We start from the raw sequence: 144,179 nt of genomic DNA, 5'->3' as shown, positions 1-144,179 counted from the left end.
AGGGAAGAAAAGAGTCAAAGAAAGAAAACGCGAAAGAGACAAATAGAGACAAGAGAGAAATACTGTAAAGGGGTAAAGAGAGAGAAAATGAGAGAAAGATGGAGAAAAAGAATGGTGTGTTGGAGAGAAAGCAAAGAGATAGATTAGGAGAGAGAAAAGAAGAGATAAACATAAAAAGACAGAAGAGAAAAAGATGCAAAGGGGAAAAAGAGAAACTGAGAAACACAAAGAGAAAGGAGTAAAAATACACACACACAAAAAATCAGTGAAAGGAAAAAAAACAGATGTGCCTTCTAGAAGGGCATGGTGTCGCCAACTCAAAGTCGGATTGGCTAAAGACACAAGTCAAGTCATTTTTATTTGTATAGCCCTAAATCACGAAGAGTCTCAAAGGGCTTCACAGATTATTACACTATATTACACAGACTATTTTTCAGAATATCATTATACATCCCCCTGCTCTGGAGACGACGAGAAGAGTAGGTTATTCATATGCTATAGAGTAGAAGTGAGTTTTAAGCTTAGATTTAAACATTTTTACTGAGGTTGCAGATCAGATCTCAGGGGGAAGAGCATTCCACAGCACCGGTGCCCGGATGGAGAACGCTCTCGAACCAGCAGAACACTTCTTTGCTCTTGGGATCACCAGAAGACCGGCACTCTCAGAACGTAGGCTTCGGACCGGGACATAGGGGGGAATCAGATCTGAAAGATAAGAGGGAGCAAGTCCATGTATGATTTTGTATGATACTAAGAGAACCTTGAAATCACATCTAAGGCTAACTGGGAGCCAATACAGGAAAGCCAAAATTGGGGTGATGTGATCGGACTTTTTTGTCCTAGTTAAAAGCCTCGCTGCGGCATTTTCAGTTTTATCAATCCTGATGTTATGCCTCAGAACTGGCAGAATTAACCGTGAAGGCCTCCAAGTAGATTTCTGACCCTGGCACAAGAAATGGCTTGAATATGATTGCTTAGATATGAAATGAAAGTACATATCTGGAAGCAGCACAACCTGGTGGAAGGCAGTGAAAGGAACCTTACATACAATGTGCAATTATTTAAGACGCATTTATGGGAAAAATGTAATCAACATCACATGATTCAGATCTTTCAGGCCAGCAAAAAAGGAGTTACAGGCCTTGACAGCCCGTCACTGCCAGATTCTAGCGTAGAAATGACAGAATTCTAGCCTCGAAATAGACAAAAATACATCTTACATTCAAGCCTACAATGAAACAAAAATATTTTTTTTACCTAATTAAAATATTTTGTGATACTGCAGACTTGATAACTATGGACCTGTCAAATGGACATAACACTATAGAGTAAGGGTCTCCAACGTGGTGCCCGCGCTCACCACAGTGCTCCCCAAGGACATCTAAGGGGCCTGGGGACATGTTAAAAAAAACTCCAGTGCTGGTTGTGATTTTCTAGTAAAAAAATGACTAACTTAGGGTTGCAAAAACTAATTGATAAAATGATTGACATTGATGGTTAAAAGCGCTGGCAATTCATTAGATCGTCGATTTGTTGTCTCACGTGATTTACGACCCACCAAATACGTTAAATCAATTCAAATAACAGTGCACATTATCCCATTGTGAGGCTGGGAGTTAGAGTACCGCTTTGGTCCTGCAGAGAGCGCCAAGACCCTTTTTATAAAAAAGTCGTCTCACTTTTTTTAAAATCCCAAATATTGAACGCTGCACCATTACGAACCAAATTGGCATGGAAGTTTGACTGTTTCATCGTGAAACAAAGTTAACAAGTTTCAAGGGAACAGACCAAAGTACAAAGAAAAAAAAACAGAAAATAGAGCCTTAAGAAAATATATGTAACCTTATTTTAGAATCTTAATATTTTAATTCAGGTTTCTGGTGTTTTTCACCTTTAATGTGTTTGTACAAAACTGTAAAGTTTATCCTTTTTCTATCACCCTTTTTTTTCTTTTGCTATTATTTTTATTTGGTTTTGTTTTTCTCCTTTTTTGTTTTGTTTTTATTCCTTTCCCCCTTTTGAAGTCATTCCGTGCATCATTTTACATAGTAATTGGTATTGTAGGGATTGAAGCAACCAAAACAACCTCAAGGGCTCTTTTTTAGTGAGCCTAGACGAAAAAAACGGCTCTCTAAAAAGAGTCGGAATCCCCATCTCTACAAGTAAACAACGGACGAAGACGTCACCGCTTGCGCAGAAAATTTCAAATTCTTTGACATACGACAATTTCGTTTTAACGCATCGGAAAAAGTGACTCTCCCTGGTAACTAATTACATTCACTCTAGAGTAATTCAGTTAGTAACTGTTACTTTTTGGAAGAAGTAGTGGGCAACTAGAACGATTGATTTTGTTTTTTAAATAGCTTGTTGTTTGGAGACCCCTGCTATACAGAGATCTGCACAAGAACTTTGTGTGTAGCAAGGTTCAAATAACTAGCATACCATCGTTTTTGTGGTGTGAGCGTCTCGGTATGTGGACATTGTCGTTTTTTTCCCCTTAGTAATAAATGAGGGAGTCCCATTGCCAGTGTTTTGCAGGCGTCTTCATGCCAGGTCTCTGGATCTTAGCGCTTACCTGCCTGACCAGTTTTGACTCTGATGTGTTGCACAAGTGCATGTTTTGCAGACATGGGCAGTTTCCATCTTCCAGGGTCATGTGTTTGATTGAATAAGCCGGGAGAGGAAGCTAAGGCGTTTCGTTTGCCATCAAATACGGCTCCCCTTATCATTGTGACTCAGGCATGTAAAACACACATTTGTTTGTGTCGCTCATAGTGTGTTAGCGCATGAGCAGAAAGCTTGGTTAATCCACTTGGCGAAATAGATTTTGTTACCTGGTTTTTCATAATTGATTCTCTCATTCAGCAGCTCCCGTCATCGCCTAATAGCAGGTGTCAGTGGCAACCCTGATTCAATGTGCAGATCGTGGACACGTTGACGACTATATAAAAAAACGGAAAAACGATCGCCCGAGTGTCCATTGGCTGACCTTAGTGACGGTGGGATTAGAAGATGAAAGCCTAAATGGGTCTTCTGCCTGCCATTGTGAATCTTATCGGGATGAGCCCAGTAGGTTCAGTTTCAACTCAACTAGTAATTTGAGTTTCTGGGATGAAATTGCAATATGTGTTGAAGTGGATGTAGGGCGAATTTCTTTAGATGACACTTATTTGGTTTAGAATCTAAATCGGTTGTTACATACTCGACCCCACCGGGAATAGTCCCCGTAACACATCCATGCATCCATTATCAGCACCGCTTGTCGTCAGTCGGGTCGCGGGGGCGCTAGAGCCCATCCCAGCTATCTTCGGGCAGTGGGCAGGGGACACCCTGAACTGGATGTCAGCCAGTCGCAGGGAACACAAAGACATACAACACACTCGCTCATTCACACTTAGGGAAAATTTGGACCGGCCAATTAACCTGCCCGAAAGAAACCCACGCAAGCACAGGAAGAAGATGCAAACTCCACACGAGAAGCTTTGATCCCGCGCGAACAACTCGCCTACCGTGCCGCCCCCAAAATACAGTGTAATTTTATTCTAAAGGAAGCAATAGTCCAAACACATTGTGTTTTAGCTTTAAATGATCAAATTTGGCAGTTGATTGATAAAGAGTGATCAATCCAAAGAAAATAAAAAAAAGAAACAACCAAAGACGACATAGATTCATGTGCAAGGCAAGAAAATCAAATTTTGAAAATGAAAGCAAAGGACAATGTTGCTAAGAGAACTGGCATTGAAAGTACTGAATCAATAAGCCCGATTACAAGGGAATCAACTCATTTCAATGATCAGGAATTACTCCATTGCATGTTAAAATTCTATTATTTATGCATAGCACCAAACGGTTTGAAATCTTTTTTTTAACAAACAAACCCTTTAAAAAAAACAAGATCTCTCCAAACCTCTTGGTTGGATTGCATCAGGCTTCCTTGCCGAAGGGTTAAGGCCCTGGGCTTCTGCCCTCTTTGTCCCCGTTGTCCAAGGGCCACGGTTCTTGAAGAAAGAGTGTCTCACCAAAGAACAAAGGTTGTTTGATGAGCTTCCTTAAAAAGGATTATTTACACTCAAAACGGGGTCTTTTGGTGAGACACCTTGACTGCAAGCTGTAGTTAAAATTGTGTCATATTTATATATATATATTGGAAAGAATCCTCATTTAAAATTTTGCACAGGAGGCCGGCAACGTTTGGGGTCCGCCGTGGAGGACAATGAGAAACTGAAGGTGTCCTCAACGTGAAGAAGTCCCGAGTAGAGCATTTCTCCAGCAAAACCGCACGAAAAATGCGGCATCGTCGCCAGCCGTTTTGAGGCCATTCGCAGAAGCTGCTTTTCAAGTCTTTCCGGTTCCCAGGACCCTCTCCTCGGACAAGTTTCCAGGACCTGACCTCAGGGACCATGCTGGGCACCCTCCTGAGACGCAACATGTCTCAGAAGTTGAGCGTCCTGCTCCTGCTTTTCGGTTTAGCTTGGGGCCTCTTGCTGCTAGCTTACACGTTGCAGCAGCCTCGCCACCAGTCCAGCGCCCAACTACGCCAGCAAATCCTGGAGCTCAGCCGGCGATACGTCAAAGTTCTGACCGAGGAGAGCCGCAAAGCGCCCGGGGGGCCCCGCGGGACCACCATGACGGGTTATGGTGAGTTCAAACGCAAAATAGCGGGGTTCGGGCGGGTGCTTGAAATCTTTGACAATGCCTCTTGTCTTTTCAAGGATTGAAGAGTGAGTGGGTTTCGGGTGAAGTCTTCATAAATGATTGAAATTGTTGCCATGATTTTTTTTTCCCCTCACTCACTCTTTCTCTTATTTTCCCATTTTCTCTCTCTCTCTCCTTTTGTGTCTTTTTTTCTTAATCCCTTTGTCCCTTCCCATCTTTGTCTTTGCCTTTTATCCTATTTTTCATTATCCCTTTATTTTTTGATTTCCCCCCCTTTTTCTTCCCTCTTTTTTCTCTCCAATCTTACTCTGTGTTTCCCTTTATTATCTTTCCCCCTCATTATTCCCCTCTCTCTGTTTCTCTTTCTCTTCCCGTCTTGCTTTTTCCCTCTCTGGCTTTTTCTTCAACGCTATTTTTTCTCTTCCTTTTCCTTTCTTTTTCTGTAACTTTTTTCCGCTGTCTCTTTATTTTTTTCCTTTTTTTATCTTTGAATCTTTCTCTCATCCTCTTTTTCTTCATCTCATTATTTTTTCTCTTTCTCTCCTTCCCTTTGTCTTTAGATCTATCTTTTATTTCCTTGCTTTTCTCTCTCAGTCTTTCTCAGAAAGTTTCTTATTTTTTGCTGTTTCCTTTTCTTTCTATTATTCTCTTTCTCCTACATTCTCTCACTTTTTTTATTGCCCCCTGTCTCTCTGTTACTTTTTATCTCTCTTGCTCTCTCTCTCTCTGCCTCTTGCTTTCTCTCTCTATCCCTATATCTCTCTCTCTAATCAATAAACTAGAACTGCCCCTGTGAGAATGAATTTTTTTTGCCATGTGGGCCCTGAGCCAAAAATGAGTTTGACATCCCTGCATCAGACAACGCAATGCCATCTAGTGGCTAAATATAACACAACGTACCTTTTGAAAAAGTGCTTGAACTTGGCGTTGAAAAGGGTGCAGGAACCAGGACTGACTTGTGGATAATGTCTCCGCAGCCGATCTGAAAAGGACAATAGCGGTGCTGCTGGACGATATCCTGGAGCGACTCGTCAAACTGGAGAGCAAAATGGAGCCGGCAACCAATATGTCCGTGACCAACACTTCCCATGGAATAGTCATGGCATCCGCTTCCACGCTTTCGCAAAGATCCCCTAAACGGGAAAGAGCGCCCACTCATCACGGGACGTCTCGCCTTAACCCGCAATCACCCATCAGGCCTCAGCAACATCTCTGAACTTTGTTTCGATACGATATTCTTATTAGCACATCCGACTTTTCGACTTCACTGCACAGACTGATTTGCTTGAAAAGCCAGCTTGGAAGGAAGGAAGCCCTTTTCGCCTTGTTTTGCTATTGTATTTCTTTGAATTGAGTGCATTTTTATATGTTAGCATATCTGCGCTGTGTGAAAATGACCGTATTTCCTGGACTATAGACCCTTGAATTTTTGGGGGAAACATTGTGACTGTTGGCATAAACACTCCGTGTCTCGCAGCGTGTTCAACTTCTGGGATTAAGATAAAAAGCTGAAGGAGCGGTTCAGTTGAGTACTTTAATTACAAAGTTGCAAAAAACATAAAATCGAATATACTCTAGAACAGTTCATCCGGAGAGCGTTTTTCCACAAAAATCATCAATCAATGGCTCACCCCTGTCTTATTTGAAAAAGGCGTGCATTTGACAAAATAGGAAATGAAACTGTCATTTTCCAGGGAGAGACTTCTTCTGGACCTGTAAATACTTTATTCAAATATGTGGATAAGAATAAGGTATATTTAAAACCACTAAATTGATTATCAAAGTAATATGCTGATTGAATAATACAACTAATTTCTGAAAACTCATGCGACAATGACAACGTACTCAGTGACACATTTTAATAATCTAATTTATCCGGTGGGCTGGAGGCAAAAACTAAGACGAAATAATATGTCAGCAGGCGTACGTGTTAAAAGTTTAGTTTTGTATCATCAAAATGGATGGCAAAGACGTTACCGTTTAATAAACTACGTCACTTGTGATGTCGCAGTCAAAGCTGGAGGCAAAACAGACGACCTCTTTCTGACCTTTCTCTCTTCTTCTCTTTCTCCCTTTCTATATCTCTTTTTTTTCTCTATTTCTTTTTCCACTCTCCCTTTGTTTTTTTTCTCTTTCACTCTCTAACTTTCTCTTTTTTTCTCTTTCTATCAGTATTTTTTCTCTGGCTCTCATTTTGTCTCCTTTTCATTCTCCTCTTTTGTTCTCTCTCTCATTCTCTTTTGCACTCAATCTCTTACTCTTTTTCTCACTCACTCAGTTTCTCTTTCTTTTATATTCTTTCTTATTTTTGTCATTATTTATTTCCCTTGTTCTTTTTCTCTCTCTCTTCTTTCTTTAATATGCTAGTCTGGACCTTGTGAGAATTTTTTTTTTACCATGTGGCCCCTAAGCGCAAACGAGTTTGACTTCCCTGGTCTAGTGGATAGGATCTGGCACGCTCCTTGTTGCGGTCCAGGTTAAGTTCCTGGTCCATCCAATTTATGCAATTGTGGTCAGCCACATATTTGAACCAATCAATCAATGCACAATTGTGGCACTTATTAATAGTGCAACCCTGGCCCTTACAGTAGTATGCGCCTTCTAGTCCAGTGCGCCTAATATATTAAAAAATAGACTCATTTTTGGGCATGTGCTTAATCTGTTGCACCTTATAGTGTGGAAGATACAGTAGTATGGAATAGTTTCAGAACTGTACTACAATCCGCTACCACAGTATTCTGCTACATTAATATATGATGTCAACCTGCTGAAGTAAAAAGAATACTCGAGTTATGAATTGCTGTATTTGTATTGCTGTGTTTCTGGGCTATTCCCGTTCAATAATACATGAAGTTAGAGCAGCTTTAGTTGACAGTTAGTGATACATAGAAGTAATCCAAAGAATGGTCAGCCTCAGTATAATTGTGGTTAATTTGATTTAACACTGTTCAACAAGAAAAAGGACCCTGCACTGTCCCCTTTACTTCATTGCCTTATTTTGTTCCCAATGTTTATAAGAATGAATGTACTGCAATCTGCTAAAACAAATTCAGGGTTCTTCTTGCACTGTGACTGTATACATTTTACTAGACATTAGGGGCTAATCCACTTTCCTGTTGAATTTGATGTGGGCAGTGATTGTTACATGCTGGATCATTGAAACTGCTTGCTGAAATATTTTGTGCAGTATGCAAAAGCTATTCGTCAAAGATACCAGACTTCAAATCGGAATGTCTCATTTATTCTGCTAAAAAAAATCAGTTTGAAATGTACCTTAAATCCGTCCTATTGAATAAACTGGTTCAAGTACGACTGGTGCCAAAAATTGTCTGTATTTATTATTAGCCCTTAACTCATTCACTGCCGTAACATATAAGTACGTTTATTTTTGTTTTGTTTTAAAAAAAAATAATAATATTAAGGGTTTGGCACGGCCTATCAGTAAGCATCTGGGAATTATCTCTGTATGAAAAATCTCCATTAGATGGCAGGAGTGGTTATAATGAATTTTTTGTCCACACATCTAAAAAGCCTCCACTTCCTAGTTTTTTTCCTGCACCCAGCGATTGAGAATGTGTAGGCAGCCGCAGAGAAGGCTTAGTGAAGTAGTGTAGTGAGTAAACCAATACAGAGACCCCTTGCTGCTTCGCGCCTCAGTTATTGCTGGTTCACTCCTTTGTGGATTTTGGATAGAATTATTTTTATTGTAACTTATATAGCTGCATCGTTCATTTTGTTCAGACAGAGCACACAGCTATCATGAGAGGGAAGTTATATGTGTGTGTGTATATTGGGTGGGCAGGACTGTCAAACAGCTGGCATGGCCATGCAGTTAACGTCTCTGAATCCAAACAAACTGAGAAGCCCCGCTTGAAACGGACGATCTGGAGCTATATCTCGTGGGAAACCGCTACATTTGGGAATTTCTTATTTTAATCATCGTGGAGACTTGGCTCTATTCGAGGACACCTGAAGCTGGCGTGCAGCTAGCTAGCATCTCTCTAAATTGCTTTCAACATGACAATAAAATCATCCATTCCAACTGCATTTATGTGTATTGTTTTTTTTTGTAGATCTATAGTTGTTATTTTGTTAGTCGTTTACTGTGTCGGTAACAAAGTCATCTCGAGGTAAGTTTTTTTCTTTAATGAAGGTACAACGCTATTTTGCGGATTTTTACTTTTTACGAGTGGTTCTGGTCCCCATTAACTGAGACCGAGAGACATGTTTTTTTTTCTTTCTAAAAGGTCCCTTCGTCATCGTCGGGGTAGAGAGGGAGGATGTTTCGTGTTGTTATCGTTAATGCATAAGTTGAGTGTTCTTGCGACAAAATGTTATTTTGCAAAGTGCCCTTGTGTTTATGGAAAGCATTGCTTCGATATTAGAGCTATCACAAATGCAAAAAAATGGAAACAAGTATTTTCAAGAAGCTGAGCAATGTTCAACTGTTGTTTACTACACAATTATAAAAGCAAGAAAAATACTTTTATTTCTAACAAAATATGAGGGTTGAAGCTTTATTTTGATATGTTCCATGCCTGTATAGCTAGAGGACCAAATCTTCTGAAGGCTCTTAACATTTTTGAGAAATGTCAGGCATTCATTCATTCACTATTTTATTCATTCATTCAAGCCTATTTACAACTAAGACAGTTTAAACATCTTCTTTGTTCCTTTATCTTTGTTTCCTTATCCTCACTGTAAAATGTGGTACTGGAGTCGTCCAATTTCGTTGTCACAATATATCCCATGTTGTAACAATGACAATAAAGGCATATTCTATTCTATTCTTCTATTCTATTCAGGCAGTTACATTCTTTGTGTACGTAACGGGACACAGGTGGATGGTCTAGCTCCAGCTGGTGTTACACATTTGGGTTTTCTTTAGTTGTTGTTGTTGTTTTTCCTGATCTGCAAAAAAAAATGGTAAATGTCAGTCTCACACGACACCATTTACTTGTTGACATTATGAGTGATTTATTGAACAAGTCTCATTAAATCACGTGAGGTCCTGCGAGACTTGGCCCAAGCACCCTTCTCTGACCTGTGAGACTATGTTATCTAGTGGCGATCTACTGGTACTTCACTTTTTCTGCTTTACAAAACAACATAAAAATCCCAAAATATAACACTTTAACTAGTCAGCAACCCTTGTTGCGCCACATGTACATACAACCGAATATAACTATAATCACAACCATAATGTCTGAAAAGGAGTTGGACAAAGAAAACGTATTAAATCCCACCCTTTTTCTCATACAGTGCAGTATATACAAAAGACAGTAAAATAAATTATCTACCTTTTTTGTTTACGTAATATCCAAAGCAGGTGCAAAACAAGTTGCACAGCATCGAAAAAGTTCAAGTCTTTAGTACATGACGATTTAAAGACCATATGTTTAGACATTTTGTGAAAAGGACATATTCCTAGGTCTTTATATGGCACGACGAAAGTTACAATGAACGAATGAACGAGGACAATCTTTTGGTTTTATATGCAGGGGGCGTCGTAAACGGACGTGACGTAAATCTTACTCCACCCTCATAGCTCCGCCTCTTCTCGCCATTTACCGCCTCAGAAATCGGTCAAACCAAAATAAGTTAATGTTAAAACGATAATTTGGTCTTTTTTTGTCCTCTAAACCTGTTCTTGAAAATAAATGACCTTGAAATGAGTGACACGGACGAGGGAGATAACAAAAGAAGGGTAAGGGACAAAATTTGCCTCTTCACTAATATCAGGACGTCAACAAAAACGGAATGTTCTCCACTTTAAGCCTAAAATGAACTTACTAAAGTAAGCAAATTTAAGACTTGATCATTTGTGAGTCGCTATACCGAAATTATATGTAACTGAGAAAAAAAACTAGAAAATCATTGAGGGAAACACAATTTCTTTTTACATTTTCATTATTTTGAAAAAAACTTTACCCGAGTTCCATAAAAAACTGCGATTAAAGTTCAATCTTTTCGATTTTAAAAAACAAAATGAAAGTCATTTCGATATCATTTAAATAAACATGTGCTGAATCAGTCCGGTCGAAATATTGTGTACAAATTCATCTCATCTCATCAGCTACACCGCTTATCCTCGTTAGGGTCGCGGGGGGGGGGGGGGGGGGGGGGCTGGAGCCCAGCCATCTCCGGCCAGTGGGCAGGGGACACCCGGAACTGGTTGCCAGCCAATCGCAGGGCACACAGGGACAGACAACTCATTCGCTCATTCACACCTAGGGCCAATTCACCTGAAATGCATGTTTTTGGAATGTGGGAGGAAACCGGAGTGCCCGGAGGAAACCCACGCAAGCACGGGGAGAACATACAAACTCCGCACAGGAAGTCTGGAGCTGGATTTGAACCCACGACAGGTTCCCATGACATGAACTGTATACAAATTCATTTGTTAAAATCAAAACATAAAATTGTACTACCGCATACCTGTCAACCTGTACGTTTTTGCCGTACAAAGTACGTTTTTTATGCATTTTAAGACGAGCACGACGTACAAAGAAATCTGTACGAAAAACGCAAATGGGTACCATCCGGTATACACTGACTATCACGAAACGGCAAATCAATCAAGTCAAAGGAGTTCGCCGCGGAAGCCTCTATTTCGGTATCGTTTTTTCCGTTGCAAATGAAGCGAGCGGTTTGATGCTGCTGTGTGCATGCGTCTGCCGCCTGGGGATTTCCCATCATGCATCATTCCGAAAAAAAAAATGGTGTAAGATTATTTTGTATTTTGTACGGGAAAATACGACAGTTTGTACGGGCATGGAGCTGTGGAGGTTGACTGGTATGCTACCGCTTTAACTATAGAAACATTTACATTACATCACACCCCAAAAAAAACAAATAGAATATTAAAGGTGATTTCTACTAGTTTTGAGTGAGAGAAAAAAAGGGAATGAAAGGCCATCATTCAAATGGTCATATCTTGCAAATAGTTCATCATGAAGCTTTGACTATGGTATCATTTTAAAGCTCATTTACTTTCCATTGATCCAAATATGATATTTGCCTTTGTGTGACTCATTTCGGTAGATTGGGTCACATATAATAAACACTGTGTGCCCTGCAACTGGCTGCCAATCAGTTCAGGGTGTCCCCTTCCCACAGCCCGAAGATAGCTGGGATGGGCTCCAGCACCCCCGCAACCCTACTGAGGATAAGCAGTGCAGATAAATGATGGATGGATCGTAACAAACCTAACAAAATAAGAACTTTATTATGTACAACCCGAAAGCAATATTATCAAGGAACAAAGACAATAGACTGGAATAGATGAGCTTGTATTCAGCTTCCTTGTTTTTTCTTTCACCCCAAATGACAAAACAACCTATTGATTATGAGACAGATGATGGAATGCTTTCTATAGGGAAATGCTGATTATCACATAGACAACTACTATTAAAAATATATTTTTTTCTCTCCATTTTACTACAAGTTCCATGAAAATAAAGCAGCTCACAGTTATGACAGTCTTGGTGATAGGGTCCACACACCTCTGTGTATATATTGATAGTGCATGAATAAATATGACTCCTTGCTGAGAAATGAATTTGTTTTTTAAGATCTTGTGTTACATGCATGAAGTCATCATGACTCATTAATGTCAGGCAACTATGTACGTACACAACTATAGACTTTGTTTCATTCCGTTTCTACTACACTATAGCCTCCTTTTATTTATTTTTCTGTCCATGTAAGATCAATTCTCATTTTTTTGTGTGTCCGAGCCTGGCTATTGCCATATCTGAATAGTGTTCAAAATAGTTCATACTGGGCAGCACGGCGGGGCAGTGGTTAGCACGTGTGCCGCACAGTTCTGAGGTCATGGAATCAAACCTCCTGTGTGGAGTTTGCATGTTCTCCCCGTGCTTGCGTGGGTTTCCTCCCACATTCCAAAAACATGCATGTCAGGTTAATTGGCCTGTCCAAACTGTCCCTAGGTGTGAATGGGCGAGTGTGTTGTCTATCTCTGTGTGCCCTGCGACTGGCTGGCAACCAGTTCAGGGTGTCCCCTGCCCACTGCCCGAAGATAGCTGGGATGGGCTCCAGCACCCCAGGACACCCTACTGAGGATAAGCGGTGCAGATATCGGATGGATGGGTAGTGCATTCTTTAATATTGTTACTTTTTGTCGTTTAGAAGCTAATAAGTCTCTCAGACCAATCTAAAAATAACAACTTTTTGTGTATTGTCTAATATAACTGCTGCAGTATCTACATGTTTACATGGAGTGTAGGTTTTTATAGAAAATGTGTATTTCCTTTAAATCACCTGGAATTGATAGCAATTGTCTATTGTTGGGATTTCAGGTAAAGGTTTTTGATTAAGTAACAGGGGGAAATGCATGTCACAGTATCCTTGCATCCTCGCTAGTGTGGTTGTTTCAGGAGTATGGCATTGTTTTTTCACACTATTCTTGCACGAGTGGCAAAAAAATTAATTTTGGACTTATTGAACAGGATAATCTCTCTAGGTATGATTCTGTTGTTGACTGTTCTAGGATAACCCTGATCCCAGCAAATGTTTGGGAGTGTTTGGTCTGAGCTTGGACACGACAGCGGAATACTTGAGGGAAGTGTTCTCACAATACGGTCCTGTGTCTTCAGCCGATGTGGTTTTCCACAAGTACCGTTCACGGGGCTATGGATTTGTGTATTTTGAGAGGCTTGAGGATTCCATAAAGGTATATTACTTTTTTATTGTCACTAGAAATGAAAAGAAAAAAAAGTTTATTTTGGAGTGTGGGTCAATATTAAGCTCGGTAGTATCGACCCTGGTGTGATTACTTAAAAGCGCCGCTAGATGTCAGTCTTGTTACAGACCATTTCGTCCTCAATCCTCTCGGTTCTGAGTGCATGAGAGTGAGCAGACGCTGATTCTTGACTTTTACCTTTTGCTTCTTAGGCAATGCAAAGAGCCAAAGGTTTAAAGATCGACGGGAGAGCAATTCGGACAGATTACTCCATCACCCGCCGTGCACATACCCCCACGCCTGGAGTCTACAAGGGGAAACTGATGGTGTAAGAAGCAGACCAATTTTATACACAAGGAGGAGAGAAGTCAGTTATTAGTGTCATCATACCCTTCCTGTTCACATGTTGTGCCCCCCCCCCCCAATCAATAGAGGAGATAATGATGGCGGCAGTCGGCGTAGGAACAGAAGAGGCTCATATTCCCACAAAGACTATGAGCGAAACTATGAACGAGGCTATGACCGCAGCTATGGCAGTAGTCACGGTCGAAACTATAGATGCTATGATCGGTACTATGATCGAAATTATTGTCAAAGATTTGAGCAGGACTATGATCGTAACTACCATCGTTACTACGATCAAAGCTACGACAGAGGCTTTGATCGACACATCAGATACATTGACTATGACAATAAGTACAGGTGAAAGTCCAGTCATTAAATGAAATGATCTGCATTTCTATAGCGCTTTTCAAGTCAATGACTTCCCAAAGCGCTTTACATTGTGCTTCACATTTCCCAATAGCGGCCGTGATCTGTGCAGCCATGTAAGGCACTAACCTGCTTATTGCGGGTATTGGGGGTTCAGTGTCTTACCGAAGGACACTTCGACATGTAACACGGACAAGCCGGGATTCAAGTGGGATCCCTTAATCCTAAAACGATCGCTCTACCTCCTGAGCTACTGCCGCCCCCACTACAACTTTGCTGTGGTCCATTTTAACTATTCATGTCATTGATGCAATTGCAGAAAATCTTTATCAGCAGATTATAGTAAATACAGAAGTTTTTCCTGGTCTTGTTCCTACAAAGGAAGTAAGTATGAACTTGACAAATTTCAAGTTTATCTTCAATAAGACTTTGGAAGTAGTCATTGGGGCAGGGGTCAGGAACCTTTCTTACCCAAAGAGCCATAAAAGCAAAAATATCTTCACAATATTTTTGAGTCAGCCACACCAATATTTTAAGACAAAATTTAACGAACATGCTAAGTCTCCTTTCCAGACCAAAATTCCTTTTTGTTCTTAATGACAAGATGCAGGCATAGTTCTTTTGTAAAAAATGTCATAAAATAAAGGTATTGTCCTATTTACCTTCGGCGCAGACAGAACTGAGCAAGAGAGAGAAGGTAGTGTCTTGTGTTGTGTGTACACAGATCAGCCCATTCCTACCACTTACCCAATCAAATCGCTCTAGGTGCTTTTCATCACAAGGTATCGCAACAGTGATAATACATAGTTTAATAGGCTTCCATTAAAATAATTTCTTGGCGACTTACTGTCATAACTGGGTATGTTGGTGTGACATGTAAACTGTAGTTAAGAATGTGCCCTATATATAACGGACTGAACCTTGCGTAACTGTAGTGTTGCCTCGACTAAACATGTACCAAAACCTGGGTTTTTTTTGGTTTTTTGGTTTGAACAAATTTATTGACACTAAAAACAGAAAACAAACATGACAATCTCAACAGCAATTAAGCACATTCACAATATTATATTCCAATATTACGTTTTTAACAGCAAACACAAAGTGAGGTTTGAACAAACCTTCTCGAAAATCAAACATATTCACAATTTCATTATACAACATCTTTGTTAGTGTCAATAGATCCGTCCAGGCCAAAGTCGATTGTCTTCAGAACAACGGAGAGAAATGTAATCCATTAATATATTATCTCCAGGCCATATGTACTCATGAAGAGCCATATATGGCTCGCGAGCCATTGGTTCCCGACACCTGTATTAGGGTTTGAAGGGATATTTTGTATGTATTCCACGCATGTGTCGATGTGGGTTTTGTTTTTGCAGGACGCTACTAAGGTCCTGCAGATGATGAGCGAGCATGGCAAAATTCCCAGCAGGCATTGCGTAAAAAGCAATCGTGTTTTCATTTGCTGAATGAGTTTTAATCTATTCTTGAATTCGTTTCACATTGGGTGTGAACAGCATTTTAACCATTTGATCTGTTTTAGACCGTAATACCCTGAGAATGCCCGATCTCAGGAGGGTCAGGCCTGGTTAGTACCAGGATGCAGAGATTGTTAGGAGTGCCTGAAATCCATGAAAATGCGTGCATTTTAAAGTTGGGTTTTCAAAGTTTGAAAAGTGCTTGAATTTTAGATGAAGTGCTTGTAAATGCTTGAAATTTTTTGGGTTTCTTAGGTTAAATTAGATTATTAGAATTAAAGGTCTGAAATAGGGTTGGGGCTAGTTTTACAGCTAAATTTAAGTGGAAAGTTAGGAACTAGAGTTTGAGGTCCATATTAGGGTTCTAAACTGAATGTAGGGTTCCGAAATTCGTTTCGAGCTAGGGTTACTTTGAAACTGGGTTTGTGTTAGGTTTACAACTGTGTTAGGTGTAGGGCTCGGATTTGGGCTCTAACTTAGGGTTTTTAAACTATTTTAGGGTTCGGAAATTAGGTTGGGGATAGAGTTATGGCTTAAATCTAAGTGTTACGCTCATGTTCTTTTGACCGGCACTGGATTTTTGCTTTTAATGATCCTGGGAAAATGGGCTATGAAAGTTCTTGAAAAGCACTTAGTGTAAAAACCCTCTGGATGAGAGACTGCCTGGGTGGACGCTCTGCTGTGACAGCACTGATTTTAATTTTTTTTTAAAAATCATCACACCTTTTGGGAATTTTTGGTGTATCTGGAAGTACAACATTGAACCTTCTCAAGTTTTTCTTAATTCCGGGCTCTAGTATGCATTACACTTGCATTTGGGCTTCACTTCAAAAAGTGGGAGTAAAGATGCGTGGGTGAGGTGGGAAATGAAGCCAGACGCCGTGATGTTGTTCATGTTTCCACACATTTAGGTTCAAGTTCGAGCCACACTTGAAGCAGACAATGACTTCTCTCAAAGTTTTAACACCACTTTGTTTATGTGTTAGTGATGGTAAGCTTTAGAGCTAGAAGGCATGGGAATTTTGCGCCATAAATGCGGTCTAAAATAATGCAGGACCTTATTAAAATGGGGCTTTAATAACTGCTGTGGTGTCATGGGGCCCCTTGCAGTTATGTAAACTTCTCTTTGGTAGCATGGAAGGTCCTAAACCCAAGGCTCAAATGAAATGTCACCACCACGATCGTTTTGTAGCTTGCTCTTCTAGAAAGTGACTATTTAGGGGACACGAGCAGTTCCTTGAACTTTTGTGTAGCATACCCATTATCTGAGCTGTCCATTCTTCGACACACTGGCACCAAAAGAATGCAGATAACATGATGGTGAGTTTTGGGCATTTCAAGAGCACTGACTGGTTCTTTCTCCATGGGTTCATCATAATGGATAAGAGGTTACATGTTGCTGCACTTAAATGGACAGTGTGTAATATTTAGTGCCTCCTAGTGGTACAAAAAACTTTCAGTTAAAAAAACAACATTGATTTGAATATTCGACAAAACAACATCAACTATCATACCAGTGTTAATTAAAAAAGAAAAGAAAATCATGGGTTGAGAAATTTGTATTTCTTTTACGTGCAATCCATACCTAGAATTCGCCGCCATGTTTTTCTAACGTCTTGCTGCTTGCTGCGGCACTAGTTTTCGTTTGCATTAGACAATGCAGTGCCATCTAGTAATCAAATATCACACACTGGGTCCTTAATGGTCAAATTTGGAACATACTATCTGCTGGTGACACAAAAAACTGCCGCTTCAGTTGCCGCCGTAACTAATAAGAGGTATACTTTGAATTGAGCTAAAGTTTTTTCCCAATACTTCAACATGATTATGTGGTATATTCGAAAATTTACCGAAAATGATTATCCTGATGTCGCTTGTCATGTACTTCTCAAGTAAAAGTCAAAAGGGAATGGTTTAGTTTAAAATTGTGTCACAATATGACTATTCTTACCTGCTTCTATGTGCAGTTCACTTTGAATAAGTGAATTATTCAGTCCAATTTACCATTATAACAGAATCATGTACTCTCATGGCCATCACTGTCTGAAAATATTGTTTTCCCCCTTTTATGTGTGGATATTTTCCTTTTGAAGCAGAAAGCTGTGATTTTTTAATACATACTGTTTGAAGTGTCTCTCCAGAATAAAAAACAACTGAGAACATGACTGATCTTTCACATCATCTTTATCAATGATTGCTAGACATTATATGACATGGAACAGGTAACACAATATTGAAAAATAATCATTCAAATGCCTACGACAAGCATTTAACTTAAACAGATTTTGACATTTGAAAAACAAAGTTTCAATATCAACTGAGACTGGTTTATTCCATAAATAGGTTGCACATAAAAACGTGTGTTTTCTTACTGTACTGTACACAAAAGTACAAGTGTGAAATCACAAGATACTACAGCCCACGATTTTTCCATGGGTCAAATAAGATCACGAAGACAGTGTCTTTAAAACAGAAGATAGTATGAGTACTTTTAAAATTAAAAACTATACACAAAGACAGCCAAACAACTAATATACACACGTAACAGCACTACTGAGTCATTATGATTCGTAAACTTCACGAAAAGGACGACGTTTGTATCGCATAACTTTAAAAAAAGATTGTTTCTTCAAATTAAGTGTACAATCGACCATTTTTATTAAAATCTTTGTATTTAATAAATGGATAAAAGTGAAACAAATACAAGCCATATCTTATTCCAGCTTCATAAATACAAAATTCAATGCACTTGAAACGACTGTGAACCATATAAGAGAGTACGAGACTTAAGAGTCCTCATTACTCTAGTTTTTTTAGTTTACAGTAAAACAGGAACAGTTGCCATTAAAAAAACATGAAAAAATATTTATTTAAGACTTCCACGCCAGAACTCGTGCACGTTTTCGTTAAGTAAATAAAAAAAAACATTTTTGGGGACAGAACAATGCGTTATAAAATCCTCCTGTTTACCCTTTCTGGCCTACGAGTTTGTTGTTTTTTTTTACACTTTTGGTAGTTTTATTTTTAGCTTTAAAAAGTGGTTGGACACACATTTATGAAAACAAAATATAAAATAAAGCTGGCTTGCACACACACTCTTTCTCACACACACACACACCGCCATTTTACTACTGACATGAGGGTTGTAATGTTCTACAAATCTAGACTCCTATAAGTGTCAAAAAGAGAAAAAATAACCCAGGATGTTTTTTGTTTTGTTTTAGTAACTCGTGTGCATTAAAACGAGAATCATTGATTAAGCATTGACAGAATATCGACTTTAATCTACCGCATGGATGACAAGTTAGTGAACGCAACAGTGGCTCAACATGGCGTTCGAATCTTTTCAGTGGCTGCTCTTCTTTACACGTTAAAATACAATCAAATAGATTATTTGGTAGTCTAGAGTATTAAAAGAGATAAATAATTCTCACCGGGTGACTGAATCCACAGATTGTGTAGCTTAAGTACTCAAAAACCTCAGCGAAGATTTTACATGAACGAGGCCAACAACTACAACCTAAATTGGGGGAATTAGGTCCCGATTAATAGTAAGGAGATCAATACATGAAATCGAAATATATTTCAGTATAAGAATGTATTTTGGCGAATCGGTGAAATCTGCCCCCCGTACGTCAACATGGGAAGGAATGGACTCTGCAACTTTATGTTACTTCGCCCCCTATGGAAAGAGTCCATTGAGTGGGGGGTTGAGACTTCTGCAAGTGTGGGGGAGGCGTTCTGTGCATTCCTTAGCGGTACATTCACCCGTCATGCACGCCCCGAATGCATGCACGCACACAAAGGAGCAGAAAAACGAGAAAAAAAAAATGCGTGGGCTCGTCCGAGCAAACGCGCACAGTCCGCAGAGCTCGCACAGCACCCTGAAAATCTATAAGCAGCTGACCCGCGAGCAGAGCCCCGTGACCACTAGGGGGCCCCCAAGAGCGGTTAAGTTTTTTTTTTATGCCAACCTTGTTCACATTGTCACTTTAATGCTTGTACAGAAAAACAACGAGAATACTACAAAAGTGAATAAAACATTCGTTCTTGGAAACAGGGACCTCATTTATTATCTTGTCTTCACCCTGATAAGAAACAAATACTATAGAAATACTACAAAAATACGACAGTAATAATATAAAACGTGATTACAGAAACATTACAACAGAAATACTACAAAAAATACATTTACAGTAATACTATAATACCAAAATACGGCTGCATAAATATTATGACAGAAATACAAAAATACTTCGACAGAAATAATGCAACAGAAAATACTACATACTACAAAAACATACTAAAAATACAAATGTAGAAATACTACAAAATAAAAGTTGAGTAATACTATAAAAATCCTACAAAATACTACAAAAATCTGACTGCAGAAATACTACAAGAAAACAACGAAAGCAACACTAAAAAATACTACTCATTTACTTACAAGATTCTAGGATGAAAATACTAAAGGAAATACAACTGCATACATACAACAAAAATAAAACTACACTAATACTACGAAAATACCAAACCATTATGACTACAGAAATACTACGCATAATATTAAAAAATTACAGTTTGACAACAAATACACTACAAAAATTCTACAATAGAAATACTACAAAAATACAAGCGCGAGATGGAAGTAAGAATCAAATGGACGCAACCATTCCAAGGTAGTCGCGTATTCCGACGCTGCATTGTTCACATTTTTGTTTTGTTGTACTTTTTTCAATTTATACATTTATATTTTGACTTTACATTTAAGCTATCCCGTCCTTTAATGAGGAAAAGAGAGTTTTAAAATTATATTAGTTTGGGGGGTGTTTGGGTTGAATTCGGGGGCGTTGAGCGCCCCCCCCCCAAAACGGGCTGGTTTCGCCCATGCCCAGGAGCAATATTTTTCTCACAATTTTTACAAACACGCCCACGCCTTTTTAGTCGTTTCAACAACAACTGCATTCAAGTAAAACCACTCATTGTATTTCTAAATAAAACTGCTTTTAAGAGCATCAGGCGTGATAACTAATGCTGCGCCAATCAATGAATAAAATGTACGAGCGTATAGAAAGAAGGTATGTTCGTTTTTATTGATGTATAGCGACATACTCTTTAAACGTAAATCAAAAAGGGAAAAGCACGGGGAGAACTCGATACAAGATGTTGGTAATGCCTCATTTTCTCTCTCTGGCTCATATTTCGTTCCATCTTTATGGTGTGAGTCAAAGTCCGACAGTTTTGGCGTTGACGTAAACGCATCATTGGCGGGTCGGTTCATATAGAATTCTCGCTGTGCGTCAGCCAATCAGAGGAGCGCTCCTGCGGGCAGTAGTAGTAATGGTCGGGCTTGCTTCTGATTGGACAGCTCCTTTAGCCAATCAAAGAGATGCATGTGGTGTGCGGGAGGAAACCCTCAGACGGAGGAATGAATGGCTGAGCTCTCAACTTCTCACTCGAAGGCCTGAAAACTCTTTCGAAAACACTTTCAAAGGGACCGTAGCGATAACATAAACTTTTAAATATAAAGTAAACAATAGTTTTTATCAATAATTATCTTTTATCATAATAAATCTGAATGTAGTCCATTCTTACCAACACTACCGTTTATGTGTTAAACTACCACGTTACTCCCCTTTTAAACGCCCTCTTTTTCAAAATAAAGAAATGTACCGTTTTTGTTTCGTTTTGCCTTTCACAATTTTGACAAGCAAAACTCTTTACTTAAGGCTAGTATTTTAGTTCACGGCGGCTTCACCTTGAAGCAAGACCAAGGGCGTAACAAGCCTGTTTTGGGGGTGCTCAAGCAACCCCAGATTCAACCCATGAATGAAAGAATTTTTAAAACTCTTTCCCTTAATAAAGGACAGGATAAACTGAAATATGATGAAAAATGCCAAATAGAAACAAAAAAAGTCAAACAAAACCAAAATGTGAACAACTGAGTGTTGGAAATACTTGAAATGGTTGAGCACATTTGATTCATAGCACTGCAACGTTGTATTTCTACAGTAGAATTTTTGTATTATATCTGTAGTAATACTGTAGATGTATTTTTGTACTATTTCTGTAGTCATAAGTTTGTGGTATTGCTGTAGTATTACTGGTTTTATTTTTGCAGTTGTAATGTAACATTTTTGTAGTATATCTGTAGATTTTTTGTAGTCTTACTTAAGTTATATTTTTGTAGTATTTCTACAGTCAAAATTTTGTAGTATTTATAGTATTATAGTAGTATTATGTTTAAGTATTTTGTAGTATTTTTTATAATAGTATTTTTGTACTATTTCCTTAGTACACTTTTTGTACTATATCTGTAGTATTTTTGGAGTACATCTGACATAATATTTATGTAGCAGTATTTTGTATTTTAGTGTTATAGTATGTTGGTACTATTTTAGTAGAGGTATTTTGAAGAATTCCCTGATAGCATCTTTGTAGTATTTCTTTAGTATTTTGTATTATTACTTTGTTGTATTTTTGTCATACTTCTGTTGTAATATTTCTGTAATTGTATTTTTGCAGTTTTTCCTCCAGTATTTTTTTGATCAGAATGAAGCCAAAATAATATGCTGGGTTCCTTGTTTTTAAGCACTAAATTCGATATTTAGTTTTTTTGATAGTTCCTTAGTATTTTTGTAGTATTTCTACAGTAGTATTTTTGTTGCAGACACACAAAGGTACAATGGGGACAAAGTTTTTTTTTTGTTTTTTTTTAATGGTTTTATTAGTGCTTTATTTATCGTTATACTGTATATGTCATCATTATATTTTGACCATTCTTGTTTAGCCGGCCGGATAAGGAAGCCTGACGTTGCGCATGTGGCTCGTGGCCTCTAGTTTGCCCACCCCTGCTGTGGGTGTAAAATTTCTTCACTTCCGGGTTTTTTTTTTTTCTTTTTTTTTTGGTGTCTGCATTTTTTTATGAATATTCTACAGATGGATTGTGTTTCTGGCGTAAAAATTGAGTGCATGATAACATCTACTGCTTTTTAGTGTCAAAGGGTTCCAGTTATGGTAGTGTAATTGGAGAACATATTGATTATTTTGTAAAGCTGTGAGATGAAAAAGGTGCCTAATTAATAAAGATAATCGGCACTGCAGACTACATATAACCAAAAACAGAAAAGATGTTAAAATATGATGTATTTTTGATGGACATAAAAAGCAGATGTGTACATGTACAGCAGCTAGGGTGCTCCTGACCATTTTGGAAATAAAAAGAAATCGAAAATGACAAAGTTATACCACCGCAAAGTAATTTCTCAGTCCAAGGGTTTTAAAAGACTGATCTCATTTTAGCCCATTTTGGCTCTAATAGATTGTCCCGGTCATTGGTAGCAGACGAAAATGCCTCATTGTAGATCGCTAATCAAGATGAAGTCCACAAAATCCTGCACTGCTCCTTATAATAAGCAACACTACATTTACTGCAAATAGGGAAAGCACTTAATGATGCTGAAAGAATACTTTGTGTCGTTGACTTGGTAATAAAATAAAATTGTTTACACATATTATAGTTATTTTTATTTTACAAAGTCTTTCTTGCTATGAGTAAATATGCGCCATGTTGTGTTTGTTAGGTTTAATATTGCTTAATAGAGGAAATGTTATCACTAACAAGGGGAGCAATTGGTTGAGGTTGACAGGTATGCTTCGGGTGGGTTCAATTTACTCTGTTACATTTATTTAAGTATGTTTTGGGACATTTTGCACTTCTCGGAGTATTTATACATCACGATACTTTTACTTGAGTAGATTTGTGAAGAAGAAACAGTACTCTTACTTCGCTATATTGAACCTGTCACTTAAGTAAGTACGCCCATTTTTCACTTGTTTTCTTCCGTGTCATCTGTGTGTGCGTTGATCTATAGTGCCCATGCCCCGCCTTTTTAAAGGCGCAGCAGCACTACCTAGGAAGGTAGCAAACTGGCAGGTGTGAGTGAGTCACCATGGAACTCAAGTAAAAAGAGAAATAACTGCACAGAAATCAAACTTAAACTGTAGTATTGTCTCATCTCATCAGCTACACCGCTTATCCTCATTAGGGTCGCGGGGGGTTGGAGCCCATCCCAGCCATCTCCGGGCAGTGGGCAGGGGACACCCTGAACTGGTTGCCAGCCAATCGCAGGGCACACAGGGACAGACAACTCATTCGCTCATTCACACCTAGGGACAATTTGGACCGGCCAATTCACCTGAAATGCATGTTTTTGGAATGTGGGAGGAGACCGGAGTGCCCGGAGGAAACCCACGCAAGCACGGGGAGAACATACAAACTCCGCACAGGAAGTCTGGAGCTGGATTTGAACCCACGACAGGTTCCCATGACATGAACTGTGCCGCACAAGCGCTAACCACTGCGCTGCCGTGCTGCCCTGTAGTATTGTGATTGTGTTTATTTTACTTTTTCAAAATGTTTGCTATTTGATTTTTATAAATGCATGCTTTGTTTTATTGCATTCTTTTTGTTTCCCAGATAAAAGGCCCATTAATTTTTTTTTTTTGCAATCCTCGAAAAAAAAATGTCAGGACAAAAACGGCATTTCATTATTGCATTTCTTTAATTTGATCAAAGCAATTAAATATACCGCAATTCTTTAATATATTAATAAAGTAAAACTGGAGTCATACCATTCTCAAGTAATTGTACTTTTACTTGAGTCAATTTTTTTGGCTACTCTACCCACCTATGAACTTATGTATCATATACATTTTTTAATGTTTTCTTGTTATTTTTGCCCATTTTCCCACAAAAAGGAAAAAAAACTTAAAATTTGTCACCAACATTGTATAAGCTACCAGGTGTACCTTATATTGTGGCCTATGCGCGGTGACCTTTGACCACACGTAACAGATGTAGTTTAAAAAGAAAAAAAAAACCTTCTCACTCATCAATTGGGCCGCCATGTTTGTAGGCCCCTCCCCCCTTGCAGCCAACATGGCTCCCCATTGAAACCACATGGCCGAGCTCAAAAACCAGTTTGCAAAATGGAAACTGTGGAAACATGCAAACCTGATGACATATATAGAAATACACACGAGCCACGTGGACGTTTTTGGTCCACTCGAGCGAGTTATTCGACTTTGGTTGAAGATTAGGAGAAGGGAAGGCGTGCGAGAGAAAATGGACGTCCTCATTTGAATAGGAATACGTGTCGTTCCCACGTTGCACGAGGGCCCAAGTGAGGAGCACGAGTCACCCCCTCTCCCCTGCAACCCAAAAATAATACAAGAAATGCATATGTAAGATGTTTGTCTTATTTTAGGCAGATAGTAGCGCCACATCATTTATGAATGGCCCCACCCCCCTTTAGTCGTTTTGTATGAGCCTTGTACTTAAGCGGCGCGTGCACGGGCGCGCGCTCGTTTTACTATAGCTAGAGCGACCAATGAGATAGTAAAGGAAAGTCCGACTCTTCTTAGAGAGGCGGCTTTTTCGGCTCGTTTCACTAAAAAAAAAGAATCGACAATTTTGGCTTTTCTGATTTCTTTTAACGATGTTACCCTTAAAAATGAATCATGCACCATACCAGTTCATCATGAAAATGTATGATGCTACTCTATTATCATAGCCATTATTGTTTAATACACAGTGAACCTTTACCTAATTTCAAGTTTCAAATGAGTTTTACTCAGCAAAAAATAGAGATGAGGTCATTGATGTTGACCAGTTACAAGCGCCTTAAAGAAAGAGAAAGAAACAAAGAGAGTGAGGGGCAACGGAGAGAAGATAGAGAATAAGGGAGTGAGAGAGAAATAGGGAGAAAAAGAGAGAGACGAAGGGAGAGAAAGGGGCGAGAAAGACATGGCAAAAGAAAAAGACAGAAAGAGGGAGAGAGAGAAATAGAAACGGGATACGAGAAAGAGACATGCAAAGAAGGAGAAAGAGAGGACAAGAGTGAGAGGAAGACACAGAGATAAAGGGCGAGAAAGAGATCAACAAAGAAGGATGGAGAGAGAGAAAGGTGGAGAGAGAAAACGAGAAAGAAGGGGTGAGAAAATGAGAGAAAAAAAGGAAGAGGGAGAAAGAATAAGAATGAGAGGGAGAAAGAGAAAGGGAGAGAATGAAGGAAAACATGGGAGAGTGAATAACAGAGAGAATGAAAGGGAGCAGAGAGAAAATAGAACATTGTACAAGAGAGGGATATAAAATGAAAGAGAGCAAATGAGACAATGAGAGAGAACTCGGAGGGAGCCGGCTTTCGTCATTGACTCCAAGAGCTACCTCTCAGATTCGTTTCATTCCCGAACGACCCATCACCACAACGACAACCGAGTACTTTTCCCATTTTTTAATGCATAGAAAGGCAACAATTGTTGTATCTAATAAAAATACTCCCCCTTGTTTTACGCAATTTCTCTTTAAAAACAAAAACATAAATATAGCAACTCCCCTTTATTGGTCCCCACCCCGGATTTCCGAGCAATTTCCTCCAATCCCGAACTCTTAATTGAGCAATTGGGTTTCCTCACGTGTGGCTTGATTTGTAGTTTGAACACGTGGCTCACTCCAAAAAGAAAGAAAAAACGCAAACGGATAGGACTTTTCTCTCCTTTCCCTCCCTCCCCTTCTTCTTCGTCGCTTCTTCTTCTTCTTCTTGTTTGTAGTGAGCCAGAGGCGGGTTGCCTGCTTGCCTGCTTCCCCGCCTGCCCAAGAGCGCGCGCGACTCTCTCACTGACATTGTTCGTCTCTTTGGAGAAACACACAAACTACTTTTCTCCTCACTTTCCCCCTTTTTCCCCTACCCATCGAAAATTAATAATTAAACGTTTTATTTATTGAAGCGAGAAAAGAGGAGGGTCAGCGAGCGAGAAGCCACTACGAGGCTGCCAGTTTAAATTGACTCCGTAGTGGGGATTTATTTTCTTTCTTTTTTCTGTGCGCGTGTTAACGAAGCTATTCAAACGTCGCAGTAGGAACAATTAAGTGCTTCTTTCCCCCCTTTTCTTTTTTTTGTTGTGAACATGAATAAGCTATATATTGGAAACGTGAGCCCCGAGGCCAGCGAGGAGGACTTCGAAAGTATCTTCGAGACGTGGAAAATTCCCCATAGTGGTCCATTTCTGGTCAAGACCGGTTATGCCTTCGTGGACTGCCCCGATGAGAAGACTGCAATGAAGGCCATTGATGTTCTCTCAGGTGAGACTTGAAAACGTCTTTTTAAATGGGATGTGAAACGAACGTGTCTTTTCCCCGATTTTACACATGTGATCCGATTCATTAATTCCGTCGAAGCCGGCCTCTGCTCGGGTTAGAGGTCGTCCTATGAAGGAGCGTGTCGTGGCGTCCTATGAAGGAGCGTGTCGTGGTCTTTTTCTTCTTTTAAAACATTAAAATTGTGTTTAACATCAAGGAGCTTTTTATCTATTAAAATTTGAATGGGGAACAAAGTTCTACTTTCAAACCGTGGCCACAAGTCGATCGTAGTGTGGCCATTTTGCCCATGCTGACTAGCCAGGTGGTTTAATTGTGTTGCTTGACTGTAGGCCAACCATGAGCTTCGTGTATTCATTTACATCATTTTGCATGCAAAAATCTCTTGGTTTTTGTCTTCAAACTAATTTTTCCCCAATCCAGGGCTCGTAAGGGTGCTTGAAATCATTGAAAATGCTGGAATTATAAGGTTTTAGAAAAATGCTTGTAAACACTTGCAATAGTTGCCATGTTTCTCATCGTAGTTGCTCCTGATTACACAATAAATTAAGTAAATTCAAACTTTAGAAGAAATGACTGTCTTTCGTTTGCACCCACCTTAGTATTAAAATTGACGCCTCCTCAATAATTATTAAAAATGGTGTATCATTTCCTCTTTTAATGGTACTGGAGAAATGAAGAAAATATACTTACGTTCTTGAAATTGGCCATTAAAAATGTTCAAACCCTGTAAATCAAGTTCTTTTTTTGAAGGAAATTCATGGTTGCAATTCGCCCGTTGTGGGTCAGGTCACCCTTAATCACAAAATATCTAAATGGACTGCACAGGCCACAATTAGACCATCCCCTGAATGCTGGATCCAAATTCCTGCCCTTTTTTAAATTGTTTGAAATGATGCTTAAAAGATTCCTCATTTTGGTTTACACAAGTGTCTAACATTGTGTTTTTGATTAGCTGCTGAGTTTAAACGACTCATGTCACGTGAAACATGCAAAATAGTTTCATTTGAACATTTGTAGCTTACTTCCTTTGGGTTGGCTCCTAAATAACACCGTGCACGTCTGTTGATTTTGTTTTTATTGAAACGAATGAGCAGAAGTTCTTCACAAGCAACAGTTAATGCATCTTTTTTTTATTTTTTTTTTTTATTTATTTTTATAGGTAAAGTTGAACTCCATGGAAAACTTCTCGATGTCGAACACTCTGTGCCAAAACGTCAAAGGTAGGTTTGAAATTTAGCATTTTAATGTTTTTTTTTATGCCCCCGCCCTCTTCGCTCCTTGTATGATGTGTGTGTTTAATTGCAGAAAGGGCGTATAACCTCCTGTTGTAGCTACTCTACAGCCCCCCACACATACACACCTACTCTTCACACTCATTATGGGCTCAACCGCCACATTTTGATGCACTTAATCTTTAGGGGGAAAACGACTTGATCATTCACAACCCGTGTATTACAAAAACAAAAGTCTTATCATGTGTTAAAGCTGCACAGGGAAAATGCAATTTAAGAAAACTGCAGGTCTCATGGAGTCGTCCATTTGAAGGCTCGACAGCACCGTCACTGCCGGCTTCCGCCCCTCTTCCCCCCCCATTCTCGTTTTGCATGAGATGGACGCTAAAAGCAGAATGGGAAGCCTTCGGGCCCGTAAAGTCACGCAAATTCTTACTGCACAACTGCACAGTCGTTGATTGAGCTCTTGTTTGCAGTTTAATGACGTTTAGGATGTTTGCCTAAAATTGCGTGCATTGACTCATATTTTGCTTTAGGTTTTTTGTGCAAAGATAGTTTACCCACTGCTTCAATCACATTTTTTCCCTGCCAAATTTACCTTTTTTTTGTAAATTGATCGAGATAATGTTAAATGTTTCCTAATTAGGGTTTACACAAGTGTTTGTGACGTGCTTAATTAAAATGTCACATGAAACACGCGGAATACATTTTTCGTTAAACGTCTGTAGCAGGGGCTATTGCATAAAATTGACAGTAAAGTCAATCAGCCTATTAAGCTGTTTTTGTCTAAGTGGCCAAAATCTGCACCAATAATGGATATCTTTGTCACTTTTATCGCAAATGTTTTTATGTGTTGGTTTATATTCATCCCCCTCTGCAAAAATCTCCATATTGCATTAGTATGAAAGTGGTGGTATAAGAAACTGGTTGCATACATGCTGGGCTGTTCTTTGCATTCTGCAAATATCAGCAAGGGGGGGGGGGGGGGGGGGGGGATAGAGGGAGCTCAGCCAATCACCATGTCTTTAACCTTTGGGCTCAGGATAAAAGGGAAGTGCTTTAACAGTCAGGAAAGATGCACGCGTGTACAGTACATGTGGGGTTTGGTGTTTTAAAAACAATTTGAGTTTTTGGCGTAAAATTGAGAAATTGTTTGAGACAAACCTTTGGTCAGGGAAAATGAAACGATGAGTTTTATCGGGAGACAATGTGACAGTTTCCCCTTCATTCTAGTGTGTTAAATAGCAACGCATTTTACAACTAGTCTAAAATAATGAAAATCCCTTGGATACTTGTCAAGTCTGTGGGTCGGGGTATAAAAAGAGAACCCTTATTGATCAATATAAACGGTGTTGTATTTTCCCCTGGATTATTTTCATGTAAAAAAAAAAAACAAATCCCATGTAAAGCTTGCGTTGCCTGTTATTATAGTATACCCTCTGACATACGTTTGTGTGTTGGGGGGGCACAACCCAAAATCTCTGCTACGTTACATGTATGGGAGAAAAACAAATGGCGCATCTGTGTAAATCCTGTGTGTATGTAATTGTGGAGTCTTTGAATTGATACATTCTCACATTGTTACAATCATAAGTACATTTGTTGGGTGTGTGTTTGTAAGATGGTTAAAAGGATAAGGATCGTCTTATTGTTTTCAGAAGTTTTGGTCACACGGTCGTCATTGGGCCTCACCTACAAAACTAACTGAATTGTGTGCCAATTTATTAATATGGCTCTTTGTCCTGCAATCTAAGCGTAACCTGATGTCATATTGCCATTGTTTCCTTTTTTGTGAACTGAGCAGTCAGGCCCCTAAATATGCAGTCTTGTTTTTGTTTTCAGTTGAGTCACTTTATAACAGGAAGCCAATTAACAGGAATACACATATCTTGTTCATAGCCAACTGAGTATATCTAAATGTTTTGAGGGAGCTGACAAATATGGATCTCTTGTAATTTCGGATGCGTTTCAGAGTGACTATTGAAGGTTTTGGTTGGTGCTCGCTCAGTCGGAACTGGTGCATGCCTGAACAGTGTGATATTGTAACTTGGGCTGTAACTAATAACTATTACAAGTCTCAACGAGTTAAACCATTGAAACGAAATAATCGTACACATGTTTTTATTCTTAAATTTAGCATTACGCTGATTTCCCTGTGGGAAATGAAGCGGACAAAAAAATGGCAACAATGGAAAAATACATCCTTTTTGTTGAACATATTCCGGAGTTGTACAAAAATTAAATAAAAAAGAAATCTAAAACCAATTTGGCACAATGCAAGCTCAGTAGACATAAATCTATATATAAACCCCTAGAACAGGCAAATTATACATTGAAATCAAGCGATTGGTATCCCTGTAAACCAAGAAGAGGCACAATAGCGGCTATAGAACAGTAAATGAAGCAATTATATCTATTTTGTGAAGTATCTTCTGTTGTTAATTACAAAGCTACGTAAGGATTTTTAATAATTTGAAATCAGTGTTTTGTTCTACGAACTGGATGCATTTGATTTCAAATACGCTTGACAGGCGCAGTCTGGTTTATCAGGCTTAAACTCTTTTATAGCCAAATATACGTGTTATAATATATAGAGGTCATGTCATGAACAGTTTTGGCTCAAATGTTACTTGAATCTTACAAAGAGTCGGACTCCGTTTCGTTCTGCTGCTAGACATGGTCTTTAAATGTTTGTTGGTCACCAGTCCACCGCCATGATACATGTCTGCTTTGCAAACTTTCCAAGTGTATTTGCTGTAGCCAGGCTAAAATGCTCCAAAACGGGACAATTTTGGCACGCTTTATTTATGTTTACACTGCCATTTCTGTGTACTCGTGATGAAGACAGACGCTATTGCACGTGCGTGAATCTCAGCAGAGATTATATTAATGTAGAGCTGCGGGTTTTTTTTTTTTTATATGTGAAAAGCATGTCTCGTGACAATGAACTTTTTATTTAATGATTTTAGTCAACGTCAACTGGCGCAACTCAAATTGCAACAAGCATGGAGTACAGATTGCTGTGCCAGTCTGTATTGAGGGGGGGGGCACAAAAATCCACATGAAATGTTTACCTTTAATGTCTTTCTGCGTGGGCCCATTGGTCATCATGTACTAAGATGGTTTATTGGAAAAGTATTTGAGGCCGGCTCTGTCTCGGCCATCACATGACACACCAGCCCCAGTCACTACTACACTGCCCGTCCCTCCCACTTTTAGCCCAGCTCTACATGTTCCTGTCAGTGGACTTGTCCGTGTCCATGGTAACAGGGCCCCACCCCCACCGAGCAAAGTGGGCCCTTGTTACTCTTGCCTGAATCAGGACTAGTCTACCCCCCTTCACTCTTACACCACCACACCCCAATCACCCATCCCCAAATCAAAGGCTGCACATGGGGGAGGCCAGGGAATGTATAGGGAATCCCAACCCCCACCTCGGTCCGGCCAACCCCACCCACCTAACCCTGCCTGACTTCTGTCTGTGGTGCTATAGGTTGGCCCTGGTGCATTTTCACATGGCGTTCCCACTGCAATGCAGAGCATACAGAATGTGTGTGTAGGAGGGGGCGGCGATGGTGGTGGGACGGCTCAGCCAGGAATGGCACAGTTGGCCGGAAAGGGCTGGTATTCTTCTTGGGGGTTCTGTGAATTTTCTTTGTCATTTTACCAGCTTTAGTTTCAAGATGAGTAAAACCGTTGTCTGATATCCCAAACATGAGCGCAAGCACTTTTTTACATGTCATTCATGGGTCCGCGTGATAGAAGCTCGTAAATCTGGAGCCGATTTCCGTATCTTTTGAGGCGGCCCACGTACATGACTGCCTTTCAGGATTGTCAACAGGCGGCGGACTTTGGAGTGGTTGTCCGTTTTTATTCAAGATCCTCCTGCAGGCAAACACTTAAGAGCCCTTTCAGTCTCGCCACATATTCCTTTTGATTGAGGCACAGTCCCCCGAATTACTCGAGTGACTTTCGTTTATTACATTCATCAAACAAGTGCATGGGTTTTATTCATTTTCAGTTGCTCTACCTAGTCTCTGACTTCTTCCTCACATAATCTCCCTTAGCTCTTTGACCTATGTGGCCTCGACCCCACAGAGGCATGGCGCAATATTAGTTTTCCTCTTTAATTTGAATTCAATTCAAGTTGGTCTGCGCTTTCCAGGAATAATTGTTCTTCATTGCTATTGGGAAATGTGGAGCACATTGTAAAGCGCTTTGGGAAGTCATTGACTTGAAAAGCGCTATAGAAATGCAGATCATTTTATTTCAAATAATAAAACTGGATTACACTTTGGGAAAGCACATGTCTCCTATACATGCTAGCTGCACTTTGAGAAGATGCATCTTTCGATGGCTGCCCTTAAACATTTTACTTTCTTTTCTTAGGAGCTGTAAGCTGCAAATCAGGAACATCCCGCCTGACATGCGGTGGGAGGTAAGTGATTAGAGGCCATTAAAAATTCCTTTTTTTTTTTTTTTTTTTTTAAATAAATCTAGGCACTTCTCCCTCATTCAGATCCTGTTTGGAGTAGCTTTTTGTCCAACGTTTCACATGCTCCATGGGTTTGCACATGGCTGCACCTCGGCAGCAGGGCCAAATGTGGTCGGAACAAATGATCTTACATTGTGACGTGCACATTTTTCAGATGGCAGATTTTTAAAGCGCTTCATTTTTTTGGGGGGAGGGGGATGTCAGGGATGAACTTTAGCCCGCTTTTGGTGTGGTGTGTTAATGCAAATCTAAGTATGTTTTGACTCTTGAGGCAAACCATGACATGGCCCAAGTATTAATGTTCATTGCTGGTGGCAAAGCTTCAGTTGTTTGTATTGGTGTGTGTGCACACACTTTTCCAAAATAAGCGGACATTGTAAAAAGAAAAGGATTAAATATTTAGTTAAAAAGACAGGCCAAATAAAGAGGTTCTTGGTTGGGTAGAATAACTGATTTACTTTGTTGCCCTTTCTCAATTCTTGAATTAATTTGATAGTCGATATGTTTGCGGGGACTGCGTAAATGGGTTATCCTATTGGAAGAAAAATTTGCTTTAGACAACATAAATTGTTTTTCTGGTAAGTTTTATCTAGCTGATTGAAGATAATGGGGTTTTTGTGTTTTTCCTAATAGAAAATATTAATGAGCAAAAGTAAACCAGGTAAGGTAATATTGTCGATTTAATGGGTGTTTTTTTTTTTTTTTTTTGAAAAACATAAAAATATTTTTAAATTGAGCAAAATTTTATGTCTGTGGTGTAAGATTTTTTTTTCTGTGTGTCTATTTATACGAGGATAAGACTTGGGAGTGTACGCCACCAAAATAAACTCGCACCATTGATCAAAAATGTGCTGATTTTTATTAAATTCTCATTAAAATATTTGGTATTGTTCCAACCATCGAATAAGAGGATGCAAACTTAAAATGATCACATTTGTTTTATTTAGAATATGGAAGATAATGAAATTCATGTAAAAAAAATTCTGCTATCAGCTAGATTAGACAAGTTTTCTCATTTTAGCTGTACATTTTATTTAATTCTAAAAAACATTTAATTATAGAAAAAAAATACTTAATTGTAATTTTCCGAAAAAGGGTAAGCTTTTAGCATGGGTCGTTACAGAGTAACTGCGGCTTTTTTCTTTTCTTTTTTTTCTTTTTTTAAGATTTCTAACATCAAGATTACAATTGTTTTTGCCATTTAATGTCTCAATTATTTTTAAAGTTCAGTGTTTACAGCAAAACTGATAATTGGCTAAAAGCATTCTAATTTCCTTTCTTAACTTAAACAGACAAGCATGTGTTTTAAAATGTGTTATAATTTTTGTAAATGTTTTTTCTTCACAATAAAAAAAATAATCACTTGAGAAATGGTGTTTGTGGGTTGCTACTGCATGTTTCCTTCTGGTTGTCGGCATTTAAATTCTTTATTATATATACTGGATTTATTTTCAAGTCTCTTAATATACCATAAAGTCTTATAATTTGGGATTCCAAATTATAGATGTTTAATTTTCTGTTTGGAGCAACCACCCTGTTTAAACTTTTCCTGCTGTGACTTTATTGTTGTATTTGGGACACAATTTATACTTTCTTAATGACACATTTATTAATGTAAATTTTGTGGGGTTTTTTTTTATTTCAGCCTGCCGTGAAACTGGATTTTTTTTACTTTTCAAAACTATAAGCCGGGGTCTCCTCCACACTTGGCGCTCAAACTACCATTGCACGTGTTGCTAACATTTAGCCCCAGGGTACTGCTTGCCTTTCAAAGGTGATGAGGAGGTCTCGCGCTCCATTGAGAGGGGGGAGGGGTAGAGACAGAGGGGGGGAAAATGGCTTATCATGGATCTTTTGGTGCAGACACTTTGTACGTATTTTATCAGGTAAATTGGACAGTGGTGGTTGTGCACACAGCCCCCTGATTTCGAGCGCACTGGTTGAGAATATTTGCTTGTTCACAAGCTAGAGTGAGTGGGTGGGCCCGAGCAGTTTCCTTCCCCTCCATGTGCTCCGATTCACAGAATGTGTAGCATGAGCTGGCACCCCTCCCCCAGCCCCTTCTTCCTGCTGGAATGCACCCCACCCTTTTCCTGAATGGCCTGGATTCTCATTGGCCGGCACGAGCTGAAGGACAGGCGGCCCAGCCAGCCGCCGCCAGTGACTTTGAGTTGACATGGCGGGGAGGCGGGAGGCAGCTTGATTGGTGGCTCGCCTTAGGGGTGTGTGTGTACGTTGGAAGGTTGGATAGGGGGGTTTGTCTTGTTGGATTGAGCGCTCGAGGGGGTGTGGCCTCTGTTTCGAAAGAGCATGGTCAAAGGTCTGGGCAGAACTCTGATCCTTGGCTCCCCCTTCACTCAGATTTGACCAAATGGATGAATTGAAGTCCCGTGGTCTCCAGGTGGCCAACTCCATGAGGCTCCGTGTTGTAGATTTTCATAGAAGGAGCCACCATCCCCCCAAGTTGGCATACAAAGCAGATGATTTAAGCATCTTGTTTGCCAGGACGGTTCAGTCAAGACAGCCCTTTTAATATTCGCCAGTTGTAAGATACAAAATTGCAATGTATACAATAAAAGCACAGCCTTGAAGGTCCTTTTTTCTAGTGATGAGTCCTTTAAGGCAATGTTTGGCGACCTTTTCTGTACCACAGAATTGTATAACAATATTGCCACGGCCCTGCCCAAAGGCTGAATTAAATATACTGTACATGTACTTTTTCCTATAATGGCAATTATACCAACTTGAATAATAATGAGTGAAAATTGGCTTTGTAGTAGGGCTGCACAATTTTGGAGAGAACCTATTTGCAATTTTTCAGACCAGTATGGCAATTTCGACGGGACTTTCAATTTTAACCAACAAACTTACATGTTGTCATTCACATCTCCATGTAAGCAAGTACAAAAATGGTCCTTAAAATGAACCCCACACAAGGGTTAACCTTAAAAAAACCGGGGCCCAGTTTTTGGGAGGTTTGTTATGGTTGCTGTTTTATTTACCCAAGGCTCTAACCGCAGTGTCTTGTAATTACACAATCACACTGCATCACATTGCAATATCAAATAGATTTGTGTTAGTTGTGCAGCCCTACAGTGTAGTCATGTGGAACATTCAGATGGCTGCCAAACATCACACCAAAATCACATTTGTTCATTTTCCGAATTGCTTATCCTAACTAGGGCCACTGGGCCCATCCCAACTATATTTTTGGAATATGGTAGGAAATCTGAGTGCCTAAATCCACGAGAAGAACATGCAAACTCCACCCAAGGAGGCGGGTAACTGGAATTGAACCCAGGACCACTGAACTGTCAGCGGGACGTGGTAATCGTAACACACTGGTCGCTATTGTAGCAATGAACGCAAACCGTCACATCAATCCATGCGCCAAGTAATGAAAATACAAACTCACCAAATGAACCAAACACGCTAAAAGCTTGTTGCCTTAGAGTGGTCTCAGTGCCATGGTCTTGAATTATGGATCCGTGCAATCTCTAACTCCACTGCCAAAATTGTATCCATAGCTGCAAGTGTTTACAATCTTTCTAGCATGATTGGTATGATTTAACCTTAACTATATCTTTGGTGGGTGGGAATCCTTGTTTCTAACGTGAAAGTTGCAGCGGCTGTACGTGCAAACCATACTCATTTTTAATTCAAACATACTACCTCAAGGACTCTGTTAAAGTTCAGTTGGAAACCGTGTTAAACAATAGGTAAAAAAAAAATGGCACTTATTTTTCTTTTTGCTGTCTGGTACCGGTGTGTGGCCTAGTGGTTGCCGACCAGGTTTTCTCTTAGGCTTTGTGTTGTAGAGCTTTTTTCAGAGTCTGTAAGATTGCATACAACACAGATCAATGTACTATATGAGATATATGCATATTGTCAAGTATGTCCTTCCTCTTATGATGACTCATATCATTGAATATTGTGGCTCAAGTAGATAAGTTCCCATGGATGGTGCTCTAAAGCAAAAGGTCAAAATCAACAGTTGTGCTGAATGTGCAATTCTTTTCCCAGGTCTTGGATGGGGTGCTGGCCCAGTACGGTGCTGTAGAATGCTGTGAACAAGGTGAATACACACATGGGGCTCTGTGATGCCAATTTTTCAATTTGAGTCGCTTGGCAATTTGTTTTTCAGTCATTTTCTTTCTTAATAAATATAAACCGTTACCGTATGACATTAGTAAATGGTCGTTAATGACTAAATGTTCTCCTTCACAGTCAACACTGACACAGAGACTGCAGTTGTGAATGTACGTTATGCAGCTAAGGACCAGGCTAGACAGTGAGTACACACAAACTCTCGATAGAACTTTGTTGCTACTAAAGTTTTTGCAATTTTTGAAAGTGAAGTTAACATGGAATAACAGAAAGGCCAACATGATTGATGCCAACGGGGCGACATTTTACCATTTACAGTGGAACCTCGCTACTTCGCGGTTCCACGTTTGTGGGTTCAGAGCTTCGCGGGTCTAAAAAAATAATAAAATTACAAAAATATATACTTTTTAAAAACAATTTTTTTTTTTTAAGCATTTTTGAAGGGGCGTCGCTACTTCTCGGATTTTCACTTTTCGCGGATGGTTTAGGTCCCCATTAACCGGGGGATTACTGTAGTGCCAACTGGTGTACATAAATGACACTTGCTTGGAGCTTGATCTGAGTAATAGATCTGATTTGTTCTGGTAAATCGGCGATTTCCTCTTAAAACTAAAAGTACTTTAAATCATAATCCTTAGTGACTGTATCTATAGTCATTAAAAATGCATAAAATGATTCATCATGCTTGTAGAAAAACTGTTTGTAGGTACTTGGAAACATATCTGCTATTGTGCAATACGTGTTTTCTGGAAAACTTTTTACTTGACCCTGCTGAAGTTTCACTGTTTACTATAGAAAAGATGTACTTGTGCTTCTTTATTGCCAGTTGTATCGGAAAATTGATTTCAGTGTGGAATACAAAATTAAGTTTGTCTAGTTAACAAAGAATGTGTTAAACCTCTAACTTTACTGAAGGTTGTTGCGTAAGGGTAATCCCAAATTTTTAAACATGTAAAATATATAGTACATATTTTTGGGCATAAACCTATATCTTTCATTAAAGACTCGTTATTTTCCAAGATAATGTATTTGAAGATGGCATGTCTTTGACATCCTGAGCTGTGACATCAGAGTAACACCAGCACGATTGCATGCCGGTCGCCATAGTCTACTGTTAGCTGAAGCGGTTACAAGTGTTTTATGCGAAGTTTTACGTTTTTGGGGAGAATGCCTAGGCTTTGTTGCAGGTGGATGCATTAATGTATGGCTCATGGTGTTGGAAAGACGAAAATATCGTCAGAAATTGGTGAAGAGTATGCAAGTCTGGAAAGGCCCTTCAAAGTGCTGGTTGCTCTGCACATTTCAAGAAAATTGACCCACTGACACATAAAATCGAACTGGAGGCAATTTGGGGAAACTCTATGCCTGCAGTCACTAAAAACAATTTTGTGCTAAAGTGATGGCAAATACACTAAACATTGAAGAAAGCACTTGAATAGGGAATAAACAATCCATGTAGACATGGTTTATTTGCAGTGCAACGTCTATATTTCACAAAAGTAAATGTATACACTCCGTCAGCCTTTAGTGATGGCCCATTCTCAACAATGTGTTTCTGACTGATAAGCGAACAGGCTATAATAAAAAGAAATGACAAAATTAGCTCTATGAAAAAGGGAGCTAAACTAGTAATTAGACTAATCTGTGTTCATGAAACAATTACTTTCTTTGTTGCAAATCTCAAGTTAGTCTTGCCTTTACCACAGGCTCTAATTGATATGGCTATATATCTAAATCTCTGGCACTATTACTGCTTTTTCTTTCTCGAGACATCTTTGAAGGACGTTATTCTGTCATAATTGGTCAGAGAAACTTATGTTAACGGGAGCCGTCATTTTGTAAGTGTTTTTCCTTCAATTACGTCACAGAGCTACATCAAAAGAGCCAAATCAGTCAACTTTAAGACAATTTCTTGAGTCCCCCCGACACGTGGATTGGCAAAATTTTGGGATTGAACACTACATGCTCTGTGCTTGATTGCTAAAACATTTTTTGTTTGGGAATATCTCTAAACATTCCCGCTTTGCTCTGCTTTATCGTTTTCTAGGGCCATCGAAAAACTCAACGGCTCCATGATGGAGAACTGTGCTTTGAAGGTATCGTACATCCCAGATGAGACAGCAGCTTCCGACGGACCTCCGGCAGGGGGCCGGAGAGGCTTCAACTCCCGCGGGCCTCCGCGGTCAGGCTCCCCGAGCCTCGGCGCACGACCCAAAGTGCAGTCGGACATTCCGCTGCGCATGCTGGTGCCCACGCAGTTCGTCGGCGCCATCATTGGCAAGGAAGGGGCGACCATCCGCAACGTCACCAAACAGACCCACTCAAAGTTAGTCCAGATGAGAAGGACTTTAGTTACAGCATTTTTTGCACTAAAAGGCGCATACCCGACAAGTCTTGTGGTGTTTTTTTCCATTTACACGGTGTACCGCACTTTAAAGGCAAATATAATTTAAACAGCTGTGAGGGCTAGTATTGCACACAAAAAATGGAGTGCCATGTTTGCGCTTTGATTGACCAGTCAGAATATATCACGGATTACAAGTGCACATGTAACCCTTTTGCACTGCACCGGCCGCCTGCACATTTAAAATCTGCGCTGTTTCTGAATGATGATGCCAGTGTGGAGGAAACCAGCACAGTCTAAATGTGTCAGACGGTCACCTTTTAATCCTTATCAAATCAAAAGACACACTACATTTTTGACAAATAATGGCATAAAACAAAAGTATAGCCTTATGTTCACAACAAATCAACAAAATTAAAGACCTAATGTTCTAAACTTAAACAAAAGCATTGTTCAACATGGCTTAATGCCAAAAACGATAAAGCCCATACATAGCATTTTATAATAATGTTCTACATGGAGAAGTCTGCACCTCTTCAAACCAAAGGAAACGCTCTAAAATGGCGCCGCGGTTAAACGTTCGCAAAATAAGAGTCTGACCATTGATAAATAAAACCAGCTTCATTTAATGATGATCTCTAAAACAATACACATCCTAGTGGGTTTTTTTTACCAACTGCCGTACACACACATGAATGCAATTCCATAACATTGGATACAATGGGAATCAAAACCAGATAGCGGCTCGTGCGCAGAGACAACATATGGTAAGGCATAGGGTCTCAAATGAGGTGCCCACAGGCACCAGTGTGCCCCCTAAAAACAGCTGAGGTGCCCACTGACCTGTTCTAAAGAGTTCACCTGTGCTGGGTAATAAAGATTTTCTCGGAAAAATTATTTTTCTCGGTTCCGTCTTTTTACCTTAACTTCCAATAATTCACCTGGTAATAACAGTAATATGAAGTTATTTTAGAAATGCATATGAATTTCCGTACCCCGCGTTTATTAACAAAGTAGCTCTCAGTTTGAAAAAGGTTGGAGACCCCTGTGGTAAGGCATTTGGTCTTCTCATCCCTCTATTTTTAGTCACTGTGCCAAAATGGTGATCTTATTAGGCGGTGCTACGATATTGTCTGTGGAGCACAAGATTCTAAACCGAATGACTATGCGGCCATTGTGGGACGTTATTAGGTCATCACAAAATAACCCTATAGCCGTGCTTATTTAACGTTTATACTTACAATGTTTAGTTCGAGCTGAGAGTAGTTTCACTTTATCCGGTAGCTTAAAAATGTGTGATAAGACCTCATGTCTTGTATCCTATGTATTCCAAGGGCTCTAGAGGATGAGCTCTGTTGCAGACCACTCCACGGCCTGGTTATGATTCCCATTGCATTCAAAACTTTGCAATTTTGAACAACCCTAGCGGCCAAGTGGTCAGGTATTGGTGATTTTACCATCGCTGTCCAGTTTGATCTCATGGCCCCCATTGTTATGCAATCGTGGTCAGCCATAATGTATCGACTGATCAATAATGGCACAAATATGCTAACAATTTCCAACTTGCTCTGCATATACGGCGCACATTTAAATTTGGGGCTTTGGGGTGACTCCTAAAGTCCCAGAAAATCTGGTTATTTTTGTCAATTAGTGTTTATGCTCATTTTAAAATCCTTCGTTTCAGGATTGACATCCACAGGAAAGAGAACGCGGGTGCGGCGGAGAAGCCCATCACGATCCACTCCACAGCTGAAGGTTGCTCCAACGCTTGCAGGACCCTAATGGAGATCATGCAGAAGGAAGCACTAGACACAAAGTTGTGAGTACACATCTTTCAGCCCAACACACTTCATGTGTTTCTTCATGTGTATGCTTTTAAGGCCCAAGAATCTTAAAAATATAGACTATGGGGAGTCTTTTGTCAGTTCATGTGAGTTTATTGTGTCTCAGCACTGAGGAGATCCCCTTGAAGGTTCTAGTACACAACACATTTGTCGGAAGATTGATCGGCAAGGAAGGACGAAACCTGAAGAAAATTGAGCAGGATACTGGGACCAAAATCACCATTTCGCCGTAAGATTCCATTTAATATTTGCTGCTGTGCTTCTGGTAACACCGTATGGTAATCTCCTCTGTTCAGTCTACAGGACCTGACTTTGTACAATCCCGAACGGACCATCACCGTGAAGGGCTCCATTGAGGCATGTGCGAGAGCAGAGGAGGAAGTTATGAAAAAGATCAGAGAATCGTATGAAAGCGACATGGCAGCCATGAACGTGAGTAGATGTAGGATGAGTTATGCTTCAAAATCTATACATTTTCATTAAACTCAGTATGGTATGGCTTGTTATTTATCCAGAAGTTGAAGAGGTGAGGCATGATTTGTGATAGAATGCTTATGGATAGTTTTTTGTTTAACTCCAGAAAAGTAGGCATAGTTTGAAATTGACTGAACATTTTGATTCTTTTGTCAATTATTTCTCCAGTAAATACACTCAAGTTCCATATGACTTTTGCAATATTTAGGAATCAGGCCAAAACCTCAGCCCCAGAAGAAAGATACAAAAGAAGCTAACAAACGTACATTAAAAGCATTGCGGAAAAGAGTTCACGTGGCGTGTAGCAGATGACACAACGCAAACATTGCGTGAATGAAGATGCGTAAATACAGGTACATACTGATGGCAGATGGAAAACGGCGATCTCATATACATTCAATGAATGTTATATGTAGATTTTTAATAAACTTAATTTTAAAGTGTTCTGTTATATATTGTTTAATACTTTGCAATTTTTTTTTTTTTTTTTTTTTTTTTTTTTTTTGCGATTAGTCGTCTTATTGTGTTTCAAGTTGTGAAAAATGGGGCAGGTATCTTTATGGCTGGGCAGGCAACTTTTCAGAGTCGCCTGCCCTGGTGTCCGGTAACTTTTTGTCATGGGATTCAGACACTGCTCCAACTAATACGCAATTTATAACTATATCTCCCCTTTATTAATTGTAGCGAGCTTGTAAGGTTGCTTGAAAGCCTTACGCAGGATAAATACTGCCCTCTCTCGGACATGCAATGGAAGTGTTCGATCTGGTGCACGTTTAATAAAGAAAAATGTATTCTTATGCTGCCTATAGTATGTGTTCTTTTCTGAAAACAAGATTAATGTTCTTTAAAAGTTCTGTTCTTTGTGTATTATTCTGAGAACACAATTGAGACAGCTTTTTGTTTTATTGGAGTGAATTCAGTTTTGTAGTGGATTTTGGGGGTTTTCTGGGCACGCTTATGCCAACCCAGTATAAGACCTTTTTTAGTTTTATTCATGGGGTAATCAACTGTTAAGATTCATTTGTTAGTATGCTAGTGGGTAGTTAAACTGAACGGGTCAGCAGATTTAAACGTTTTACCCATCCCCTGGTGTGATTATATACATTTAATTGCTGCAATGTACAATTTGACACAATTTCATGAAAATTATGATTTAAACATGACATAATTGATCCACTTGCACGCTTGTATTTTTTTTTTTTTTCATTGTGTTGAGCTTATTGAGACTTTCAATTGAAATCATCCAGTTATTTTGTGGTTAAATTATTCCCACTAACGGAAACTATTTCTCTCTGCAGCTCCAGTCGAACCTGATTCCAGGCTTAAACTTGAATGCCTTGGGTTTGTTCCCTAGTGGCACACCTGGCATGGGTCCATCTATGTCCCACGTGCCCCCTCCTGGACCAGGCGGCTCAGCATTTGGCGTAAGTGACAAGCCAATAAATTGTTTTTGTTGGCGCGTCCTTCAGAATTTTGATCCTTTGGCATAGGGAGGTGCTTGGTACACTTGTGCGTGATGTAGTCATGCCACCGAGATCATTTGTTTTTTAAAGATATATTATCAATATTAAAAAGTTAAGCAATCAATTATTAAATGGTAATTTGGTTAGTTTTGCAGGGGATCCCTGAAAAATGTAGATAAAAATATTCTCAAATCTACAAAAAAATATAACTTTTTTTTTAGCTTTTTACACACTGAACAGAATTAGTCGATCAACACAAAATCCCTAAATATGCAAATTAATAAAATACTAAATATTAACTCTTCAGTGCTATAAATGATACAATTTCCAAATCTAACTAACTGGTATTCTATTTTAACCAATTTAGAAAGATCCTCTTAAAATACGCAAAAAGATGAATTAAAATAAGTAAAATGGTAAGAAAAAGATCAGCAGTCTCTATAGAAAGCTTGAATGAGCTCTGCTTCGGAGCGATAAATATCTTTAAAATTAGTCATTTGGCTTATTGTTTTCTGCTTTCTCTACATACAGTACTTTCTTTCTTTTGTCAACTGTATTTTAACTCTATTAATACCAAACACTTATAGAGCCTTTTCTTTATAAATAAGTGTGACGTATTGAAGCTGAGTGCATTGTTGAATTCACGTCAGTTTATAGCAGCTCATTGACGCATATCATGGATAGTAACTGCTCAAAATGGCACAAAATATGTGCTAGCAGCAAGATGGTGACTTTATTTTAGTCATCAAAGTCAACCACACCAAAAACGTTCTTCTGATCAGTGCTGGATTTCTTTAACGGTACTGGAAAAAATGGCATTGGAAGTGCTTGATTTTGGCCATGAAAAAGGTGTACGATCCCTGTTTTTAGAAACCCAGTTTGATGTTTCTCTCTCCCTGTAGTGCAGTCCTTATGGGGCCGAGGGTCAGTTTTGGGCTTCTATGATGCCGGCGAGCAGCCAGACCCTTGCTGTAAGTCGCCCGCCACAAAGAGCTTTGCACGGCTTGTGGCTGCTCTCTGCGGGATGACTTGACAAAGGATGGCTTGCATCTTAACTCTCTTAGATGGCCTTAAACCTCTCCAGCTTTCAGGCCCTCATCCGTGCATGACTTATAAACTGCAATGGCGGGAACTGGCAGTTACTCTACATTTAGCTGTAGGTTGTTTTTTTTGCAGCACTAGAGATGTTGAGAGCCATTTTGACGCAAAATCGGGAAAAACAAGTTGTTAACTCTGAGCTGGCATATTGATTGGTGTTTTGGTCTCAATCCAAAATCGATGATGTTTTAAGTGTGTGTTTTAGGCAGGTTGTCTTTTAGGAGCGAGAAATGTCCTCTGGCATTTTGCATGAAAACATCTGATGATTGAATGAAGACGAACCATCATAATTATCATTCCTGTTAAATAAATATATGTCCTGTGCAAATTTGGCAAAATATTTTTTTCCAGATTTTTAGTAGTCGAATTTACAAAGGTTAAATTTGATTTTCCTCTTCTAGCTGAAATGGTCTTTAAAATTGATTTATTTAATAGAATATACCTTTATTGTCATTGTTACAAAATGGGTTAACATATTGTGACAACGAAATTGGGCAAATTATCGCACCATTGTTGCATTTTTATGTGCATAAGTCTATTTTTAAGTAACATTTGACTTAGACTCTTATTGGGAAGTAGGCATGGGTTTTGAACGGTACTTCAAGGTGTCTAAGCTTTGGCCACGGAGCCATTTGCGGCCCACGGACAGTTTTCTGTAGGTCGCAGCTTGAATTACAAGTTTGTTCTTAAAGGTTTTATGAAGCATATTCTGAACAAATTTTAGAGTGACTGATTTCTGACCTTTTCCCCGCCCCTAAATTCCTAACTAATCTCAACACACTAAAACTGTTAAATAAAAATAACCCAATTTTGGTCAGGAAATTGACGGGTTGACAAAATTGACATTGATTTTTAACATTTGGAAAGCTATTCACCTTTCTTAAAAAAAAAAGGCACAATACAGATTTGGTGATATATTTCAGGGCGGAAAAAATGTCCCTTTTAACTTTTGTGGATAATGTTTGGACACCTCTGCAAGTACTTGGTAAGTTGGTGCTGAATCAGCTGTATTCTTTGACTAACTTAACAAGCGCATTGCCCTTTTATTTGTAAGAGGAGCAGAGGAGAGCTGGTCAGCACATCTTGGCGCCACTGCATACCTGCTCAATTATGTAGAACATGTTGAATCCCAACAGGGACACCCGGAGTCTGAGACGGTCCACCTGTTCATCCCCGCGCTTGCTGTGGGTGCCATCATCGGGAAACAGGGTCAACACATCAAGCAGCTGTCGCATTTTGCTGGAGCCTCAATTAAAGTCAGTCAGCAGTGAATATCATCACCACCACATGTTCTTTCAAATGCGTAGCAGCATTAGTGAATGTTGTGTCTATTTCAGATCGCCCCCGCAGAAGGAATGGATCCCAAACAGAGGATGGTCATAATAGTCGGACCACCGGAGGCTCAGTTTAAGGTACGCCCACATGGAGGAGGAAACTGAAGTCTCTTGACAGCCAGGTTGACCGCGGCCTTTCCCCTGTTTAGGCTCAATGTCGCATCTTCGGTAAGCTGAAGGAGGAGAACTTCTTTGGACCGAAAGAAGAGGTCAAACTTGAGGCCCACATTAAGGTGCCCTCCTTTGCTGCCGGACGTGTCATTGGAAAGGGTGGGAAAACGGTAAGTAAAAGGCGCTTATATCGACAAACGTTTTTTCGTTCTCTTCAATTACAATTTTTTTTTTCCTGACTTCAATCTAAAATGCTGTTCTGGTTTTGGCAGGTCAACGAATTACAGAACCTGACCTGCGCTGAAGTGGTTGTGCCCAGGGACCAGACCCCCGACGAAAACGACCAGGTCATCGTGAAGATCAGCGGACACTTCTTTGCGTGCCAGGTGGGTCTTGTGTTTCATGACCGTTGCATTGTATTTTTCTAAGAGCTGTAAAAGTTGGAAGTATACTAGTATAAAATGAGTTGATTATAAGCACCGTAGCGAGTTTGTGCGTGTTGCGGAGGCAAAGAGTAGTCACGGACATTGCGTACTTTTCAACTCGTATGATTTCCCCGGAATTTCTACGTTGTTTAATCCTTTAATGTTGTATGTCCTATAACATTTTTGCACTGGGAATTATTTTTATTAAAGACCAAGCCTGTCTTTCCCATTCCGGCTCTAATTTGTAATGTCTCTGTTACTGATAGCTGACGACAATGTCATCTATATTGCTAATACCGTGGTATTCTACATAATCTGTCTTTTTGTGAGTAGATGTTGTGTTTGTAAGGTTAATAATGCTTGATAAGGAGGGTTTGCACTCATAAGGGGAGCAATAGGTAGAGGTTGACAGGTATGAGATCAGGAGACTGTTGATAATAGGTCAGTGTGCACTGGCTGTAAGCAAGCGGTCTCTGTTGGTGTCTGGTGGCCTTTGTGAACTGTATTTTCCTTAGCATAGCGAGCAAGCGTTTCTAACTCATTTATTGCCAGCCGCTTTTACTCAAATGGGGAGTGTCTGTGCCAACCAATTTTACATTTTTGAAGGCATACAGAAAATCTAGTTCTGTAGCGATACAGACAAAGGAAACATTAAAAGCTTGAACCCTACTTCTAGGTTTTACCATTGTGTGGTTAAAATAAACAGTTGAACATTGTTAAGTTTCTTAAATAAACGTTTCCAAGAAAGCTTCTGAGAAAAATGGCTTTTTGTGAAAGGAAGCTTTTAAATGGATTACTTGTATAAAGATGTACCACTGTACTACGCAAACACAATACTTTGTTGCTTGGCTGACAATAGATTGTAAAGTCATTCTAACATTGCTTGTTTTTCCCTCCAGCTGGCCCAAAGGAAGATTCAGGAGATCCTGGCTCAGGTCAGAAGACAGCAGCAGCCCAAGCCGGCGCCAGGGGGCCAACAGACTCCTTTGGCCCGCAGGAAGTGATATACCCCATCCCCTTCCCGCGTGGGACTGGGGTGGGAACGGTGACTGAAGCTGCCTGACTTGCGAAGACGGTTGGCTGGACTGAGTCCAGGGGTTCGAAGACGAGGTGTTACAAATGCTGATCTCAGGGGTTCAAAAGGTTATCCGAAGCCTACCAAAACATCAAACCCTCCCCTTGGCACACAAGTGCCTGAGAGACCTCCCTTTTTACTCTTCTTCTTACTCCTTCTCTAAAACCACCAGCACCTCTCTGTATCAGTGTAGGAATGTATATGAGTGCTCCTGTCATCACCCTGCCCTCACATCTTGCGTACCTCTTCCACAGCTCCCCTCCCCAACTAAGGGTGTGTATTTTTCATTTAGTTCCCTTTCTTCCCCCAATTTTCTTATTTTTCTTTTTTTTAAACTCTCGCAATATAAAGAAATTAAGATTTCTCCCCTCCCGTCACCTTTTTGGTGTGGCTTCCAAAAAAGGATGTTTTGGTTGACTTCAGATTTGGTTTTTACTTTCCAGTGTTTAATTGGTTAATGAAGCTTTCTCATGAGTTGAAAGGTTTAAAAAAAAAAGGCATTGTGCTCACTGTCCTAGTGAGACGGTTAGAGATTTTTTTTTGGGGGGGGTGGCTCAAATTGGTTGGGCCACGTTTAGAGGAAAGATTGTTTTGAGGTCAGGAATCCTGAAAGGGGCAGTTTGTGAACTGGGTGTCCTGCCTGTCGAATGAAAGTGGCATTTTTAAAATTTGATGCATTTTATAGATAGTCCTAAATAGATTAATTATATAGAAAGATATATATATCTATACATATATATAAATACGTATACACAAACCACACATATATATATATATATCTACATATATATATATCTACATATATAAAGAGGTGAGGGCAGTGCTATGACTGACTTGGGAAACAGTGCTGAAATGCTGCTGCCCAGGAAAAAAAACAATTTAATATGCATTTTACTTAACTACCTCAGGATCGAGTACCTCAGAAATGAAAATGATTATATAGAACTATATATGAAAAAAATGTTCCTTTTTTTAATTTTGCTTTTGTGGTATTTTGTATACTTTATAAAGCTGATAGTCTTTGAACATTTTTATTTTTTTAAGAAAAAATGTAAAACGGCGGTCAGCTGCCAACTGACCCTTGCCTTCAACTCTAGTGCTTTATGGTGGCATTGTACATGTGTGTGAGTGACTAAAGATGACCCTGTACATAAACGTCTATTTGTACATAGCAGCCCCAGAGCCGGAGTTGGCACGCCTCAGCTGGCGGCTGACGCAAGTACCCAGCAAAATCGCCTCAGTTTTTTTCCCCCGAGGATCCAACCATCTTTTTGTTCTCGTTTTTTGGAAGAATAATGACAAAATATCGTACGAATCAATGCCAACCGTACGCGATGACAGCAATGCCGTTTAGTTTTGGGGTTGACTTTATATTGGGATGGTACTTTAATTTTTGTACTTCCCATCCTAGCTCCTTTCCGCGGTCCGGCCCCGACAGAGCGGGGACGGGACTCCTTATCATGCTTCTCGACCCAGCTTAAACTATAAAAACCATGTCTCTGTTCACGTCAATCACTGCTTAGTGAGTGTAAGAGGGGAGTCGCACTGATGGATGCTTTTTTTTCTTCTTCTAGTTTTTAGTCGTTTCCCACGACACACCGGAGGGGAGAAGTAAAAGGAAATAAAACAACCCTCGAGAAATTCATTTTTTGTCTTCACGCCGAATGTAAATAATGATTGTGGTTAGAAGTCTAGTGTCTCCACTCTTCCACAGTAGAACACCGTCTACCTCAGCTAAAGGGGGCTGGGCGGGGGCGGCCCCCTTTTGTGTCAGTGCGCACGTATACCTCAAGACGCCTCCACAAGACTTTTCCACATGGCCACCATCTTAACATCTTGCTTAACTAAGTGTGGCTCAAGTGATACTCAAACAGACCCCAGGCCCCCTACCCTGCCACTACCCGGCCCCCTTTCACTGAGTGCCAGTGCGCATGTATAACTCAGGCAACTCCCACCTTTCCACACGGGCACGCCATCCTTACATCGTGCTTAGCTAAGTGGCACAAGTGATACTCCCCAAATAATTGACTCACCTGGCCACTATGCGGCACATGGGAGTCCTCTCAACAATATGCTTACTGAGTGGCACAAGTGATAGTCAAACAATTGACCCCTGGCCACTCACTACTCGCCACACGGCTGCCATCTTATGACTTAACATGCTTAACTAAGTGGCACAAGTGATGCTCAAAAAAATGACCCCTGGCCACCACCCGGTACACAGGTCCCATCTTAACATCATGCTTAACTAAGTCACCAGTAGTAATCAAAAAATGACCCATGGCCCCCTACCTAGCCACTACCGGGCACACGGGCGCCCTCGCAAGATAATTCTCGCTGAGTGGCACAAGTGATGGTCAAAATTTTTTATCTCTGGCCCCCTACCTGGCCACTCACTACCCCCCACTCACTGAGTGGCAAAAGTGATACTCCAAAAACAAAACAAAACAAAAAAAAAAAGACCCACGACACGGCCTCCTTCCACTTAGCGCCAGTGCGCATGTATACCTCAAGTCACCCCCACCTTTCCAATCTGACATGCCATCCTAACATCAAGCTTAACTGAGTGGCACAAATCATACTCAAAAACAACCCCTGCACCCTCCACAAACCCCTTACCCACCACCCCACCTCTGTTTTCAGCGCAGTTTTTTTTATGATCTACCTCTTTAGACAAGTATTTGAAGTAGAGGCATTCTATTTGTTAGAATTTAATCCATCTCCCTTCGCCCCACATATGAATGAAACTTAAAAAATAAAAAAAATCATGTACTCGTTAGAATTCAGAACTTATCAAAAGTGATTTAAAAAAAAAAAAAAAAAATCAGTATTTATGTGTATTCTTTTTGGCTTAATTGAACTACTCCGAACATCACCATGTCTTTCTGCTTTCTTTATTTGGTGGTGTGGCTTCCATGTATTTGAAGTTTTTTGCTTTTTTTTTGTGGAGAGAAAAAAAGGTAAAATCACTTGTTTTGATTAGCTTGCAATAGTTGATGAGAAAATGCAGTTTTCTTTAAAGGGCCTGCCTATTTTTCCTAATTTGTATGACTACAAAATAGATACAAGTCCTGTCTTGTTTTCCCTTTTTTCTTTGACAAAACGCTACTTGATTGCTGATTTATAAAAAAAAAAATTCTGTAGCCATTTACTTCTGTTAGCATTTATTGGCTGTGTAACATCTTAAGGGACAGATATCAGGGTTCGGGGCTCCCCCAACCCCTTTTTATTTGGGAAAGTGATCCAGCTACAGCATGCAAATCCCTCCTCCCGTCTGCAAACATGCTTGTGCCCCGCTGAAACCCCTTCACACAGTTCCACATGTCAAATGCCTCTGAATAAAGGACAAAAAAAATATATTTCTTTGCCTTGTAATTTTTTTTGCCTGTGTTGAATTGATAAAATTGAACAAAATACATCAGCAGTTGATAGTGCAGTTGTCAATATATTGGTAGTATTTCAAAATAAATGAACTATTTAATAATGAATGGCTGTATTTGCAAAGTATAGATGGGGGGGTGCATTTTACTTGGGAAAACTTTTTTTTGTATACTTTCCCAGAAAAAAAGTGCAATTGCTCCTCCACTACTTAAGGAAGCAGTGCGGTCTCAGTAGCAGTGTTTTGTTAACATTTAGCCTGCACACAGTGCTTTAAGCTGAGTATAATCTTTGATTATGAAGTGTAGCAGGCTCTCAAGTGACCCTATGAAAAATAAATTTAAACTGATGTGGAGAATGGTTAAGAGTTTTGGTGAAGAGCCTAAAAAAAAGTCCCTTAGCACCTCACTGCAAAAACCGTGTTAGCTATGTTAAAAATGTTAGGAGCAAACTGCAGGAAGTCCAATTAAGCTGTCCAATGCTTTACAACTCAATCACGCGAAATATGTATTTTTAGTAAAATGTGCTGAAAGGAGTAGATTTGGCTTGTGATGGGTACCATCAATTTTGACCAATCTTTTTTGTTCCAAAAAGTATTCTGTGCTGACTTCAAAAATAATAACCTCGAGGCTGGGGGGTATTTCTTCTTCTGAGGGGTGTATGACAAATAATTAAGAAGCACTGTTCCTGGGCCACATGCAGCTCTCTAAGATATCCTAGTGTCTACTTGGAGCTATTTCCAAAATATTTTCCAATGACAAGGGAATATATTTGAAATTTTCAAACGGTTTCTGTCAGACCACCATGACAATTGTCTTAAAATGCTTAAATGTTTGGAAACAAATATTTACAAATTGCTAACTTATGTCTGAATCCTTACTGTCCTAATTTATTATAAATATGCTTATAAATGGCTTGGGTTTTTGCAGCTCCAGACATTTTGCTCTCATGGCTCATTCATTCTCATGGCTCATTTTGGGTTTATGTCCAGAAAATACGGTATATTTAATTGGTATTGCACCAAGTATGATTCTACTCTCAATTTTGGAGTTGATAACACCCCCCCCCCCCCCCCCCCTAGTTATGTAGGACATAATATTGTCACACAATCCGCTGCCCATCAATGCTGAGGTCCGGCTCATCTTTGAAGAGAAAGACGACGCTTTACACCCAAAAAAATCGAGGGCAACCAGATGATGGAGTCGGAACAAGAGGCTTTTGCTAATGATGGTACTGGCTTCCATGGTTATCAGTTTCATGCGAACCCAAAAAACAGTCTGGAGAGGGATTGGTGCCCCCAGGCTGTGCTTGCTTAAGACACCAAAGGTAGTGGGGACCCTAGATGGTTAAAGCATCCGTGAACTGAATTTAATGTATAACGGATGGCTATTTTTGCAAAACATAGACCCATGAAAGGAACATATGTTCAAATTGTAAAAGTAAACTGAAAGATGTTTTGCCACCAAGTGAGCCTAGATTGCAACAATAAATGTGTGGACCTGAGAATCAAATAAAAGCTGCTAGACACTGGTTTGTTAGTTAAAACCTTTATTCCAGCTTGTGATCTTTAATGACTAACTCAAGCGTGGCTCCTCCAGTTTGTTAGACACCCTTTAAACAACGTGTAATGCATTCCTCCAAAAATGATTACATAGGGTAGTATCAGTCAATGGATTAAAAATAAGAGAATCTTTTCTATTTAATGACGTCTGATCCCTGCCTGTTGATTTACTATTGTAAATTAAAGAGGATTCCTCTCTGTCAGGAGATAGTGGCGCTCCTCGTTGGTGGGAAACAGCGCCTCTCTCAGGCGAGTCACTTGTCTTGCAGCTCCAGCGCGCCCGCCACTGTCTTCCAGGGGCGACCTACGGATGGGCCGGTACACCTTGTAGCGTCTGGAAACCGACAAAAATGAGTAGAGTCGACAAGTACCCGGTACATTATTTATTTTGAAATTTTGGTAAATATTTTCGAAATGTGTTCTTTTTAAAATAGTTAGGGAAACGGGAGTCGCTTAATCAAGTGAGGCCACGGTAAAGTTTTCAAAACATTTTTCCCAATTAATATATTGATTAGAGAAGTTGATAATGTTATTTTCATTTTATGTTTCGATTTTATTTCAATTCAAGCTCTATTTGCAGTTAAACTTAAACGTGTAATTCATTCGAATGTTGTCTTTGCTAGCTTGAGCCACATTAGCTTGGCAGCTGACAAACGAAACCAAAATAACCCGCTAAGTTTATGTAAAGTATATGTATGCAAATGACCTGATTGATTTTTAAGTATGGTAACATTACTTTAACCAACTGATTGTTTGGATTACCTGTGGTACCTGTGGCAGCAAGATGCCGGACAATCATGTTAGCTCACTAAAGGTGAATTTTATGCTATAGAAGAAAAAAATTCTCGACCCAGGGACATTTAAAAATGCTTGTTTGGATAACAGTTCGTGTACTTTTGCTTAATAATCGAATTATTTTTTTTAAATGAATCTCTGCGAGTCACTAAATACTCAGCAGTGTTTCCCACCAATGAACGAGTCTGGTGGTCCGCCAAAGTCTCGTTAGCCTCAGGAACAGACTGCAAGGAGAAAACTTTGCTGCCTGCCTGAGAGTCTCCATAAATGGACCAAGCCCTGAAGTGTTTAATTTTGGAAGAGCTATGGAAATTTTCTTTACAAAGCCAAGAAAAATTTAATTTACAATGGCAGGGTGCAGAGTGTGTCAGTAGTAAGTGAATGAACAATGGACTGAATGAGCGTGCGAATGAATTAATGACTTCGTGTCATGGCTTTTTCATTTAAGATTAAATTTGAAATATTCCCGATATGCCTGTGTGTGCTCTTAAGGATGATACCAACCTGTTATGTTCATATACAGCAATTTATATTACATTCACTCGTCTCAAAATGCCCTAAAGAGATACACCAGGCTTCAAAATGTACACACACAACCTACCCCGAGGGTCAGATACCCTCCCACGCCAGTCTCCTAAAATCCCATGGGAAACACTGTACTGTGTCCCTTTAAAAATAAAAATACAGATTGATTACCCCCCCATACTTCCCCCCACACACATTAAACTGTTACAAAAGCTATACAAAAAAACTATTGTCGAATTTTGACATTTCACTCCTTTGATTTTAATAAATTTTCACACTCACAATTCCCATGACCTTTATAAGTTGGCATGTTAATAAAAAGTTTGCTTTTGTAAACAAAACAAAAAATGTCATTTAAAGAAAGACTAAACTAAATCTCTTACTGCTATTTGAATGTTTCATTAATTCAATTCTACACACTTTTTTTGTGTCTGCTTGATGACTTACCTGTAAGCAAGACATGCAATCAACCCAAACAACGCTACCAGTACAGCGCTTGTAGAGAGGATCACCTCAGCAGCATGAGAGATTTTCGATTCTGAGTGAGAAAAACATTTCAGGTAACAAACCAGCACACCCCTGTAACGCAGGCATGTCAATCATACGGTCGGCGGGTTGGAACCGGCCCGTTGCATGATTTAATCTGGCTTGCCATAAATCTCAGAGTATGTAAAAAAAAAAAAAGAAGTGAGTTCCTAGGTCATTTCTATTAATAGTCATGATTCTGTAAAATGCAATAAATGCAACCCAAATGCTCTCTCCGGCCGCTAGTGTGTTAACAAAAGTTGACGTCTAACCTGCAGACTGAACGAGTTAATACCAGGAAATCGACATTTGCATTTTGCAACGTGATGAGTCCATCTACAAATATGACGCAGACTTTAAACCCTGCTGTTGCATACCTGTTAATCAAACTCTATGCAACTGACAGGTGGGATGTGGAGAATGTACTCCTTGCTTTAGTAGGACTGGCTTCCCTTTATTTTTCAAACTAGTAGGGCAATTAAGGCAAAGATAATTTTCTCCATAGCTCCCGCTTAAGTTTGCTTTGCATAGCAAGGTGTGTTTGTTCTGGTGTAAAACCGACTTCACTCAACTGTTGAAAAAACAGTTAACGCACACAGTATCAAATGATAATGAATAAATGTGTTACACTTAGAATAGGTCCCTTGTCATCCGTAATTACTGTATAATGTAGGGTAGGCTACTATAGTAGGCTGAATGATAAAGCATAATACTGCAAAACAAAGGTAAAGATCTCGAGTTGACATCCCTGCCTCGTCACTCACCAGGGTTCTCTTGGGACTTGTTGATGGTGACTGTGGTGCTGGTCAAGGTGAGGCTGCGGGAGTCCTCTAAGGTGATGTTGACGCAATAAATTCCCGGTTGTGGGAAAGTTCTCCTCAGGCTCACCTCGCACTTTGCGGAAGGAGGGACGTCATTGCACGTGATGCTGTGCACCCAAGTGCACGTGGGGTCGGACACAATGGTGCACACCGAGGTGGGCACGCTAAAGATCAAATGATTTACTAGTAAGACTTGTATTAGTAGATCACATAGTAGTCAAGTCAAATCATGTTTATTAGTGACACCCTTAATCACAAAAAGTATCAAAGGGCTCTACAGACTACCATGACACCATCCCTTGATGTGTAGGAAAACAGTGTTTTCTTAGCCTTTTGATAATGTTTGAAATAACATTTCTGAAAGATGAAATGCCAACCACCCATATTGTGATTCTGTTTTGTACCACTAGAGAGAGCTAGTAGTTTTTGTGGAAAAGCAAAGTACATACCTGCCGATGCATTTCACCAAGAAGCTGATGTCAGTCTTGGTTACTCTTGCAGCCAACACGTCAACAATGCGATTGTCGGCCTTGCTCGTTAGCGAATGCTTGGGCTCTGTAAAAAGAAAATAAACGTTCCATAGGGAAATCATATGAACATTGCATTTGATTATCTACTCAGGTGCAAGAGGGCTATCAGGGTAATCTTGTGATTGTAGAACTGTTTTTGATTCTAGTACACAGTACAGAGACATCCAAACGGAATTATTTTAATAAATACAAACATCTTTAATGTCTCAAGCATAGGGCGCATCGTGTTAAAAGGCGGATTCTCCGTAGCTGGTTCTATTTCTGTATTTACCACTACCATACCCTCTGCTGCAGTTGCCTTACAACACAAACAAGCATACAAGTGTGGCTATTTGAAATTACATTGGAAGCAAAATTAGGTTTGGTTGTGGTTTATTTAAGTATACACACAGATAAAAACTGGTGGTTGGAGTTGGTTTTTCAGCTTCTTCCACTTGTGAACGATCGATTAATTTTTCTTTCATTCCCTCGTGGCCGCTTGATTTCCATGTTCTTCTGCGTAGCGTAGAAATCAACACGCTATTGTGGACGAAAACACGGAAACACTCCGGTAGAACAATAACTTTGAAATTGCTAAATACGCCACATCCGTGAGTACTTCCGCAAAGAATAGACTCATTGCTTGTGACGTTATATGTCCTGCACATGCGGGACAACTGAGGCGTTCACACGGAGGACGCATAGGATTCACAGGAGATGGGATACAACTCGCATTTAGTCGGAAATGTGAACGTTCTTACAAAAACAACAGATTTCACCCAAAAATGGGATTTAAGCATTAAGTTTGCTCTGAAGTGTGAACTCAGCCTTATATAGACGCCCACACTTCACCTTTCAGCACCCTCGTGGTGTCCTCAGCTACATCCACCGCCTTACATAACACACAGGGCTCACCACTGGATAGGGCGCACCGCTGTCATGATTACTGATGCAGGCCACCTGAGTCTGCTCCGTTGGCGCCAACAGCCACGGACGCTGATTGGCTGCTTCCTCTTTTTTAAACCCCCGCCTTCCTGACAACACTCGTCGGATCGTTTGTGAACCTACGCTACACGTTAGGCAAACTTTTTGACTCCTGACTCTATCCTGCCCTGTTGTTCTGTCTGATTCCCGTTGCCGACCTTTTTTCTGGACCCATTTATGTTTTTGCTCCTCCGTCCCGGCCATCGACCAGTTTTTCCTCGCTCTCAACATTGCCTGCGCTCGACACGAAAGTGCCACTTCTGTGTTCCCAGCGATCTGCTACCTGTGACCGACGATCCCCGGATAGTGGGTGCAAGTCCTTTCCTCCTAAATGAAAACTGAGTAAAACAAACGCAATTGGATCCTGTCTCCATTCCTGGTGCGTGACAACCGCACAATTTGAAGAAAATCAGAGACTTTTATGTCCGCCTTATGGTTGTGAAAACAAGGTACATTGGTAAAATGTTAACACTGCAATTAAAAATAACCAGAATTGGATTAAGCCCACTCTAGTTTTCTCACTATCTTTCAGCTTTCAGGCAACACCCATGAATGGGATACCCACCAATGATGCTGATGTTCCCCACAAAGATGCCATGCACGTAGCGGAAACATTCGGCGCCCTCAATCGGACGCTTGTGGAGCGTAGCAGGCATGGTCGTCCCCCAAGTAGGCCCCAGGGTTGGCTCTCGGGTTTGCTCCCGGGTTGCACCAGAGACATCAGACGGGAGCGCCTCTGTGGTAGGCAGCCCCGTCGACATATTTACCAGAGACGAGCTGGATGTGTAGATGGCTGCGGGAAGCGGTAGCATGAAACGTAGCAACGCAAATTAACATTGGCAATTTTAACTCACCTCGTGTGGTTGGCGTCATAGCCGGGGAAATGGTGGGACGCTCTAGGAGGAAGTAGAAATGACTGCTTAGGGAGATTATAAAACCTTGTACACACATGATACCAACCGCGTGCAACCAAAGTGCTGGGCACATCGAAAAACTGCAATCTGCTGAGTCTATTCAACCCTAGTTCTGATAATTAATCTGGTAATAACATAGTAACCACATTGTAGGAACTTATTCAAGTATTGACATTTTTGACAGATACTAGCTCTATGGTATGTTTATTAGTGCAAAGATTACGTATCAGTTATGGACATTTACGATGGGCCATGCAAATTTTTTTTTCCAGTGTTAAATTGTAAATGGAACAACTTTCTGCAACTGAATAATAGGGTCATTTTTACCCAGCACCTATTTGGGGAGAAAATTGTCTCAAAATTAATTACGCACATATTGTTCAAAAGCACAAATTTCGAATTTACTCAAGATCTATCATATATCTTGATAAATGCACACACAAGATTACAAATCAAAGATGTATTTGTTGTCATGATCCGGCGCCTGCAATCCCTCCCCTTCTCCAAGGGATTGCAGCATCACTCCATTGTTCTATTCCCTGTCCCCGGGTGCTCCCAATCATCATTAGGCACCCTCTACTATGAATTTACTGGTTTCCCACTCTACGTTGCTGATTGGTCATAGTACCCTGCTCGAATACTCCATTGCCAAGACAAGATCCTCATCCCAAGACCTTTTTCACCAGGTATTTTGTTCAAGATAATCCCAAATCTTCTTTTCAAAACTTTCACCACCCAGATACTACTTTTTTCTCTTAAGTTTTCTCTCCTCCATTCCACTCTCCCTTCTCATTATTGAGTCTTATTTTTGTTATTGAATAAAGACAACCCCCTATCTCCCTATTGGGAGTTTATCACATTCCCATTTCCCCCTTGTGTCCAGCATTTGGGTCTTTTCGACAATGCGTGACATTTCTGGATCTGCAGAATACCTGGTAAACACAATATTTTTCTCTTTTAATAGTACAGGAAAAACTTGAATATTGGGCTTACAAGTGCATAAAGGATCACAAAAGACCTTTTTTAAATTAGTCTCAGAATGTGTAGTGTTTCTCCCCACAACATGTAGATTGGTTCCAATATATTCCATGCGCCATGATCTCCATAAATTAATTTTCAAAGTGGACAATTTGGCCTCATATTCTGTAAAGCTGTGGCGTCACGGCAAGACTGTGAGGACTCAAAACAATGGCGCTGGTTCAATATTAGACGGCGATTGTAATAATCAGTGATTGCATAGCACTCATTTCAGCTTGGAGTAATTGTATCTTTAATTACTGTGTCAGTGGGGAACTTTAGCCTGTTTTGTCCGAGTTGCGTGCGTTGATCATCAAAAGCTGCTTGGAGTAAGTTTACCTGCCCTCATGTAGAGTGTACATTACTTTTTCCCTTTGCTTCCTTTTAGGTATGTGATTGGGGATTTTCCTTTTGTGTATTTCACAGCGTGTCTCGCGATTACCGTAAATTCCGGACTATAAGCCGCTACTTTTTTCCCAAACTTTCAACCCTGCGGCTTATTCAGTGATGCGGCCAATTTATGTAATTTTTCTAACGACCGCCAGCGGCGCTCGAGTACCAAAGGTAAGATTTAGACTGCAACTTCTTAGCTTATGCACAAATTAAATTAGCGTAGACATATCCTCATCATGCAAATTGAAAAAAGAGACGCACATGACGCATCTTTCAAGCTAAACGCAATCGAGCAGTCAGATATAGAAAGAAACAGAGATACCGTACATAAACTTTACTTTGCGAGCGTGATGCTAGCGTGCTTTTGAATAAGGGAGCGTAGGCGACATCTATATGTCAAAGTCTCTTTCCCATACTGAAGGAAAGCGACTTTGGTGACGTCAGTTATAAGGAGGGAGATGAGGACGGCTTACCGTGCTTATTACAAGCACGGTGTGTTTTTTTAACAGAACTGTTTACTGTGTTTTGAGCGTGTTCCTAGTAGCGTTTTGCTACCCTTCACAGGCACGGTTTAGGATGAAAATTATAATATTATTATTAAAGCTTTGAAAACTCTCTCGGTGTACCGTCTTTCTTTGTAAATATGTGTAACCATGTATAATATGTATTTGCAACGGTATATTTTTGTAATGTATTTATTTTAGAAACTTATTCTGTACGTTTTGTACGGGCAAATGAGAAAGAAGGGGCAGGGCAAACGCGGGCTGACGGGAAGTGGAGTAAAGGTGAGACGTGTTTGTGGACGCGGCCGACAATAGTGGATATATATTTTTCCCACCCTTACCTTTGGAAATATACAATTTTTTCCTTGGATTACTTTCAACGAGCACCTGGACTCTGCAGGTCTGCATTAAATTTTAAGTACCGGCATCATTTCCGTTCATTTTGCCAACTGTGTTTATTGGACTTTGTTGGGTACGGGCTAATTTCGTGTTTGTATCACGTTTTTTCAATGTAGGCGCATGCGGCTAATATACAGGTGAGGTTTGTGTATGTACAAAATCGGTTTTCCTCCCGAAATGCAGTGGGTGCGGCTTATAATCAGGTGCGCTCTATAGTCCGGAATTTACGGTAATACATTATTGTTCAGATAGCTCCCTGTTAGCGTGCGGGCTCACAAAAGCTTTTAGTTTGGTCTAGGTTAGCCCCGTTAGCAGCTAGCTGGCTTGCCTGCCGCGCTCATTTCTTTTCTCCCGGTTGGGTTCCTGTTTGTTGTCGTCGTAGTTTTTTGTTGTTGCCTCCCTGTTATCCTGGCTGCCGACTGCATGCTTTTAGTCAGCCAGCCTTCCACTTCTTTCTGCTAATAAGTCTTAGTTATCCATTAGTAGCAGCCAGCTAGCCTGCCGTGATCATTTGGTATATTTACAGCTGGGTTTGTGTTTGTTGTGGTGGTAGTTTTTGTTGTTGTTGGCTCCCCGTTATCCTGGCTGCCTACTGCATGGTTTTGGTTGGCCAGCCTCTCGTTTTTTCCACTGAAACACTAAAAACATTTTTGATTAATTAACATGTAAACCAATATGATGTCTTGCTTGCTAGGGCTCTGGTGTGCTTCATATGATGTCACAGCTCATGAAGTAAAAGATGAGATAGACTGTCTTAAAAATGCATCTTCTCCAAAAATACTTGGAATACTATATACCAATAAAATGTACTGTATACAGATTTTATGCATAAAATATGTACTATTTTCTCACATTTTGTATTATTAATAATTATGGTATCCCTCTAACAAGTGCTTAAATTTGGCCATGTAAAAGGTGGACGAACCCTGCAGCAGTTGTTAGTAGGACTTGTTTTCGGGCTTACCGGTCAGCGGAGGTGATTTAGTTGGCCCGGTGGTGGCCGATGTAGGCAGGCACTCGGCCGGAAATGCGGCTTCCACCACAAGCTTGACGCTCACGTTTCCGGCCACGCTGTACGCGTGTGCTGTCACCTCACGGTGGGTCACCACTTGGTTGCCGTCCCGGAAGTCCCAAAGGTAGTCCAAGGCCGCAGCCGTTTTCAGGTAGCCGCTCGGATCGTGAAGGCGCACCTGGAAGATCACGTCCTCACCTCGGAAGAAAACGTCGGCCGACTGGTTGACGGCGGACTTATGAGAAATGTCCACTGTCACCGGGATCATATCTTAACACAAACGACATTTAGTGATGTATCTCGCCTGAGCATGAAACTTGGAGGAAGCGTAATGTGGTACCGGTGATGTAGAAAACGGTGTTGTCGGTACTTAGAGGGCTGTACTTCCTACGCTCACGTTTACGGTACACCATGACCTCCATGACTTCTGCTCCTAGCGGTATGCTTGATGTATTTAGGGTCAGACTGGAAGCGTGGCCGTCGCATGTTTCGAAATATTGCCCTGGATTTAGAGAAAACAAATCAAAATTTCACTAAATAATCAAAACCCAGTTTTTAATAGTACAGAATAAAAGAAGTTTTTACTGTCATTGATATTATGAAGAACTCTTCTCATCCCTGTTACTGATCTCTTAAGACAAGGACAAACAGGCTCAGAAATATTTTTTCCCCCAGGGTTATCACCACCCTAAACAACCACACAAAACTGTCAAAATGTATATCTTGCGACTTTTTGCAGTAAATTTCATCGCACTATTGTTATGACCTAGGCCAGATTCTAAGCCCTACATTAGAGCTCTCCAACCTTTTCAAGCTAGGAGCTACGTTTTGTTACAATTAGCGAAAACGCCACCCATTTTAATAAGCTTCTCTAAAATAACATGTTCTCACTATGTGGTTACTATGTTATTACCAGGTTAACTATTGGAAGTAGGGTTGAATAGACTCAGCACTGTTGCGCTATTTTCAGGACATGTCCACAGGCACCTCAGATGTCCATTGGGGCCACCTCTTAGGAAACCCATGCTCTACTTTGTAAATATTTTTGTCTATTTATCCTTACAGTGTTTTATCTTATTTTTCTCTTTAAAAACTTTATTGCATGTTTACCCTGAAGTGCCATGTCTAATCCCTTTGCATATGTTTTCCAACGTTGATATCAATGACAGCGAAGACGATTTTAATTAATTAAGATTGTAGTAAACATTTGCATTGAAACAAGATATGGCGCACCAGGAAAAACAGTGTAAACACTTAATAAATATTGAAAGGAGAAAAATGAAAAAAATATTTACAGTAGTGCTTGGTGACTGGCCCAAGTTTTGAGTGTAATAAACTTTTTGTAATAATAGTGCAATGAAAAGAAGTGCTATTGCATTTATCAGTAAACCCATTTTCCAATGAAACTGGCAAGATATATATTTTTCACCGTCCTATGCACTTGTTTAGGGCGTTGATCGCCCTAGGGAAGAAACTGTCTCCACCACGGACATTTTAAAATCTCAATATTATCTGTGGTCTTGATTCACAGGCATGTCGGTACTCAGGAGTTAACAGAGCTGCTGCTGTTCACTCAGCTCTAATGGTATTCTTTTTGATTCAGTAGCTCCGCCCACAGTTGCTTATCTAATCAGAAGGCGTGTGAGACAGAAGCAGAAAAGAGGGAGAGAAGGGCTCTACTGTATCTGAGCCTAAATAATTGTCCTGTCAAAAAAAAAAAAAAAAAGCCAAATACCGATATAGCAAATATCAGTGCAGATAAGCAGCCTGCTCGATAATCGGTCGACCTGGAACTCTGTATGCTATTCCTATCCACTGCCGTGCTCCGAGCATACCACACCGTGACAAATAATAATAGGTTTGTCAAAAAGAGTTTGAGTGATTTTGGAGCGTCTCACCCATTGTGTGCCACACATAGACATAGTTCTTGTGCCTCCAATCGTTGCTTTGCGGGAAGGGCTTGCCGTCAGGGAACACGTTGCATTTAGTCGCGTCCGCACATTTGGCGAAGCCGTAATCGTCCATCCAGGACGTCCAATTGTACACGTAGCCTGAGCGCACTTGTCCATTCGCTGCAACAAAGAAGGATGATTTATGACTGTTCAGTTTAAAGTTTAATAGACACTCAAAGTAAGGAGAGAAGACATTTATGGATTTTAATCTTGCAAGAACAGGGAAGCGTGCCTTCAGATAAGAAATTTCAACCTGTTCTAAAGGCTCTCCTCTGAGCCATTTATTTTGATTAAATCTCACAGGTTACAAAAGCAGATCTGCTCGTAAGGGTGTGTCTATCAAAAAAACTGCACCATGATTGGTTAAGGGTCAAAACAATACACAACCACGTGCAATAATAGTCAAAAATGACAAACTAACCTTCTATGCAATCTCATTTGCAGGCGTGAAATATTAAAAACAGAATAAACTTATCAATAACTTATTTGATCATTTTTAAAAAATTGTTGATGAAAACGTAGCTTTGTTTCTTTTATTTTAAAACGGCACATTAGTGGAAACTGCTACTTTTTATATATAAATAAATACATGTTTTACCATTTTGCCGACTAGAATGGCATTTTAAAATAAAATAAAATAAAATCAAGCCAAAATGATCTTCCTTCAAAGTTATATACCCCCTAAAAGTTGTCATTATGTGAAATTATAATGTTTGAAAAAAATATTATTCTTTGACCTATGAAATGCAACTGACATCAAAGAAATGCATTAATCTTTATTGAACACTTTATTTAATTAGTATTGCGTTAATTACATTGTGATGATATGTCACCCAGGAGTCTCCAAACAGCAAATAATCTGATGATTTATTAGTTGAAGATTAATTGTTTTTGCAACTCTAGTTTGAATGATGAAACATTCTCATTTAAATCATAATGTTCAATTACCATTCAGTGGCAACTTCTGTTATAATCTAAGATTATTTTGGTTTTGAAAGGAAAGCATCGTTTCAAGGATTCCTGATCTTTTTTGGACAATAATCAGCTCTCATGAACATATTTTCATAAAATTAAAAGTTCTTAAGGTTTATAAAGGCCAGGTGTGGCCATTTTTGGCAGCACCTGAGGCCTCTATCGCCGTACCGTCGTCACAGTGCTCATCCCACACAAGTTCCCCGCTAGCGTCCTCCTTTTGGCACGGGGGAAACTCCAGCTTGGCCGTGAAGGAGACCAGGGAACCGTTCAGTGCCGGACTGTCGCTGGTCAGGCGCACAGTGGGTTTACCTCCTAAGGAATACACGTTTTATATATATATATATATTTATATATATCTATATATACAGTAGATACAATGTGTGTGTGTCTCTCTCTCTCTCTCTCTCTCTATATATATATATATATATATATATATATACACAGTATATATATTTACCACAGTGTTACCCATAGAATTTTGTGAGACCATGGAGGTCTTGGGGTATGGTCTCTCGAAAGAAAATATTTTACGTTTTAAATTCAAACACATCAATCTTGTGCAGACCAAAAATCAAGAATTTAGATTGTTGATGAAGTTGAACATTTTTTAAACTACTGTATCATAAATACACTAATTATGAAAGGCAACGCCACAGCAAACAAGTCACACCCACAAAGCATGGTGAACGGGACAGGATTACATGCAAAAAAATAACTGCTCGTCATCTCATGAGAGCAGTGCTTTTCAATTATTTTCTGTCAATGAAAAGTTCCCTGAACCACACTGCATTAGAGTAAGAAGGGTTTCGTATCAGCAAAGAAAAGCGGCCGAATCACCGATATGATTTTTAAATGTTTTTAAGTGTGATACTCTTATTGGTGATGTGGTAAATCACTGTGTTAGATATCAGTACTGCTGATTTTGTGATTGCTGCTATGACAGGATGCTGGTTCTTCTTCAATGGCATACAGGAGGTTATTGTAACCCGCAACTTATGAGCTAAAGTTAGGGCCCGTGTCCACCAAAGTGTGTTCCTTCTCTGTGCTAATGTTCTAAATCCTTGCAGTGGTTGCACCAGGTTTTTAATGCACTGTTGAAAACCCCAGCAGTGCGACAAGGCGTTGGGCAGGTTTTCTGTGCGCTAAACTTTTTTATCTGGTCGTCAAGTGTTAAAAAATGTACGACTTGGCAAAAATGTAATGCTTGTCCGTGTCACATTTTACCCAGCCGTCTAATAACAGTTTTGACATGGCGGGACAAACATCCAGTGAGAGACAACCAGTAAGAGGGCGTGCTTTAGTACTGTCGAGGGGCTATTGAACAAAGATTTCTTGTGACTGACACAAATCCATACCACAAGTACACACCATGACGTTTACAATCATTTATATAATTAGGAATCTAAAAGTAAGTTTGATAAACTTTCCATATATATACCGGTAGATTTATATATAATAATAATAAAGGTTTATGAGACTCTGGCGGGACAAATTAAACCTGGGCAGCCCGCCAGGAACTAATTGGATCTAACTATGATAAGGAAAACACTGTGCCAAAATGTAAAGTATGCTGGGACTTGAACTCACCTGGTCTGCGCATGAGCTCTTTAGGCTTGGGTTTCATGGGTGGGTAGAGATAGTCGTCCCAGGGAATGGTGTCAGGGTTCCAGCCTGGGATGGGCGGGATTGGGAAAGGAGACTTTCCCAATGGACTGTGCTTGTGGGGGAACATGTCAGCATATGCTATCGGATTTAAAAAAAAAAAAAGAAGAAAGAAATTTTGTAAATGCACCATTTTAAAATTGAATATATTTACAGTATATAATGTATATATGTACAGGTTTTTTTTAAATTAAAAGTAGTTGAGGTGTCCTTAAGAAGTGATTTTACCCATTATGTGTTAACAATGCCCAAAGGAGTTCAAAAAGCCCTTATAATTTTTTTCCCACAGCACCCATCTGCTTTGATCTTTTAGCAAAGCCGTTGGGGCCGCGGAACACATTAGGTAAAAAGAAAAGGGTGGGTTGGGGAAGGACTTTATGCTTGTCACTGCAGTTTTTTGTTAGTGTAGCATAATAATTGGTAAAAGTATATAAAGGTTTCAAATACAGTCAAAAGGCCACATGAAATCCCCCAAAAGATGAAAAAAGACTTTATTTGAGCTCAGAGAGTAATAAAGTTTGACATTTTGGAACTGCATCTTTTAATAATAATAATAAAATACATAGATGTAATGTCCTTTATAGAAATCTAAAAGCTACTTGATATTTTCTAAATCAAAATGTAGCTAAGATTAAAACGCATTAAGTACTCCTTTGTTATTACTAAACATTAAAGAACATTTTTGCATTTTAATTTTAAGTAGTTTACCAGGAAATCTATTATATGGCACTAATTATTGTATAAATCAATTGACATTTAATTGACTATTTTTACTACTTTATTGCATTACGGCTGCAATCAGTTTAATATTCCAATAATATGCTGATTAATCCACAAAATTGCATTTTAATTTTAAGACAGAACATAATTATGATTTATAATTTTAAAAATCACAAAATTATTACTGTTCTGGTATATAGGGTTATTTTTAACAAATGACTCAATATTTTTTTTATTTTCAAGGATGTATAAAAACAAAAGGAAGAAAAACAACCTCATCTCATCTCATCTCATTAGCTACATCGCTTATCCTGAGTAGGGTCGCGGGGTGCTGGAGCCCATTACAGCAATCATCGGGCAGTGGGCAGGGGACACCCTGAACTGGTTGCCAGCCAATCGCAGGGCACACGGGGACAGACAACTCACTCGCTCATTTACACTTAGGGACAATTTGGACCGATCAATTCACCTGAAATGCATGTTTTTGGAATGTGGGAGGAAACCGGAGTGCCCGGGGGAAACCCACGCAAGCACGGGGAGAACATACAAACTCCGCACAGGAAGTTTGGAGCTGGATTTGAACCTACGCAGGAGGTTCCCAAGACATGAACTGTGCCGCACATGCGCTAACCACTGCGCTGCCATGCTGCCCAAGAAAGACAATTTAACTTTTAAACTAAAATAAACTATAGATTTGTTTTGACGTGTGCAAAATGATAAATGGGTTTGCCATCTGGAATATGGAAATCAAAATTTGCAAATATATGAAGATTTTTAATGTAAAATGTAACGATTAATTGAACTAGGACCTATAGATGGCGATTAACCGCTGAATTGTTAAACCTCTACTTCCCATTCTTAAGAACCATAAATAATGTCAATATTTGTAGTCTATTTTTTCCATATTTTTTAAGGTCAATGGGTGCACTGTCAATTGTTTTCAGTAGAGACTCTGCTAATGAAGCTCATGAGACTTTAAGCTGATGACTGTGAGTAATATTGCAAATATTTCATGTATTTATACTAGAACGCCACAAATAATTAAGGTAGTATTACAATATTGATATAGAAAAGGTTTTATGTGTCTCGCTGACAAATCAAACATCTTACTTTTGCGTCCATCAGCTTGGTTAACAAAAAGGATGCATGCTAGAGGAAAAATATATTTGAAAACTCCCATTTTTTCTAAAAAGAAGCAAAGTAGTCCCTGTGTGGTTTTATGAGCTCCTCCGAGATGTCCTCCTGTTCCTCTCCCCACAGCCGTTTGCGTTTTTGTGGGTTTGCGCACGATAATTGAATATGTTGCCGGTGAGCACATCAGCATGTGACGTGGAATAACGAGACGCATCTCATCCCTCATTAGAAAGTGCGCGAGGGCCGGGAAGTCACAAGGGCCGGCTCCATCCTCTTCCTCTTTTCTTCTGTCCACTTCTAAAAAATTTAGCAGAAGCTGCGCCTCCTCCATCGTGATTTCCATCATACTCGCCACTGTCACTCTTCACGAGGTCTTGTTTGCCCAAAATCATATTCATCTCAAAGTTCAAAGTATTTTTTCCAGAAACAGTACAGCGATCAACTCTTTAGTATTCCTAAGTAGTAATCCCTGTTTTTTTACGGGGTTGCGTTCCAAGAAGGTCATGCAATAGTCAAACCCTAATGAATTCTTTAAATGGAATCTCATTAAAAATTTAGGTTTACTGTTGAGACATTTTGTGATAAAATTATAGGGGTGGGCGTAGCTATGCACACAGCCCAGCAGCATCTGCACCGAAGGTAAATTCATAAGTATCCCTGTTTACAGTATTATGGGACATTTTTACAAAATAACTTTTGCACGTTGTTTTTAAACCGTTTTTTATGAAAAAAAAATGAAGGTCAAAAGGAGCCTCAATAATCTTAAGTAATTGTGGGAGGGAGACAAGTTTAAAGTGGTATATTTGTTGATATGGGACACAGGATCTTGCATTATTATTTTTTCATAAAATTCATTAAGTCATCTAACATTGCACAGTGGAATTAAAATGCACCGAAAAATAAGATTTTGTCTGGAGAGCTGTTCTGTTAAAATATATGGTATGGTTGTTTCAAAAAAAGAAATCCAAATAATTTGATATAATGGTTCCCGAGTTGTAGAGAAGGAAACGGCTACTGTATCTATCTTCATTGGAAAATGTGTAGAATGTTTTATGTTTGTCCTACAGAAACAATATACTATTTCATTATCAAACATTTTTGAGAAAGTGCCCAGGGAGCCTCTAGGGCAGGGGTGTCAAACTCATTTTAACCCGGGGGCCACATGATAGAACAAACATTCTGTCGGGTGCCGGACTAGTAGATTGAAGAGAAAGAAAAAGAGTTAAAGAAAGGGAGGGAAAAGGAGAGAGGGCGGGACAAAGGAAGAAAAAGAAAGAGAGGGAAAAAGCGTGAGAGACAAAAGATAAAAAGTCGTGAGAGAGGGGGAAAAGAAAGAGAGGGGAAGAAAGAAATCCAAAGAGAAATAGAAAGAGAGAAGAGAAAAGAAAGCGCAAAGGGTAGGAAGAGAGAAAGAGAAAAAAGGACAAAAGGAAGTTAGAGCAAAAGAGGTTAACGGACACAGAGAGAGAAAGAGACAAAGAGCAACAAAGGAAGAGAAAAAGTGACACAGAGAGTGAAAGAGACAGAGTGGGAGAAAAGGGGTGGAAGAGAGAGAGAGAGAGAGAGAAATAAATAAATACAAGTACAGTGTCTTTGTGAGAGGCACCTGGCTTTGGTAACATCAAGTTGACATATTTCAACTTGCAGTTTTTCCCTTGCGCTTCTCTGAGTGTTGTCTCGTGTGTCGGGTTCAATCCCTTAGCGGGCCTGATCTGGCCCGCGCACCGCCTGTTTGACACCTGTGCTCTAGGGAGTGCCAAAGAGACACATGTGGCTCCAAGGCAATTTTAGTGGGTAGAGAACTTTGTTGGCAATGAAATGAAATGATCTGCATTTACGTATATAGCGCTTATTAAGTCAAGACTTCCCAAAGCGCTTTACAGTGTGCTTCACATTTTCCCAATAGCGGCCTTGCAGTCATGTAAGGCGCTAACCTGCTCATTGGGGGCATTAGGGGTTCAATGTCTTACCCAAGGACACTTCGACATGTAACACGGAGGAGCCGGGATTTTTTTGTGTTTTCTAGTTGTTTCTTAACCTTTTTTCACTAATTCACCCTTCGTCAAATATTTTGTTTTAATAAATCAATTGGAAAATATCTGCTCATTTTCCATTCTTATTTTCCTATATTTTTTTAAACTTGTTTAATCATTTCTTTTATTTCACTCTGCATTTTTATACTTGTAGTTAAAGTAGAAAAAAATCTGATTGGGCAGACAATTTTATATATTTGAGTTATTCATATATATATATATATATATATATATATATATATATACATATATATATATATATATATATATATATATTTTTTTTTTTTTTGTAGTGCCACTTATTTATCATTTTCTTGTGTTTGCGAGAAATGTATTCAAAATAAGCCAAAATAATCTGCCATACTAAATCAATTTGACTCATTTTAAAGATTATCTGTAAAACGGCACAATATTTTTGTCTAAATGTTTTTATTAAATGTGATTATTTAATTACTTGGATTGTGTTTTTGCTTATCCATTGCAGCGGAGGTTGACGCAACGCATCTTATTACCTTAAACATTTCTTGGTCAATTTTCCTTTTTCTGAGAAACCGTCTCTTAGAATTAGATTTGTAGTCAACTAGAATTCTGCTTCTTAGAACATATTCTGCAAACAAAATAGTGAAATGTATTGAAACCTGATTTTTAATACTAATTCTTGTGAAGATTCTGCTTCATTTAAGATGCAGTGTTTGATTTTTTAATGTGGAATGCTGACACATTCCTTTGCTTCTTTACTGGTAATAGGGAAAACTTGACTGCTGCATATTTTGGCCGGAGCAGACGATATATGGGAGCGTTGATTTTTTGGGGGGGGAGGGGAAGTGCGTAAGAAACTTTTTAATTTGTCCTACGAGCACATGAAACTGACCTGGGGTGACCCCCTTTTGTGAGCCTCTCATTTCGACTCTTCCCTCTCTTATTTCTCCCCTTCTCCTCCCTAGGAAAATGCTCCTGGAAAAGGCTGATTATCCCGGCGCGCAACATTACCGCACAAATGAACTCTTTGCTCATTTTTGTGTGTGTTTCTCAGACGTCTGCGCTGAAATCAAGGACGCGAAAGGAAGTGCTGCCCTGTCGTCTGATTGAAAGAGGGTAAAGAAGGTGGGCGTTGCATTACGTTTAACCCCTTAACGTCGGTAAACAAAGTCGTGTCTTCACGATGTCACCAGTCATTAAAAAAAAACATTGTGCCACATATCATTGAGAAGCTTAAACTCTCTTGGCATTCAAGAAATGTTTTTAAAATGTACTCATCATAGAAACATCACCATCAGTCTGAAACAAGAAACCCCAAAACTATAAAAAAGTAAAAGTCACCCAAAAGTCTTGTAACATACCGCTAGTTAAACGATTCCTCATAAACATGTTCTTGTTACATTCACGAAAGTCCAGTGAATCCAACTGTGTAAAAGATTTACTCCAAAACAAACGTTAATACCGACAGATTAAAAAAAAAAATCCACCTAAAAGCATTCCTGCATTGTTTGACTATCTTCGTTGTCTACGTCTGTTTGGCTCCATCACCCCCCTTTAAAAAGAAACAGACTTGTCAGATTATTTTCAATACTTTGGCTAGCCTCTGACCTACTGATTGATATCACTTCTGGCCAATTACAAGCTTTTTTACATTCCTTACCCTGAGACAAACTATATAAAATACGTCATGACCAATTCGTCTTCAAAATTCTCTAGCCAATAGCGACCGATTTAAATGTGGATTGACATATTTGTTAGCCAATGAAATTCTTGACGTAAATATGTATACATTTATGGTGGGAATTCAAATCAGACCCGAAAGTAAAAGCTAATCGTGATTTGTTTTTACACACCACTATTACGCGCAAGTGTGCACATCTATGGATTGACTTCTAAAAAAGAAGTTAAACATTTACACCACTTTCACTATGTCTAAAAATTGGCCAAAGTATAATACATGAATGCTAAGTTTTAGGCCTTCTCCAAATGGCCACTTTTGGAAACGCCAAGAACTACTATGAGTGTGAACGACAATGTTTAGTTTTTCAGATTGTGATCGAATTTGACAAGGTACCAGGTAAGACTTCAAGCTATTGTCTCACCTGGTTTCCAGCTAAGATGCCCATGCTACACTCATCTGCAGGCATTTAATTGCAAAAAGAAACCAGGCGAGAATACAAATCTATTTTTGTGTGTTCCAACTCAGATGACTTATTGTTAAGTATTAAGTAGCTGTGGGACCAAAACCTTAGTGTTCCCTTTCAAAAGAGACCTAAAGTGTTCCTATTCTACAAACTGTTCATGAACAGCATTAAATTGACTTTGGGTACATCTTGGATTAGGATTCTGGGCCAATTTGACAGCAACGGTAATGGTTTAAAGAATAATCCAATGCACAGTATTTAGTGGTTAAAATAACCCCAAAAATACCTTCAAACTTATTGTTTCGTGTTACTGTATAGACATTGGCTGATTTGCCACACCAAGTTTTCTAATGTCATTTAATTGGTGACAACAAATAGATGACAACGTATAGACTCTGCCTACGTCATCACCGGATAACCATAGGATGCGTGCGTTTTGTTGACCCAAAACAGCGGGAGGAACAGAATGAGTTTGAATGGAGAGAGAGAAAATTTGTGTGTTGAGTTGCATTTTTGATTTGATTTTGATTTGAGTTGCAATTTACAAAAACAAAAACAGCATGCCTGTTGTGTGCATGGATGCACACTTTGCAGTTTTAAAGGTGGGGTTCATGGTTTGAGGTGTCCTTAAAATTTTTAAAATTTAACATTTTCTATTTCAAATATGTGTTAACAATGCCCAACTGAGTTCAAAGAGCGTTTATATATCTGCTTACTTTTATCATTAGGCCGGAGGAATTGAGGCGGGTGTGGGGTAGGTGGAGAGTGATTTTTTTTTTTTCATTCTTGGATGAAAATGGTGAATGTAATAAATGGACCGTTTCAAATACAGTCCAAATGCCATCCCAAAATCCCCCAAACTATGAAAAAAGGAGTTTATTCCGGTGCATCCAAGATAGACACTTATGTGCACGCGTCACCTAAGCAGCTTGACACAGAGGCTGCAATGATGATTTCAGCCAGAAGATAGTGTCAGCAAGTAGAATACAGTAATCCCTCGGTTATCGCGGTTAATGGGGGCCAAAACCACTCGCGAAAAGTGAAAATCCGCAAAGTAGCGACGCCCCTTCAAAAATGCTTAAAATTTTATTTATTTATTATTATTTTTTTATTATTTTTTAGACCCGCGAAGCTCTGACCCTGCGAACGTGGAACCGCGAAGTAGCGAGGTCCCACTGTATCTTGAATTTACAGAATTTTTTTCTTTTGCAATTTCTAGGGGAAATAGGCTGTAGGAGTCCGTGCCTGCAAGCCATTAAAAGAATAGACTGGACAAAGGCCATCATTAGGAATGTCTGCGTTTGCAGGTAAGTTATTGGGGCGATCAGGTTTGGATTTCGTCCTAAGCGCTTGCTATCACTACCTACAATTGACTATAGGTTAGCTACTACAGTACTGGTGCCAGCTAGTAGTTATTTATTAATAGCAATAATTCCAACAATAGCACTTACAAAATCATATTATATTATAAACCGGCATTCGACCTTGGTCTTCCAATCCTCTGCGTCCGGTAGAACTTCTAAACTGCCAACTTTCATATCCAAGTGCCGCTGCTTTCCAGCACAGACAGATGGCCCACAGCCTGAGAGTATCACTGGCCACCAGACTAATACTTAGTGGGTGGCTCCTTACTGGCAACCAAATCACATTTTGTCATTGTTCAGTAACGTCAACTATTTTAAAAACACGCTTCGAAGAATCCTGCCCAAAAATTCGAGCACTCCCATCTGTCTTTTATATATTGTCCCTTTCCTGCAGAGTCATTCAAGGGTTGGAGTCGGTCTTGAAGAAGGAACTGAAAGGAGTATTGATAATGGACAAAAATACTCTGGTGGGTGGGTTGCATCATTGAGGTGTCCTTAGATAAATTGAAAGTAGAATAGTTTCTTTCAAAAATATGTGTTAACAATGCCCAACCGAGTTCAAAGAGCTCCTATGCTTTTCCTCCCAGCGCCTATCTGATTTGATCATATTTTTAGCAAAGCTGTTTGAGCGGAACACATTACTTAGGAGGAATGGGAAGTGGGGTGGAGTGCTGGAGAGTGACGTCTGGCGCGTTTGTTAGTGTAGCATGTCAATTGTAAAGGAAGTAAAGGCTTTTTTCACACACAGTCCAAACACCAACCTAAACCCCCCAAAACGAGAAGTTTATTTAAGTGTGTCTAAAAAATGCACATACTTGCACGTGCATTATTAGGGGCTGCAATTATGACACAAGCCAGTAGATGGATGTCACGTGTTAAAAAGTTCAAAAATATGTACAGTTCCTTTAAATAAAAATCAAGATTTTAAGGGAGCTACTAAAAGTAATTACTTTTTTTAACTGAAAATTGTTTCCAACACTTTTTTGAAAAACTCTGAACCAAGTAAAAATAAAAAGTTTTACTATTAACATGCACGATACTCTTATCTTGTGGTTTCAAACCCATAGTCTTCTTAAGGATGGCAAGCAGTGGAGAAAATTGAAAAACAATGTTCTTTTATTATTTTTTTATGACAATTACTACAGTATTTGAATAAAGTTGTGCAAAGAATGCTTTTTCAGTGTAAGAAAATGTGTCGTCCATGTCATTTTAAATAAACTTATATCCCAATTATTTTCTGAAGGATAACAAAACATGACCATTCCCCCCAAAAGTGGATTTGGAGATATAGTTTTTTTACATGGATGCAACAATACATCGAATACTGACAGTTTAAGAGAATAAAAACACTTAACATAACTTTTGAATTAAAAATTGAGGGACAATGTGTAAAATGAACAAACAAAAAACAATTTCTGACTTTTTTTTCTTTTTTTTTTTCTTTTTTTTTTTTTTTTTAACGACAGTGACGATTTGCTCTGGGATGCTGAAAAAACATTTGTTGGCGGGCTACAAAAGGACCCTGTCCCTTAGTTTGAATGCCAAGGTCTATTCAAGTCTGCTTTGCAAAGCATAATCAATATCTATCTATCTATCTAATCACGAGATAACATGATTTATTTTTCATTTATATAATTCTTTCTTGAATCTTTCAAACTTGAATTTTGTTTCTCCTTGCCGCTACCAACCTAAAGAAAAACAAATGGGAATTGGAGATCTAAATTTAAAGTAACAAAGTGTATTATTTAGCACCTCCATTCATGAAAAAAGATACCATATATATATATATATATCTCATCTCATCTCATTAGCTGCACCGTTTATCCTCAGTAGGGTCGCGGGGGTGCTGAAGCCCATCCCAGCAATCATCGGGCAGTGGGCAGGGGACACCCTGAACTGGTTGCCTGCCAATCGCAGGGCACACTGGGACAGACAACTCGCTCGCTCATTCACACCTAGGGACAATTTGGACCGGCCAATCCACCTGAAATGCATGTTTTTGGAATGTGGGAGGAAACCGGAGTGCCCGGAGGAAACCCACGCAAGCACGGGGAGAACATACAAACTCCGCACAGTAAGTCAGTATGTGCCGCACATGCGCTATATTATATATATATATATATATATATATATATATATATATATATATATATATATATATATATATATATATATATATATATATATTTATGCATTTCTTTAAATTACAATTTACATAAAATTAGCCTCACCTAAAGGGAATGTTGCTGCTACCCGAAAAAACAAAACCTCACGAAAGGTTAGGACACAATAGTGTGGTCAGGTGACTGTGAGTCTGGAAAAGTCTGTATTCTTCTGTGTGCTTTTGAGCACTCATTTTCAGTTGCAAAACATAATACAGCGACATCTAGTGGTCAAATAATACACGCTGTCTTACAGTTGCTTGAATTCCAAGAAATGTTTGAATCATAATGGATTTAAAAGTGCTCGGATTTTGGGTGACGTGGTGTTAAATGCTGAGAATTGTAGCCATGTTTCTCGACAAGTCTGCTTAAGAATGAGGCCGACACCGCTTTTTGGTGGCTACCCATTGCCATTGCATTTCTCCTTCCCTTGTGATTAAGCAACTGGTATTAGTTTGTATGATGTGTCACCACCCCTTAAGGGTCACGCCCAAAAGAACAAGTGCATGCTACACTACGAAATTTGTATTAGTGCGAGTATTATGTAAATTATGGACATTTATTATCGGCCACGCAAAAAATGATGGTAGCGTTTCTTAGTGGTGAATTATAATGGGAAGACCTTCCTGCAACTGAAAATGTAAGCTACACATTGCTGTCATTTTGATGGGGAGAGATTTGTCTCAAAACGAATATATCTGCGATTTACCCAAGATCCAAAAACCATATGTCTTAACAAATGCACGCACAAGATTAAAAATTGCATATGTAAATTAATGACTGTATTTATGGCTCTGCAAAATACATCATCAACTCTGGATTTTTTTTCTTTTAATGGTACAGTAGAAGTTGGAAAATTGGCTTTGAAATTTCTGAAAGTGCAAGAATTGGGCCATGAAAAATGCGTGCGTTACTTAGTGACTGACAGCATCAAGTGGACTTGCACATGTTGAAAGTATTGTAGCGTGTCCTTTTCGAGTGCAGCCCCAAAAAATGGGGAGGCGTTAGGACCCTGGGGCATGCCCGTGATGAAAAGGGATCCGAGTGCAGTGTTTTGGGACTTTTTGACAACCTTACTGTGAAGTCAAATGGACACCGACGTGCTTGGAGTGTTATTAATGCTGAGGATGAGTTTTTTTGATGGACTAAATGTCAGCACGGCACTTGAGATTGAACTGGATTAGGGTTTGGTGTCTTTCTCCATCATGCGGCTGTTGAGCATACACCGAAGGATGCTGTCTTTATGGTTGTTCCTTCTTGGATTCGCCCTGCTCCTGCTGATTGTTTCTGACCTTTTCCACGTAGAAGAAGGAGACCCACTTCAGCAAAGTGTTGGTTCCCTGCACCGGCCCTTCCAGCAGGGCCTTCCTCCGGCAGATGACATAGAGTTAATCGGCGACGCGTCGTCGGAGCGCCTTCCCGATTTTGTTCCCATCAACTCTCTTAAAGAGGACCAGCTTTTACTCGTGGCTTCCACGCAGGGTACAAAGAAACCTCTAAGGAAGAAATTGAATTATAAAGTGCTTTTGCCGGCGTCGGATAGAAAGGAAGTTCAAGAAGACATCCGGATCTCGCCGTACCGTGCGCTCCCCGAGGCGCGACATCCCAAGTAAGGAGTCCAAAACGCTTTTAAGCATGTGGACTTTATCAGTACAGTTGACATGATGGTTTGTTTTTCCGGCAGGTGCCTCGGTGAACAATACAGTGAATCCTTGCCGTCAGCCAGCGTGGTCGTCTGCTTTCACGATGAAGTTTTGGCGACGCTTTTACGCACGCTGCAAAGTGTCCTCCACACCGTACCAAGACCCTTCTTGTCGGAGCTCATCCTTGTGGATGATCTCAGTACACACGGTATGCCAGCCTACAGTTAGATAAGATTTCATTTCTGGGAATATCTTTTAGCTCTTTACCTAACTTGTGTTTTTAAATTGTGTACGCCGTATAACAATTTTTTACAAGAAAAAAATACATTTTAAAAACTCTGATCTCATCTAGCCTATTTCATCTCTTATCCAGATTGTCTCTATTCCTGGTAGCAGATGACAACGTCATTGTAGATTGCCAGTATTGTCCCGGTCTGTTTTGCTGTGAGTTAGTAGGTCCCTTGTTGTGTTTATAGGGCTTATTATCGCTTAGTAAAGGGAATTACAATAATTAATAAGAGTAGCAATTGGCTGAGGTTAACAGGTATGCTTGTGCACATGTTAAATGTCTTTCCTCGTGTCAATGTTCACTTTTATTGTATATGTGCACATGGAAAGCGACACGTAACACGCAAACGATGAAAGTGAGCATCGATATGCACGATGACACTTGACATAGGCATCCAGCAGCAACACCAACAGACATCTCATGACTTTGTCAAACTACACATCGGCAGCATTTTGGCACTAATGGAAGGTCATTTTATACATAGACAAAATGTTGGCACTCTATATTGTTAGAGCTCATATTTTGTTGCATTCTTTGTCGTTTGTCCATCCATCCATCCAAGTGATCACATAATATCGGTGAATACAAAACAAGGTTTGCTTGATATTGGTGGTCATGCGTTCCCTCCAACCATGCCAAAACTACGCCCTTGCATCATCATCCATCCGTTTCTTTTCAGATGACTTGAAGTCCCCGCTCAGTGAATACGTTTCCCACCTGGACGGGGTACGTTTGATCCGTAGCACCAAGCGCCTCTGGGCCGGCGGGTGCCATAACCTGGGCGCGTCCAGAGCTTTGGGGGAGGTCTTGGTGTTCATGGATTCGCATTGTGAATGTCACGACGGCTGGCTGGAACCACTGCTGGAGAGAGTGGCCCAGGATAGGTAAGAGTGATTTTAATTATGTAGAATTCTCATGTAAAAGGAGTCATGCTTGAAGCGCTTGATTTCATGCAGCTTTCATCTGGAAATACTCTGTTTTGTTCTCCCTCTTGTATAATAATACACAAACTACCCCCATGTAGGGCATATCTAAAACACGTGCAAAGCACAGATTACAATTAAAAAACAGTCTTGCCATACGCAGGCGCGTTATAGATTTGTTGTGGTCCTTTGCGCAGAACTAGAGTAGTTTCTCCCCTCATGGATGTGCTCCACGGCGAGGAATTCAAGTACAACGCCACCCAGTGGCTAGTGTGGGGAGTTTTCAACTGGAATCTGGACTTCTCCTGGGAGCCCAAACCGCAATTGTTGGAGGCCGGCTCAGACTTGGCGGTGGAGCCCGCACTGTGAGTTCTGCTGTCTGTTTCATGGCCTGAGTTGAACTTCCGCTATTTTAACGCCCCAGCGGGATATTTTTCACCATCCTCTGTGCTATGATCACTTCATCTTGTTTTGATCCCGACTGCAACAGGAGTCCAGCATTGGGAGGCGGGGTTTTGGCCGTGGACCGAAAATTCTTCCATAAAGTGGGAGCCTTTGATCCGGGGATTCTCCTGTGGGGAGGGGAACAAATAGAGCTGTCTATCAGGGTATGTGAAGTATGACTCCCTTATAAAATGTGGAAATCCGTTTGAAATGTTTTTGAGATCCATTTGCCTTTTGCAAAGTAATGGCCTTGGAATGTTTTTCTTCCCATCTGGAATCGACTTAATAAAAAAACATAACTGACTTTTAGACCTCTATTTGGGGCCTGTGATGAATCTAGCTTCAGCATGGTTAACATTCTTTCAAGTGGGAGAAAAAAAGAAACCTAATCCATCTGTTATTTGCCGTGCTGCCCAAGGTGTGGTCTTGTGGCGGCTCAATGGAGGTGGTTCCCTGCTCCAGAGTGGCCCACCTAGACCGTCGTCCCCCCTCCCGTTTCCGAGACCAGGAGCAGCTGGAGAGGAACAAGATCCGAATAGCTGACACGTGGATGGATTCCTACCGCGATATCTTCTACAGGCGCAACACGCTGGCTCATTTTATCAGGCAGGTGTGTGGAAAGTGAAAGTCATAAATCAGAAAGTGCGCACTCGTACTAAACGTGCATAAATGTGTTTCATCACGTGCAGTCTGAGAAACCTAATATTACCGAGCGGCTGCAATTGAAGATGAATTTGGGCTGCAAGGACTTCCGCTGGTACTTGACGACCGTTCAGCCCCAACTTTACATTCCGCAGGATAGACCGGGACTCTCTGGTGAGGTAATATGGACGCACACGCAAAAAAAGCACACACGTATGCATACATATACAGCAGGGGTGGCCAAGCTTTTACAAGCGGCAAGTTACTTTTTGCTTCTAAAAAGCGCAAAAGGCATCTACTTTGATTTGCATTTCTAACATAACAAGTTATTTTGTCCTATCTACTATGTTGTTACTATATTATCACCAGGTTCATTATTGGAGGTACAAAGGAGAAAGAAAGAGAGAGGGTAATGCACTACTCTCCGGTCTCCCGAAGTCCAGAATCAAGAGTCTTCAGCTGGTACAAAATGCCGCAGCGAGGCTTTTAACTAGGACAAAAAAGTCTGACCACATCACGCCGATTTTGGCTAACCTGCATTGGCTCCCTGTTAGCCTAAGATGTGATTTCAAGGTTCTCTTAGTATTATACAAAATCATACATGGACTTGCTCCTTCATATCTTTCAGATCTGATTTCCCCCTATGTTCCGGTCCGAAGCCTTCGTTCTGAGAGCGCCGGTCTTCTGGTGATCCCAAGAGCCAAGAAGTGTTCCGCTGGTTCGAGAGCAACCTCATCTGCAACCTCAGTGGAAATGTTTAAATGCAAGCTTAAGACTCACTTCTACGCTATAGCATATGAATAACCTATACTTTTCGTGGACAATATCTCTGTATTATTTGTGATTGCAACATCCTTTGCTCTCTGGTCATCCTGGAAGGGGGATACGGTAAGGCGCCCGCTTTGAGACTGGGAGGTCGGTGGTTCGCGCCCCGGCCGAGTCATTCCTAAGACTTAAAAAGTGGTCGGCGGCGCCCTCTGTTGGCTGCGGCTGCATCGGCTCGCTACAACGGGTCAGGTGCAATCGACATTTCGTTCTGTGTACATTGTTACACAGAATGACAATACAAGGAAATTATTATTATTATTATTATTATACCACATGTGCGGTCCCTTCTCAAGGTTTCTTCATTTTCGTCATGTTGAGGTTTTTTGAGTTTTTCCTTGCCCTCATGTTGGTTCCAGGTCAGGGGATGGTGTAATAATGGTCTGAAAAAATAGTCTGTGTAATAACCTGTGAAGCCCTTTGAGACTCTTTGTGATTAAGGGCTATACAAATAAACATGACTTGACTTGACTTAAACAATTGGAGTGAAACAAATAGATTGTGAGAAAGAAGAGGAAAAAAAAGGTCAAGAAAAACTCAAGTCAAGTCATGTTTATTTGTATAGCCCTTAATCACAGAGTCTCAAAGGGTTGCACAGATCAAAGACTATTGCAAACTATTATTACAGTCTATTAACCTACAGGGCAAATGATACACATATTATTAACATAAAGTATAGGTTATTCATACGCTATAGTGTAGAAGTGTGTTTTAAACTTAGATTTAAACATTTCCACTGAGGTTGCAGATCAAATCTCAGGGACAAGAGCATTCCACAGCACCGGGGCCCGGATGGAGAACGCTCTCGAACCTGCGGATCTCCTCTTAGTTCTTGGGATCACTAGTAGACCAGCATTTTCAGAGCGAAGGCTCCGGACCGGAACATAAAGGGAAATTAAATCTGAAAGATATGAGGGAGCAAGGACATGTATGATTTTGTATACAGTAATCCCTCGGTTATCGCGGTTAATGGGGACCAAAACCACCCGCAAAAAGTGAAAATCCGCGAAGTAGCGACGCCCCTTCAAAAACGCTTTTTTAAAAAAAAAAATCACTCTGTGTGATATTACATTTGTCAATGTTCAGAGCAGTTTTTGAGAACAAGTCACAGCATTTAGATGGATCAATAACTAACATTTCTTTTCAGAATGAATATAAAAAGGTGAGAGGGCAAGAAAAAACGGGAGGGGGGGGGGTCCTGACAAGAAGAGCGAAAGGAAAAGAGAAAGAAAAGGAAGGAGGAGAAGATGAAACAGAAAGTGAGAAAAAGAGGGAAAGAGAAGGCAAGAAAGAGAAAGGAGATGTTAAAAAAGAGGAGGAGAGAGAGAGGGACAGAGAGAAGCCCAATCAACCCCTAAGAAAAATTTCATTTGACTAGAAAATCCCAATGACTCAGCACCAGTAGGCTGATTTCAGAACAGCTCTGCAGGCATCTCAGCTGTCCTCAGGGGGCACCCTGGTGCCTGTGGGCACCATATTGGAGACCCCTGACACGCAGTATATATCAAGAGTCTAGACTTCATTTGCTGACTCAGCAGTAAAATGAAACAAATCCGATCGTTTCTAACATCAAATTGACACGAATGCATCCTAGCTAACTGAGGCACCAAATTCATGTTAAAGAAAAACTTTAAAGGGTCATTCCGGTTATTGGGTGCCGTTTAAGTGCCAGTGACATCAAATGGTATATTTGTGTCAAAATGGGCTCATACTTTTTTTTAAAAGGTTTTCTTGTATGCTCAACTGCCCTCTGCTATAGGACACACTGATATGGATGCATGATAAAATAACACTGTAGTACAAGTACACTAGAATATATGTCCCAAGTCATGTTTGATTGTCTTCTGTTACGAATATAAGTGAGAAAAATCGAATTAATTCATGTTTTTTAATCATTTCTATATTGACTTAAAGATGATATTCCTCACCTAATGTCAATTTCAGTTATTAGCGCATTTTTCATGTTGGAAACCTTTTAAGTATGTAGGTAAGTATTAGACTAGGATTTCGACAGTGGCTTTAACAAGTATCAGCTTCCCTGTAGCTGCCTTTCAAGGAATTACAAATGGGAGGAATTTCCTGAAGTTAATGGATTATTACGTAAAAATTATTTTGGATTTTAAAGGTTTGTGTGACATGCTTGACTCTCAATGTCATTTCTCGGGTATGTTTGTTTTTCTTCTTTTTGTGACTTTTGAAAGCTGTACAACGTTGCAGTCGGTGGCTGTGCAGACCACCTGAAAAGTGAAGGCACTCGCGTCCAATCCATGGTCCTTGCCCCCTGCAGCGGCACAGGCGCTCAGGTAACCTGAGAAAAACAGCCTCACCTGAAAAAAAGAAGGCCCATACCGCTCACAGGGTTCGTACGGGTCCTTGAAATCCGGGAAAATGCTTCAATATGAATGTTGTGTATACAAGGTCAGTAAAAAGCTTGAATTTTGAGTGCTGTTTGAAATTCTTGCCATGTTCCTCAGCAGTCTGACCACGCATTGAACAAAGAAAAAGGAAAATAATTAAGGCGATTGCATGGCATTGTCATATGAAGCGTCATCGCCCACTACAGGTGCAAAAAAAGGGGTAAATCTCTTGACAATGGGAGAGGCATTGCTGTCCAGGCATATGAAAGATAACTCACGGTTTGCTACATGCTACACCTAAACGAGGCACTATCAACTGTGGATTAGTGCAAGGATTATGTATCAATTATGGAGTCATCAACCTCCAGAACACGTTTACGGTTCAAATGTCTTACCTGCTTTTCTGATACGTCCATTTTCTTTGGGTGGGGCAGTTTGAGCACTATATTCATTTTTGGTGACATATATATAGAGATATGATGCAAAAACCATGTACAGTGGAACCTCGGTTTTCGAATGCCTCTCATTTCGGACAAATCGGTGTTCGACCAAAAATTTCGAGAAATTCTTGCTTTGCTGTTCGGTCAAAAAATCAGAGTTCGAACGCCGGTACGCTAGAGTGCGATGCTGAGCGGCGTATGGGTGTTTTAGCCCCTAATTATGCCTCCGAAGGAGGTCGGTGCACGCAGGACAGGTGAAAAAAAAAACAAGTTGTTCGTCCAACTATTGCCTTTAAGAAAGACATAATAGCTAAATATGAAAGAGGTGTACGAATTTCCGATCTTGCTAGTGAATACAGCATGGCTAAATCTACTATCAGTACGATAGTAAAGAATAAGGAGGCTGTGGAATCGAGTGATGCGGCTAAGGAAGTTAGCGCTATAAGCAAGCAACTGCCGCAAGTTTTGGAAGAGGTTGAAAAACTTTTGAGGTTTTTTCTCTCCCCACCGTCCACCACAAAGGTAAGAAATCCTATTCATAATCCTTTTTTTTATTTTTACACGTTCATGTTAGCGTAATCTTCCGTACGAAAGATTACGCTAACGCGAACGTACGACTAGCCTGGGTTAGCTTCATGTTTACGTTCTTGCTAAACATTCAGGGTGTTGGAACGGATTAAAACGATTTTACATTACTTTTAATAGGAAAAAACGATTTTGGTGATCGAACAAATCGGTTTTCGAACAGGGTTCTGGAACGGATTATGGTTGAGAACCGAGGTTCCACTGTACTATTTTCTTACATTTTGTACAAATAAGAATTTGGCTATCCCTTTTACGTGTGCTTCAATTGGGCCATGAAAAATGAAGGCTGCGCTCACCTTCGGGTCTTTGCAGCACTGCGATCTCAACTCTGAAGGGGAACTGCGATGGGGTCCGTCAGGCGCAACATGTATGGACGCCATCGGAGAACGGGTGGTCCTTTCCCCGTGTCGTCATCCGATCGGTGAAAAGCCACAGTGGACCTTCATAAAGGTAGAACGGGAACTGCAGGAGTCGGGAACCTACATACACGGCTCTTTTCATGAATGACTCTGGCTCGGTGATGAGAATGGATGATAGCCTATTTCTCTGTGGCGTTCCAAAGTCGGGTGGTTAGATCCTGATTTTGGTAAATGCCAAGTTCAAACAACACTGAGTAAGAAATTGGTTCAGCCCAGTGTATATCAGGCACATTCTCAATTACAGGTTACAGTCAAGAGTGTCACACCAACGAAGCCTGTTTTGGCTGTAGGTTGCTAAGAAATCCTTAATTTGGGGGTCTCAAACTTGCAGCCCCCAGGAAAATAAAAAAAATAAGGAAAAAATGAAAAGAAAGAAAACGGCATTTTTTTCCTTGTTTTTTTTCTTTTTTCTTCTTCCTTTATCTCCAATTTCCATTTTTTAATTTTTTCCCCTACTTTTCTTTTCATTCCTGTTTTCCTTTTTTGCCTCTTTTTTATGTCTTCTTTGCTAGCTTTTTCTTCTTTTTCAAAAAATAGTTTTCCCTTTATGTCTTAGAGAAAAGCCAGGTAATAATGTGAAGAAAGTGGCTGCTTTTTGTCCCCATAGTTCATAGTCTTCCTTAGTCTACACATGACGCTGACCTCTAGTGGAACAAATATAAAACACTTTAAGAACAGCAGCATTTTTTGATCAGCGCTGTTTTTGTGGAAAAGTCCATTTGGCCCAACCTCACCCGGACCCTTGCTTTCAAAGCCCAAACTCAATTGAGTTTGAGACCCCTGCTTTAAATGGAAACTCCTTAAACTATTTACCCTTGAGATACTCTGATCAAACTGTAAATCTATAACAACAGCAAAGCACTCTGAGCAATTTTATTGGGCGAGCGGTAGAGGCGGACGGATCTCTGCACAGTGCACACAGTTATGCCTTCGCTCTTTCGCTCAGTGCAGTCTGTGCCGAAGGTAATTACGACGATATGCTTATTGTTTGAAGTATTTCGTATCAGGAATTTGCCTGCACCTGGCTTTGAAACTAAAACTGACAGTCAGAATGAACCTCAACACTCTTAAACTTTGTCTCCCTCTTCCAGTTACTTGAGTGGTATATGGTTTGCAGGAACTGGCATTATTATTATTTCATAGATTTGATCAAATCATCAAACAACATAGTGAAATAAAATGCGCTTAAGAATTAGCTTTCTTCTGGGGAGCGGTTTTGGCTTTTTGTTGAATTTTGTCTTAAAATATATATATAGTGTTGCTCTCCAAAAAGTATTTTGCTTTCATAGCTCTTTGGCTTTAAAAGGTTCCCGACCCCTGCTGAAGTGGTAACCTGCTGAGATGTCTTTCAAGCCTGTGATGGTTTTGCTGCTTCCCAGCTGAGCGGCCAGTTGCTCCACCAGAGCTCCCAGTTGTGCGTGGAGGCCGTGAAGGATGAACACTCCCCACAGAGCCATCCGTCCAGTAGAGTTGGCACCCACACGAGTACAGGGGACCTCATCCTGCGCCCCTGCACGCGCCATCCCGCTCAGCAGTGGTACTTTGAGCAGCTGGTGTCGCTTTAATTTCCCGATTTGTGAGACGGGTGTCGGTTTGAATGCCAAAGTGAAGGAAGTAATTGTGTAGAAAAGATGCAAAACCCCAAAAAATATATGTCAAACTGCTCTACTTTTGGGGTTAGCTTGACCTAGCTTTTTTGCTCGATTTAGATTAGGGGTTGCCTACATTTTTGAAACGGAAAGCTACTTTTTTTTACACATAAGCGCGCAAAGGGCAACTAGTTTGATATGTATTATTATGTCAGGCCAAGTCAAGGTTGTTTGGCCAAAAAGAAAATGAGAGTACTTTTTTTTGTTTGATATTTAAACCACCTACTCCCCCCCTACTCCTAAATATGTAAATTATTGATAGTATACTGTATCAACCACGAATATTTGACTTGGTCCATTTTGGACCCAATTTATATTATTTTATTGACAGATAGTATGTTGGCTTGATCCATTTTCTGGTTTGACTAGTTATAAACCTCCATCAGGTCCTAATTCTCCATTTTAGAAGTTGTTTTAGCTCTCACTACTTTTTTTCCTCTATACTTTTAAAAATACAAAACACACTCGATTGATTTTTTTGTCCATAAAATATAAGAGAAGTTTGCATGATTTGATCCTTTTTTAAGGATTACGAAATTGCACTTTGTGTAATTTAATAAATATTTTTGATCAGACACGCATGTGTCGCCCTGCATCTAACTCCATACATATTATGATAGAAATTCCAACGATTAATTGAATTTCAACATTTTAGTGATGGTGGACCAAACTATAGTTCCTTCTGTTTATATTTGTGTACAGCAGAGGGCGCACTCTAGCTTGTTAGTCTCTGGTCTTTGTTTATGTCATGCATCACCTTATTTAAAAACGGAGTATTTCCATGCATTTTATGCAGGGCTTCTGCAACGGTAGCTTATTTAAATTCATATGTGACAGCGATTCAATTAAATGATATGAATACATGATATCATCCAGTAAACAGTGTCATGTCCCCTACAGATTCAAGTGGTTTATAGAAGAGGTCAATTGAGGGGATATCTTGAAGGTGAAAACCAAAGAAAATAATCTCTGTGTATTGGAGCACTTAACCTGGTAAAGTACTGCAAGCAGCTTTGAGGCATGAGGTCAAACTTGTCCGGCACGTAACATGTTGAATACAGTGCTGTAAAAATTACTCCTCTAAATGATAACTATTCGATTCACTATTCACAAACTGGCAAACTTAAATGTACAGGAAAAACAAAAGTCAAGGTACAGCAATGGTGGAAATTTCCACGGCACACGGGTCTGTCTCTGAACTCATATGAGAACGTACAAGATCATGTACGGTTACAAAATAAAACACGACTGGAATAATGAAGTTATATAACTACAGCTAAATCAGAAACTTATAGATGACTGATGCAATAATTAAATTATAATTATAGAAAAATTCGACATAATGACAAAATAATGGAAGTGATATATTTCATGATAACAATAGGCAATATTTACTAAGTAGTGCTGTTGGTTGGAGAAAGGGTTAGGATTTCAAGTGAACAGTCACTATCACTGATAGCTCAATTGCTAAATTTTCTGATTACTGTACAAAGTATTGTGGGTTCAATCCCCAGTAAAAATTCTATTGTAATGGGTCTGGCGTTTGAGCTAATTTCAGAATTTTGGTAAGTATTTTTGGCTTAACTACGGTTTTGGTTAGAATCAGAAGTACTAAATTATTGAATTGTCCTGGTTGTCAAGTGTGTCAGGTACTTATAGCTCATCTGTTAAAAAGCTTGGACTACATTGCTAGTGCTGTGAGTTCAATCCCCAGTAAAAATTATATTGTAATGGGTCTGGCGTTTGAGCTAATTTCAGTATTTTGGTAAGAATTTTTGGCTTAACTACGGTTTTGGTTAGTATCAGAAGTATTAAATTATTGAATTGTCCTGGTTGTCAAGTGTGTCAGGTACTTATAGCCCATCTGTTAAAATGCTTGAACTGCATTGCTAGTGCTGTGAGTTCAATCCCCAGTTGTGTCAATGTAAATTTTGCACTTACGGTATTGGTCGAGTTAGGGCTTTGGTTGGAGATAGGTTTTTGTTTCAGTATGGAGCTATGGTTTGGGTTTCAGTGGGAATAAGTGTTAGGATTTTTACTGTAATTGGGGTTGTGGCCGTAGTAAGTCCTAGAGCAAGGTTCATGGTTTTGGTTGGGGCTAGAGCACAGGTGTCAAACAGGCGGCCCGCGGGCCAGATCAGGCCCGCTAAGGGATTGAATCCGGCTCGCGAGACAAGACTCAGAGAAGCGCAAGAGAAAAACAAGCTGCAGGTTGAAATATGTCGGCGCAGTGGTTAGCGCATGTGCGGCACAGTTCATGTCTTGGGAACCTCCTGCGTGGGTTCAAATCCAGCTCCAGACTTCCTGTGTGGAGTTTGAATGTTCTCCCCGTTCTTGCGTGGGTTTCCTCCGGGCACTCCTATTTCCTCCCACATTCCAAAAACATGCATTTCAGGTGAATTGGCCGGTCCAAATTGTCCCTAAGTGTGAATGAGCGAGTGAACTGTTTTCTCTTCCTTTGTTGCTCTTTGTCTCTTTCGCTCTCTGTGTCTTTTAACATCTTTTGCTCTAACTTCCTTTTTTCCTTTTCTCTTTTCTCTTTCTCTCATCATACCCTTTGCGCTCTCTTTTCTCTTCTTCTGTCTTTGTATTTCTATTTGCATTCTTTCTTCCTCTCCCTTTCTTTTCCCCCTCTCTCATGACTTTTTATCTTTTGTTTCTCACACTTTCTCCCTCGTTTTCTTTCTTTGTCCCGCCCTCTCTCCTTTTCTCCTTTTCCCTTTCTCTTATTTCTTTATCTCTCTTTTTCTTTCTCTTTAATCTACTAGTCCAGCCCCCGACAGAATGTTGGTTCTATCGTGTGTCTCCCGAGTTAAAATGAGTTTGACACCCCTGGGCTAGAGTGACAGTTTTGCTCCAAATCTATAACAGTACTTGTAAAATGCCTGTGTAACGCTCCCAGGGTTGTGAGTTCAATTCCCAGTCAAGGCGGTATAAATTATATGATTGATTTTATTTGGCGTTAGGGTTTTGGTTACTTCAACTAAAACCCTAATCCTACAGTCTTAGCCGGGGCTCAAACCAGAATCATATGGGCGACATACAAGGCCCTTAACATTTGAGCTACCATTACTGTCACTCATCTGGACCAAAACTCTTATTCCAAACATTGCTCCCGACCGGAATCATGACTATAGAAGTCACAAACCCGCATAAGATTGAAATAGCATGGGTGGCTTATATGGTAGACTGCCTATAAAACAATTGGTGGGGTGAACGGTTCAATCCCCAGTTTAGCCAACTAAAATCCGAGGGCTGCAACCTTTGATTGATCTAGGGATAGGGTTTTGATTGCTCCAACGAAAACGCCAATTCTAGAATTTTTACTGCCTTGGCTGAGAATCAAATCAAGACACCACGAATGATATACGGGTACCTTACAATTTGAGCTACATGTACCGTCTCAAAATTTATAAAGCATTATTATTCTAATCCTAGCTCCAACCATAAAAACCCTCAAAGTCACAATCCAGTTTTTAACTGGAATAGTACGCGTGGGGCAAATAGTAAGTTACCTATATTCCTCCTTCATGATCAAGGGATTGATACCCTGTCAAGATAGTAAAAATCATAGAGCTGGAGTTCAGTTTAGTTTTGTTTTTGTTGCTATAAAAAAAGGCTATGAAAAAAAGTTAGTATGGTTAAAAAAAAAAACAACAACACATAACGGGCAGGTTAGTATGACAAAAAACACAAAAGGGGTAAGTATGTCAAAAATAACTAAGAAAGGGGTTATTATGACAAAGGAGATTAGTATGCCAGACAAAAACACAAAAGGACAACCCCGCGATAGAAAAGAGTGTTTGCCATTAAGTGATAGTGTAAAAAGTGAAGTTAACTTGTTTTAAGGGTAGCACGATGAGGTGGAGACAGATATATTAGCTATTATCATAACATGAGTCTGTCAATCAAGCTTGTGTGTTTATTGTCATAGAGAGCAAAAAAAGCAAGCTAAAGTAATTAGCTGTTACCATAACATGAGTTTGTCAATCTGCCCACACTTTCTTAATTCACATTGTCCGTTGAAATTACCAGTGCTTTTTTATTTCAGGTTGATTTAAGTCATATTGGTCGTGCAATTTTGACATTTTTATTTATTGTTAAAAAAAATCAGGGTGCTATTTAAGTTTTTTATGTACTTTTTATACGAGTCGCTGTTAAGCTTAATTTGATTTCCTCCACTGGTAGTTTTTGGTTGAAGTAAGAGATTAGTCATGTGAGTTGTGTGGAAATTCTAACTTACTGTAAAAGGTTTCAGAGAGCTATTAAAATTTTGTTTGAATTTATAACAAATATTCTTTGCTTATTTTTGTGTTGTTATAAATGTCTTACGCAAATATTTAATCTTTTACAGCACATCAATATTGGCTCCAAAAATCGGTTATCGGCCTCCTCTTAATAGTAATAATTGGTATTGGCCATGAAAAACCCATATCGATCGATCCCTAATCAAAACCAGAAAGGAGGGTTAAATAATTTATTTCAATACATTCCATGTGCAAGGTATCTTAATATAAGCAACTGTACATTGTCTCCAAACAGAAAATCTGCTCGTACCTCGTGTACAGAACCGCTATCCTATCGTCTTGCAGGTAAAAAAATACATCGTACACTTTTTGATACATTCATAAAAATATAAAAATCTTAAATACTGTGCATTTGAAAGTCAGTGGTACCTCTACTTACAAATGTCACTACATACGAAAGTTTCAGTTACATAGTACCTAAGGGGGAAAATATTGCCTCTGGTTACGAACGCGTTTCAGGATACCAGGGCAAAATTACAGTACAGTACGCGCTGCCATTCGCCACTCCTGGAGTTGTACCTGGCAATCAGTGCATATGCCGTAATCCCAGCATGCTCTTCCCGTCCCTTACCCACTCTGTAAACGGTCAACTGTATGGTACTGCTACAAAGAGCTAGCATTCACAATGGACCTAACGGAAGACGTGCAGACAAGTGGACAAGGAGAAAAGAAGAGGAAGAGAGCTTTTCTGACCGACGGAACAACCCAAGAGATAATGGAAAGTTATGAAAATACAGTTCGGTGACAATAGGGAGGCGGACGCAGCTATCATTCTCATCTCATCTCATCTCATTAGCTACACCACTTATTCTCAGTAGGGTCGCAGGGGTGCTGGAGCCCATCCCAGCAATCATCGGGCAGTGGGCAGGGGACACCCTGAACTGGTTGCCAGCCAATCGCAGGGCACACGGGGACAGACAACTCACTCGCTCATTTACACCTAGGGACAATTTGGACCGATCAATTCACCTGAAATGCATGTTTTTGGAATGTGGGAAGAAACCGGAGTGCCCGGAGGAAACCCACGCAAGCACGGGGAGAACATACAAACTCCGCACAGGAAGTCTGGAGCTGGATTTGAACCCACGCAGGAGGTTCCCAAGACATGAACTGTGCCGCACATGCGCTAACCACTGCGCTGCCGTGCTGTCCCAGTTATCATTCCATTAACCCAAATTTAAAACATTTTGGCAAAATTCCACAATGTCTTAAAATTTGTGTATAAGAATCACCCGGAAAAACTGTTGTCAAGTCAGGCAAACGCGTCGTCTGCCTCGCACATTTGACAGATTGTCAAAAGCCGGCAAAGGCAGATGTCATTGGATCAGTTTTTCAAGAAACGCCAGGCAGACTATTGCTGAAGACCAGTAAACAAAGAGGCCAGTTCAAAGGTAAATTCATATTTTTATGATTTCCTTATTGCGTTGGTTGTTTACATAATTTGCCTCTCGTTTTATGTTTATTGTGCAGTCATTTATTTTTAATATGTATTTTTTTCATGTTCTGATGCTCTTTTATGATTTATTAAATAAATATATACCTTTGCAGGGCTTGGAACGGATTAGTGCATTTACATTCAAAAAGCGTCTCTACTCGCAAACGTTTCAGGTTACGAAGCTACTCCTAGACCGATTTAATTCATAAGTAGAGGTACCACTGTATCGCCTGGTCGTTCTTGGCCTGTGTCAGGGACCGTGAAGCCGTCTATTATAGGTCGCGCTCCAGGACACTCGGCGACGTCATTTCATCCGACGGAAATGACATAGCTGCTATGGAATTAACCCAATATGCGAGGGTAAATGTCAGGTTGGGTTATTAAAAACATCATTACATTTTAATAGGAGGATATATGGCGAGCTGGATTCACACATGCGGCCTGTTTATAGGAAGTACTTCAAAAAAGGGGGCGAAGCATGCTGAGTGAAAACTTGGAAACAAGCCTGAAAAAAGAGAGAGAGAGGCAGAACCTGCTTAGTGTGACGGACGACAGCAGGGCCCCAAGTTGCCGGGGGCCAATATAGGCCCCAGCCCCCACCCACCCCCCATATCCGACTACCCCCCTTTCCCTGAGGACCAGTGGTAAAGAGCACAATATGTCCAGGCCTCTTGTGCCTGGAACCAAGCCTTAATGGGGTCCTAAGAAAAACAGAGATTTGGGGTCCCCCTCCCTGTTAGGTGATCATTTGCATACCTGCCAGAACTCAGTCCATCTTCTACTCCAGGGGTGAGCCACTATTTGGAGTGGGCAGGGGGCCGCATTGGGTTCCAAAATTTGGCCAAGGGGCCCATCCTGGAGACATATTCCATTTATACATAAATGCAGCCATTTACATGTTATATTTCTTTTGTAATGGATTTGTGTCATCAAATTGGTTTTGACACAAGCACAACAAATGCAAAAATATAGATTAGGTCCCTGTTTTAAGCACTTCATTTGATATTTATTTTTGAAGTATTACTGTATTTATATTTTATCTTAGTATTTCCCGAGTCAAGTCCTGTTTATTTGGCCCTTTAATCACTACAAGTCTCAAATAATTACTACCGACTATTATGACACCATCCTCTGGTCCAAAACCTACACGAGGGTAAGGAAACATACTACAAAGATCCTACTATGGAAATCTACTACAAAACTACCACAGAAATACAAAAATTCTGAAAAAAATAAAAAACTACCGAATTAAAATTACAGTAACACGACAAAAATACAACAAAACTAATTGTCAGATTTTTGTTGTAGTTCTGAATTTATTTTGTAGTAGTACTGTAGTATTTTTGTTGTATTTTGATAGATGTTTTTTTTTGTATATGCATAGTATTTTTTGTAGTGCTACAGTAGTTTAATGTTTTTTGTAGTAATATAGTATTGTTTTTTTAGTGTTTTTGTACAATTTCTGTTGTATTTTTTTCTTTGTATATCTAGTATTTTTGTAGTACAGTATTACTGTAGTTCATGTTTGCAGTAGCCATATTTCCATAGTAGTTTTGGAAGTATTGCTACAGTTGTATTTTTGCAGTATCTGTAGGACTATTTCTCTCGTAGTGCTTTGTATTATAGTATTCTATAGTGGTATTTTTGTAGTATTTTTGAAGAAATCTGCTAATACCTTGTGTGAATGTATGAGTTGATATATTTCCAAAGCAGTATTTTAGTAGTATTTTTGTAGAAATGTCATCGAATTTCCAGAGCAGCATTTTTGTCATATAACTACCAGTTGTATTTTTGTAGTATTTCTGGGGTGATATTTTTGTAGTATTATAGTAGTATTTTTGTAGTGTTTCAATACAATTGTTTCTTAAATTATGTCCCCGTTTTACACTGTATTTGACATTTGATTTTTGTTGTATTTTCGTAGTAAGATTTTCCTTGTAGACACACAAAGTGATGATAAGTACAAAGTTGATACCCAAAAAGCTAACTGCTTTTGGGGCCCCCCTAGTGGTGGCACGGCTGTCTGCAGCAGCTAAGTTGGCTTACACCTCGGTCCGGCTCTGCTACCAATCACAGCAAAGAGGTAGTGCGCGATGGCGCCATTGTGGAATATTCATCTCGTGAACATCTCCTGGAGGCCTGGCTCCTTTGTAGCATCCCTGCCCGACTATTTCCTCTAAAGAGGTGTCAAACCTTGGAGTCCAATAGAAATTCGAATATGAGAGGAACAGAAAGATGCGGAGTGGGTTTATTGCTATCAGAATGGTCAAATGCCTCAGGCGTGTCGGAAGAGAAGGAGGGGTTGGGTTGTTTGCCGTAAACCTCTGAACCCTGTCTTGATAAAAAGAGCACTGTACGCTAATACAAATAATTCAATATCATGCCATTGAATTCCTCATTGCATTCCTGCAAATATCATCTGATAGTACCACAAAAGAGTCCAGTCCTGCTCAGAGGTAAGATCTTAAGCCCAAGCCTAAACTCGTGTCCTACCACACCCCAATTTTGGGCCTGAATTGTCAACCATTATGTTCGGGTCGGGTCAGTCTCTCTCGTTGACTTTTTCAAAGGACGAGCCGGATGACGCTTTAGACCAAAGAAACTACGGCGAGCGGATGACGAAGGTGATGTATCTGAGTCAAGTCAGGAGGTTTCTCCTGCTACTAGTAACCATGGAAACCAGTACCGGTTTACGCAGGGAAACAAATCCCTACCCCAAAAGCCGCCTCTACATGGATGGGAGCTGCCAGGCTGTATATGCCCAAGAGACACCACCAAGATGTAAGTGTTGCCTCGATGACCCTGGCAGTTAAGGGACCCATGAACCTTGATACTAAAACATTTATTGAAAAAGTATTTTTTTTTTAAATGTCTTTAGCTGTGATTCGTTGTCTTTCTGCCTTTTCTCTCTTAAAGTGCTGCGCTAGATTTTTAAAGACTTACTGCTGCTGTGATTTATGGCCCAATTTTCAACCTGACCAAATGACGGACGGCCCAAAAACTTTCCTTTCAGCGCATAAAGAAATCCGTCTATAATAAAAAATATTGTCAGTTAATATAACCTCTGCAGACAAGGAAATATAAAAGATATAACTGTTGGTACGGTTTTGTTGAACTTTTGTGACAAAAGACAGACTTTATCATAAATCACCTTTCCTCCTCCCGACTCCTCACATACAAAACATGAATTTTTGAGTTTGTTTTGGGCTCGTCCTGCGAAACAAGTCAATTGGTTGGGGACAAGCTACAAAACCCTTGGGCCTGGGTCTGGTCAAGCTGGATTATTTGGGCCAGATCTTACCTCAAGTCCTGCTACAACGTCTTTGTTCGGTTGTGGTGGTTCTCCACGAGTCCTCGCCTGGAGCGGCAATGTGGGCTGGCGTCCCCCCGGTCCGGTGGAGGAGGACTACGTACCCTTGACATGATGGAGGTAGAAATCCACTCTTTGCATGACTGAAGTCCAGGAGAGCTGAAGGGCGAGGAAGTCAGGTGCGCTTCAGGCTTGACAGATGAGGGTGGTCCCGCAAACCGAGTCGGTGCGTGCCCGGGCGGAAAGTCCCAGTGTCTCACCGCTAAGGGATCCCCCCGGTGCCGGGAGGAAGGCAGGGGCGTGCCTGTCCGACAAGAGGCCGGGGAAGGGTAGCGGGTGTGGGGCGGCTGGACGGGCCCCGGGGGCCCGTCCTTGGGGTATGTAATTGTGGTCTGGGGCCCGGATGACACGAAGCTCTCCATGAGCTGAGCCATTCGCTTCATCACCTGGCCTAGGTCTGCTACTTCCCTGCTAAGGTTTAGCACCTGCAGGAACAAACCAAAACCAGGTCCTGCATCAATTATCATGTGATTCACTACTATGGTTTTCACTGACTACATTTAGACCCTCTGTTTTGTCACCAAATCCTTAATATGTTGTTGGAACCCCTTCCGTTCAGACTGCCAAGCGTTTGGAACCAATAAAACAATATTCCTTATCCACGAGTTGCGTGCTTTCTTGTGCGAAAAACGTGTCGTTTTGTTTTACACTGAAAATTTGCATGTACTACTTTGCTGAAAACAACGGTCTTCTTATACGCCCAAAACAGGTGTCTTCTACGCTCAAACAAGTGTTTCATTCTTCTCTGTAAAAACCACGTGTTTCTTTTATGCTAAAAACCGTTGTCTTAAAACCTATGCTAAAAACAAGTGTCTTCTTCTAGTTTGAAAAGAAAATGTTGTTCTCTTCCCTGTTTAAAACAGAGTCCTTTTTTGTATTCATCCTTTAAACCAGCAAATTTTGTGTAAAACCCTAGCGATCTTTCTAGCTAGCTAACAAAACTAATAAGGGAGCACTAAAACTAAATGGTTTCCCTGTACTCTGCTTCCGTGGATACAAAACACACATTACCTTGGCCGCCATCTCTCATGATACTTCTTGTATTGTGGTAATCATCCTACTATCAAATCCAAATGTAATTGTACAGTACTGGTCAAAGTGCTGTACCATGTACAATAAGAAACCTAAAAGCTACTGAAAGCCCCTTAAAACCAATCCATAAACGCACATGGAGCCAACGCAGCAATAATCAAACTGGTATCATGTGATCCCACTCGCTAGCAGACGTTTTGCTGAATTTTGCCACAGTTGGCATATGATCTTCTTTTTGGGGAATCCGGAGAGCAGGGAACCACAATAATCTAAAGGCCATAAGATGAAAGGTCGCGTCAGCAACTCCATGCTTAAAATGTTATTGGAGTCGTTTCCTTCGACTTGCCACATGTGATAATGAAACGGGTACGAGGGGTTGGGGGTTCGATTTCCCCCAGCGAGAGGGCGATAAAGCAGTGCCGGGCTGCCATCTGCTGTTGTCAGTCTGAGCCTTCGTTGCCATTCATCAGTTCAATCGTGCGTAGCGCCGAGCCAGGAGAGAACACCACAACCTCCCAGCATGACCCGATACTGCCGCTTCCCCGAGAGATGAACACTTCTTTGCCACAAAATAGAGTTACTGTATTTTACGCATCGGGTTATAAGGCGCAACACCCAAAATGTTTTTTTATTAAATATTTGTTCATGTAAAAGGCACATGGAATTCAAAGTAGAATAAGAGCAAGGAGTTGCTTCGCAAAATAAATAAAGAACACTCTGTATGTTTTTCAAAGGCAGAACAGTTACCTTATGCAGTATTATTTCATTCTAATTATGCATTTCCATTCTTCTTTTTTTTATATATTAGATTTTGTAGAATTACCGTGGTTGTGATTTTGAAGTACTTCCATACTAGGATTTGTATAGTATTTCTGTAATAGTATTTTGTGTTGTAGTATTAGTATAGTGTTTTTTTGTATTACTACTGTAGTAGACTTTCAGTATTATTTCCGAAGTTGTATTTTTGTAATATTACTGTGGATGTATTTTTGCAGTAATACTGTGTATGTATTTTTGTAGTATTTATGTAGTACTATTCCTGTATTCCAGTACAACTGTCAGATTATTTTTGTCACATTTTTGTAGTATATTTGTAATAGTTCTGTAGTATTTTTGTAGTATAATTGTAGTAGTTCTGTAGTATTTCTCTAGTACTTCTATAATATTACTGTCAGAGTATTTTTTGTAATATGTTCATAGTAGTATTTTTCTATTTTTTTGGTTGAGTATTTTACTAGTATTTCTGTAATAATATGGTTGTAGAATTTCAGTTGTAGTAATCTTGTGTTATAGTATTACTGTAGTGTTTCTGGAGTATTTTTGTAGTATGACTGACTGGAGGAGTCTTTCTGTAGTATTAATGTAGCCTTTCTGTAATATTTCTGGAGGTGTATTTTTTTTGTAGCATAACAGTATATGTATTTGTGTAGTACAGTATTACTATGGATATATTTTTGTACAGTAGTATTTGCAGTATGTAGTCCTTTATTCAAGTATTTCTGTAGGATTATTTCTTTAGTACTTCTCTAGTATTTTTGTAGTGATTTTGTATTAGTATTTTTTAGTAATTCTCTAGTATTTCTATAGTATAACATTACTGTAGTAGTATTTTTGTATTATTTCCGTAGTAGCATTTTGTTGGTATTTCTGTAAAAGTATGTTTGTAGTATTTGAGTTGTCATGTTTTTGTTTTATTTCAGTGGCCGTATTTTTTTTTTTAATTGTATCTCTACATTTCCATTTTCTTATAATATATATGGCGCACTTTCAAATTTCTTGCCAATTTGAGGTTTCTTGGTGCGACTCATAGTCTGGAAAATACGATATATGTCCTCGGTCTTAATAAAGACAAAACGAGTACTGCTTGACTGTAGTGGCTGGGAAAAAATCCCTCCCCGACCCCCCGATCCAAAGTCAGGTTTTGATGAATATAGAAACGTGAGAGCGACAGTCCAATCGGACACGCCTTCAAGACAGAGGCAACGTGTGAGGTGGTCGCCTCTGCGGCAATAAGCCAAAACACGGCACCAGGCCACTATCCGATTCACTCTGTTGTGTCAAAAACTAACTGGGGTCATTTCTGTAAAGTAGGCTTAAACATATTTGCTCAAAAGTGTGTATTTCTAATCAGATTATATCCGGTTTCTTTGTTTAAAAATGTTGGTACTGTCCAGGAGGGGAGGGGCAGAGGGAGTTTCTTTTTCCCGTTTCTTTGTCCACCCCGGCGAGACTTCAATAAAGTACAGCACAGCGGGGGAAGGGTTTCAGTAAGGGCGCGACCGTCGAGACGAAAGCAACCTTCCGTCGAGACGAAAGCAACCTTCCTAAAGCTGCAGCTGAAAATTTAAAAAGTCTTTGCCTGAATTTCCTCCTACGATTAGTCAATATTTTTGTTTAGCTCTCCCACATGCAAATGGTCGCTTTAGACCCGACAATTTCATTCTTGTCATTAATGTGCAATTATTCAAGCAGTTATTGACCTCCCCCATGTTTTCCATTAGTCAGGACACAGGTCATGGTCTTGGGTCTTGTACCAGTATTAGTAATTATTTGGTATTTATAACCCCAAAGAATGAACTGTTAAGATGCAGCAGCAAGGTGACAAGGTCAACAGGAAGATGGATGAACCAGCTAACACATTTTGGGATGTCAGTTGCTAAATATTAAAATTGCTATTTAAGAGGGGATACAATGAATTGTCCATATTTAGAAAAAAGCATAACCCTATTTAGCATTGAATATGCCATTTTTAGGTTAAAAGGGATTCTTAGACAATGTTATCACTTGGAAAAAGCTGCAAATAACCTAATTGTACACCTTTGGTATGAAAATAACTGTTTAATACTTTTCTTTAAACCCTAACTCCTACCCCCTAACCTAAAACCCTAACCCTAAAACCCTACCCTCAACCCTTAACTTTAACTCCTACCCCCTAACCCTAATAACCCTAACTCCTAAACACTAGACCCTAATCCCCTAGACCTAAACCAAACCTCTGCCCTAACCCCTCCTAAATCCTTAACATTAAACCTCAACCCTGTAACACCATAGGCTGTAACACTACCCTGACTCCTAACTCTTAACCACTAACCCTACCCTAACCCCCTAGCACTTAACCTTAACCAAAACGTTAACCCAAAACCTTAATTGTTGTATGTGCATTTTTTCCACCCTCTTTGTTTTATCACGTATAAAATCAGGGCACCACTCGCTAACCTGTCAAACTCCAATTTCTGTCTTTTTGGCTTTCTATCATTTTTGAGGAGAGATCGCCAAAAGACTTGCCTGCTGGCTGAGATGTCCAAGTTGGCCTCTGGTCTCTTCGGCTTTTGCGGCTAATTGGGCCGTGCTGATGTGTTGGGTTTCTGTCACAAGAGAACAGAGTGCTACAATTCAGTCTCGGGAGTGCTGAGGCACCGGTTCGAAAACGGCATTTGGCAGCTAGATTTGACTTTTTTTTTTTTTTGCGGCATCGCATTAATCATGACTGAAAAGGGCCGAGAAGAGTAAGCATTTTTGCGTTTTGTGTCGCTTTCGGTGACGGCGGCACCTGTGGTGGATGCCGAGGCACTGCTGGGATCCTGGTCATGGCAACCAAAATCGGGCGACAAGCGGAAAGAAGGCTTTGACTTCTCTGTCCTTTTGTCCTCCGTTCCGTCCACTATCCTGCACACAGGAATTTCATTTGTGAGGCACTAGACAGTGTCTTGCAAAGAAAAAAAGAATACCGTAAACAGGAGCGTTTGGCCACATGGCAAACAGAAATAACATGTGGAACCTTGGCTCTGGTCAGATGAGACCAAAATTGAACTTTTTGGACTGAAAGCAAAGTGTTACATTTGGCATAAAAATATAATTACACATCACCATTAACACACCACACACTGTCAAACATGGTGGTGGCAGCATCGTGGTCTGGGGTTGATTTTCTTCAGCAGGGACTGGGAAGATGGTTAGAGTTGATAAGATAGATAAGGGCAAATAGAGGGCAATTCTGACAAGAAAGACCTGAGAATGGGGTGAAGGTTCACCTTCCAACAGGACATAAAGCAACATTTACAATAAAATGGATTAAAACTAACACTATACAGGTGTTAAGATGGCCATACCTCAATCCGAGCATTCGTGGAAACATGAGAAATGCTGTGCACGCATTGTCACCGTCAAACCTTAAGGAACTTGAGCTTGCGTAAAGGAAGAATGGGCAAATATTTCTCTTCTAGAAACACACCCAAATAAATGTGGTTTATTATCACAATTGTGTCTCAAATGTTGTTGACACTTGGAAAATATTTTAAGTTTTTTAATCTATAAGTTTAAAGCCTGAAACGTGTCAATATGTCAAAGTTCTTGGGGGCCCACTACTTCTGCACTTCCATTTTTCATTTTCAGTGCCTCGATTGCTAGGAATGTCTGTTTGACAAGAAAACAATACACTCTCTTCTTTCCCTTCACAGCAATCTCATTTTGTCTTTTCTTGTGGCCTTTTCTTGGTACTTGGAAGTGAAGCAAAACGAGGTGCCACTCTCCTTTCATATTCTTTTACTTCCACTCAACATCAGGGGTCTGCTGCGTGATGATAAATAGCTGGCCACAGACCTAAATATGTTTGCCCCTCTCGGTTAGGATTGGTTGAAAATGAACGTATTAATATCCCGGGATGATGTGAAATCCTTTCCTTAAAGGGACAGTGTGTATTTTTGATTCATCGTTTTCAAGTGCAAATGGGAGACATATGCCGTTAATGCCGTCCCAAATGAAATAATACCGTCCTCATTGTTCCACAGTTAAGTGACATTTTATTGTGACTGTATCGTGGTACTACAAAACTTTTTTTCATAAAATGACTAAAGGCATTTTTCAAAACAGGCACTGATCAAAATGAGAGAACAACAAAGACTTTGGGTGTGGGTAAAAATTCAGTTGCAATGAGTAGAAAGTGTACAGGTCCCTGCTGTGAATGACACCAGATAGCACTTGTCTCTCACACGGCACTGCTGTGATTTTGCTCCATTCTTCCTCCAGCCTCCTCTGCAGTTCGCTCATTGTAGTGGCTTCCTTGACCATAACTTTGTCACGGGAGGTTCTCTTGGATTGAGATCAGGACTCAGGCCATTTCATTCATTCAAAGAAATTCTGAAGCTGCTTTGCTGTGAGACATTGAGCATAACCTGTATGAAGACTGAACGAACTACGTGCTGTTGAAGAAGGTTCCGATAGACATTTGAATTCAAGATTCCCAACTCCTGCTGAAGAAAACATGCCCCAAACCATGACACCCCCTTCTCCACCATTCACTGACTTTTTACACATGTGTCTTCTTCTTCTACGCACAAAACACGTATCCACTGCTAGGCTGAAAACAAGTGTATTAGCGAATGGCAAAGTATGATGGCCACCGCTGATGTCACTCATATAAAATTGTAGTTTTTGCTTACAAAGAAGTGTTGTTGAAATGCTGTTACACGCTCATCGCTGCCTCCTTTTGTCCGAGAGAATAGAGACTAAAGCGTGGACACGTCACGCATGTATCTTGGTAGCACATACCCAAGGGAAACCAACCGTATAGCGTTCCAACCTACCTGGGGCTAAGTCGGGCAGGGTCTAAAGTGAGCGGCGTAATATCCAAGCTCCTCTTGCAAGACCTTCCCGTGCCGCGTCCCTCGGCCCCTTCATCAGTCGGAGACGACCCCCTGGGGCCCCTGAGGGCCACTGCTCTGTTCTGCTCCGATGACGGACAATCGGAATCTTCCCTTGTGTCCTTGCCACATACCCCTTGGCCCTCAGAGACGCAACCTTGAACCAGCCGGCCATTCCTTTTCACACCTGACTGGGAAGCGACAGAAACAGGCTTTTTTTTTACATCAGGGGTGGAAAAACTACGGCCTGCAGGCCACATGCAGCCAGACAGGCTTTTCATCCGACCAACTGAAATTGAAGTATAATGACTGATAAATAAAGTACTACTAATACAAATATGCTTTTGGGTGTCAGCTTTGTCCACATTGTAAATGTGTGTCTACTACAACAATACTACCAAAGAAATACTTGAAAAATACTACAAAATTATTGACTCCACCACAATTAAAATTATATAAAATGTGAGGAGGACCTCTTGAAGCCCATCTTCCAAAAGTAAGTTAAACTTACTTTATCTTTGTCGACCATATTATTTTATTAAATGTTTATTTTTTAGTATAAAAATACAAGTTACTTGTACAAGCCTTAAACATACTTAAGTTGGGCAGCGTCTGAACTACTGTATTTTGTTTTTGAAACCAAATTGATGAGAAAGAAAAAGCAATATAACCTGTACAGTAGATGTCTGCAGGAATATTGATGGAGATTATATTGATAAATAGTGGCCTGACCCTGGTTTACATACACATATTAAAGGAGAGTTTATCATACGTGTATTCGAGGGCATGCATACATTTGCATTCACGATATTAAACGACACTCGTGACCCCTAAATGCGTGTCTAAAGTGCATGCTAATATGATAACGCAACCAATGCAAAAACATTTGTGTCCTCTCCTTTTTCAGTGGCAAACGATAAAGAAGCCTGCAGCAATATAATGGCGGTTCGAGTAAAGGCTCCACTATTGATTGACCCAAAAACGACAAAGTTCAAGAAAGCAGGATCAATATTTCCTTTTTCTTATTGCTCGTGCGTATGTGTAAAAGAAACAATCGGACTCTTATACTGTATTAGGGTGAAGGTGTAGCTTTAAGGTCTGATCCTGATGTGCATGTACAGGGAGTGCAGAATTATTAGGCAAGTTGTACTTTTGAGGATTCATTTTATTATTGAACAACAACCATGTTCTTAATGAACCCCAAAGTCTCATTAATATCAAAGCTGAATATTTTGGAAGTTGGAGTGGGGCTTTTTTAGTTTTAGCTATTTTAGGAGGATATCTGTGTGTGCAGGTGACTATTACTGTGCATAATTATCAGGCAACTTAACAAAAAACAAATGTATACCCATTTCAATTATTTATTTTCATTAGGGAAACCAATATAACAGCTCAACATTCACAAATATACATTTCTGACATTCAAAAACAAAACAAAAACAAATCAGTGACCAATATAGCCACCTTTCTTTGCAAGGACACTCAAAAGCCTGCCATCCATGGATTCTGTCAGTGCTTTGATCTGTTCACGATCAACATTGCGTGCAGCAGCAACCACAGCCTCCCAGACACTGTTCAGAGAGGTGTACTGTTTTCCCTCCTTGTAAATCTCACATTTGATGAGGGACCACAGGTTCTCTATGGGGTTCAGATCAGGTGAACAAGGAGGCCATGTCATTAGTTTTTCTTCTTTTAGACCCTTTCTTGCCAGCCACGCTGTGGAGTACTTGGATGCGTGTGATGGAGCGTTGTTCTGCATGAAAATCATGTTTTTCTTGAAGGATGCGGACTTCTTCCTGTACCACTGCTTGAAGAAGGTGTCTTCCAGAAACTGGCAGTAGGACTGGGAGTTGAGCTTGAGTCCATCCTCAACCCGAAAAGGCCCCACAAGCTCATCTTTGATGATACCAGCCCATACCAGTACCCCACCTCCACCTTGCTGGCGTCTGAGGCGGACTGGAGCTCTCTGCCCTTTACCGATCCGGCCACGGGCCCATCCATCTGGCCCATCAAGACTCACTCTCATTTCATCAGTCCATAAAACCTTAGAAAAATCCGTCTTGAGATTTTTCTTGGCCCAGTCTTGACGGTTCAGCTTGTGTGTCTTGTTCAGTGGTGGTCGTTTTTCAGCCTTTCTTACCTTGGCCATGTCTCTGAGTATTGCACACCTTGTGCTTTTGGGCACTCCAGTGATGTTGCAGCTCTGAAATATGGCAAAACTGGTGGCAAGTGGCATCTTGGCAGCTGTACGCTTGACTTTTCTCAGTTCACGGGCAGTTATTTTGCGCCTTGGTTTTTCTACACGCTTCTTGCGACCCTGTTGACTATTTTGAATGTAACGCTTGATTGTTCGATGATCACGCTTCAGAAGCTTGGCAATTTTAAGAGTGCTCCATCCCTCTGCAAGATATCTCACTATTTTTGACTTTTCAGAGCCTGTCAAGTCCCTCTTCTGACCCATTTTGCCAAAGGAAAGGAAGTTGCCTAATAATTATGCACACCTGATATAGGGTGTTGATGTCATTAGACCACACCCCTTCTCATTACAGAGATGCACATCACCTGATATGCTTAATTGGTAGTAGGCTTTCGAGCCTATACAGCTTGGAGTAAGACAACATGCATAAAGAGGATGATGTGGTCAAAATACTCATTTACCTAATAATTCTGCACTCCCTGTATGTAAAAATAAATGTATTTAGTATATTCAAGCATTTACAAGCACTTTACCCAAATTCTAGCTCTTTTCACACCTTGAAAACGCAACATTAAAATGTGAACATTTTGAAGGATTTCAAGCACTTTTTAAGGACTCTTGAGGACTAATCACGAGGCAAGAAGAAATGCAATGGCAAAGCAAAGCCACCAGAGAGCAGTGTCGGCATCATTTTAAGTAGACTTGCTTCGGGTTTTTAAAGCTTAAGGCAAGTTGAATCCAAGACTTTTAAGACTTTTTTCATGCATTTTGAAATCAAATTTAAGACCAAGTTGACAAAAAACACAATTAAAACAAAAATATTTCTTGCACTTAAGACATGCATCTGCTCTGAAAGACCCGACTGAAAGCACATCACCGTTTTGATAGTGGTCACGGCGTGTCAATTGGTAAATTATTAAAACATTTAAATGTTACAAAACTTTTTTGTTCAAATATGAATCTGGTGAATGTGTTCGCATTTTTCAAGACTTTCAAAAATCGGATTTAAGACCTTTTTTCTTAAATGACAAATTTAATGCCTTTTAAGACTACTTAATGATCGACGGCAACACTTATATTAGGAAACATGGCCACAATTGCAAGCATTTAAAAGCAATCCACCCCAAAATCAAGCAATTTTCAACCCTTGAAAACACAGCATTCAAATTCAAGCATTTTCAAGGATTGCAAACCTCCGTACCGACCCTGCAAATTGGTGTCAACGGCGTTACCAGATGTGTTGTTTCACTCACATGCGTCTCTTGTCCCTCCCTTAGGTTGTAGGTGAGATCCTGCTGGATGTCCTGCACAAAGTGATGCGAGTACTCCGGGTAGAGGTCCAGGACTTCGTAAAGTCCCTTCAAGTTGATACACTGAAGATCGCAGTAGGTTAGCGCTTTCACGTCCGCGTTGGTTTTGATCACCCGGTCGTCTAAGGACAGGTTGGCTCCGATCAGGTCTCCTTTTCCTGCTCGGGAGACACGTACATGCTGCATGTCAGAATAAAGGTTAAGATGCAGCTCGATCCAGGCTCGTGGGTATTAAAGCTTGACCCGCCCCGAACCCGAACGTTTTACTTGATTTACAGGACAAGAGCCAATCCTAAATTTCAAATTTTTTGGTGAGGACTCGGGAGGCGGAGAGGTTATACTTGCCTGTTTTTTTAAACGAAATTAAACTGAATCAAAACATTAATAACATTTACATCTTTTATATTTCTGTGTTTACAGAGGTTATATGGGCTGACAATTTTCCTTCATGGACCTATTTGTTAAAGAGCTGACTTGAAAATTTTAAGGCCGTCGGTCATTTTGACCTAATATTTGAACAAAAACCACAGCAGCAGTACATCCTTGAAAATCTAGCGCTGTACTTTCAGAGAGAGAGAGAGAGGCAAAGGGACAAAGAAGAACAATGATGGGTGGATAAAAAAAAGTAAGAGAAAAGCTCTGCCCGACCTAGACATAATGATTGACATCTTTGGCCCAACCAGGGCCAAAATTCACGTCGAGTAGGACTCAGTTTCGGGCGGCACATACGTCCTGCATATCAGAAAAGAGGTATAATCGGGCCTAAAAGAAAAACAACCTTGGGAGGAGGAGGGGTGATTTATGATAACGAAGTAAAGCTTGTCTTTTGTAACAAAATTGAAGGTGAACAAGACTGTGTCATTTGTATTCCTGTGTCTGTAGAGGTTAGATTCAAATTATAAAGAGTTGCCCAGAAAATTTTAAGGCTGTCCATAATTTTAACAGGTTGAAAATTGGGCCATAAACATCAGTAGCAGTACATCCTTATGGCAGCTTTAGAGAAAGAGAGGAGGAGAAACAAAAATTAACCACCAAGGGTGGATAATAAAAAAAAAGTCAGCGAAAAAAGAAACGCGTCCCAACCTGAACATCATGATTAACGTTTTATGTTTGGCCCGGGTGAAAGTTGGGATTAAGATGTTACCTCTATATCAGAAGAAGGGGACGTTAGATGGGCAGGACCCAAAAACAATATTAATAATGACAGAAAAAATGATCTAAAACGTATAAACTGACACATGTATAAAACCATCTAATATCCACCATAAAAAGTAAAAAAGAAACCCAGAAGCTGCCCTATTATCAACCCCCCCTCCAGATAGAGGGAAAAAAACGATTACATCTATATTGTGGGCTTTTCTTTTTTTTTCAGGATATAAATCTGATTTTGTCTAACTTGTACATCTACCTATAAAAAAAAAAAACCCGATGCCAGAAAATTTCACATGCAGCAGCAAAGTTAAGTAAAGTCAAGTCATGTTTATTTGTGACGCCCTTAATCACAAAGAGCCTCAAAGGGCCGCACAAACCACAGACTATTATGACACCATCCCTAATCTAAAACCTACATGAGGGCAAGGAAAAACTCAAAAACCTCAACGTGAGGAAAATGAAGAAACCTTGAGAAGCGACCGCACATGAGGTAATCCCCCTTCCAGGATGACCAAAAACAAACAAAAAAACTAACTTTCACTTATGCGCAAACACTTCTCGGCTATGAAAGAGAGGGCTTCTCAGCTAAAAACTGTGTCAAAAAAGCCACATTAAAAAAACAAAAACAAGTTGCTTACAGATATGTTTCTACTCAAGAGCGGGGGAAAATTCCCTATCTGAAGGCTTCTCTCGCTGTCCTCTTTGCAAATTCAAAATCCATTTTATGTCTTCTCTCTTTATTTTGATACTAACACTGCAAATAATAACCAACAGTTATTTTCATAAAACACATAAAACATAAATAAGATATATAAAACACCTTCACCCAACCCAAAAACTCATGCCCTGAAATTGGCCCTTCCCCAAAAAAGGAGATCTCTTTCAAATAAACTCACATACGTTACGTTTGAAAAACGGAAAAATAATACATACATCAAAAACACTCCACTAAAGTGTTCACTTATATAAAAAGGACCCAAAAAAATCTGTACAAAATCAGTAACTCTCACTAAAATAAAAAACAAAAACAAAGAACATTTACTTATAAAGGACCTCTCGCGTAATAACTCCTCCCCCTAAGAATTACTTTAAAAAAAACAAAAAAATTACATTTACCCACTAAAGAACTCACTTATGACACAAAAACTCTTTTGTAACCATCCAAAACCAAAATGAATATCTCACCAAAATCCCTCATTCAATCCATTAAGATCAGTTTTGTTTCGTAACAGGAAAAAAATTCCATTTAGACTTTTATTTTAAAAAAACAACATAAAAAACACAAAACTGGCATTATTACCGATGTGATTTACGTGTGCCCGCTCATTTGGCGCCAACCGCCGCGGGTTCTGATCGGCTTCCTGTCACTATTTGAACCCAGTCCTGTCAATCCCCTGTTGTCAAGTCAAGTCATTTTTATTTGTATAGCCCTTAATCACAAAGAGTCTCAAAGGGCTTCACAGGTTATTACACAGACTATTTTTTCAGACTATTATTACACCATCCCCTGATCTGGAATCAACATGAAGGCAAGGAAAAACTCAAAAACCTCAACATGAGGAAAATGAAGAAACCTTGAGAAGGGACCGCACATGTGGCATCCCCCTTCCAGGATGACCAGAGAGCAAAGGGTGTTGCAATCACAAATAATACAGAGATATTGTCCAAGAAAAGTATAGGTTATTCATATGCTATAGAGTCAGTCTGCTATACTAGGCTAGCCTTTTTTGACACTGTCTCCCGCCTGTCCCGTTTTGATCCCGTTTGTCTCTGGCTATGACCTGCTTGGATCCTGACCACGTCTGCTCTCTCGTCCTGGCTTACGACCCCTTTTTGTTCCCGACTACGTCTACTCTCCCATTCTGGCTTACAACTCGTTTCCGGCCACGTCTTGCTCTCCCAGTCCCGGTTACCGACCAGTATTCCACCCCTAACACCGCCATCGCTTGCTACGGAAGATCCACTTCCATGTTCGGATCACAATCTGAGTACGAGAGCGACTTGCTTCCCGTGCCCAGTGAACACCGGATCGTGGGCGCAGCCCTTCCTCTCTCTTTCAATAAAACTTGTGAGAAACGTAACGCAATTGGGTCCTGTTTCCGTTCTGGTCCTGACAAAAACAAGAGCTCCTTTATAGTTTTCCATTATGTGAGAGGGTTTTACACTTGTTATAGATGATCAGCCCTTTGGTTATACGAGTACTTTTCAATATACAGTGCTTTTCGGGGCAATTTTGTGTTGTATTTGAGTTTTTAGGGAGAGTTAATGCTTTTAGGTTATACATCAAGATATTAATGTCATGATTACCTAAGTGGAGCCACCTGGGGTAATCATCTGGCGCGCTGGAGTGCGCCTTCTGATTGGGTTATGTTCGCTATTTAAGCATTCTACACCGAGACATGGGTGTCTGAGGATTACTCCTGTATTCGTAAGACACTCCCGATTACCTGCCTTGTTGTTTACTTGATTCTGCCCGTCTGCCTTCGATCCGACCTGCTTCCGTCCACGCTACGATCTTCTCTTCAGTCCTGGTAAACTCGATCTGCCTTCGTCCCACGCTACGATTGATCACGTCTCCCGCTAACCCTTACGCTTCCCCAAATAAAGAATTGTACGAACGCTCTGGGGTCTCCTGCTCTGTTCTGGTCTTCCCTGACAATTAAGTACTCTTCTTCTTAGCCTGATAAAAATATTTGTTTCATAAGTCACAAAACGCAAATAAAGTAGTGCTTATTCAAAGGCAATAAAAAAAGGTGATTATTTTTTATTGATGGTGTGTCGGTTCAGCTTTTCCTCCAGCTGCTTTTTCTAAGTTGATGGTTCCCTCATTTATCTGCACCTACTGTGTATTCCCCCCTCCCATGATATTTGACATAAATAGCCATACTCATCCTTCTCCTTATTTTCCCCCTCTTGAAACTTTACAAGTTTCGTCCTCGGTTGACTCCACCGCAATTAAATTATTTTCAACCTGGAGGGACTTGCATAGAACGAACACAAACGTCACGAATTATGAGCAAAGAATAGGATTATCGATCCAAGGCGAGATGTCGTTTCCGGCAGATGTTTGTGTACTAAAATACTGGAATTGGGGTTGCTTTTGATTGGATTTTGTGAATTGAAGACTTTAGTGCCATACATACAGTATACAGGGTCCAAACACCAAATTCAAGCACTCTTCAAGCAATTTCAAGGCCAATTTTTCCAGTACCTTCAAGGGACAAAATCCAGCACAGATTTTGGGTGTGTTTGATGACTGAAATAAATTCACTATCTTGCGGCTAGCAGGATATTTAGAGGTGTTCATTTCTATAGTCTACAATTTTCGCGTTTCAATGGGCTGCTATAAACTGACATGAATTCTGACATTCTGCATCAAAAATGCCCGCGCAGCTTGAACGCGTCACACGTGGTTACAAACTCGGAAAGGGCTCAATAGGTGTTGACGATGATGGCATTAATTGCAGAAGACTAAAAAAGAAAGAATGTATGTGTAGAAACAGAAAAATGAGCCAAATTTGGACTCATTTCAATTATATTGATTGCACCGAAGCAGAGTGCATTCAACCTTTCAATAGTATTGACTGCTAATCTTTTGCTTTTTGTTTTACTTATTTTAATTTTTTTGGGTGTATTTTTCAGATAATCTGAATAAAAATTGGTTAGAATAGAACTGAAAATAGTTTTTTTCTTACATTCTATCATTTATTTATAGCACTAAAGAGTTAATATTTTTCTTTTTTTAATGTTTCGCCTTTTTAGGGATTTTGACTTTAAATATGTTCAAGTGGGTAAAAATCTAAAATTGTTTTGTATCTTACAAATATGTTTTTTTGTAGCTAGATAAATATTTTGATTTATGTTTCATGTGTTTTGCAGGGATTCCCTGTAAAACATATGAAATTACTAATTACTCAATATTTCGGTGAATAATGTTATGTTATTATTGATTAAAAATAACCAAATCAAAAACAAAAAAAAAACAGAGAAACCGTTTCAGATTTGGCTCTTCCCAGTGAGCCGAGGCAAAAGTTCCTAAATAGAGTTGTCCTCTTGGGTGCGACCAGTGGAGGGCAGTGACGCTTCACATGACAACGCTATAATGGCAAACCACCAGAGCAGGCCTGTCAGCGTCATTTTCATGCACCTTTTTTCAATTTTTCTTCATTTATTGAGTCAGGCTTCCCAGAAACATGGCAATGGCAATCATTTTTCCTGACCTTGTAAACACAACAGTTGAATTCAAGCACTTTCAAGGATTTCAAGCACCCATTCAAACCCTGAGTAACTGACCTAGGTGCAGGGAAGACAGTAATCCCTCACTTCTCATGGGGGTTGCGTTCCATAAACGTCCCACCATAGTCAAAACCCACAAAGTAGAAACCTTTATTCATAATTACTCCCCAAAAAACTATTTACAAGCTCGAGTATTTGTTTAGTAAGTAAAAGTACTGGGCTTAACTGTTAAATAATTTTGCCATTTTATTGCACAACTATGTATTAAGGACACGATTCCACTTCACATTATACATGGGGCCATCATGTAGACGTTATGGAAAACTGCATATACCGTTGGTTCTGTCCTACAAGAAACCACGTATTTTTCCGTTATCAAACGTTTATGAAAAGTGTCAGGTAGCACTAAGGAGCGATCAATGTCATATGGATGACACCATAGAATATTGATTACCGTATTTTTGCAAGCATAAGGAGTACACAAAAGTCTCAGATTTTTGTTTTGTTTTACACAAGCTCTTATTTAAAAACTGGTGTTTTATCCATGGTTTACCCACTTTGATAAACCACAAGGAAAAGTTTTGCTTCTGTTGTATTTTTAAGAACGCACACTTGTATGCTTGTCTTATGTAACGCAGCAACAAGCAAATGGCACCCTCACCCTATAGTGCGGCGCGCCTTATGTATGTTTTAAATACAGAAATAGAAGCAACTACAGAGACTGCACCCTTTCACACAGTGCGCCCTATGCTCATGAAAATACCACAAAAGAAAAAATAAAACGTGGATAATAATAGTTACCTCTCATTAAGACCTCTAAAAGTGCTTTCAAACAAAACTGCAGGACCGTCACGATTATTTTTCGGAATAAGTACACCTTTGATTTGTGCAGAATTGCATCTTTGCCAAAAGTTTTCCTGCTAATTAATCAGAAGTTATCGCTAGCTCATTTGTGTTGCGTTTCATGTCAACATGAGGCTAATGAAAGGATTCCAATGCAACTCCAACTAACAGGATAGATCAGAGGTCTCCAAGCTTCTTCAAGAGTCGTGCAACTTTTTGTTCCTAATTAGCGCAATGGGCACCCAGTTTGATTTGAATTTCTAAAATATTAACTTAGCTAAATGGCTTGCTAATTAGCTTAAAAGGTAACTTGTTAGTTAGTAAGATATCTAGCTAAAAGAGCAAGAAGCCATCTCAATAGCCAGATAGAAAGCAAAAAACAAAACTAGTTGGCTATCTAAAAAAGAGGCAGACATTTTGCTTCATAACGAGCAAAGAAGGTCAAATCTTAGCGAGATATATGAGGCAAAAAGACGTAAAAAGCTAGCTCGATAAATAGCTTAAAAGGTAGGAAGATAGCTAGCTACAAAAAAAAAAAAATATTTTTTTTGTTACATTTGATTTATACAACCATAGGCAGCACGGTGGGGCAGTGGTTAGCGCTTGTGCGGCACAGTTCATGTCATGGGAACCTGTCGTGGGTTCAAATCCAGCTCCAGACTTCCTGTGCGTAGTTTGTATGTTCTCCCCGTGCTTGCGTGGGTTTCCTCCGGGCACTCCGGTTTCCTCCCACGTTCCAAAAACATGCATTTCAGGTGAATTGGCCGGTCCAAATTGTCCCTAGGTATGAATGAACGAATGAGTTGTCTGTCCCTGTGTGCCCTGCGATTGGCTGGCAACCAGTTCAGGGTGTCCCCTGCCCACTGCCCGGAGATGGCTGGGATGGGCACCAGCCCCCCCGCGACCCTAATGAGGATAAGCGGTACGGCTAATGAGATGAGATGAGATGAGATTTATACAACCCATAAATTGGAATTTAGTTTGTTGTATTTCCTGTAAGATAAATACATTTCTTTAATATACGAATGAATTCTCATTCAACTCTCTTAATTGATTGCCTAAAAATTATTATCAATACTTGAACACTTTTTTTGTTCATGAAGCCCATGTACTGGAATTTATTTGACTTTCTAAAAAAAAAATACTTATAATGTTACTACTATCAGTGTCTGAAACCCGTGACAATAAGTTACCGGACACCTGGGCAGACAACTCTGAAAAGTTGCCTGCCCAGCCATAAAGTTGCTTGCCCTATTTTTCACAACTTGAAACACATAAGACAACTAAAAAAAAAAAAGATTGTGGCAAAGTATTAAGGATTGATAATCAGAATATATAACAGAACAACACTTTAGAATTAAGTTTATTCAATAAATCTACTTATAACATTCATTGCATGTATATGACATCACTGTTTTCCATCTGCCATCAGTATGTACCTGTATTTACTAATCTTCATTCATGCAATGTTTGCATCTTTCCACGATGCTTTTAATGTACGTTTACGTTTTGTAGCGTCATCAATTTTGATAGCTTCTTTCGAATATTTCTTCTGGGGCTGAGGTTTTGGCTTGATTCCGAACCACTTCTGTTAAGGATATGTCAGAGTGTGCAGTTTCCTCTTGCGTGAGAAGATAAGCTGGACATTGTGGTTCACCCTTTAAGCATATTTATTCCTCAACAGCAAGCAAAACAAGAACACGGCTCCATTCAATACAACATGGCAATCTACAAAAGCAAAAGGAAATATGGTGCGTGCGCAATGACCTCACAAAATGTAAAATGTCTTACCGCAATATCACAAGAGCGCTATTAAATTGACAAATCTTAATAACTTCTCCAATTTTCTTGTGTTCTCTGTGCGTCTACTTTGGAAAATGATATGCAAATGCGCGACCCCCTAACACTCGGGGAAAGTCCGGAAGCATGAAGTTATTCGACTGGGCCTCTGATCGTCTGCCGAGTATGCAAATTGCTAAACGAACCGAAATTCCGAAATTTCCAAACCGAACGAAGATTTCGAAATCGAAATAGAGCAAACGTTTGATTTGAAAAAAACAAATGAAAAATAAAAACGAAAGATTTTTTTTTCTAGAAAAAGTGGTCGGCCATCCGGGCAGACATCGTTGTGTAAGTTGTGCGCCCGACGTAAAATATGCACGCCCCGGGCGTCTGGGAAGACGTTATTTCAAATACTGCTACTATGCTGGTGCTATGTTATTGCCAGGTCAAACCAGGTTTAATAGACTCGTTCAAAAAATAATTTTGGAAAATTACAATGACCCAGCACTGGTGAGCTAATTTCAGAACAGCTCCGCAGATGCCTCCACTGACTTTGGGGATCACCGTGTTGGAGACCCCCGGGATAGTCAAAACGACACAGACATAGAAAAACCAAGAAATAAAACAAAGTTTTTTAGAATAAACACTGGGCCAGGACACGTTCAGTCAAACCTTGATTATTCGGCATCCGCCCAATGAAGTCACCGACAGCTACCGCAATGCCTTTGGCGGCGGTCGGATGAAAATATGACAATGAGCAGATTCCTAAATTGGATTTCACAGCTGAGGTATGTTGAAAAATGGCCTCCGCCTAAATGCGATGTCATTGGAGCCGCCGCTAAACAACGGGCTCATTTAAAAGCAGGCGACTTCATCACGGTGACGCTCTCGAAGCTTCATTATCTAAGCTGCTGCTGCACTTTTCACAGGACCTAATAAAAGCAAAAGCGGATTGGCAAAACAAACCATTGTCGTCGTACACCGTACCTAGGGAAAGTTTTTTTATTTGTTACCACAATATGAAATGTCGAATAAATTGTTTTTTTTTCACAATTGTATTGCACGTGTTGTTGATTTTTGGGTTTGAAGTCTGAAATATGGAAATATAACAAAAAGTCCCGGGGGGAATACTGTATTCTGCCGTTTTGCCTTAACAATGCACGCACAGCTCGGTTTTGTCACACTTATTTACAAACACAGAAAGGATCTATATACCCACGTAAAATCTTACCAAGAATAGCCAACACCATGCCATCCTTCAGGACCTCCATGCTCCCGGAGCACACAAAGAAGATGGCCTGAAGGGCGTCACCCTCCCGAAGGAGGTACTCCCCAGGAGCGCAGAAGGTTGTTTTGATGTGCAGCGAAAGGGAACGCAGGCATCCGCGGCTGGCCGAGGCAAAGAGGGACAGCTCCAGGATCTCCTTGTTGAGGTGCATGGTGATGTCCGAGCGGAGCTCGTCCGGGAAGTCTTTCAGCAACTAGCAAAGAGTCAGGAAAGTCACTATGGAATTGAGCATCCACTTTGTGGAGCTTAGAAATTTTATGTTCAGGAAAAGCTAATGCTGATTGTATGAAATCTGTGTATTTTTCAGATGACTACCTCAAATATAAAGAATCGGAAAGAAACAAGACATCCATAAGTCGCACTGGAGTATAAGTCGCACCATAAGCGGATAATTCATACTATTATACTACCGTGAATCACGGACTACAGGACACACCTGATTAAAAGCTGCAAGCTCAAATTTAAGAACGAATTTCATTTTCGTCTTTGTACAAGCCACTCTGGATTTCATGTATACTTTTTATATTTGTTTTGTGGGGTAGGGGTTTGCCCCTCCACCCCAACATGAAACAGATACAGCTACAGCACCTTCATCATCTGGCAACTAATGTATTCCGGTGTAAAGCAGGGGTCTCAAACTCAATTGACTTGAGGGCCGCCAGAAGTAGGGTCTGGGTGAGGTTGTGGAGAATTGGGATTTCACTCTAAAAAAACCCGGGGTATCTACTCAGATATCCTTTTAGAAAAATGCATCACAAAACCTAAAAATAAAAAAATATCAAGAATGAATGTGAAAATTAGTAATTAATCCATGATTTACGTGGGCTGCACTTACGTGAAAGGGACAGTGTGTATTATTTGAGCACTAGATGTCACTTTGTTGTGCCGCGCAACCCAAAACGAGTGCTAAAAAGAAAGAAGACAAACTACAGGGACTTGAAGTGGAAAAAAAACACAAAAACTTTTTTGTGCCCAGCCTTTTGCAAAGAGAGAAAAAGGCAGAAATGGAAAGCAAAAAGGGGGAAAAGATGGAAGGAAAGGGGAAAAGGAAAAAGATGAATAGAAACAATAGAAAAAAAGCTAGGCAAAACAGGGACCAAAAAAAAGAGTTTTTGTTTTGTTTTTGGGGTTCCCTGTAGCAGCAAGAAGGTTGACGATGATGTCAGCTACATCTGAGTGAGGCTAATTTTATGTAAAACAAATGCAAATCTCTCTACTTACAAGTTTTTTAAAACATTTATAAATGAACACGGGGCCTCATACTATCATTCCGCGGGCTGCATATGGCCCCTGGGCTGTTAGTTTTAGACACCTGGTGTAAAGCGTCATTCGGTCTTTAGAGAAAAGCCGGATAACACTAGCCCTAATACTAGATCCCAAATCACTGGGGTTCAACTGTTTTGTTCCCAAATCTTTAGTATCAGATGGTACAATAAGCATCTTTACCAAAAAAATCAGTAAACGTGTCAGCTGCCTGTCTCGTTCCCTGTCAGGAGCAAAATCTGGAGCTGTGCACCCCATAAGACTGATCAATGAGCCATCATGGCCTCGCCGACTGTAATCAAGAAGCTCATCTTTAATTCATCTGTCTGAGATTCATCAGCATCGCTCCGTCTCGGCGTCGCCTTGCGATGGTGACAGCTGTCTCGGGCAAGCCGTTCGCTGCCTGCGGCCAAGAGATGCTATTACCCGCTTACTACCCCCTCCTACCCGCTTCCTACCCACCTCGGTTTGATCAAAGTGAGACCGTCCTCGAAATTAGTCCGGAAATACCTGTTTGAGAACATGCAACTTTCAAGAAACAATTCCAATTTCTCATAACAATGTACAGTGGTACTTACAAATGTCTCTAAATACAAAAGTTTCAAGTTACAAAGTACCTAAAGGAGAAAACATTGCCTCTAGTTACTAAGGCCTTTCAGGATACAAAATCCAATACGGTACGTGCTGCTATCAACTGCTCTCAGAGTTTCCCGATTGTAAACAATCTGGCTATAATTTCAAAACTGCCTGGAAAACCTGATGCGCATGCGTGTATCCCAGCATGCTCTTCGTGTCACAGTCACAGGATAAGCATAGTTTAGTTCCTACACAGTGTAGGATATCGGGATCATACCAATATTTTATTCATGCAAAAATTGGATGATTTAGTAATTTTTTTTCACTTCACAACTGCTATTTAAGGTCAACCAAAACACAGTGCCAGAAAACATCCAAAAATTATTCATTCAGAAAGAGGGAAATTATAACTTAAGGGCTGTAGTAAATTCAAAATCCCAAAGGTGAGAACTACCAGGAAAAGTATGTGTGTGTCTGTGTGTGGAGTCAAACTTTGGAACAATTTACAAGACGAGATCAAACAATGTCCAACTATTCAAGTGTTCAAATTTAAATACAAAAAAACATTACTGGCGGAATACAGAGAAAAGGTGTATGAGTGATACGGGAGATTGGAAATACTGAGTTTACAACTATGGTTAACTTTGTTGTTATTGTTGCTATTGTTATATCAAAACTATTATTATTAATGTTATTGCTATTGTTGTTATTATCATTGGTGTCGCAGTGATGTTTGGTGACTAGTGATACTTTGAGGGATGGGTACTACGATGATTAGTGTATAAAATATGTGACTATTGTTATTATTACAATTATTGATATCTGGCCTATGTAATGTGTTGTATTTTGACACAAAAGAGGAGCTATCTATAGAATGTAATTAATAGGGAAGATGAAGGGGTAGGGAAAATAAGCGTCCACTTCTGACTACCCCTTTTCGAGCATGTTATGATAACATTATTTTGCTGTTGAGTCATTGTTTTTGTCCCGTTTTTATTTCAATGTTTGAGATAAAGTTTTCATTCATTCCCGCAAGATGGCAGCGAGGAGGACGCCGCCCTCATTTGATCAGCCCAAATTGAAGTCATTTGAGCAAAATTCCAAAAAGTCTTGGAATTTGAGAAAGGAATCCCTCGGAAAAAGTGCTTGGCAAGTCGGGCTATCGCTATGTCTGCCTAGCGCATTTCCCACGAATTATCAAAAGCTGGAAAAAGCTGACGTCATTGGATCAGTTTTCCAAGAAACGCCAGGCAAAAAAGTAATGAAATATTTCCTTTATTCTTTGTTTTTACATAATGTGCCGCTTGTTTTGTGTTTATTGTGCGGGAATCGAATATTAACATATATTTGTTTCATGTTTTGATGCTCTTTTATGATTTATAAAAAAAATGAACTGTACTTTTGAGGGGCTTAAAGCATTGACATTTAAAATGAGTTTCTAATTACAAAGTTTTTAGTTTACGAAGCTAATACCAGAACCGATTCAATTCGTAAGTAGAGGTACCACTGTATTGTATTTTCTTCACAATGTTGCGCTCCAGATTTTAAAGGGCAACCCCCCAAAAAATGGACTTTTGTTATATATTTTTCATACATAAAGCGCACGGATATATATAAGGCGTCTGAAACAAGAGTAAAAGCTACTGTGTTTATTTGCTTTTTACACTTAAGGCATATATTGGTTGATCAGTCAATAAGTGTCGCTGATTAAAATTGCAAAACATTGTAATGCAATAGGAATCGAACCTGAGCATCAATATTGTTGTAGTTTAATATGTACAGTACATGTCCGTAGAGGTTGTATGGTATTTTGTTGTATCAATTATTTAACATTTATTTGTGGTGAAGTGGAGAGACTGTTTAACCTATCAAATGCCACCATGCAAATCAGTGTTTCTAGCACCGTGAATAAAAATCATGTGATAAAGGGACAAACTTTAATGCCTTTATTTATGTCATCTGTAACACTGGTGGTTCAGTGGTAAAGTGTTGTCACCCTGATTGCCACAACCTATGGTTGAATTCCATTGCATACAATGCAAAGTTTTGTTTCTTTTCACGATTGTGTGTTGTTGATTCGTAGAAAATATTTAGAGTAAATGGCAATATGTTAAAAAGTTCTTGGGGGTAAATACTTTTGCAAGGCACTGTACTTCCCATACAAACTCCAATTAAAGAGATAGCCAAATTATAAAACACACAAAATGTGAGAAAGTAGTACATGTTTTTGCATCATATCTACAAATATGTGTGTATATATATATATATATATATATATATATATATATATATATATATATATATATATATATATATATATATATATATATATATATATATATACAGAATATATGTCATTGATATATATCTACAGAATATATGTCATTGATATATATAAATTATTTTCTGAGAATGCATTTTGAAGACAGTCTGTCTCGTCTTTGACTTCCTAAACTGTGAATTTCATTTGAAGCACACCGGCATAGCAAGCCAGTCACTATATTGGTTTACGTGTTAAATAGGTGAAAAGGTTTTGAGTATTTACAGCAAAGGCTTGGTAATTTTAGTGGAGAATGCCTAAGCGTTGTGTCGCAGGTGGGTGCAGCAATCGTACAACAAATGGCGAGCAGCTATAATGGGGCTAACTAACACACGGAGAGCTATCAGGGGCTAAACCAGTCGGGACACGGCAGGCTAGCCAGCTACTTAAAATGGCTAACAGGGACCAATCGGCGGAAGAAATGGGAGACTGGCTGACCAAAAACCTGCAGTAAGCAGCCAGGATTACCGGGAGCTAACAACAAAGAAAAAAATCACTGCAACAAACAAGAACCTAGCCGGGGAAAAAAACAATTAGCACGACAGGCAGGCTATCCAGCTAACCAACTGCAAATTGGCTAACCTGGAAGCACTCTAATGGGAAGCTTTCTGGAGAATATTATATTAATTGCAAGACAACAGCCAAAAACACAAGTCACAATCACATACCTTAAAGGAGGCAAGGCAAAATAGGAACAAACTCTGTACACGACGAAAGATAAACCTACCACAAGCATATTTAGAGGCTCAAAACACACAACTCAGACAAACCAGCAAGACGTCCCCCATGCTAAGCAATGTTCCAATTACTTCAAACAGAAATGAACACTATGCATTGGCTGATACTACAATCGCGCCATTCTTTTAAGTCCTCTTTGTTTTCCAGTGACGTCACAGCTGTAGGAGATATGAGGTCAAACTGTCGACTTTGAGAGTTAATTTCTCAAGATTCATTGTGTGTGGAATGTTTTGGAACACATTTGCATGATTGTGCGGAGGAACACTACACATTCTGTGACTAATTGAAAAAAAAACATTTTTTTATAAACCTTTAAAGCCTGTTAGAATAGTTTACCTAGCAAATTTCTTTAAAAAAGCAAAGGTGTTAGAAAGAACCTCTCACATGTACCTGATTACAGTCAATTCCGTTGTTGACTGACCACGTGGTCTGAAAATACTCCAGCATTCGCTGCTTGAGGCCGTGCGGGAGGTGGTGCACTCGTATGAAGTCCTTAAGGTCTTTGGTTCTGGTGTGATACTGGGACCAGCGGGAGTACATCCTCTGGATGATGGCTGTCACGTTACCGAAGACTAACGCATGCATCAGCGCTGTAGAGAGAGTAGCAAACGTTGTTTAAATCTGGATCAGACAGACCTCATTAGATCAAGTTGATTAATGAGTCCGCAGGTTCGGATTCAAAGTGCAGTACGTACGGAAGGTTGCAAATTCAGCATTGTAGTAATCCCTTTTATTTTCGTGGGGGGGAATTGCTCTCCAAAAAGATCCCGTGATAGTCAAAACCAACAAAGTAGAAACTTTTCTTTATTTATATATTAAATACTCTATTATACATTGAAACCAAAGGACAAAGCACAATTTACCGACTCGAGCATTTGTTTAGCAAATAAAATTACTGTACTTTAAAAAGTCAAGTCCAGTCGAGACTATTTTTTAAAGAGTTTTTTTTTTACAGATACCTTTTGTTCCGTTAAATTATTATTTTAAAAATAATGCTGCTTTATTACACAACTGAATGGATAAAGGAAACAATCCACTTCCCTTCAGATGATACATTGTTGGCATCATGTGAACGTTATGGAAAACTGCACTTACATTCCTTTAAATCAGTAGTCGTCAACCCAGAATGTTGAAAGAGGCATATAGGACCAAAAATATATATCTATATCCAGAGCCTCAAAAAAATAAAAGCCTTATAAGGAAGGAAACACATACTGTATCCATCTATATTTATTGGAAAGAAAAATGTGTCCTGTTTGTCCTACAGAAACCACCAATCATTGCATTATCATTTTTTAAAGCACCAGGGAGCCACTAGGAAGTGCCAAAGAGCTGCTTGCAGCTCCAAAGCAAGATCTGCTAGATGAGAAGTTTTTGGGGGAGAATGCAGGTCTATGTGGGAGTCCAAGAGCCAAGAAGAAATCTGCAAACTCAAGAATGTTCTCCATCCCGGCCTCAGTGATGTGGAATGTTTTGCCTCTCAAGATAAGAAAGTTGTTAAATCTAGACTTAAAAATCACTTCTATTTGAGAGTTTATAATTGATGCAGACCTCATACTTTTCTTTACTGTCCTTTCTGGCTACCTGGCCGGTGGTGAAATGAGGGAGAAGGACGAACTGGAACTATTCAGCGGACCAGCACCTGCACCTGAAGCATGTCATCATCTGCAATGAACAACTGGCTGAGATACAAAGCTGCGCCTTCTCCGTTTTGGACTTCTTGAACAATTTTGGGTATGACCTGTTTATTGTTGCAGTTGACTACGTTTTTTGCATTGTTACCCAATGCAAGATTTACTGCAGCCTGGTCATCCGGGAGGGGGCATTACCACTTGTGTGGCCCCATATCAAGGTTTCTTAGTTGCCTCATGCTGAGGTTTTTGAGTTTTTCTTTGCCTGAATGCCAGTTTCAGATCAGGGGATGGTGTCGTTAAGGCCTGTGCAGTCCTTTGAGACAATATATGATTAAGGGTGTCACAAATAATAGTGACTTGACAACTTCCTCTGCCTTTTGGTGCTTCTGTGGGTCTAGAATGTTTTGTTGACATGACGGCTTTTAGAGAAACTTGGAACTGAAAAAAGATTTGCGCATACGCAATGTAAGTTATATGTGCATGGACTACTCACACAGCTACATCGCTGCAAACTTGGCAGCAATACAGCAAGGGATCACGATAATTTTTTAGCCACAAGATGAGGTTCTACCTCCGATGAGCATGACGCAAATGGAGAAGATCTTCTCTATGTCGGTGTTTGCCGACACGTTGCCAAAACCGACACTGGTCAGGCTGCTGAGGGTGAAGTAGAGCGAGGCCACGTAGACGCTGCGTATGGCCGGGCCGTTCCCGGTGGTGTTGGCGCCTCCCACCGGGTAGTACGGGGACTCCAGGCGCTTTGCTAGCTCGTGCAACCACCCTGGTCATATTACACAGAAGCATCAACATGTTAATGTTTGCATATACGTTTAATGCAAAAGTACCTGTTAAAACAATGAGGTCATAATTCAAAACTGTCAGGCTTATCATCTAGAATAGGGGTCTGGAACGTATGGCTCTTTTAATGAGTACATCTGGCTTGGCGATACAATAGAGGCCATAGTAATCCTCTGTGTTATTTTCATATTGTAGTACATGTATAGGGCAAAGTATAAACTACAGTTTACAGTTACCAACAGACCCCATTTTGGCTGTACGTCTTTAAGGAATCTCTTTTGGAAGCAATTGTCCCATTTTTAACTCATTACATTGAAGGGATCCGTGCGCAAAGCTTGTCACGATGGCTAAAACCAAAACCTGCTGGTCCTTTGCTAAATCTAGAACAGCGGATACACCAGGAAGCATTAGAGACGCTTCGGAAGCAGAACTAATCCCTGGTCAAGCCGGAGTGGAGATGCCCGGCCCATCCCCAAGAGGTTCCCCGGCAGACACTGATGAATGGTAATTGGATGGAAGCCCCTCACAGCTGCCCGAATTCCACGCGAGGTAGCCATCAAAAAATGCATAATTATAACACACGCGCAGGAATTCTTTATCTTATGACACTATAGATGCCGTAATTGGTCAAGACCAATTGGCGTCACGAGTCGATGCAGACCCGGAACCTCTCGTAAGGACAACAGCGAGAAGTAATTGCGGCCAATCCGGTTCATCGATACTGACCGGAGATCAGCCCAGGGGGGCTCATTATATGAGGGGCCCGCATACCAAGAGGACCAATGGGTAATTTTCCACCCAATCGCAACTCTGGCTGGCTTTTATTCCGCCCTCACCTGTCTGGATGAGCGCCGCAATCGATAAAATCATTGATTGGTCATCATTTGGATGTAGATTCCAAAAGGCAACATTATTAATCCCAAACCAAGACTTAACCAGAGTCAATTGAATGCTGATATTGAACTGTTTGGAGAATATGGGCGCTTTTGCTCTCTTTTTTAAGGGAACACTCTCAATGGTTTGTCCCCACTGCAAGCGCTACTAACGTTGAGTAATCCAAGTTGGAACACACAGAAATATTAGGTTTTAATTCTCTCTTATTTTGCAATCACATGCCTGCAGAAGAGAGAAGCATGGGTATATTGGCTGGAAGACAGGTGACCCAATAGCAAGAAGCCTAACTTGGTCCCAGGTCAAATTTGATCACAATCTGAAAAACTGAACATTGTACTCTATACAATTTTTTAAAAAGTGGCCAATTTTTAGACATTGTGAAAGAGTTGTAAATGTTTTAATTCTCTTTCCAGAAGTCAATCACTGATTGTGCATCCTTGAACATGATAATTGCGCATTTATTTTCGACAGCTTGTAAAATAGCGTAAAATTATGTTGGGAATGTTATTGTCTAACCAATGTGTCAAACATCATTTAAATCGGTCACTAGTGGCTAAGGATTTTGAAGAAAACGTTTTTTTTAAATAAAGGCCCTCATAGGTTATCACAGGCTAAGGATCGTGAAAATAAACCTGCAATTCGTCAGGAGTGGTGTCAATCGAAAAGTCAAGAGGCTAACAGCCATATTGGAAATAATTTGACAAGTCTGTTTACTTTTAAAAGGTAATTGTGGTGTGAAACGAACTAATTACAACATGAATCGTCAAATGATGCGGGGATGCTTTTACGCATTTTTGTTTTTAATCTGGCAGCGTTATCATGTGTTCTGGAGTCAATATTTTAGACGGTTGGATTCTCTAGACTCTCATGAATATAACAAGACCGTGTTTGTGGAGAATCGTTTTATGAGTATAATACAACAGCGCTTTTGGGGTGAGCTATGCCGGCTTTATAGTTTTGGGGTATCTTGTTTCAGACAGATGGTGATGTTTCGGTGATGAGTATATTTTGAAATCATATCTTGAATCCCAAGAGTTTGCACTATCCAATGATATGTGGCATGACCTTTTCCAGTGACTGGTGACATCGTGAAGACACATCTTTGCTGATCACAGTGAATATATATAATTTTGCTTTGTTTAAAAAAACCCCACTTCTGATGAAGAGAGGGACAAATTTTAAATGAAAAAAAGACGGTAATGCCGTTGTCTTCTGTTCAAATTCAAATTTGTTTGGTTTTGCTCCCAATTTCTGTCGCTTTCAGCGTGGCTCACCAATATCCCAGTTGTATGCGTTGGCCTCCATTTCCATTTTGCCGATGATGTACCAGATGCAGGCCATCCAGTGGGCCAGTAAGGCGAACATGGACATGAGCAAGGTCAGTACCACTGTGCTGTGCTGCGAGTAGCGGTCCATTTTCTGCAGGAGGCGAAGCAAGCGCAGCAGCCGCACTGTCTTCAATAGGTGCACAACAGACACCTGGTAGGACCAAAAAGATGTTAAGTAAGGATGTACAGAAAATGTTTCTGCCTAAAATGACCAAAAGTGCCTTTTAGGTTTTGTCTGAAAGAAAAAATAAAACCAAAATAAGGCTTCCAAAAGAACGGTTCACACAAGCCCAGAATACATATATGTTTTAATTCTGTTGTAATAAAAACCTCAACATCGATGCTTTCCTCGCAACCCGGATATTGATTATAACAAGCAGAGGACAAAAACCTCTCCTCCTTCGACCACTAATGATGAGTTTCCCATTTAAACTTCTCCCCTAGTCATCCATCATGCATTTTCTTCTATTATTTAGTGGGATGTAGCACAGGGATGATAGGTGACCTTCCACAGAGGACATACCCAATGTTTATTTACGCATATGGGAGCACTAAAAGGGAAGCAGGACATAAATGCTGGTATACAATACTTGTTTAATATAGCAACTAGGAAATAGGAAGACCAAAGAGAAGGCAAATGTGTACAAGAGTGTATAGCTGGGGTGTCATACTCATTTAATCTTGGGGGCCACATGATGGAAAAAAAAACTCACGGGGCAGGACTAATAGATTAAAGAGAGAAAGAAAACAAGACTGGGAAAGAAGGAAAGAAAGACAGACAGAGAGAATAGAGAGACTAGAGAGAAGAGAAAAAAATAGTGCAAAAGAGAGGGAGAAAAACAGAACGAAAAAGAGAGACTTTGAGAAAGAAAGAGAAAAACGAGACAGAGAGAGAAAGGGAGAGCGAGAGAAAGAAAGAAAACAACAGACAGAAAATAAGAAATAAAGAGAAAGGAGCTTGGAATCGAACCTATGACCTGTGTACTATGTGTGCTTTAGTTTGCACCATCATTGGATGAATTTGATAAGTGGAATTTGGTTCTTAATTTGGGTCGGAAAGAATATTCCCAGACTTTCACAGCGGCCAAGAAAACCTATCTAGAACATAAAAATCAGGGCCAAAAATTGCTAAATCGTTTCCCAGAAAGTTCGGCAGGAATTACCGTGCATGAGGGTAAAAACAGCGTGGGTTTCCTTAGTGTGTTTTCAATGTGGTATTTTGAAGTCAATATCAACACAATATTGAATAAATGAAAGTGAGCGCGCATGAGAGCTGGAACTAGAGAGGTAGATTGGGGCTGTCGAACTGGTTGATGTACCTTGCATGTAACTTTCAGTAAGTTTTTGCTTTTGCGCAGTGTGTTAAACATGTGTCTGCTTGATTAGGGTTAGAAAACAACTGGCCTCATTTTGCTTCTGTGTCCTTGCCAAACGTCACAGGATTCTGACTAATCAAATTTAAATTAATTAGGTGACTGTAAAATCTGGTGTTACGTTCAAATCAATTTGCAAATATCTCAAGTCAATATTTTTTGCAACACTTCTTCCAGTGAAAAAAGTGTACAGTAATGTATTGTGCACCAGACTAAAAAAAACACAAAATGTGAGTATTATGTAACAAAAAGGTATTTTTTGAGAAATGGAAATCTTATGTAAAACTTGTGGTAAAAACCTGTTTGTGGCCATAGCACCCTGAGAAGCTAAGCAGGGTAGGGCCTGGTTACTACTCAGATAGGAGACCGCCTGGGAAAACAGGGTTCTGTAAAATAGGTCACTTGGCACACGCTCCGCTGCGACAGCACTGACTGCAAGACAGACTATTTAAGGGGTCCGTCTGATAAGTCTGAGGAGGTGCTGTGTTTTTATGTTTTTTCTTACCACGCTGACTTTGAAGGCATAGAGCAGGTCGAAGGGTAAGGCGGCGACCAGGTCGATGATGAACCAAGTAGTCAGGTAGTGGAAGCAAATCTGACGAGCGTCGAAAATCACTTGGCCCGATTTGCTGACGTACGTCGTACGGAAATTGAAAACCATATCTAAGAAAGGACAAAAAAATATTTTCTAGAACAGCGTGGCCAAACTACAACCCGTGGGACACATGCAGGCTTTTTCATCCAGCCCGCTGAACGAAAATGGTAAAAGTATGATGAGACTATATGTAATAGTGCAGTAGTATTTGTGCAGTATTGTTATTGTATTGGTGTAGTCGATTTGCTGCAGGTGTATTATTGTATTTGTCTCCATTGTCATTTTGTGTGTCTACTACAGAAATACTAGAAAATTACTACAAAACCAAAAATCTAATTTATTGCTTAAAACAGAAACCAACTGTATTATTTTGCTTAAATTCTAAAAAGAAAAAATACTGAAATACTATAGAGATATGAGTAAAGTAATATTATAATACTTCAGAATTACTACAAAAATACTACTACAAAAATACTACGACAGAAATACCATTACAGAAATACCACAACGTACAAAAATACTCAAAAAATAGTATTAAAGAAATACTTAAAAATAATACAACTACAGTAATACTACAAAAATACTGCAAAATGTGACCTTGGGGTCTACAACAATTCACAACTTACTCAGGGTGATGAGACGACTACTTCAAAATCCTACAGAAATACAACAAAAACACTCTACAAATACTGCAGAAGTACTACTCACCCAAAATGAAGAGAATCTCAACGGCTATGTCGCTGACTGTAGTACTCCGCGTAAGATCGTCGTGGTCCCCGATGAAACAAACGTTATAGGGAACGGTAACGGCCACGTAGAAAGTAGCAAGCAAGATGAGCCAATCCCAGCCCGCCTTGCACGTACTGTAATGCAGTAGGATGAATTTGGACTTTTTGGCGTCTGCTACTTTGTACTCCGGCAGGGCGGGAGGCTCGCCAAATACGTTCTGCTAAGACGTATACAAAAAGGAAACATACATCACAGTTACATTTTTGTGTGGTTTATACATGCTTTTGTTGACTTCTTTACATGCAATGCCCCCTACGACTAGAAGTGAAACTCCAGCATCAGGGAAACCCACTATTGAGTTAACACAAGAGGTAGCACAGTCAAGCCGTTTGGCTTTTTTACATAGAATGCTCAAAGGACAGCCGACTCAAAGAAATGGTTTCACTATTGATCCGCACACAAGGCAAACTCTAGTCTGAGAAACACAAATCAGTAAAAAGCCTTTGCATGCTAATGTGAAGAAAATAATGTTTGGTGGGGGCGTAACAGCCTGTATTTTTACAGTATTACTCAAGTTGCATTTTTATAGTATTACTGTACTTTTATTTTGTAGTATTTCAATTGGATATTATGGATAGTATTTAGTAGATTTTTGTAGTATTACTTTACCTGTACTTTTGTAGTCATTCCGCCGTAATATTCATGTAATAGTATTTTATTTTATTATAGTATTGCTGTAGTGGTATTTTTGGGGTATTTCTGTAGAAATATTTCCATACTAGCATCGTTGTAGTATTTCTTTAATACATTTTTATTATTATTTCTTACTTTTTGTAGTATTTCTGTCGTAATAGTGCACAAGCTCTTTATGCATCTAGCAACAACACACCTAACCACATTCCATTTGAACAATCCCCCCTTGCAGCATTAACAGAACAATGGTGATAAGATGGGCCATTGAGTTTTTAGCTTCAAATAACTCAGTCATTTGGCTGTCCGTTGGTCATTCTGGAGGGGTATGGAAACTCCTGGGACTTCCAGTCGTAAGGGTTGTCAGAAATACAGCCTGTGGGATGGATTAAGCCCCCCAGACAACGCTGAGAGCAGTACAAGGAAAATGTATTATTTATATGTAGTGCTTGATACTACTGTTCAGGGCTTTTTGTACATCTTAATACATTTCAGTGGGAACAAAACTTTTCGGTGTGTGAGTGTGCGTGAATGGGTAAGTGTGGCATACATTGTAAAGCGCTTTGGAAGGTCTTCATTGATTTGAGAAGCGCCATATAATATGCAGCCCATTTACCATTGACTATTTCATGGCAGTTAGTTATTTTTCAACCATTTCATTTCTAATACTTTTTAGTACTTTCCAATATGTTGCAACTTTTTGATACTCTTCACTTTTTACATTACAGTTCCTTCCAGTACCTTCATACTTATAATTGCTCAGTACTTTGTCATGCTTTACAGTACGACTTAGTACTTTTTAATAGTTTTCACTCAAGTTTATAATTTTTCCATACTATTCTGTGCTTTCTAGTACGTTTCAGAGATTCGTGCATTTTTTCTTACACTTTTAAATGCTTTTTCATATTATTTTACTGAGAGTGTTTGTTTCTACCTGAACAAAAATGAGTTTGACACCTCTATTCTAGTCAGTCTGTCTAAATGCTACCGTCTACTGTAATACAAATACGAATTGTGACATATTCTGTGTGTATTTGACCTTATTGAGCTTGATTTTGCTTTTTTCCCTGCTGTGTATGTGGCCGGAGACATGGTAGAGCACTGTGCTTCCGCGCATACGGCCCGAGCTGAACGTGGAACTGGTTCGAATACGGCCACGCCGACGTTCTGCAAACAAAAAAGTGTTAGAAATGATTTGTTTACAGGAAAGGAGGTTTTGTCACGCATGTAAAACACACACCTCCTATGATTGTAACTTGTGCATACTGCGACATTACGACTACTGTGTGTACTTTGGGTAATGTGTGGCCTTCCACAACTACCATTACTTCCTGAGCTGCTTACGATTCATGTGGTCGGGGCTCCTGCAGGCCACGGTGATGATTGCTTAAGTCTTCGTCGTAGTTCTGAAGGTGGGTTTTGTTTGTCTTTTAGCAGAGTTTCGGCTCATGCAGCATAGATGTTTTGGAGACACTTTTAGCGCGTGGCACAAGTGTTGCGCTCGGGTTCTGAGCCCAGGTGAATAGGGCCAGGGGGATTTTACCGCCTCCTTTAAAATGACACGGGACGCCATAGACCATCAAAAGCGTGTAATCGGAACCTTCTATGTGAGTTCCTCCTAAGCAATGTTCCCTCTAAGCTGCGCGCATGCGCAATCACGCACAGCCTGCAATCGCGCACTGCACGCATATTCTCAGCGCACAAGAAAATCTAGCCAGCGCACAAAATGAGGGCTCAAAATTGCTAGTTAAGAAGCGAATTAAGTCAAAGTTATAGTGCATGAAAGTAAAAATACACAGGTTCCCCTGACGCTGTGTTATAAATGCGGTATTTTAAAGTCGAAGTAGAACGAAGTTGAGTAGTCAGTAGTTTTTCAAGAACCGGCTTCTTCGGCTTGGCTCACTAAAAGGAACCGGCTCTTTTGGGTTCTGAACGGCTCTTCAGGTTGTTTTTGCTTCTTTCATCCCAACATGACCAAATATTATGTAAAATTATGCAAAAAAATGACCTAAAGGAAGGGGGGAATAGAACAAAAAATTAAAGAATACCATGAAATGAAAAAGTAGTGAAAAGTTGAGATAAAAAGAAACAAAAGAAAGAGAAAAAAAGAAGGAAAAATCTAGAAAAATAGCCAGAAAAAAAAGAAAAGAAAGAAACAAAGGAAAAAAGTAAATAGAAAACAAAAAGAAAGAAGTAACAGCTAGGAAAAAATAAACACAATGAGATTTTTTTTAAAGGATTTTTTTTAAAAAGTAGAAAAAACAAGGAAAAAGAAGAAAAAGTTTGTGTTGCATTTAAATAATTTCCGATTATATCAAGTGAATCTTGTTGCCAACATTGTACTTCCACTAAAAAATGTGATTAAGTACAGTTCTGTATCTTGCAACCGACTAAATAAGCCCCCCAAAATTTTTGTATTATGCGACAGTATTATGTAACTTGATGTCAAGTTTTGGACATGTGTGATAAAGAAGTAGTTACCACACTTGGGATTATGGTTGCTCACTGTTGTTTCAAGCGTTGCTCACCGACTTTGTGTGAACGCTCAGACCCGTGGAAAATTAGAGGGAACATTGCTCCAAAGGTATTGGAAACTTTAACAAAATAAAGTTCTCTAGAAGTGAAATGGGGCTGCTTTCATCAAACACGCCATAAAATGCTCAAGAATTAAACATGAATCAGCACACAAAACACGTTTGTCCGGGAGCACACTTGTAAACGCTCTGTGTGCACTTTTTGACTGGTATAGCGATGGCGTCGGGCAGGCGGTTCTGTCCATCATGGGTGCAGGTCTGTTTTTCAGGCAGCTCAGGCAGTCCAATAATCCGGGAAAAGGGGCGTCTGGGGGAAGAATGGTCTTTCGCGGTTTCTTATTTTTGACAGAATCTGTAGCTGGAAGAGGGGGTGATATATTCATAGCAAAGGGCATCACCCTACACGATGAATCAAATTATCGACAGCTAATTGATCGTTTCATATATGATCAACTATTTTCCTAATTGATTGATCATTTGGACGATGTTTATTAGAAATGTTCCAAATCCCTAGACTTTAAAGAGACTCTGTGCATGTAATATTTAGTGGTTCCTAGTGGTATAAAAAAACTTTTATTCAGAAATAAAACCTTTGATTTGAAAACTAGGCAACAATACATGAACTATCAAACCAATGTTAATTCTCATTAAAAAAAATCATAGGTCGAGAATTTTTAATTTCATTTTCACAGAGTAATCCCTTTTTGGAATGTCTCCATATTCTTCCAGTATCCTGCCGCTAAGCTGTGTATCACTAGCTCTAGCTCGTACCGGACAACCCAGTGCCATCTATTGGTCGAATATTACATATTGGGGCTTTAAGCTCCTCTTCAGTAAATATTTGCCTCCTCCCCGAATGTTTTTAATGAAGACAAAACTGATTATCTTTATGCTGAACCAAAAACTAACATTTCGTTCAGAGGCTTACTCTATACGTTAGCAAGCTTTTTTTTCAAAATATGCCATTTTGCTAATCTTTAGGGTCTTATTGAATGTGACTATTTCAGAGGTGGATACGGTTCTCCAGGTGTTGAACGCAGTTATGTAGGAAGAGCATTTTGACACGGCTCCCGCGTTTCTCCAAGTGGCTTGTCCTCGATTATGTTTACATACTTCTGCATAGCTTTCGTTCATGTTTAAACAAAGGCTTTCTTGTAAGACAAAACTGGGAGGCGGAAGTTCTTGGAATAGTTAGGCTCTTATTTACTCTTATTTATCTTCCCCTATAAAACTGTCTTAATGACATCAATTGCATTTTTTTTCTCTAGTTTTGCTACTCGTTTTAGAAACTGATTGATGAACATCTCCCCCACAACGCCTTGCAATGTTCTGCAGAGCTCGCATGACATATTTGCTATGGTAAATTGCGGCTGCCCAAGTGCTCCGGCGTGCGTTTGCAAGCGTGGCGTAGTAGCGACACGCAAGACGGACGGCGTCTGGATTGAGCGATGAGACGAGAGCGTAACCCGCATAATAGTAGGAGCGTTATTGAAGGCCTGCTCTCAACCTACTAAGTCCAGATGGGCTCGAGGGCAGATAAAGGCAATAACAAAGGGCGACAAGTGAAGCGCTAACTGCTTTAGAGAGTCCTTTGGAAAGAAGGCACGTTTCCCTGCACCCCTCCAGATGAGGGGAACAGACAAGGCCCATCCATAAAGGGGCGATATCGCCTGGGGGGACACGACACGGCAGGAGCACCGAGACGCTTTATTTTTAGACCTAATGAATATCCCTTTGCTGTTAGAACAGTTCCTTTGGAGGGTCCGTAGGTGTTGTGAGAAGAAACATAAAATCAGTAAAGTGCAATGAAAAAGTAATTGCCCCATCCCTGATGTCTGTCTTTTTTTGCGTATTTATCACTCACTGAGGTTTCAAGTAATCATACCAATTTTAATATCACACAGAGACAACCCGAGAAAATATAAAATGCAGTTTCAAGATTGTTGGTTTCATTTATTAAGACACACAAAAAAAATTAAAACCTTTCTGGCCCTATGTGAAAAAGTCATTGGGCCACATTTGGCAGCGATAACAAAATATTAAAAAGCATGAATTCAACGTTTACAGTCATTTCTATGGAGTTTTTCACAAAGCTGTGGAGGAATTTTGGCCCACAGAATTTTTTTTTTTTAAATATGCCATCTTGGAGTCTATATAAACACATATACACATATATATATACATCGGGACCTCGCTACTTCGCGGTTCCACGTTCGCGGGTTCAGAGCTTCGCGGGTCTAAGAAATAATAATAAAATAAAATAGCATTTTTGAAAGGGCTTCGCTACTTCGCGTATTTTCATTTTCGTGGGTGGTTTTGGTCCTCATTAACCGGGTTGAAAAAAATAAATAAAATAAAATACATTTTTTTTAAATGTTTTTTTTTTTCTTTTTAAGCATTTTTGAAGGGGCGTCACTACTTCGCGGATTTTCAATTTTCACGGGTGGTTTTGGTCCCCATTAACCGCGATAACCGAGGGATTACTGTATATATGTACACACACATATATGACTAGGACTGGGAAAAATGTCACGTTAACTATTTGCCTAATAATTTTATTGTGTGAAAATATATTAACGTAACGATTAAAATTCTGCCCTGCGCAGGCCCCTGGGTGTCAAACCGCCCCGTTCCAACAAACAAAGAGTCACTTTCGTTTCCTGAGGCTCACGTGGGGTAGCATGCTAGCGATGGAAAAGAGAAAGGAAACACGTTTAGGCAGACTGTTTCGCTTTAAAACATTGCCCAATGCTAACCTTGACAAGGCGAAAGTGATATGTATGCTTTACTAAGCTGAATTTAATTACTATCGAAGCACTTCTTCCCTGAAGTATCAACTGAAAGCTAAGCACCCCAATGCAGTGGTACAGTCAGACAGCAGACCTTGTCAAACAACTTTGGATCAGTTTGGTGCAAGTGATGGGTATTCTACAATGTATACATACGGAACGTCACTATTTTTGACACAAAATTGTCATTATTAACCGATAACTTTTTTTTTCAACAAAGATTTACCGCACTCCAGACTTTTCGTCAGGCAGATCCGCCATTGTTGTATTGGTCTCGCGGTTCGAGTTTTTGTCTGCATGCCGATCTCGGCCAACAAGATCTCGTTGCTTTGAGATTACATCATTGTTGCGGTGGTAAAAATCAAAACAAAATTGGTAATTTCTTCAGTGTCAGTAATATGTCGAAACATAATCCAGAAAGTGATAACAACTGCAATAATTCCAGCACGGAAAAAAGATCGCGGAGGCTAGGAAAACACGTGTGTTGAAGCAAACGATTTGACGAAATAAAACAAACAAAAGAATACTCCTAGCAAGAAAAATAATTTTCTGCCAAAATGGACTAAATTATATTCCTGGTTACGCTATGAGGAGGATGATAATTGATTGGAACTTGAGAAGACATTACAACTGTGGCGGGACAGCAAACCTCGAAGCATATATGAACTGAAAAATCTGACGTGATAACTTGCTTTGTATTACCAATTAACTGTGATGATTAAAACTGCATGAATATATAGACCAATATTTCAGCAATATTATTTTGCATGTATGTACAATATTGTTGTGAACTGAAAAATCTGAAGTGATAACTGCTTTGTATTACCAATTAACTGTGATGATTAAAACTGAATGAATATATAGATTTATATTATATATTTGTCGCCGATTTACAATTTCAACCTCGATAACACAAAATTTTGGGGACCATTAGATCTCTGTTGGGACCCATAGAATTTTGAGCATGCGAGTCCCCAGGACCCATCACTTTTCAGAGGTAAAATGAACACTGTATATATATATATATATATATATATATATATATATATATATATATATATATATATACTGGACTGTCTCAGAAAATTAGAATATTGTGATAAAGTTCTTTATTTTCTGTAATGCAATTAAAAAAACAAAAATGTCATACATTCTGGATTCATTACACATCAACTGAACTATTTCAAGCCTTTTATTATTTTAATATTGCTGAATTTGGCTTACAGCTTAAGAACACTCAAAAATCCTATCTCAAAATATTAGAATATCATGAAAAAGTATACAAGTAGGCTATTCAACTAATCACCTGAATCATCTAATTAACTCGAAACACCTTGCGAGGGTTTCCTGAGCCTTAAAAACACTCAGCTTGGTTCAGTAAACTAAATCACTGCTGATCTGACTGCTGTCCAGAGGACCATCATTGATACCCTCCATCAGGAGGGTAAGACACAAAAAGAAAATTCTCAAAGAGCAGGCTGTTCACAGAGTGCAGTTTCAAAGCATATCCACAAAAAGTCTGTTGGAAGGGAAAAATGTGGCCGGAAACGCTGCACAACCAAGAGAGATGACCGCAGCCTTAACAAAATTGTGAAGAAGAGCCGCTTTCAGAATTTGAGGGAGCTTCAAAGACAGTGGGCTGAAGCTGGAGTCCAGGTATCAAAAGCCACAGTTCACAGACGTGTCCGGGAAATGGGCTACAATAGCCGTATTCCCATGGTCAAGCCACTTCTGAACTCAAGACAACGGAAGAAGCGTCTGACTTGGGCTATGGAGAAGAAGCACTGGACAGTTGCAGAGTGGTCCAAAGTCCTCTTTTCAGACGAAAGCAAGTTTTGCATTTCATTTGGAAGTCAAGGCGCCAGAGTCTGGAGAAAGGCTGGAGAAGAGCAAAATCCAAGTTGCTTGAAATCCAGTGTGAAGTTCCCACAGTCAGCAATGGTTTGGGGAGCCATGTCAGCTGCTGGTGTTGGTCCACTGTGTTTCATCAAGTCCAGAGTAAATGCAACTGTGTACCAAGAGATTTAGAGCACTACATGCTTCCATCTGCTGAAAAGCTCTATGGAGATGAGGATTTCATTTTCCAGCATGATCTGGCACCTGCCCACAGTGCCAAAACCACCAGTAACTGGTGCACTGACCATGGCATCACTGTCCTTGATTGGCCTGCTAATTACTGTGTACCTGACTTGTTAACCTGACTGCCCATTTTGCACATCCGGTTAGCTACTCTTCTTGCACTATCGGCACTATGGTAAAATACTATACGTAGCCAATTACAATACAACTTTATTTATATCTGTACATTCAAGGAAACTGTGGGGGTCAGATGCATCGACATTTCGTTCTGTATACACGTGTACTAGAATGACAATAAAGTAGATCTGAATCTGAATCTGAATCTAATTCCCCTGACCTGAACCCCATCGAGAATTTGTGGGGTATAGTTAAGAAGAAGATGAAAGACACCAGACCTACAAATGCAAATGAGCTGAAGGCCGCTATCGAAGCATCCTGGGCATCAATAACACCTCAGCAATGCCACAGGCTGATTGCCTCCATGCCATGCCGGATTGATGCAGTAATCCGTGCAAAAGGATTCCCAACCAAGTACTGAGTGCATCAATGGACATTTTCAAATGTTTGATTTAGTTTTGCTGTTATAAAATTATTTTTTACTTGGTCTGAGGAAGTATTCTAATATTTTGAGATAGGATTTTTGAGTTTTTTTCAGCTGTAAGCCAAAATCAGCAATATTCAAATAATAAAAGGCTTGAACAACCTCAACGGAAGTTTTTAAATTGAGGCTTAAGACACACTTCTATTCCAAAGCATATGATTGATGCCCACCTCGTATTCTGTTTTGTCCTGTCTTTTTCTGAGGCCTGCCTGGCTGATACGAAGGAGAAGGATGATTTGGGATGGGTCAGCGGACCGGGGTCTGACCTGCAGCATGTCAACCCCTGCATTTACCAGCTGGCGTCGTCGTTGATGTCATGCTCTTTCCGGACATTTTCAACATCTTACCTAGTGTTTACTATTCTGTGTACAGTAATGCTAATTGTAATTCACCCTGTTCAATCCTGGAAGGGGGATTACCACATGTGAGGTCCTTTCTCAAGGTTTCTCTTTTCTCCTCACACTGAGGTTTTTGAGTTTTTCCTTGCCCGCATGCTGGTTTGCTAGTTTAAGATCAGGTAATTGTGTAATTTTGTAACTGTAATCCTGTGCAGTCCTTTGAGACATTTTTGTGATTAAGGGCTATATAAATAAATTTGACTTGACTTGACTTGACTTGAAATAGTTCAGTTGATGTGTAATGAATCCAGAATGTATGACATTTTTGTTTTTTTAATTGCATTACAGAAAATAAAGAACTTTATCACAATATTCTAATTTTCTGAGACAGTCCAGTATATATATATATATATGTGCACACACAAATGTAATGAAGGGACAAATATAAGTCTACATCAATACTACTATCAATATTATCAATATTTCAATACTACTAATCAATCAAATTACTTTCACCCCAAAAAATTTCATTCAAATTGGATTTAGAGCAGGATTCTCCAGACTTTTTCAAACTTTTTGTTAGTAATTACCGCAACAGGTGCCCAGTTTGATATGCATTTTTTAATATAGCAAGTAAGCTAGATGGATTGTTCATGAGCTAAAAAGGTAGCTTTATAGTTAGCTAGAAAGATAAACAGGTAAACAACTCAAAGGGAGCTAGATAAGTAGCTATAGGAGTAAAAAGCCAACAAAATAGTCAGATGGTTAAAGAAAGCTCGATAGATATCGAGAACGAATGCAAAAAAGTTGTTTGATAACCAGCAAAAAAGGTAAAATGGTAGCTAGATAGCATGCAAATAATGTAAAAAGTCAGCTAGATAGCAAGCTAAATAGCTAAAGAGGTTAAGCTTGATAGTGAGCTAGAAAGGTAGTCAGGTAAAAACAAAAACAAAAGGAAGCTAGATGGCTAGTTAAGAGCGAAAAATCCAACTAAATAGCCAGATAGAATGTTAAAAGAGCTAGATAGATCGCTAGAGTGGAGGCAAAAAATAGCCTGATAACTAGCTAAAAGGTCAAATGTAAGTAGATATCATACAAAAAATTTACAAAGATAGATAGCAAAAAAGGTAGGACGATAGCTAGCTAGAAAGCTAACAAGATGGCCCGGTAGCTAGCTAAAAAAGGAAATTTTGTTTACTCAATAAATTGGAATTTAGTTTTTGTATTTCCTGTAAAAAAATTAATAAAAAAGGTTAATAAATAAATTTGCTTAATACATACCTAGATTGACAATTTATTTCTCTAACTGGTTGCCTAAAACAAATATTAATACTCGAGTATGATTTTGTTTTGTCTGTGAAGCCCATAAACTGTAATTTATTTAGTTGTATTTCTAAAATAACAACGTATAATGTTATTACTATGTTGTCACTATGTTATTACCAGGTTAATTCATCCAAATTTGGTTAAATAGACTCAGTCAACAAAATTACAATGACCCAGCACTGGTAAGCTATTTTTAGAACAGGTTCTCGCCTGTACTTAGGGGGCACACTTGTGCCTGTGGGCACTACGTTGGAGACCCCTGGTACCTCAAACGATTCAACTATTGTTACGAAATGTCGGTAAAAAAGAAATACACCTTCATGCATTTACTGACCTTCCTTTTTGTCCTCTTGAATACTTTTGGCCTTAATATCAGTGATGTCCTTAAACGAAGCCAGAAAGAGCACCACGTCCCCTTTTTCATTCTTAATTGGTACAATGTCCAACAGGCACCAGAAGAGCACCGCTGAAATCAGGTTGGGAAAAAAAATACTCTTATTAACACTGCATTTGACCGCTTCCAACTCAGAGTGTGTGTCTTATAGTAGTGTATTACAACAATGTACCACAAAGCCCAAGACTTATTAGCAATCCTATCTACGGATGAATCCCCCAGGGGGAAAAGCACTGCCGTTTATAGACAGAACCTACGTTTCTCCACGTATCAAGCAACATAGGTACCATCTGTTGCTAAATAAATTGCTTTTAGCGGAAAGCTGGGTCAGCATGTGCTTGTTTGTGCACAGCAGTCAGATATGGTTGCTGATGCTATTAATCAGAGGATAGGAAACATTTCAGCAGGTCTACCTGTGTTGCGGCAGCATTTAAATAGAATTAAAAGCAATCAAATTAGTGAATCAGGACTATAAACGGTTACTTTCTTCCTGAATTTAGAATCATGTGGTTTCTGCAACGGTGTGGCCGATTTGAGAAATATTAATCAGTGGCAGAAAACATGCCTGTTATAAATGGGGTGCTCTAACAACGCAAAAATCAACCTGACCTACGTATGATCAAGTTGAAAGCACACGTTTACAACAAGTTCACTGTTATGTAACATCGGTGTTGAGTGCTGCACACAGCGCAGAAAAATGACCCACGCTATAAGGGTCACCTGACATCTCATCGCTCCCATGACAAGTCACTGCTGCAAAAATGGAATTTCTTAGTTAGGTATTCAGTGGAATTGATAGGATCTATTCTACTAAGAGAGCTAAAAGTATTGAAAGACATTGCCAAAAGGGCGCGTACCCTAGCGGGTAAAATCAGGATTCTGGATTAATTGGAAATCACTGTTTTTAACACGCCCTGTGAACGGCTGGCAACCAGTTCAGGGTGTGTCCTGCCCACTGCCCAAGGATAGCTGGGATGGGCTCCAGCACCCCCGTGACCCTACTGAAGATAAGCGGTGCAGATGATGAATGTATGGATTCAACACAACTGGACATTGAAGATGTTGAGAATGTGAAAGTATTGTTCTTCTCTTCGGAGGAATTTGTGCTAACGTTTTTATGTGGAGTTTGTGGATAAGGCTGAGGAAAATGTCCGACCAATTAATCAAAGAGGTCTTACTTCAAAGCCCTGAAGCCATCCTGGCCAACAGCCTCCCCAAACAGACCACCAAGTTCGAAAACGCCTTGGAAAAGGGGAAAGCTGACCCCCACAACAAGTTCAACGACAAGTTCGAGGTCCTCAACGTCAATGGAACTACTGACAGACAGACCAGCTAGGCTGGTAGAATGAAATGAGGATTGACTTTTCGCTCTTCTCATAGAAATTAAACAAATACCAAATTCTAATCAAAACAATCAAAAACGAGGGGGAGATGTGAAGGCAAACATAAATTCGACGTATTATGCTAAACATGATTATGTTGATCTAGATCTTCCAAATATGTTTATTCCTCTTGAGTGATGATGAGATGTGATTTATGTTACTTAAATTGCCTTGTTCTAAAAATCGAATTACATTACTGGAATAATTTGAAAAGTGTCATGCTTGTCAAGAACCAATATAAGCTCTAGCTTTTTCCTAGCTGCCCTTTTTTTCCTCTTGTTATGTCAATTGTTGATTTTCAATTTATCGTAACCTTATATATGATGACCAGTGGGGAAAAAATGTCAATCGATCAAAGCGCAAAACTCCACTTTTTGACAGTCCTTGAAGAAAAAAAAATCCTTTTCTCCCAGATCAGGAACACCATGCAAACGAAGAGAATCTCCCATGGAGTTTCCTCCCATCACGGCTTCCTACCCTGACACTGATGACTCAGGCAATGAGTGTATACGACTCAGCGTGGAGGCTTAGCCCGAGGGGGGGACCTTCTACTTGACAGACCGATTATCCGAGGACAGCCCGGGAGTCAAACCAGTATCTCACCTTTTGACATTTGATTGGTACCCGGGTTAGGTGAGGACAAAGTAAATGTCGGACCCAGGATCAGTGAATAGTTTTGAGATTGCCGTGGTAGGAACCCCGTGGTAGGAACCCCCGCAGTAGGAAACCCGGAGTGTCGGCAGCATAACAATTAGCTCATGTTGTGGTGTCACGCTGAGATGACGACAAAAGGACCGAAACATAAACTGATGAAAAACATTTGGGAAAAGCGGATTTTCAATTTGCAAAGTACTGTCAAAGTAAAAAGCAAAAAGATAGATGCGAGTTTTAAACAGTGTTGGGATTAACGTGTGAGATCAGTGTACACGTTTTCTTATTTCTTTTATTATGCGAATGTCTTAAATTAGTTTTAGGGTTCGGCTTCCATGCAAGTTAGTATACAGTTATTTTGTAACATGAAAGATACTTTCAGAGTAACATGCTACTTTTTGGTTTCAGTAAACTGAGGGGCGGGGGCCAGAATTACTTTTTAAATTAAGTAACTAGTAACTGTCACTAATTACTGTTTATTAGTGACGCGCCCAACAGTGTTTATAAGTAAGGATTCTAAATAGTATGAGCATGAATGTGACTAAATGCTAGAAAAAGCAGATCTTGGTGAAAAAGTCACATCTGTGCTGGTATTAGTAAAGCTGTGACTGCACATAATTTGCAACTCCATCTGCTAACTGCGCCTTTTAAAGTTATATGACACCGTGACAATTTTTTTTTCATTCCTAAGCCTCAGCAGGGTGCACAGATTTCTGAGTGTGCTTGAACTCACCCAAAGTAAGATCCCATTTCCTTTTTCCGAACGCGATGACGTGCCATTGCTGACTTGTCATTGTGTTTAACCCCTTACTGTTCCTGTAAAATTGGCTTAAAATCCCATTTCGAATACGTAGCCAAAGTAAATCAAATGCTCTTCTCGAACTGTTTGGATAATATGCACACTTTTAGTCTCTTAAAGCTAACACTCTCGTTTTGTCCCAAACTAAAATAATCACTGCAAGTGCTACTAACATCGAGTCATCTAAGTTGGAACACACGCCTGCATGATGGTGTAACATTGGCATCTTAGCTGGAAAACAGCTGGGACAATAGAATGAAGCCTTACCATGTACCTGGTCAACTTAAAATTGAATTTTACACATATCTCCAAAAGTGGCCATTTGGAGACAACAAGTGCACAGCTCTAAAATATCTTCAACTTTATATTTGACGTTGGAAAATTCCTAAACATTGTGAAAGTATTGTAAATGTTTAACTTCTCTTTCCTCATCTCTATCACCAATATGCACACTTGCGCCTACTAATGGTGCATGCAAATGGACCCTGAGTTGTATTTAATAAAGCAGGTTGATTTTTGACTCCGATTTGAATAAAATTCATAAAATTGCATACATTTTATGTTGGGAATTTAATTGTCGAACCAATGTGTCAACCATCATTTAAATCGGTCAGTACTGGCTAAAGATATCCGCGGTTAAAACAGGCGTCTGTTTTATCAACATAGGCCCCCTTAGGCTAACCGTGAAAAATAGCTTGCAATTGGTCGAGTGTGGTGTCAAACGAAAGTTCAGAAGCTAACTGCCATTTTGGAAATAATGTTGCAAGTCTGTTTATTTGCAAACGGAAATTATGGGGCAATACAGACAGATTACAACGATGCAGAAATGTGGGAGATTTTTTTTTTAGCTCTCGGCATTACTGTGTGACTTGAAGTAAAGAATTTACACCGTTGGGTTTACTGGACCCTCGTGGATGTAACGAGACCATGTTTGCAAAAGATCGTATCATGAACTCACTGCCAGCTGACGTAATAGGTGAGCTAGCCATTTTTATAGTTTTTAGGTCCCTTGTTACGGACTCGCCGTAATGTTTCTGTGATGAGTACATCTTGAATCCCAAGAGTGGAAACTATCCAATGGTATGTGACCAATTTCAATGACTGGTGAAATTGTACAGACACCTAAACAGTCCGACACATGAAAAGGATGACCTGGAGCTACAACGGGAGGGAAACCACTACTCGTGACTCTTGCATTTTAATCATCACAAAGACTTAGCTTATTTCGAGGATACCTGATGCTAGTGGGCAGCTAGCCAGTTGCTCGCTAAATCAGCCCTTCAACTTAATTGTACTTTTGTATGACAATAAACACAATTTATTAAACTGCAATTCCGTTTTTCTTAAGTAAATGTATAGTTGTGATTTTGTTACAGTCGCATGCTGTCAGTTAGGACGTCATCTCGAGATAAGTTTGACTTTTGGAGTGCTTTTTAGAAAAGTGTGACGCTACTTTGCAGATTTTCACACTTTGCGGGGGGTTCTGCGCTCCATTAACTGCTTAATATCATTTATATCGATATTTGGATCAATCCTCCCACCTTTATTAGACAACTCCGATCTTACCGGTCTTGCTGTAGAACATGATCTCCTCCTTAAACTCATTGCGCCCCTCCAGAGCGTCGTTGATACGGATGATGATGCCTTCACTGGTCTCCGGGCCATACAGGAACTTGCATGCGCAGCTCTTTTGCATGACTTCGGCCCGCGAGAAGCCCGTGAGCTCGCAGAAGCCATCCGAGCAGTAGACGATGGGGAAACCTTTGGACACTTGAGCGTTGGCTAGGATGAAGTTACTGTCTGGGGGAAAAATGAGATGCTGCTTGAGCGGAATCCACAATGATAGTCATCACATATTGTACAGGGTGTTACAGTGTTCATTTTACCTCTGAAAAGTGATGGGTTCCGGGGACTCGCATGCTCAAAAATCTATGGGTCCCAACAGAGATCCATGGGTCCCCAAAATGTAGTGTTATCGAGGTTGAAATTGTAAAACGGCGTCAAATATAAAAATATAAATCTATATATTCATTCAGTTTCAATCATCACAGTTTATTGGTAATACAAATCAGTTATCACCTTAAGATTTTTCAGTTCACAACAATATTGTACATTATACAAAATAATATTGCTGAAATAATTATATTAATCTATATTTTCATTCAGTTTTAATCATCACAGTTAATTGGTAATACAAAGCACTTATCACTTCAGATTTTTCAGTTCACAAAAATATTGTACATATATACAAAATAATATTGCTGAAATATTACTCTATATATTCATGCAGTTTTAATCATCACAGTTAATTGGTAATACAAAGCAAGTTATCACGTCAGATTTTTCAGTTCATATATGCTTCGAGGTTTGCTGTCCCGCCACAGTTGTAATGTCTTCTCAAGGTCCAATCCATTATCATCTTCTTCATAGCTTAACCAGGAATATAATTTAGTCCATTTTGGCAGAAAAGTCCTTTTCCTGCTAGTATTCTTTTGTGTGTTTTCTTTCGTTGAGTCGTTCGCTTCAGCACACTTGTTTTCCTAGTCTCCGCGATCTTCCGAAGAATTTCTCCGCCGTTTTTTTTTTGTGCCGGAATTATTGCCGTTGTTATCACTTTCTGCATTATATTTCGACTTATTACTGACACTGAAGAATTTCCCAATTTTGTGTTGATTTTCACCTTCACTCGACGACAACCACCACAACAATGACGTAGTCTCGAAGCAACGAGATCTCGTTGGCCGAGATCGGCGTGCAGACGAAAACTCGAACCGCGAGACCAAAACAACAATGGCGGATCTGCCTGACGAAAAGTTTAGAGTGCGGTAAATCTTTGTTAAAAAAAAGTAATCGGGTAATAATGACAATTGTGTGTCGAAAAAGTTGCGTCCCGGGGACGCACGTTGATTTGACACTATGCGTCCCCAGCAAAAATGATGCGTATAGGACGCAGGGACGCGGGCAAACGAGAACACTGGGTGTTCCAGAAAGTCTTGGGCAAATCTTGACATTGAATATCTTGGAAACTATCAAGGATGTAAAAACACATCTGGTTAATTCAGAAAGTTTGTCTTTTCAAGTTTTACATGGAGTTTTCCAAATGTTCAATGTGAACACTATTGGTCACATGACACACATCTAGTCGATCGTCAAATTTTTGCCAAATGCGTGCCAGCATTGCATTGTCAAAGGTTGCAACAGGTTCTGTTATCGGTGTCTTCAACTCATTCACGTCCCTTGAAATAGGGGGCACATAGACCAATCCTTTCACAAATCCACACAAAAAAATAAATTGCATGGTTTGAGATCTTGAGATCTGGGAGCTTGGGATCATTCTGCCCAAACCATCCCAATAATCTGTCTGGCATTGTGTTCAGGCACTGTCTAACCCTGAAACACCAGTATGGTTGTGTCCCATCCTGTTGGAAAATCCAGTCACCACATCTTTTCTCACCTAGTTTATCCATTAAACAGTTTTCGAGCATGTCGAGGTACGACTCACCATGCTCTTTCAAAGAAGAATGATCCTTAGACAATCATCTTCGATATAGCACAAAACACCTTGGGGAAATCTCGCTATGGCTCAAGAAGTCCATGTGGGTTCCCAGCACCCCATGTTATCCTTGTTAACTTTGCCATTTTCGTGGAAAGTTGCCTAATGGCTTAAAACAAGCCCGTCCTCATAACTGTCACCTTTCATTTTCTGTTGCATTGCAATACAAAAGTCACTAGGAGCTGCTTTATTAGTGTCTTTCAACTGTTGGACTAACAGTAGCTTGTAATGCATCACGTGCAGTCTTCTTCTTAAGACACGTCATACAGTTGTTGTAGGACACTAATGTTCTTCCGATCCAATAGCAGGGGCTCCGCTGAAAATCAGGTACAACTTAATCATTCACATCTTCTGAAGTCGAGGTGCGTCCCGTTTAGCTGGGCATAAGCACCCATCCGTTATGAATTTACCATGCCATCTTAAAATGGAATTACTCTCCAGTGGCTCTTTTCTGAATTTTCAACAACAGTCCATGATGCACAAAACACAATTTCCGATTGAGTAACCGACACTGCCCATGCCTGAAGAAAAAAATAAATAGCCTTACAAGAAACATTGTAATTGTCTTTAAAATGATCCGGTTTCTATCTTACTACTACCATTTATAGTTAGGGAAAAATATGGGGATTTCAAATGCGCCAAAGCCTTGTGGAAAAAAAACACACAGATTCAATAAAAAAACAAAACAGACATACCCGCACAACTCATAGTTAAGGCAGACAAGTGGGAGTTTTGATGCTGGAGGTATCTGGCTTAAGCTACCATGTCTTGTCCTTTTAATGCACAGATCAGGACAACTAGCAGTTGGTGGTCCTGCTGTTTGGGGGCGGCCCCTTTAGCAGCAGGTTCAAAGATACTTTGTATGATGAACAACAGACACCAAAAAACAGTCAGTTGTCGCCATGAGCGCCAATAACAATTCTTGTTATTATATTAGATATTTTTATTATATACTATGCTGAAAATGTATGAAGACAGCAATGATGATAATGACAGTGAAAATAGTGATGGTGGTGGTGATGATAATGAAGTGACAGTGCATCCAAATAAACTATGTAAATATGTATATTCCTGAGGTGTTTTTTTATATGTAAATACACAGGATATTTATCTATAAGACACAATTATTAAGGAAGTGGTGTAGGATCAAATAAGCATATGCTTCTTTCTATTCCTTTTCAGACATGTTACGTTGACATAGTTTTTGTTTTTTGACTTGTTGTTTTCTAATGTTCAAAATAAAGGTTTATTTATTTGTTCATTCAACACTATGAAGCAGAACACGTGTTCAAACCTGATATAGTATTATTCAGTCATCCGGCAAAGTGACTTGCTCTTATGATTTAATTCCCAAAATCTATTTTCTTTTTCTTGATTCCGACAGCGCCGCTCCATGATTGTTTGGTGTTGCACGTCAGGCTTTGTTGAAGGAATGCACTTAAACTCAGAAGTCGAGAAAGAATTTGGCCAGACGGGAACAAAAATGGGGCTCGTACACGTCCCCCCGTGAGCTCGTGTTTTATCGAACGCTCGGCACGATAGCGAGAAATCCATCAAGATCTGAATTGATGTCACATTCTGGTAAGCTGGGAAATCATTGCGCAAATGACAACTAGGATATGTTACAATAAAGGTCAGGACCAGGGGCGATTTTAGGTTGAGAGTTTTGGGGGTGCTGAGCACCCAGATCAGGAGGGGCCAAACAAAAATGCTCAAAATATAGAGGAGATTAATACAAAATACTACATATTAGTACTAGTAACAAGAAATGTTTTTTGTGCCAATGTTGTCCCTCTTGTCCCGTTGTGTATCTGC

The 144,179-nt window shown here is 39.8% G+C and overlaps 6 protein-coding genes across 8 annotated transcripts in view; 4 read left to right on the top strand and 2 right to left on the bottom strand.

The window, feature by feature from the left end:
• ccdc126 (coiled-coil domain containing 126) overlaps positions 1 to 7,968 on the top strand; it is an 8,682-nt gene extending 714 nt beyond the window's left edge. The window contains exons 2-3 of the mRNA XM_088329537.1: positions 4,178 to 4,638; positions 5,634 to 7,968. Coding sequence (XP_088185663.1) covers positions 4,401 to 4,638; positions 5,634 to 5,872 — 477 coding nt within the window. The 5' untranslated portion in view covers positions 4,178 to 4,400 and the 3' untranslated portion in view covers positions 5,873 to 7,968. The remainder of the gene's footprint in view (positions 1 to 4,177; positions 4,639 to 5,633) is intronic.
• Positions 7,969 to 10,218: 2,250 nt separating this feature from the next.
• On the top strand, positions 10,219 to 14,088 carry LOC148371454 (transformer-2 protein homolog alpha-like). Its single transcript, XM_088327870.1, has 3 exons — positions 10,219 to 10,363; positions 13,169 to 13,351; positions 13,573 to 14,088. Exons 1-3 carry the CDS (start codon positions 10,328 to 10,330, stop codon positions 13,690 to 13,692), a joined length of 339 nt encoding a protein of 112 aa, XP_088183996.1. The 5' UTR covers positions 10,219 to 10,327; the 3' UTR covers positions 13,693 to 14,088.
• An 11,937-nt stretch (positions 14,089 to 26,025) lies between these two features.
• igf2bp3 (insulin-like growth factor 2 mRNA binding protein 3) lies at positions 26,026 to 50,071 on the top strand. Its single transcript, XM_088329536.1, has 15 exons — positions 26,026 to 26,692; positions 27,870 to 27,930; positions 32,332 to 32,380; positions 36,461 to 36,512; positions 36,665 to 36,728; positions 38,592 to 38,870; positions 40,573 to 40,707; positions 40,839 to 40,961; positions 41,029 to 41,164; positions 42,505 to 42,630; positions 44,904 to 45,023; positions 45,105 to 45,179; positions 45,251 to 45,382; positions 45,485 to 45,598; positions 46,537 to 50,071. Exons 1-15 carry the CDS (start codon positions 26,518 to 26,520, stop codon positions 46,639 to 46,641), a joined length of 1,746 nt encoding a protein of 581 aa, XP_088185662.1. The 5' UTR covers positions 26,026 to 26,517; the 3' UTR covers positions 46,642 to 50,071.
• Positions 50,072 to 51,621: 1,550 nt separating this feature from the next.
• gpnmb (glycoprotein (transmembrane) nmb) lies at positions 51,622 to 66,675 on the bottom strand. 2 transcript variants are annotated; one of them, XM_088329532.1, is made up of 12 exons: positions 66,468 to 66,675; positions 64,563 to 64,718; positions 63,123 to 63,287; positions 61,947 to 62,120; positions 60,389 to 60,550; positions 60,001 to 60,318; positions 56,665 to 56,706; positions 56,376 to 56,603; positions 54,767 to 54,872; positions 54,261 to 54,481; positions 53,419 to 53,509; positions 51,622 to 51,985 (listed from the first exon to the last, which is right to left on the bottom strand). In XM_088329532.1, the coding sequence occupies exons 1-12, from the start codon at positions 66,673 to 66,675 to the stop codon at positions 51,832 to 51,834; spliced, it is 2,025 nt and encodes a 674-aa protein (XP_088185658.1). In that variant the 3' UTR covers positions 51,622 to 51,831. The 2 variants fall into 2 exon arrangements, with proteins under 2 accessions (XP_088185658.1, XP_088185659.1); XM_088329533.1 differs by having other exon boundaries at positions 63,144 to 63,287.
• Positions 51,889 to 85,039, top strand: LOC148371451 (polypeptide N-acetylgalactosaminyltransferase 15-like). Of its 2 annotated transcripts, XM_088329535.1 has the most exons (13): positions 51,889 to 52,025; positions 69,558 to 69,628; positions 71,867 to 71,954; positions 75,479 to 75,782; positions 75,858 to 76,024; positions 76,785 to 76,989; positions 77,226 to 77,393; positions 77,519 to 77,636; positions 77,891 to 78,082; positions 78,162 to 78,293; positions 81,141 to 81,242; positions 82,634 to 82,771; positions 84,120 to 85,039. In XM_088329535.1, exons 3-13 carry the CDS (start codon positions 71,939 to 71,941, stop codon positions 84,303 to 84,305), a joined length of 1,728 nt encoding a protein of 575 aa, XP_088185661.1. In that variant the 5' UTR covers positions 51,889 to 52,025; positions 69,558 to 69,628; positions 71,867 to 71,938; the 3' UTR covers positions 84,306 to 85,039. The 2 variants fall into 2 exon arrangements, with proteins under 2 accessions (XP_088185661.1, XP_088185660.1); XM_088329534.1 differs by lacking the exons at positions 51,889 to 52,025; positions 69,558 to 69,628; positions 71,867 to 71,954 and having other exon boundaries at positions 75,258 to 75,782.
• Positions 85,040 to 93,429: 8,390 nt separating this feature from the next.
• Positions 93,430 to 144,179, bottom strand: part of kcnh8 (potassium voltage-gated channel, subfamily H (eag-related), member 8) — a 68,906-nt gene continuing 18,156 nt past the window's right edge. The window contains exons 2-15 of the mRNA XM_088327869.1: positions 140,378 to 140,611; positions 135,920 to 136,051; positions 126,958 to 127,085; positions 125,208 to 125,448; positions 124,410 to 124,567; positions 122,478 to 122,682; positions 120,083 to 120,292; positions 118,268 to 118,467; positions 112,924 to 113,173; positions 103,623 to 103,837; positions 100,116 to 100,363; positions 98,084 to 98,199; positions 97,819 to 97,898; positions 93,430 to 93,926 (exon numbers count right to left, since the gene is read on the bottom strand). Of these exons, the coding sequence (XP_088183995.1) occupies positions 93,444 to 93,926; positions 97,819 to 97,898; positions 98,084 to 98,199; positions 100,116 to 100,363; positions 103,623 to 103,837; positions 112,924 to 113,173; positions 118,268 to 118,467; positions 120,083 to 120,292; positions 122,478 to 122,682; positions 124,410 to 124,567; positions 125,208 to 125,448; positions 126,958 to 127,085; positions 135,920 to 136,051; positions 140,378 to 140,611 (2,900 nt within the window). The 3' untranslated portion in view covers positions 93,430 to 93,443. The remainder of the gene's footprint in view (positions 93,927 to 97,818; positions 97,899 to 98,083; positions 98,200 to 100,115; positions 100,364 to 103,622; positions 103,838 to 112,923; positions 113,174 to 118,267; positions 118,468 to 120,082; positions 120,293 to 122,477; positions 122,683 to 124,409; positions 124,568 to 125,207; positions 125,449 to 126,957; positions 127,086 to 135,919; positions 136,052 to 140,377; positions 140,612 to 144,179) is intronic.

The sequence above is a fragment of the Urocampus carinirostris genome, chromosome 2, assembly GCF_059441175.1.
Source record: "Urocampus carinirostris isolate Australia breed hairy pipefish chromosome 2, RoL_Ucar_1.0, whole genome shotgun sequence".
Classification (NCBI taxonomy): domain Eukaryota; kingdom Metazoa; phylum Chordata; class Actinopteri; order Syngnathiformes; family Syngnathidae; genus Urocampus; species Urocampus carinirostris.
Note: the sequence above shows the minus strand (reverse complement) of the source record. Positions and strands in the feature narration are given on the sequence as shown.

Excerpts from the sequence above, each read along its gene's own strand:
- LOC148371454 (XM_088327870.1), top strand. The coding sequence starts at position 10,328 with ATGAGTGACACGGACGAGGGAGATAACAAAAGAAGG. Across the intron at positions 10,364-13,168 it reads AGGGAGATAACAAAAGAAGG|GATAACCCTGATCCCAGCAA; the intron begins GTAAGGGACAAA and ends TGACTGTTCTAG. Across the intron at positions 13,352-13,572 it reads GGCTTGAGGATTCCATAAAG|GCAATGCAAAGAGCCAAAGG; the intron begins GTATATTACTTT and ends TTTGCTTCTTAG.
- gpnmb (XM_088329532.1), bottom strand. The coding sequence starts at position 66,675 with ATGTGCTCACCGGCAACATATTCAATTATCGTGCGCAAACCCACAAAA. Across the intron at positions 60,551-61,946 it reads CTATGTGTGGCACACAATGG|GGCAATATTTCGAAACATGC; the intron begins GTGAGACGCTCC and ends CTCTAAATCCAG. Across the intron at positions 54,873-56,375 it reads GGGGAACATCAGCATCATTG|AGCCCAAGCATTCGCTAACG; the intron begins GTGGGTATCCCA and ends TTCTTTTTACAG.
- LOC148371451 (XM_088329534.1), top strand. The coding sequence starts at position 75,379 with ATGCGGCTGTTGAGCATACACCGAAGGATGCTGTCTTTATGGTTGTTC. Across the intron at positions 76,025-76,784 it reads GGATGATCTCAGTACACACG|ATGACTTGAAGTCCCCGCTC; the intron begins GTATGCCAGCCT and ends GTTTCTTTTCAG. Across the intron at positions 81,243-82,633 it reads GCAGCGGCACAGGCGCTCAG|CACTGCGATCTCAACTCTGA; the intron begins GTAACCTGAGAA and ends GGGTCTTTGCAG.
- igf2bp3 (XM_088329536.1), top strand. The coding sequence starts at position 26,518 with ATGAATAAGCTATATATTGGAAACGTGAGCCCCGAGGCCAGCGAGGAG. Across the intron at positions 26,693-27,869 it reads GGCCATTGATGTTCTCTCAG|GTAAAGTTGAACTCCATGGA; the intron begins GTGAGACTTGAA and ends TTATTTTTATAG. Across the intron at positions 40,962-41,028 it reads ACCAAAATCACCATTTCGCC|TCTACAGGACCTGACTTTGT; the intron begins GTAAGATTCCAT and ends TCCTCTGTTCAG.